The sequence below is a fragment of the Trichosurus vulpecula genome, chromosome 1 (assembly GCF_011100635.1).
Source record: "Trichosurus vulpecula isolate mTriVul1 chromosome 1, mTriVul1.pri, whole genome shotgun sequence".
NCBI classification, from domain to species: domain Eukaryota; kingdom Metazoa; phylum Chordata; class Mammalia; order Diprotodontia; family Phalangeridae; genus Trichosurus; species Trichosurus vulpecula.
This window is the reverse complement of record NC_050573.1, coordinates 446,570,142-446,703,761: the sequence shown is the minus strand read 5'-3', so window position 1 is coordinate 446,703,761 and position 133,620 is coordinate 446,570,142. Positions and strand designations below refer to the sequence as shown.

Below are 133,620 nucleotides of genomic sequence, written 5' to 3'. Positions count from 1 at the left end.
GCTGAAAGGCTGATAAGTAAGTTTTGCAGTACTGTTAATTAGACATTTTGTATTTCACATTAATGGATACCAGCCAATCACTTGTCTGATGGTAAAATGGTTCAGGCTTGATCATCCTCTTGGTGGGTGATCTCTCTAATGCAGATCCTTCCCTTACAGTCACCCTTTTCAGCTCTGGGGACAGAGCAGCTGCTACCTTGCAAGCATTGTGGGACATTCAGACTTTTCAGAACTTACAAGGTCACCACCAGGTCTGGACACAGGAGACACTTATTTGTCAAATATCAGAAAGAACAAACACAAGAGTCAAAGGCAGCCAGGGGTCCCTGGGCCACTTGTCTAGTTAAGTCCTCCAGCACTAATTGCCATGTGGGCTAGATTGTTATCATACCAGGATAGAGAAATGACCCTTTCTAGTGTCACATCTGGCTACCTGGAGAGCTGCTAGCCTGAGACATCTTTTCTTTCAATAGTTGCCTTATTTCATCAGCTCTTCCAGATCAGCAGCCAATAAAGAAAGGGACTCTCAGTGATGAATTAATAATTGCTGGAAGGTTATCCTACCTCCTTAATTCCCCTCCCTACTTTCCCAGCTACCACATGGCCAATCAGAAGTAGGCACAGAATATCTGCATGTTCTGAACAAACCCATATTGCACTTCAATCCTTTTATTAGGCCTCAACTGCTCAGAGGGATTCTGTGTCCTTTCTTTCTCTTTTCTAGGACTCTAGTTGTAGTTTTTGTAGAAGTGTTCTCTCCTTGAGTTTTTTCCTGGTATTTGCTTACCCCATAGTATTTATTGTATTAGGAGCTTTTCTCTGGTTACTTATTTTCTTCAGTTTCTCTGCTATATTTTTTTTTCCCTTTGGGAACTTCCTCTTAGATTTCTTTTCATTCCCCTCTTTTAACTGTAGTTCATTTTGTACATTTCTAGCAATTTTAAGGTGATTGGGTGATACTAAGCTCTCATTCAGCCATCTTGTCAGAATTCTTTTGCCTCCTTTGCATCGAAGAATTTCACTACTTATCTTTCTTTCCCAAAGTAAATTTTGGCCAGTGTTCCTAAAATGCTATAATTGTGGATACCACAACCGTTTCCACTTTATCTGGTTGAAATTCAGTTTAGCTTCTGGCTTTTTAAAATATTATTTTATTCAATCTCATATTTCACATATTACAAAACATGATCTGGAGCTGGAGCTCATCACACTAATAAGTTGGGTCCCCACATCGTGGCTATTATATCCCCTTTACCTCACATAAGTAAACTTATTTTTTAGATTTTCCTTGAGCTTTGCTTATATTAGGAGAAGAGGCACTGATATGCTCTTTAGGAGAATTATAGGTGCTCTGAGCAAGAGAGGTGGTATCTGGGAGTGGCTAGTATATTGGACCTGGAGTTAGGAAAGTCTAGTTTAAATCCCGCCTCTTACCTTTATTAGCTGCATGAATATGGGCAATTCACTTAACCTCAATGACTCTCAGTCTCCTCAGGAATACCTGAATTACCTTCCTCAAAGGGTTGTTTGCGAAGTTCACTTGAGGGAATGTATATAAAGGACTTTGTAAACCCGATATTTAAGTGGCAGCCTGCGTAAGGCAATTAAGCTCTTTTTGCTTAATTTTCCCCATTTCCATGTTTATTTATCCATATACCTTGCTCCTGAAAGACAGTGTAGTTGGCTGAACAAGTATGACACATGAATGTGATGGAATATTTTAAGAATTACTCTAAGAATGCTGTAAGAAATCATGAAAAAGATGGTTTCATAAAAACCTCAGAAAACTTAAATGAATCAAGGCAGAATGAAGTATTTTGCACAGTAATAGCAATATTGTAAAGAAGATAATAAATTTTTAAAAGGCTTAGTAACTCTCATCAACATATCAACCACAATTCCAAGGAATTCCTAATGAAACATGCTATCCACCTCCAGAAAGAGAACTGACAGACTCAGAATATAGACTGAAGCATGTTTTCTTCTATTTCTTTTTCTTTTTGAACAGGACTAATGCAGAAATGTTTTGCATGTATACACATATTTGTAATGGGTTTTATTTTTTTAACTAAGATTTTTTATTTTTAGTTTACAACACTCAGTTCCGCATGGTTTTGAGTTCCAGATTTTCTTCCCCTCACCCCCTTCCCAAGATGGCATGGAATCCGATATATCTTCTACGTATAACTTCGCATTGAACTTATTTACACAAGTCAAGTTGTAAAGAAGAATCATAACCAATGGAATGAATCATGAGAAAGAACAAAACCAAAAAAACCCCCAAAAAACCAAAAACAAAAGCACAAGAGAAAAAAAAAACAAGTGAAAAAAATGAGAGCAAACAGTGTACCTTAATCTGCATTCAGACTCCATAGTTCTTTCTCTGGCTGTAGATAGCATTCCCCATCGTGAGTCCTTTGGAGTTGTCTTTGCTCCTTGTATTGCTGAGAAGAGCAAAGTCTATCAAGGTTAGTCATCACAGAATCCATATATCTGTGGTTATGTATAATATTCTCCTGGTTCTGCTCCATTCACTCAGCATTATATCATGTAGGTTTTTCCAGGTTATTATGAAGTCTGTATCTTCCCCATTTCTTATAGCACAATAGTATTCCATTACATTCACATACCACAACTTGTTTAGCCATTCCCCAATTGATGTGCATCCCCTTGATTTCCAATTCTTTGCTACTACAAAAAGAGCTGCTATAAATATTTTTGTATATATGGGTCCTTTTCCCACTTGTGTGATCTCTTTGGGATACAACCCTAGAAGTGGTATTGCCAGGTCAAAGGATATGAACATTTTATAGTCCTTTGGGCATAGTTCCAAATTGTTCTCCAGAATGACTGGATCAGTTCACAACTCCACCAGCAATGTAACAGTGTTCCAATTTTCCCACATCCTCTCCAGCATTTATCATTTTCCTGTTTTGTCATTTTAGCCTATCTGACAGGAGAGATGTGGTACCTGAGTTGTTTTGATTTGCATTTCTCTAATCAGTAGTGATTTAGAGCATTTTTTCATATGCCTATAGATATCTTTAATTTTTTCCTCTGAAAACTGCCTGTTCATATCCTTTGACCATTTATCAATTGGGGAATGACTTGCATTCCTATAAATTTGGCTCAGTTCCCTGTATATTTTAGAGATGAGGCCTTTATCAGCGACACTGGTTGTAAAGATTTTCTCCCAATTTTCTGCTTCCCTCCTAATCTTTGTTGCATTGGCTTTTTTTATACAAAAAGTTTTCAATTTAACATAATCAAAATCATCCATTTTGCATTTTGTAATCCTCTCTATCTCATGTTATGTCATGAATTCTTTAAGTAATTCTATAAGTAATTCTACAAGTAAACTATTCCTTGCTCTCCCAAATTGCTTATAGTATCAGCCTTTATTCCTAAATCATGAACAATGGGTTTTATTTTTAATGCCATCTCAATTAGTGGGCAAAGGGGAGAAAGAAGAAGAGAATTTGGACCTGAAAATAAAATTGAATTTAACTTTTTTTTAAAGGAAGGTAGTACGGTGCTGTGGATAGAGATAAACTCTTGAAGGCGAGAGGATTCACAGGAATCATAAGCCATAACCTCTCAGTACCCCAGGCAAACGTCTAAGATTATTGCAACCCCCTTTTCAAGCCATGATAATTTGCATAAGATTCTCCTCATTGATGGAGAGACTGAGGACTCAATTCTATGTGCCTTCATGAAGGGCAGAGTTGACATAAGAGCTTGGGAAAAGCTCCAGGCCCTCTTTGGGAGAAATCCAGAGAGAAAGAGAATGAACTTTGAGAGGCAATATATAGAGGAAATCTGGCTCCATAACATGTCCCTGATTTCCAGTTTGCCTTCCTAGCGACTTCAAGGAATTTTCCTTTAAGTGAGATAGGAGACTTGATGGAGCTCAGCTATCTCATTCCTAGTTGAAGAACTCATTCGCTCTTTGTATTTGTCTGGAATATTCCAATCTGTATAACTTCCCCTTTTTCGATTTTCTCTCTGCTTGGATAAATGGATTTGTCCATTATTCACTATTTGTGATGGTTTTTAAAAAAATATATATATAACCAGCATTTGGTGGGAAGGAACCAACTCTTTGGATAGAGGCTTTTCTCTTTAAGGGATAATGACCTGGAAATACAACATCAACCTAAGAACAAAATTAATTTCCCTAGATTAGTAACATTTGGGGGGGGGGCAGGTAGATATAATTTCAGTCTGGTACCTCTCTTTTTGAGAAGAGAAGAGATCTTTGTGCTCCCTTCTTTGGTTCCTCTCCAAAGGGATTCTTCCAGTGCAGGAATCAAAGTCTCCCTTGAAGAGGGATGGGCAAGATTTCAAAGATTCACACCTCCCTATAAGCCTTACTTAGAGAACTCATATGGACATACACAGCCTACATGGGCAATAAACTTATACTATAAATTGAAGAAGAATTGGTGATCTATATCAATGGATTGAGTTTCCATACCAGAAGTTTCTCTGATTCTATCACAGTTGTGGAACAATCTCTCTCCACCATTCTAGTTGTGCTCATTCCTATTCCTGCTCCTTTCCTCCTCTTCCCCTTGCCCAGAATGCCTTTCAGTCCTCTTTGCTGATGTAAATCCTATCTAACCTGCAAGGTCCAACTCAATCCGAATTAATATGTGAAGCCCACTTTGAGTACAAACAGCCCAAGCACTCTTTCTCTTAGAGACTGAACTACTGTTAGCCTCATCGTCTATACCTCAGAATAAAGTATTTAGTTCTCTTTCCTACTTAAAAAATAATTCTCTAATTGCTTTCCATGTGTAAGTCTTGTCTCCTGTCCCTTATCTCATATGACAAAGACTTTGCTTTTTGAGTGTAGGAACCATGGCATCTTCTTGTCCTTTTCACCCTCTTGCTTTTCCTTCTCTGAACATTACCCCCCTCCCAATACAGTAGGTTCTCAGTCAATACTTTATACCTTGGCTTGACTGAAATTGAAACTGAAACTACATGCTTGAAGTTAGTGTGGTTGTAGGCTGGTTCACAGAGCATATGTGCACAGGGTTTTTAAATCAACCATTAAACAGTGAAATTAATTTAAATGCTAGTCGATGTCATTAGTGGAAGAATTGAGAGCTAGCTGCTCTTCCGGACCTATTCAAAGACAAGAAGTCAATTTGGAAGTCCTAAAAGGGTCACGGAATGAGGCTTTTGCCATTGCCTTGACCAACCCCTTCTCTTAGCTCCATGTAGCTCATCGTGATAAGACAGATTTGAAGACATCCTTGAAATAAATCCAGCTATATTAATTTCTATATATCTAGTTAGATGTCAGTGTGACATCCAGATTCGGGGTGGTAAATAGAGTTCAGAAAACATAGGAAGGTAGCTTCTGGCTGCCCATCTTCCTCATGTATCTCCTGGAATAAGTCCATTGTGGAGGCTCTGTGTTAATCAAGATTTTATTTTGCTTTTGCCAAGTTTGAAGATGTTGCTGCTGACCACTTTGTTAGGCTGTATGCATGCTGAAAAGGATACCCCTTGCTTCCAGCATACAGAAACACATGATCCTTTTACGTTTCCTTAGAGGGACATGGAAACTAGTTAACACTTGCAACAGCTACAAGCTCTTAGTGTCCTGTGTACATAATGACTGATTTTAGGCCTTGATTCTTGCCCTCCAACAATGCCGGGGCACACAGTACACAACTGCTTCATAAATACTTGAGTCGAATGCATGAATATGGCTGTATTGGTTACATTCCATGGTCTAGGTGTGGGTGATGAGAGAAAGACACAGAGACAGTGACAGAGAGAGAGAGGCAGAGAGAGAAACAGACAGAGAGAGACAGATACGGGGAGAGAGAAAAAAAGACTTGGAAAGAGCAGGGAGAGGAAAGACAGAGAGACAGAGAGATAGAGAGACAGAGACAGAAACAGAAACAGACCAAGAGACACAGACAGAGACAGAGAGACAAAGACAGAGGCAGTGAGACAGAGACAGAGAGATTCAGAAACAAAGACAAAGTTTCCTTAGTTTCCTCATCTGCACGATGAAGGGGTTGGATTATTCTAAGTTCCTTTTAAGCTCTAAATCCACGATTTTATGAACCTCTCTTGGCATTGCATTTTAAGCTGTACTCTATAAAAGACACTGATGAAAAGAGTAAAACACTCAGAAATAGTACCCTCCCTCCTTTTTTTTTTCTTGCTACCACAAAGAGTGCAATTTTCAAAATTTTGTTATAGGTAGGAACTTTTTTCTTGGACATTCTTGGGGGAAGCCATGTTTGAATTTCTATTTCATTTTCATCAATTAACATTTATTGAACACTTACTGTTTGCAAGCTTTTAGAAAATATAGGTCTTAAAATATAGACCATTTAGATTTATAATTTCGTAAAATTTCTGAGATAATTTCTCAGATAATGTCTAGTCTAACCTAATACTATTTGGAATCTCATCTTCAGCATTTATGGTTATCCAACATTTGCTTGAATAATTTCAGTGATGGAAAATGCTTTACGTTATAATATGGCACATTACATTTAGGATCAGCTCTGTTTTTGTTTGTTTTTTAAAGTCCTTTCTTATGTCAAATATGCCAACCCATAGAGCATGCTTCCTGGCTCTGACTGACAACAAAGGAGCTTTGGGATCTGCTTTTGACCATGCAGTGACCCAATGCTAAAAGCATTTAGAATTTTAATATGATGTGGCAAATCCCAAGTGGTCCTTTAGTCCTTCCCTGCCCTTGACAGACGTGGAGTGTATGTGTAGGGGGTGAGGGATCAGTTAAAAGAGACAGCTCTTAGCCACTGCTCTTTTGCTTCATTCAATACTCCAGGGGGAATCATGCATTTTTAAGATTTCCAGTGAAAGGTAGAGAAGGACTGGTCCTCTCTACCCCAGCATCATAGTAACCTCACCCATATGGCAGCTACTGCAGGGAAAGTGGATTAGATTAATTTACACCTCCTAGACCAGGGCTATCCAAAATGCGGTCCAACTACAAGCATAGAAATGTACATAAATGCTTTAGTAAATGAAGCTGAGCTACCACAGAGCTCTCACTAAAATGGCAAATCAAAATAGATTGTCTATTGTTTCAATAAAAACCTAAGGTTGGACAGCCCTGTCCTAGACCCTTGTCTGCCTTTTCTGCTTTTGTGATTGATCTCAGATGAATGAACATCTATTCTGATATGGATGAGTCCAAGACTGAAGGCAACCTTGTAAGTTCAAGAGTACTTAGTGCTGAGTCCCATCTAGCTGGAGCTGAGTGGCAGCAGGAGACAAATGGAGATTCCAGTGCCCTTAGAGAGGATGGCCATCCATAAGAGGAATGATCCAAGCCTGGCCATTGCGCCAGCCATTCCACCAGGAGTTGTTTGAATAGTGCAGTGCTAAAGTGATATACAGAACACCTAATTAGCTGTCCTGACAACTGCTTCATGTTTTGATGAGATTTAAATCTCAACCTCCTAGCACATTATAACAGTTACAAGTTAATTTACTGAATACTATGTTAAATTGTTTTGTTAATGTGTATCATGGGTCTCATGTTTAGCATATTTTTTGTGTGCAGGAATAGATTACCTGCCTCATACCTAATATTGTACGCTGAGTAATTAAAAAACAACACCACCAGATCCCTCCCACTTTTTGGGAAACTCTAGTAATTTCTGCTGTAAATAAATGTGTCCCTGAGTGCTTGGCTGTGGGTTTTGTGAGCTGAAGAGTATGAGAAAAGGAAACCTAATCCTCATTGGAGACGTGAGTTCAAATTCAGCCTCAGACATTTATTAACTATGTGATCCTAGCCTAGTCACTTAAACTTTGCCTCAGTTTCCTGAATGATAAAAGCACCTACTTCACAGGGTTGTTGTGAGCATCAAATGTGGTCAGCACTTAGCACAGTGCCTGGCACTGAGCAGGTGCTATATAAATGCTTTTCCCTTCTCCTTTATGTTCTGATTAATCATCTATTTTGGTTAAATGAAGAGTTATGTTACCATATACTGTGCATAACATACATTTGTATTAAAATCACATCCTGAGCCCACATTCAGTACAACATTCTCTTTTAGTATACCATGAAAGTCCAATTGCAGAAAGCACTTAAGATGTCAGAGGAGTGAAAGTACTCAGTAGAGTCATCCTCTGTCCTCATACACAAATGGGTGCCATATCCCACACCTTCCCAGATGGGGAATCTATTAATAGAAATGTCACAGGGACAAATTTACAAAGGAGTCAGGAACAAGTCAATTAGTTTCTCTGTGTCCTTTCAGCAGCTAGTATGAAGGTATGTTAACTTACAGGGGCAGGCCAGAATCTGCTGCCTCCTCTCAGCTTGGCTCTTAAGTCATCAGGATTCTTCCAGTTACTCCCGGGTTTGGGGATGCCACATTAGCCCCATCCCACCTTCTTCCCTTACTTCTGCCTTTCCACTTTGACTATAGCCTACAGCTTGCCTCTCCATCTCATGACACCTCAGGGCATTGAACCCAGTTGCTTGTCCATTTCTCTTCTTCATCTCCTACTTCTTTCTTTTCTTTCCTACAGCTTCTTTCTGAGCAGTTTCCTCACTCTTCCTATTTTTTAAAAAAAAAGTTTCTCAGTCTTTCCACAAAGAGGCCTTGGTTCAGGATTCACATGGACCAGGTTCAATCCTGGGGGATCCTGACTCCAAAAAGAAGGGATCAGGCTTTTCTCAAACTCCATAGCTCAATATGTCTCTACTCTGAGATAAAATCTCTTAAACTAAGTTTAGTTTTGCCTCATGTTTAGGGTCTGTCTAAAAGGAATTAACAGGGTTTCTTTTAGAAAAGTGGCTCATCATGTAACACAGTAAATATCAGGTATCCTCTACCACTCTCCATCCCCCCCTCCACACAAGTAAAGACTTCCAGGAAACTTATGGGAATACTGATTAGGTATATTTTTAAAATTTTTATTTAATTCATAATTGGAGAATAAAACAAACATTTCCATAACATAGTATAATAAAAAAGATAATTGTACCTGAAACTGCAAATTTTTTATGTACAACTTGCTATTCCTTTTAAATATATAATAAAGTTATCATGTAAATTTCTTTTTTCTTTTTTTTCCCTCTACTCCTGCCCTAGAGATGGCTACCATTAGACAAAATGTGTATACATACATACATACATATGTGTGTGTATAAAATCATTCTATGAATAATTCTATTTATCAGTTCTTTCTATGGATGTAAATAGCATCTTCTCTTTTTTTAAAATTTTTTTTGTTTTTTTGGTAGGGCAATTGGGGTTAAGTGACTTGCCCAAGGTCACACAGCTAGTACATGTGTCAAGTGTCTGAGGACGGATTTGAACTAGGTCCTCCTGACTCCAGGGCTGGTGATCTCCTCACTGCGCCAACTAGCTGCCCCTGGATAGCATCTTCTTTCATAGGAGATATTGCATATTTATCTTAGATCAGTTCTTACTATCTGAGCAGCAACTCAAGGTTTATATCTTCTAGCCAACATGGCATGTATGGCTCATGTTTCTGGTAGCAGTCATCTCCTCCAAGAAGGAAACAGTAATTTTAGAACTCTTAATGTCACAAGGTATCTACCAAGGCCAGAAACATACATCTTAAGATTACTATGTTGTCACCTGTGCTCAGGAAAAGAAATATAAAGCAGTAAAGGTAGACAGGGATTTGAAGTCTCAGGCTCACCTAGACAAGAACTTATTTTCACTGTCATTTGTGTATAGCCACCATTGCTGCTCCTCAGGATAGGCGGGGGCGGGGGGAGAAATTTCTCCTCTTCACATATCATTCACCTGAAAGGAAGTCTGAGAGAAAACAAATATTGGCTATGTCCCAACAAAGAGGCCAGCTCAAAAAAGAGAAGAGGATTTCTCTTTACTTCCTTATGTAGGTTATTGAAGAGATCTTTTTCCTGGCTCAGGAACTAATTGTCTTTGATGTAGTCTTCTTTCATTATGGGAACTAGGGGATCAACAAAGAGGCCCTGGTCATGCATGCCTTTTAACAACGTGCTAGGAAGTGTTCAAATCCAACTCCCTGCTACACATTTGAACTATCTAATGCACTATCCAAGTCCAGGGGAGAAGGCCTCCCAGGAATCCAATCTCACTTCAGTGAACATCACCTCTTTTCTCTCAGTACATTCCTCTTTCACTCCTTAATTTTATTTTTTAGATATTATCACTTCATAGTAAACTCACACCTGTGCCCTCTATCTATATATATTCCTTCTGAATATCCTAATAATGAGAAAGGTATTATGAGTTACAAATATTACCTTCTCATGTAGGAATGTAAACAGTTTAACCTTATTAAGTCCCTTAACGATTTCCCTTTTTTGTTTACTTTTTTATGCTCTTCTTGAGTCTTGTATTTGAAAGTCAAATTTTCTAATTAAGCTCTGGTATTTTCATCAAGAATGCTTGAAAGTCCTCTATTTTATTGAAAATCCATATTTTTCCCTGGAGTATTAAATACTCAGTTTTGCTGGGTAGGTGATTCTTGGTTGTAATTCTAGCTCCTTTGCCCTCTGGAATATCATATTTCGAGCCCTCTGATCCTTTAATGTAGAAGCTTCTAAACTTGTGTTATCCTGACTGTAGCTCCATGATACTTAAATTGTTTCTTTCTGCTGCTTGCAATATTTTCTTCTTGACCTGGGGACTCTAGAATTTGGCTATCATATTCCTGACAGTTTTCATTTTGGGATCTCTTTCAGGACGTGATCAGTGGATTCTTTCAATTTCTATTTTGCCTTCTGGTTCTACAATACCAGGGCAGTTTTCCTTGATAACTTCTTTAAAGATGATGTCTAGGCTCTTTTTTTGATCATGGCTTTCAGGTAGTCCAATAATTTAAAAATTATTTCTCCTGGATCTATTTTCCAGGTCAGTTGTTTTTCCAATGATATATTTCACATTTTCTTCTATTTTTCATTCTTTTGGTTGTGTTTTATTGTTTCTTGATTTCTCATAAAGTCATTACCTTCCATTTGCTCCATTCCAATTTTTAAGGAATTATTTTCTTCAGGGAGCTTTTGGACCTTCTTTTCCATTTGCCTAATCTGTTTTTTAAGGTGTTATTTTCTTGAGTATTTTTTTGTTTCCTTTATCAAGCTGCTGACTTGTTTTTCAGGATTTTCTTGCATCACTCATTTCTCTTCCCAGTTTTTCCTCTGCCTCCCTTACTTGATTTTCAAAATCCTTTTTGAGCTCTTCCATGGTCTGAGACCAATTCATATTTTTCTTGGAGGCTTTGGGCCTCCTTGGATGCAGGAGCTTTGACTTTATTGTATTCTTCTGAGTGTATGTTTTGATCTTCTTCATCATCATAGTAACTTTCTGTAGTTAGAGCTTTCCCCCCCCTGTTGTTTGCTCATTTTCCTAGCCTATTACTTGACTTTTAACTCTTTGTTAAAGTAGGGCTCTGCTTCCAGGGTGGAAGGTGCACTGTTCCAAGCTTCAGGTGTTTTGTGCATCTCCTTGCAGAGATACTTCTGGGGACTTTTAAGTTTTCAGTTCTTCCAAGGTGGTTTGATCTAAGGAGAGGTGTTAATACACCCCTGTTCTGTGTTCTGGTCTATGAGTGATCACAAGCACTCTTCTCTGCCCTGGAACTGTGACGAAGGTCCCAGCTCCCCTGTGGCCACAAGTTCTGGTGTGCTAGTGCTCCTCCTTGCCCTGGGACTGCTACCCAGGACTGTGACCTGGATCTGAATATGGACAAAGCAACAGAGTCCCACCTCAGTGCTAGCAAGAAGACTCCTGTATTCTTCTGACCAGCTGTTCGACCCCCTTACTGTCTGTGGGCTGAGAGCTCTGGAAGCAGCCAATGCCACTGCTGCCCCTGATTCAGTCACCCCAAGACCTGCTCTGGATTTGCTGGGGCTGGGTCTGAGCTGTGCAGCTTACACTGGACTGCTCTTCTCTCCCACCCCGGTGCAACAGACCTTTTCTGCTGACCTTTCAAGTTGTCTTATACTGGACATTTGTTTCATTCCATCTTTTTGGCAGGACGGTAGGGTCTCATTCTTTAGATCTGCTCCAGATCTAGCCAAGTGTTCTATACACTCCACCTTCCAGGGACAGATACTGCATACATTTTGTTTCTTAGTAACTAACCCTCTCCCCGCCTCCCCCCCCCTTTTTTGGTGGGGAGGGGGGCACTCTTTAGATCTTCCCTAGATCTAGCAAAATGCTCTGTACATTCCACTTTCCAAAGACAGACACTGCGAATTACTCCACTTTCTCCGCACATGCTTTTTATTACCTAGTAACCCCTCTTCCTTTTTTGGGGGAAGGATCTCTCAGAATCTGTAATTTTGCTGCCAATTTAATGCCTACCTGCCAAAGTCAAAGCCCTCAGGACGCGCAAAAGTTTTATCAAGGCTAGAGCAAAGTCACACTTCTTTTAGAAAACTAAGCAAGGTCGCACTAAGGCCAGAAAGCTGAATGCACCTTGAGACTGCAGCCCGCACGTGAGCCTCGGAGAGGCAGCAGCGTTTTGGACTAGCAGACCCTAGAGGGGCGAGGTAAACTCAGTCAGTCTCTATTGGCTCCAGGGAAGGGAGGGCGGGGCCGTGCTGACCAATCGGTGACTGCGCCCGCGGCCACGTCTGTTCACGTTGTGCTCGGAGGGGGGCGGTGCTGCGCACGCGGTGGCTCTGGCCCAGTTTCGCTCTACCCGCTGTCTCCCAGCGATGCTGTCCGCCTTGAGGTCAGGAGTCCGGGCGCTGCTCCCAGGCCGTGCCGCGGCCCCGAGGCTGCGCTCCTACCATGGGGATGCGGTGGCCGCGCTGGCCTCCCAAGTCGACACGGGCTCCGCGCTCTACCAGGTAGGCCGGGCGGGGCGAGGGCCGGCCCGGGCCATGTCGCTGCGCCCCAGAGCTCCTTCTGTCCCGCCTCGGGCTTGCTGGGGAGCCCGCTGTGAAGCAGAAGTGGCCAGGGCCTCCGGGATCTCCCGGTCGGCTTCACCGTGTGGGAGCCCAGCCTCGGTGCAGGCGCGCACATCTGCAGGTCCCTGTGGGTCGATTTCAGATTTACTCCGAGTGAACCCCAAAAGAACGAACAAACAATAAAAAGCCAACTCCACACTTCTCAACTTCTAGGGAAGGGATCTCAGGTCTGCTACTTTATACATGCCAGGGTGGCAATGCACAGATAAATCACTTGGCTTCTCTGCCATTCGCTTCCCCTCTTCCTAATCTGTGACGTAACGTACTAGATTTCTCGGCAGAACAGTGAATGTTACAGGTACTAGGGCCCTTAGAGGTCCCTCTGTCTGCCCCTCTCTCTCTCCCTTTCTCTCCTTTATCTCTCTGTTTTTATGACTCTCGCCTATCTCTCTTTTTCTCTAAATCTCTAGCTCTGTATCTTTGTCTCTTTCTCTTTCCCCCCCTCTTTCTCTCTTTTTTTAAAAAAAAATAATTTTTAGTTTATAACATTCAGTTCCACAAGCTTTTGAGTTTTAAATTTTCTCCCCCTCCCCCTTCTCTCCCCTCTCTGTCGTCTTTCTCTTCTCTCCCCGCCCCCCTCCCTAAAATGGCATGCAATCTGATATAGGTTTTACGTATACATTTATATTAAACATATTTTCACATTAGTCATGTTGTAAAGAAGAATTATGACCAATGGAATGAACCACGAGTCTTTCTTAATCTTTTTCTCTCCTTTGTCTTTCACTTTATCTCTCTTTAACTTTCTCTATCTCTTTTTCTTTCTCTTAGTCTCTCTCTTATCTCTCTCATCTCTTTTTATATATTTCTTCTCTGTCTCTTTCTCTCTCTCCTTCTCTTTTAGAAGAAACAGACCCTGAAGTGAATTGCTTATAGCCATATAGTTATTAAATAGCACAGCAGAATTCAGACTCCAAATCTAGGATTCTTTATACATATATTATACCATGGATTAACTTCAGGTCTTATAATTGTGTCATATGTGACATATATTCAATCAGCATATCCTCTGTAATACTTAGTCTACTGATTTGCATAGGTAATAAATACCAGCTCTTGTTTATAAAGTCCCTTTTTGATAGGATCTGTGATTTCAATATCCACAGACCTAAGAGTAATAATAATAATTATGATGAAGATGACAATAACAGCTAGCATTTATATAGCATTTTAAAGTTTGCAAAGCACTTTACAAATATCTGATTTTATCACAACAACCCTGAGAGTAGGTGCTATTATTAAGTACCTGTTCTGTAACCTGTAGCCTTTTTTCTTCATGTTTTGATAATTCTTTATTTTTAACATTGATTTTTTAAAATTTGGAATTCCAAAATCTCTCCTCCAGTCCCTCCCCTACCCATTGAGATGGCAAGTAATATGATATTGATTATACATGTGAAGTCATGAAAAACATTTCCATATTAGTCATGTGCAACTTACAATCTTAAAGCATTGATTGAGACACTGAGTGGTTAAGTGATTTGCCGAAAGGCTTTTACCCAGTATGTGTCATAAGTAGCACTTGAATCATTGTCTTCACTACCTCTCACTTAGCACTCTGTGGTTACAAATCCAATTCAACAAACAGTTATTATTAAATGCCTACTGTATAGCAAGGTGGGAGGCAGTGTGGCATGATGGATAGAAAGCTTGCCTTTTGAGTCAGAAAGAATTGGGTTCAAGTGTCACCTCTCTCTCTCTCTCTCTCTCTCTCTCTCTCTCTCTCTCTCTCTCTCTCTCTCCCTCTCCCTCTCTCTCTCTCTCCCTCTCTCCCTGTCTCTCTCTCTCTCTCTCTCTCTCTCTCTCTCACACACATACACACCCTCACTTTGTGACACTAGATAAATCACTTGACCTTTGAGTGGCTCAGATAACTCTAAGACTAAGTTGCAGAACAGTTAGTTATCTGTCTGCATTGATAGAGGGAGTTTTCCTCACTAGGAATTCCCAACATCATTGAAATCACAGATGTGGACAAAAAAAAATGACATGGCAATGTCTAGAGACTTAAGGTACAAAGACGAAAATCAGTCCTTATTATTAAGGAGTTTACATTCTACTTACCCTAATTTCCTCACCTATAAAATGAAAATACTAAAGACCATTAAGACCATTAGTATTACCTTCTAGGGTTGTTCTGAGGATCAAACTATTGTAACTTAAATCCAATGTCAACATTAACTATTACCTATGCAAATCAGTGCTGCTTTTCTTAGTACATAAGGATGGATATGAATCAGAAGTAGAATTGTGGACTCTATACCTGAAAGGAACCTATGATGTAATGGAAAGAATCCAGGATTTGGAAAACCTGGGCATGAATCTCTGCCACTTACTAGCCAATCATTAATAGAGAGTTTAGAGTCTAATAGGTGGTAGGGCATATGCACAGATAAATACAATTTGGTCAAAAGCCTTTAGTGCTGGAAATGACTTTTAGAGGTCTTTTAACCTCTCTTTTTTTCTAGTCTCAACCTCATTTTATGGTTGAGGAAACTGATGCTTTAACACCCAGGCCTTTCCCATCAGGATGCTCCAAGACCCAGGTCCTTTCCCTGTTGAAAGTGTCTTCTGGCACTTTCTTTGGGCTTTGTCCTTGTATCATAGTTATTTGTGTATTTTTTGAGATGAGCTTGTGTTATTTCTGTGACACAATGTTCATGATATATGATACACATGTATCTTGTGAATAGTACCTTGCACATGGTAGATACTTAAATATTTGTCAAACGACTGTAGGAATGAGTAAATGAAAGAAGTGAACTGTGCTGTACAAGGTCATAAAGGAACCAAGTAACTTGAGAGCCAGGTTAGAAACCTAGGTTGTCTGATTCCAATTCCATTTCTCCATCCAGATTAGAATAAGTGCACAAGAATATAAAGTGCTATGGGATTAAATGAAGGAGAAATTACTTCAGGCTGAGTGGATCAGGGAAGACTTCATGGAGGAGGTGGCATTTGAATTGAACCTTAAAGGATGGGAAGGATATCATCAGACTGATGGTTCTGGGTATAGTAGTGACCATTTCAGCCTTTGGGGGAAGTGAACGGTCCATCTTAAAACTTGTACTAGAGAAGGAAATGAAAGCCTGACTTAATCTGATATGGCTCCCTAAATTGGGAGAGACCATATTTCCAAGGGTTCAAAGAAAAGATGGATGGGATTCCATGGGCCAAAAGTCTATAGGAAAGTCAACTCAGGAACGATGGAAAGATCTTGAGTAAAATTCTAAATGCAAAGAGAAGCAAATCAGATGAGGAAGGAAATGGGAATTGTGAATGTCCAGTTAACTCATTGGTAAACTTAAATTTTTATAAAGATAGGAACAAAAAATGGAAGCAAGGGAAATTAACAAGATAAATACAAGAGTGTAGCATGGTCATATAAGAAACATCTCTGGAATACCCCAGCTTACCCCCACAGTATATTTGCACATTATGTGTTTTATATGTTGTAGCGTACTGTCCAGAATTCCTAGGCGAGAGCATTGCTAGCCCCATGAAAATAACCCATTCTCTTATAATGGGCCATTGCCCCAACTACGTTTGGCCCACTTTTTAGTTACTCTTCCAGCCAGAGTTAGACCACTGACAAAAACAGAATAAGACTTCCTGGGCTTATTTCATGGGATCAGCAATACACTTGGGTAGAAATTCTGTACAGTGAGGCTACAGAAAGATCTATTCTATCCTGTATACTATGGGGTAAGCTGATTACCAGTTTCTCAGGGACTTACTATTAAGGGAAAGAATGGCTTTGAGTTTTGGATGGATGCTGATGCTCCCTTTACCCCCAAGCTTCTGTTGCTTTCTAGTTGAAATAGTCACAATCCTCATTAGCAGACTTATTACTTTGGGATTAAGAAAATAAATTCAAGGTAGTCTAGTTATGAGTACAACCACATTGTGGCAGACATCTCCTTCATTTCGTACGCTAATCAAGCTTAGGTTGTTTGTGGAACTGAGAGAAAGAGTGGTCCCTTAACTATGACTGTTGATCTTACTAAGGTACCATTGCATGCTTTATAAAAGTAGTTAAACATGGTTACTCAGTCCTTATCTTTTAGGAGAAGTTTAAAACAAATAACAGTGGTCCATACATATTTGTAACGGTAAAAATGGATGATGCAGCAGGGATGTAAGCATATGTGAGTTTTGTTCTTTCTGTTCTTATGGTGGAAAAATAGAAATGAATGAATGAACATTTATTGTTTACTATGTGCAAAGCATGTAGTAAAGGTTCCATATAATTATTGGACTCTCTGAGATAATCACACTAAAAAGAATCCATTGATTCTGCAGACATAGTGGTAACCAACAGAGATGGTTTTTGAAAATTTTCTCCAAGGAAGGTGTAATAGAAAGAGCGTTGAATTTATATGAAGAGTAAACGGATTTGAATCCTGTTTGAAATATTGGCAAAGTCTCAAGCTTGCTCTTGCCTTTGGTTTTTAAATTTATCAAATTTTTCCTGCTGGAAATTCTTTTTCCCTGCTGATCTTCCTTCCTCTTTCCCCTTAGCTATGCATAGATCACATATTCTAAAGTACTTGAAAATCCCTGGAAATAAGTGCTAGTATATTTGTATTCTTCACTTGTTGGGCTACTTTGAATGTGTAATTTTCTATTTTTGAACCCTTTATGAGGTAGGTGTTAAAGCTGGCTGCATATCAACATTTACTAAATTCCCATTATGCGTATAGCATAGAAGCTCTGCATTCTTTTTTTTATTTTTAAAATTTATTTATTTAACATATTTAGTTTTCAGCATTTTCACAAGAGTTTGAATTACAAATTTTCTCCCCATTTCTACCCTCCCCCCCACTCCAAGATGATGTATATTCTGGTTGCTCAGCCCTCCCTTCTGTCACCCCACTCCCCTCCCATCCCCTTTTCCCTTCCTTTCTTGTAGGGCAAGATAAATTTCTATGCCCCATTGCCTGTGTATCTTATTTTCTAGTTGCATGCAAAAACTTTTTTTTTTGTTTTTGAACATCTGTTTTTAAAACTTTGAGTTCCAAATTCTCTCCCCTCTTCCCTTCCCACCCACTCTCCCTAAGAAGTCAAGCAATTCAACATAGGCCACATGTGTATCATTATGTATAACCCTTCCACAATACTCATGTTGTGAAAGACTAACTATATTTTGCTACTTCCCAACCCATCCCCCTTTATTGAATTTTCTCCCTTGACCCTGTCCCCTTCCCAAAGTGTTTGTTTTTGATTACCTCCACCCCCATCTGCCCTCCCCTCCATCATCCCCCCCCCTTTTTTTATCTTCTTCCCTCTTCTTTGCTGTGGGGTAAGATACCCAATTGAGTATGTATGGTATTCCCTCCTCAGGCCAAATTTGATAAGAGCAAGATTCACTCATTCCCCCCTCACCTGCCCTCTCCCCTCCTCCCACAGAACTGCTTCCTCTTGCCACCTTTATGCAAGATAATCCACCCCATTCTATCTCTCCCTATCTCCCTCTCTCAGTATGTGGCTCTCTCATCCCTTAATTTGATTTTATTTCTTTTAGATATCTTCCCTTCATCTTCAACTCACCTCTGTACTCTCTCTCTCTCTCTCTATATATATATATATATACACACACACACATACATATATATACATGCACATTCACTTATATATATATACATAAACATATATATATACATATACACATGCATATTCCTTTCAGCTACTATGATATTGAGGACTCATGAATCATACACGTCATTTTTCTATGTAGGAATGTAAACAAAACAGTTCAACTTTAGTAAGTCCCTTATGATTTCTCTTTCTTGTTTACCTTTTCATGCTTCTCTTGATTCTTGTGTTTGAAAGTCAGATTTTCTATTCAGCTCTGGTCTTTTCACTGAGAAAGCTTGAAAGTCCTCTATTTTATTGAAAGTCCAATTTTGCCTTGGAGCATGATACTCAGTTTTGCTGGGTAGGTGATTCTAGGTTTTAATCCCAGCTCCATTGACCTCTGGAATATCGTATTCCAAGCCCTTCGATCTCTTAATATAGAAGCTACCAGATCTTAGGTTATTCTGATTGTGTTTCCACAATACCCAAATTGTTTCTTTCTGGTTGCTTGCAGTATTTTCTCATTGATCTGGGAGCTCTGGAATTTGGTGACAATATTCCTAGGAGATTTCTTTTTGGGATCTATTTGAGGAGGCGATCGGTGGATTCTTTCAATTTCTATTTTGCCCTGTGGCTCTAGAATATCGGGGCAGTTCTCCTTGATAATTTCTTGAAAGATGATATCTAGGCTCTTTTTTTGATCATGGCTTTCAGGTAGTCCAATAATTTTAAAATTATCTCTCCTGAATCTATTTTCCAGGTCAGTGGTTTTTCCAATGAGATATTTCACATTGTCTTCCATTTTTTCATTCTTTTGGTTCTGTTTTATAATATCTTGATTTCTCATAAAGTCACGAGCTTTCACTTGCTCCAATCTCATTTCTAAGGTAGTATTTTCTTCAGTGGTCTTTTGGACCTCCTTTTCCATTTGGCTAACTCTGCCTTTCAAGGCATTCTTCTCCTCATTGGCTTCTCCTCTTTTACCATTTGAGTTAGTCTGTTTTTTAAGGTGTTGTTTTCTTCAGTGTATTTTTCAGTATTTTTTGGGTCTCCTTTAGCAAGTGATTGACTTGTTTTTCATGGTTTTCTCACATCCTTCTCATTTCTCTTCCCAATTTTTCCTCTACTTCTCTAACTTTCTTTTCCAAATCCTTTTTGAGCTCTTCCATGGCCTGGGAGAAGCTCTACATTTTAATGATGTGCTAGAAACTGAGTGAAATAGAACCTCTTCCCTCAAGGGGCTTACATTTCCATCAAACACAGCATTTCAAGATTTTTGGTATTCTTTAATAGTTGTCTATTTTTCTCTATTTTTTGATGATTTTCTCTCAGATTAGAACTTATTTAATATTGAGGGTGGAGGTAGGATAATGGTCATAAAAAGGCTATAAGGAATTTTATCTGTTCTTTAAATTAAAAATGCAGATTGAAGATGGATTTGTAAGTATGAAAAAGATTCCAGAACTTTTGGGAGATGTTAAGCAATCTCTCTCCTGCTCCTCTTGCAATATTATTGAGCCAGGCAAGAGTGGGTAGTAGATGTTTTGTGTCACTAGTGACTAGACCTGCTGGTTTGAGTTTTTGTTGAAAAATTCCCCTCCTACCTCAAGCTTACCCTTGTTTAAAACAGAGGAAAGAAAGGTTATTCTTTTTTTTTTTGGAGGGGGGAAAGGCAGGGCAATTGGGGTTAAGTGACTTGCCCAAGGTCACACAGCTAGTAAGTGTGTGAAGTGTCTGAGGCCGGATTTGAACTCAGTTCCTCCTGACTCCATTACTGCTGCTCTACTCACTGAGCCACCTAGCAGCCCTAATCCCTCTTTTATTATCTTTGCAAGTTGAGTATAAGGTGAAACTTCAGAGAGTTGTTTTCATGAGACTCATTAGGGCAAATTTGCTTTTAATTTTGATCCCACATCCTGTTTATTTTTCTTCATAATCATTAAGATGGAATGAGGTTGGTGACTGGGTCTTTTTGGTGCTAGAAGAAGCAAAAGAGTAGCTATGACAGACAGAAGCATTACCCATAGAATCATAAATTATATTAGATTTGGAGAGGTTTTGTTGCCTTTATTTTGAGGTAGCTTCAAATTATTTACAAAATACAACTGTCTTACAAATACAACTTAGGGGCAGCTAGGTGAATAGAGCAGCAGTCTGGGAGTTAGGAGGACCTGAGTTCAAATGCTGCCTCAGACACTTGACACACTTACTAGCTGTATGACCTTGGGCAAGTCACTTAACCCCAATTGCCCTGCCTTCCCCCTCTAAAAACAAATAAACAAAATACAACTTAAAATATCTGTCTTAAAAAATTCTATGCAACCTCTCTTGATGATACATTCTATTACTTTACAAAAACTAAAGATTAGTTGGTTAGTTTAAAAATATTATTTGGACAAATGGCTGATTATTTCAGAGATCCTAATAGTAAGAGTTTTAGAACTGGAATGAACCTAAGAAGTTATTTAACTGCAATCCTCTCATTTTATGATTGTCTCATAGAAGTTAAATGATTTGCCTAAGGTCAGGTTTCTTAAGAATCAAAGTATCTCCTTGAGTGAAAGAAGCTATTTTTCACCTTTCCTTTTTTTAAAAGGGTGAAATGAGCACATGTAACAAATAGGATACTTTCCCCAACTTTCTCTTTGCCCATCACTCTGATCTTAGTAGAAGGGCAAATGTTTTGTTTGGGTCTTTTGTGGGGCTATTAAACTGATAATGGAAACACACTGTTTACTGTTGTCTTTGATTCATACTTGACCGTCTGGGCTTGTACTCAGGGACAGGTTTATTTAATCTGTAATTGCAACATACTTTGTACCCCTGAACCTTCTAGACCTTCTGGCTTCTTGTCCTGTTTGGATTGATTTTTAGTTTCCTGACTACTGTGTACAATTTTTTGGCTCTCCCAGCCCTTGGGGACTGACCTTTGCCTTTCTGTACCCTTGAAAAAATATTTCTGACTTTTCCTCCCACCCCTGTCACCTGCCTTGTCCTTCTGGTGCCTTCCAGGAGGCACTGTGATTTGATACCAAGAGTAGTGGTCCGAAGACTTAAGTTTAGGTCCTGTGTCTTATACTAACTGGTTGTGACTAGTTGAATGATCCTAACAAAATGGTTTCAATTTTTTCCTTGTTTGTTATATGTAAAGTGAAGGTAACATATTAGCTACCTCAGCTTATGGGTGAGGAAAATGTTTTGAAAGCACCGTGTAAACTAGAGGATGTTTAACAAAGCCTTTTTATCCATATAACTAAATAATAAAGAATGAAAGGGAGAGTGATGTTTCAGGGAGAAAGAAGTGACATGACTCTTTTGGCTTCCATTTTACTTATTATTAGTGATTTGGAGCATTCTTTCATGTGGCTGTTATTATTCACATGGCTGTAATTCTTTTAATTAGTAGGTGGAGTGGAGATAGCACTAGACCTGGAGTTAGACCTGAGTTCAGATTCTGCCTCAGACACTTCCTGGTTGTGTGACCTTAGTTAAATCATTTAAGTTTTTTCAGCTTCCGTTTTCTTATCTGTAAGATGGGCATAATAATGGTGCCTACCTCAGAGAGTTGTCATGAGGATCAAATGAACTAACACGTAAAGAACTTTGCAAACCTGTGATGACGAGGGTGACGTCTACTGCTGCTGCTACTGCTGCTATTACTAGTACTACTGTCACATCCTTTCACCAGTTATCTATTTCCCCATAACTTTTTAATTTTTATTTTTAATCTGTTCTAGGAAAACTATGAACGAATGAAAGCTCTAGTGACTGAACTTCATGAGCGAGCAGAGCATATCAAGCTAGGTAAATATAGTGATATTTATTTTATTTTAAAATTTAATTTTATGCCTCTATAATTTATCCTGTGAAGATTTGCCCAAGTGATATTCCTGAAGGACAAGTCTGGCTATGGTTCTCTCCTGCCTGAAAGTTGTAGTGACTTCCTGATGTCCCTAGGATGAAGTTCCTTTGTTTGGTATTTAAAGCCCTTTACAATTTCTGCCTCAATTTTCTTTCCAAATTTATTATGCCATACTCCCTTTATGATTTCTGTCTTAACCCAGCTGGCTTCCTTGTCCTTCAGAGCACGTCCTCCTCTTTCTCTGTGCTGTTGGCTCGGCTTCAGTGTGCTTACTCCCAACCTTTGCCTCTTATAGTCTTCAGCTTCCTTAAAAGCTCAGATAAAATGCCACTTCCTATATAAGTCCATTCTTGATTTTCTCCATTTACTAATATTTCACCCCTCCCTCAAAATAACTTGTACTTTTTATATGTTTTCCATTTATTCATATTCTGTCAATAGAATGTAAGCTCTTTGTGGGCAGGAACAATTTCTGACTGTTTTTTTGGTATCCCCAATGCCTAGTACAGTGCTAGGCACATTGTATCAGTCAGTCAGTTTATCAGTAAGCACTTAAGTGCCTGCTGTATGCCAGGTGCTGTGCTAGACGCTGGGGGTACAAATACATTAGTGAAACAATCTCTATTCCAAAGGAATTTATTTTCTAAGGGTACTTGATAAATGCTTGTTGATAAGTTTATTGGTCAGAAAAGAAATGACTTTTTTTTTTTTACAGTCTGGGCTATTCCTAGGTAGAGTAAGATGTTTATTTCATGATATAATTTGAAGAGGTGTCTACCTGCCCCTTTCATTTGCTAGGTTCTTCAACTAGCACCATAAAAATCCTCATAAGCATCATGTTGCACTGGAAAGAATGGTATTGGAGTTGGAGGAGCTGAGTTCAGTTACTTAAGTTACTTTAGGCAAATAATTCCTCTACAGGTCTTGATTCTCGCATGTATAAAATGAGAATGTCAGACTAGATAACCTCTGAGGGAACTTCTAGCTCAAATGCTATGCTTTTACAACCTATTCTTTGAAATAAGTCTTGGTCTCTAAAAACACCCTGTTAATTACTTAGGAGGGGTCACTAACATTAACCTGTCTATAGTTTTGCCTTATTTGGTCTTTTGGGCAGAAGCATGGAGCATTTGTGGAGAGAGCAGACCTAGGCATGACAAAGATGAGTGAGGAATTCCACAGTGCTAGATGAGAATGGAATTGGTTGCTTGCCAGGTGGACACCAAAAGAGGGAAGAGTTATTTGTTTAACTACTTTACAATTTTGCCTGTTGCTGCTATGATTAATGGCCTTAGAATAGTTCTGATTTGTCAGATTTTTTCAGGGGGGTTGGTACTATGTTGTGGGGGTCCTACTATGTTCCTAGCATTTTGTATTTTTCTTTGCATTTTTTCTTTGTATAAATATGTAGAACGAAAGATGAGAGTAATTCGCTTTGGTCTTTGCCCCTTTTTCTATTACTGCAGGGCATGAGTTTTCTAATTTCAAAATAAAACACTTTCCTGTTAATTTTTTCTTAAGAAAATAAAGAGGAATTAGAAATATCAGGGTTTCAAGGTATCACTTAGAATAATGAACTAAAATGTTTTTGTTGATAGGAAGCCTTGTTAAATGGAAAGAATTGTGAAGAATAGCTAACTTTCCCTCACCTTTTGTTCCCTTCCTCTCTCCCCTTTACTTTTCTTCCCCCAATTTTGTCATTTTTGCCTTTGTTTCAGATTTCCTTTGAATTTTACAGTTTTTGAGTTCTCTTATGTTTCAGCCTTTAATACTGCTTTTTGATGACTTAGTCATTTGTTTGGGAAGAGTAAGGAACTATTTATAGTTTTATTATTGTTAAAGCCTTAACTACTGGAACTAAGCATGTTATTTAATTTCATTTACTAAAGTGCTACACATATTTTAGTGCTTATTGAATGCTGAATTACCGTTTTGTGTATAAGCAGTATAGTTGTAGGGAAACCAAAAAACTTCTGGTTATCTTCTGAAAGAGAACTTTTTTTTTTTAGTGGACTCTAGCCATACCATATACTTTGACCTCTATGAAGTTCACAATTTAAGAAGGCTAGTGATTCTTTACATCTGCTACCTAATTCCCCTGAAGAAAGTTTAGGCTCAAAGGGGGTACTTCTGCCCAGTGATTCGGTCAGCAAACATTTATTAAGCATCACGTATGTGCATTGTCTTCACAGAGTCGCATCATGATACCTTAACATGGTATAGAGGTGACCTAGGTTTCTCAGAGACCATGCTAGCAGAGTGGAGATTCTGGCATTTTTTACTGTGCTACCAAAACTTTGAGTATGGCCCTAATAACAGACTATGTCTGCTTTCTGAGAACCAGTCTAAATATAGAGTCTTATCACTTGTAGGTTGGTTCCTTAACAGTGAAATTCTTTGATCTCAAAGAAAACTTATTCATTCAATAAACATTTAGCAAAAATGCGTACCGTGTGTGAGGCATTATGATCCCTCAAGAGAGAGTTTACATTCTTTTGGAGAGAAACCTTGTTTACGTAGATCAACCAATACAAAATATTTACAAACAAAGAGAGGAATGGGCATAAGGCCCTGAAAATATGAAGGGAGCAGGAAAGACATTTGTGTAGGAGGTGGTACTTGAGTTGAGCTTCAGAGGAATGTAAGAATTCTTGGAGGCTGGGCTGAGGAGGGAATCTTAGGGATGGAATGTCAGGTCCTGCCAGTAGCACATAGACCCATTGGACTGTACAGTATACAGTGTATGGGATAATGTGCAATAAGCCTAAACAAGAGAAGCTGGGAGCCTTTTATAAAAGACTTTCATGCCAGATGGAGGAGTTTGTGTAGGATCTTATAGGCGTGAGAGAACCACTGAAGCTTCTTGAATTTGAAGTGACATAGATTTGTGCTTTAGGATTATTGCTTTGGTAGTTGAATAGAGAAGGGAGGTGACTTGAGGCAGGGAAAATGTTTATAATAAGCCAGGTGAAAGGTGATGAGAATCTGAAATAGGGTAATATTTGTGACTGGAGAAAAGGAGATCGACACAAGAGATGTTATGGTGGTAGAATCAATAGGACTTAATAAATGATTGGATATGAGAGGTGAGAGTGTCTGAGGTTGTAAATCTTGGTGCTTGTAAGGATGATAGTACCCTTGATGACAGATTCTTTAATCACAAAGAAAATTTGTTCATTTAGTAAGCATTTAGTAAAAATGACTAATGTGTGCAAGGAATTGTGCTTATATATACATATATATGTGCTTACATATACATATATATATAATATATATGCTTATATATACATATATATGTGCTTATATATACATATATATGTTCTTATATATACATATATGTATATATAATACTCTGCGATTTCAGTGCAAAGGTGTTACAGGAGAAGGTCGTGAAAAATATGTCAGGAAACATGATTTTCCATGCAGTGGTGATATTGTGGTTAATTTTCAGAAGTCAGTAGACTATAAGCAAAAGAAGTAGATGCAAGAATCAACTGCCTCCTTAAGTGATATCTTAAACTTTTAAAAAGAGTCATCAGGCTAGATGTAAATTGTTAGTTTATTTCGTAGTACAATAAATATAGATAATAGCCTGCAACATCTGCTTTGTGGTAGGAATAGGCAGCGCAGAAGCACAAGGGGTAGAATGCTGCACTTGGCATCAGGAAGATTTGGGTTCCATTTCTGTCTGACACTGGCTGTGTTACCATAGGCAAATTGCTTAAAATCTTTAAGCCTTACCTTGTTTTTGTCATTTATAAAAAGAGGGTATTGCTTGTAGTACCAATTTCATAGAGGAGTTATGAGGGTCAAATGAAAATGTATATTGAATATTTTGCATACCTTAAAGGACTATATAAATGGCCATTATTATTGTAATGCTAATGAATCATTTAATTGTCATAGGAGGTAGTAAGAAAGCACGGGAACTTCACATAGCAAGAGGAAAACTGCTCGCTAGAGAAAGAATCGACAGACTCCTGGATCCAGGGTTAGTATATTTTTAAGTGCTAATGCAGAACACCTCTTAGAAATGAGTAGCCTTGTGGAGTAATTGAGAACAAAGACTTCTTTTGCCATTCTCTGTTGCTTAATAAATGTTTACGGATGGTCTGCCTAATTATAGTGGGATTTAATTTCTTATAATAATTTTTTTAACCAATAAAATTGCAATTCTTGATTTTCATTTGGAAATTTCTTCATAGTGTACTAAAGGCATACATTTGAAGATTAGCAATAAAGAAAAAGTACCTTTGATGTTGAAAATTTTTTAAAAAATGTGTTCGCTTTGTTTAATGATAGTAATTTACATAACATCCTTTTCCTCCCTGCAGATCTCCATTCCTGGAGCTTTCCCAGTTTGCAGGTTACCAGTTGTATCCTAATGAAGAGGTCCCAGCAGGTGGAATTATTGCAGGCATTGGCCGAGTGTCAGGGTAAGGACCTTACATGTCTTCTGTGCAGTTCATCATGGAAAAAAGACTTTTCAATTTCATGTGGCCAGTATGTCTAGAACTTTGCTTTCCATGTTAGATTTGCAGAATTTATGCTGATTAGAGATTCTTTATAGAGAGGGTTCAAATTAATCCATCTAAATTCTTTCAAGGTAGTCTCTATCTCCAAATTCCTCTTTCCTTTCTATCTAGTCTGAATTAGCAGTGGAAGACCATATATATACCCTGCACTTCTGCGTTCAGTCTCTTACCTCTCCAGTCGATCTGTACAGCTGCCAAATTGCTGTTCCTGAAATATAGGACTGATCAGATCACTCTGGTGCTCAGGAATCTTCAGTGGCTCCTTGTCACTTTTAGGATAAAATGCAAACCCCTGTACCATCTGCTTCCATTCTTTAGTTCCAGGATGATTATACATTATTCCTGTTCACACTTCCACGCTCGAGGTAAACTGTCCTGCTTCCGGTACGCCATATATGACATTCTGTCTTCTGCTACTACCACGCCTAGAATGCTCTCCTTTTTTTTTTTTAAACTACTGCTGTAGGAATCCCTGGCTCCCTTCAGGGTTCTGGTCAAGTACCACCTTATTAAAGAGGACACTGCTGAGTCCCCCTAGTTATTAGTCTCTACCATAGTGTAATCACTGCTTATTTTGTATAGATTTTGTGTTTACATAGCTGCAAATAGGTTGTATCTCCCCATTGGAATGTAAGCTTCTTGAGGGCATTAACAGTCTTACTTTGGTGTTTGTATTCCTAGCACTTAGTACAATGTCCTGGCACATAGTAGCCACTTAATAAATGCTTGTTGATTGATTGATGCACCTTTCATCCTGTCCCCTGCCAGCCTCCTCAGGTATCATTTCTCCGGGTCTGTTGGCTTCTTCCCTGGGTCCTATCATCATATCTGAAACTTCCTCCATCCTTAAAGAACACTAGTTAGAGCTAAACTCCTACATCTCTCTTCCCTTTCATAGACAACTTCTGCGAAAAGCTGTCTGCCTTCATTGCTTCCACTTTATCTTCTCTCACCCCCTTCTCGATCTGGCTTCTGACTTCATCACCCGATAGAAACTGCTTTCTCCAAAGGCACCAGTGATCTCTTAATTGCCACATCTGATGGCTGGTCAGATTCCAGTCCTTCTCTATGTCACTGCAGCATTTGATGCTTTGCACTACCATCTCTTCCTGGATATTCCTCTTTAAATTTTTGTGGTACTATTCTTTCTTGGTTCTCTTCTTAACTATCTGCAGTTTACTTCTCAGTCTTGTTTGCTGTTTCCCAATTCATGTAATTTCCACCCCCCGCCCCTACTCCTGACAGTAGGTGTACCTCAAGGCTCTCCTCTGGGCTCTTTTTTCTTTATACTCTTTTACTTGGTAACCTTGTCGGTTCCTATGGATTTCATTATCATTTATGCAGATAACTTCAAGATCTATATATAATTCAGCATTAGTCTCTCATAAGCTCTAGTCTTATATCACAAATGAGAGAAATTATTATTTTACTATTATATTAATAACCAATTATTAAATTGGGATCCAGGCTTTTCTCCTTCATTTCCTCCTTAAGGCCCAGCTTCTGTAGAAAGTCAGTCTCTGAAAGACTTGACTGATTGATGAGATTACCCCTATCCCTGAAGAAAACATGCTTTTCAATCTTGGGTGGGACCCCAACCAACTAGGAGACTTAACTTCTATTTAGAGTGTAAATAGAATCCAGTCTTACACTGGGGAAAGGAGCCCCTGCCCTTGTACTCCTCCATTTGAGTTTAGGGTAACCTAGCTCATGAAGGAGAAAACCAGCCAGAGAGGTCTGGATGAAAATGGATCTCCCTGCCCAGATTGCTGAGGGTGGCTAAGTCTCATAGTCAAGCCATGGTCTCAGAAGGAGGAGTTGAAGACTTCTAGCCCATCTCCTCATTAAATGTCTACCCCTCAGGGCTGATTTCCATCTGTCAGGGGCATTCCCTTTCAAAAAGTATTTAAGGCTTTCCGGCTCTCCATGTTACTGAGAGAAACCATTGAGCATCGATGTTATTGATTGCTGGCTAGTCTAATGAATTAATTACCCAGAAACTCTGTGCCAGATGCTGGTGATATACGTACCAAGAAGAAAACAACCCCTGTTGTCAAGGAGCTTCTGCTCTGCTGGAGGAGATACATAGCTCTATAACTATAAATAGAATAAATATGCCGCTACAGGTCTGGGGTGGGGGGCTGTGCAGAGGTACTTCATACATAGTCATTGAATTGAAATGGACAGCTGTGGCAGGATGACTTGTAATGACAAATGAAATAGGCCTTTAATTTTGCAGAAACCTTTCACGTTCTATTGATATTATACCTTTCAGAGTGGAGTGCATGATTGCTGCCAATGATGCAACTGTCAAAGGTGGGACCTATTACCCAGTGACAGTGAAAAAACACTTGCGGGCTCAGGAAATTGCCTTGCAAAACAGGCTCCCCTGCTTGTATTTAGGTAAGTCAGCAAAAGTGAAATCATTTAAATAGTACTCAGAGATATAAATGAAAAAAAGGTTCTGATGAAAGAGACTGCATACCCAGATGATGATCAGTGGGGATTTCTGAAGCAGTGGCCCTTGGCAGTGTGGGGCTTGCTGACTCTGTTCCTCCCCAAAGACTTCTCTGATTTCTTCCTTCCCTTACACCCAAATAAAAGTAATTTGTTCTTCCTTTACTCTAACATAGCAACCTTAATTCCACTTCCAAATTATTGTGTAGTTATTTGTGTACAGTTCTTAACTGCTCTTTGAGACTTTAAGTTTCATGAAGGCAGGGAGTTGGGTCATATTTTTCTTTGTATTCCCAACAAAATCCAGCATGATACCTTGCATGTGGTAGGTACTCAGTCAGTGATTGTTGAATGAATGAGTGAAGTCATTGACCCTCTAATTGCTAATGCTCTTAAAGGCCTAATGAGACTTTGGCTACTAGTCCACTTAGATGATTGACAGTGCACACTGTTAAGATCCAAATCGGGGGTTCTGTGGACCCCTTCTCAGAAAATTGTTTTAAAATACATGGAATTACAAAGGAAACAAATTGTATTGAAATATAGTTATCAGAATATTAAAAAAAGTCATGGATCCCAGATTAAGAAACTTTTATCTGAATGCTTGACCAGCCTAAGATTTTAGTATTAAAATTTGATTAAATGATATGTTTAGTTTGGCTGTGTCATTTATTTCATCATCAGAAGGTATTTGCATAAGATCCTGTTCTTTTTTTAACCTTAAATTATATTTTTTCCCCAAAGATCTGCCGTATCTTCCTCTCACCTCCTTTGCCCTCCATCTCACCCTATTGAGAAAGTAAGAAAAACAGACATCTCAGTTAAAAACATTTATCAAACAAAACAAATATCTGGACTGGTTTTGTCCTAGAAAAATATGCCTCAATCTGTACTCTGTGTCCATCACTTCTCTGTGATGATCCCATTTCTGAACCCTGATTTCTAATAAGGTGCTAGAAAGAACTTTGAAAGTAAGAACTTCAGCTGAGGGTAATAAATATATTAAGGAACTAGATCTGAAGGGAAGAGGGAAGAGAACATGCATGTATATATTAAGTGCCTACTATGTGCCAAGTCCTTCACAAATATTATCTCATTTGATCCTCGCAACAGCCCTGCCAGATAGGTGCTTTTATCTCCATTTTACATTTGAGAAAACTGAGGCAAACAAAGGTTAAGTGACTTGCCCAGGGTCACACAGCTAATAAGTGTCTGAGGGCAGATTTGAACTCAGATCTTTCTTACTTTAAGCCTATTCACTGTGCCTCCTAGCAAACTCAGTGATAATGGTGAAATGAGCCATTTATTAAACATTATCTCTCTTCAGTCAAAAAACAATTCTGAAATTCCAGTTCTTCTCTGCTGCAGATTTTATTTGTTTCCAAATAAATGTTAACTCAGCATTTTTGTAAATGTTGTAGTTTCTTATATCTTAAAATCTATGTGTTTGTTGGAATAAATCAGTAAATATGTATTAAGTAGATTTGTATGCCAAAAAATCATTCTATGCGTAGTATAAATTTCTCAGTGTTCATAGTCTATCTTGTGAACATTTTATAAAGAACTTTTTTCTTAAAAATTATTTTATTGAAAACTTATCTTTGTGTTACAGCCGTTTCTCTTTGAAAAAATTCTTCCCCTCTCTAAAGTGAACTGTTCCTTGTGAGAAGAAAAAAACAAGCAAAATTCTACAGTGATCACATCTAACATTTTATTTACTGTTCTGTTTTAGAAGTCCCTGACTTTTCTGCCATAAGGAGAAAGGTATATTGCATTACTTGTCTTCAGGCAACTTCATTGGTTTTCCAGTTACTCAGAGTTGGACTACCTTTTAGTGATCAGTCTATTTACATTGTGGTGACTATTATGTATGTTAAACTTAATTATTAAATGAGGAACTCATCTATTACTTTTGTAGATGCAAGGAACTTTTTAAAGAGACTGCAGTGTTATTGTACCTTTGATAAATTTTGGTAACTCAGCTAATGGACCTTCACCTTCTGCCTCTCATCCCATGCCAGTAAACACACAGGCCTGATACCATCTTGAATAGACTTTTTTCAGGTTCTGACTGTGGCATCTTATTTCTTGAAAAGAATTCATTCACCTGTACAATGCATGCATTAACTCTCAGACATTTGCTCATTATCATAAAGATAGATCATTAATATTACAAAACTTGGAGGGAATGGCATTTTAAATATCCCTGTTTAGAAGTCTATGGCTAATGCCTGTGTATATGTATAATACAAAATAAACACCCCCATAAAATGGCTAGTCTTGGATCAACTGTCCTTTAGCATAAGGGTTATCTTCTAGGATGATGGTTCAATTATGTAAATTAGGTTGTCTAGTTATTTTCATACTTCAGTACCTTGAAGTTTCTCATAACTGCATGAGCAAAGGTAGAAAGTTTGGTGATAAAAGGACAATAGAATCATTGGACCATAAATTTTAGAGCTGGCAGAAATCCTAGGGATTATTTGGTCCACTCTGTATTTGTGGGTATGGAAACTGAGTTCTAATAAAGTTAAGTGACTTGTCTAAGATCTCATGGGTACTGTGAGTGGCATAGCCAGCATTTGAACCTTAGTCCTTTCATTCCAAATCCAGTGCTCTTTCCCTTGTACCTTGATAATAACTGGCACTGAAATAGGGTTTTAATATTTCTCTCTGCATCAGTTATACTACATACACTTTTTTCCTTGCTATGTATTTTGTATTTACCCATCTGTATAAATGTTTCCTTCAATAGAATGTAATTTCTTTCAGGACAAAGACTGTTTCACTTTTGTTTTTGTATCCTTTATATTTTGGCACATATCAAGCATGTCATGCTTGTTGAATGAGAGAGTGAATGGATGATGAATCTGTGGTTCCACTCATGGCAGACTCCCTCCAGTGATGTAGAGATCAGCACAGTCTGTGGAACGGGTGATGCCCTATCATAAATCCTCCACAAGGGCTTAGTCCACTTACTAACTCAGGCCTTTCCTCTAGCTCTTTTGATATTTTGTGGATCTGAATGGAACCCTCTGTCTGCCCATTGGTTATCTCCTGCTTTTGCTCTATGAATGCCCATTTTTTCTCCAGTCATACCTCTCTCTTATCACAACTTTTATTCCTCTTCTCTGTGCTTCTCAGTTACCCTTTGGGTAACCCCTCACTATTTTTTCAGTGCTTGATATATTCTATGATATAGAACCACACAGCATCACTGGAAGAATAATGATGTTAAAAAAAAGATGGGTTTCTGTTTCAAGGGAGCAACTTGGGACCATGTAAAGCTCTCTGTACTTTCTCAAAGGCTGTTCAGTCTGTTCTTCTCTTCCTGTTCAGTCCTGGGCCCAGCCCATTGTCCATTTATAGCATCTATCCAAAATAAAGGTAGTGATGGACCAGCTGTATTGATTGTCCATCCAGCTATATCCTAATCTATTTGGTCCACTCTGTATTTGTGGGTATGGAAACTGAGTTCCAGTAGAGTTAAGTGTTTTTTTTTAAGATCTCATGGGTACTGTGAGTAGCATAGCCAGCATTTGAACCTTGGGCCTTCCATTCCAAATCCAGTGCTTTTTTCTTCTTGATGGATAATTAGACTCAACTTGTGAGTGATTATGGATTTTATGTAGGAGGCTCTACATGTTAATATGTTCTGCGTATTATCCATAAACAGGAGTATCTGAAATATCTCATTACTTATAGGGAATCTCATTTTAATTTGGACTCTGCTGGACATCTTCTGCTACTGTGCTCTGGCTAGGACAAATCTGTGGTATTATACTTGGTTTGGGGCACCACAATTTAGGAAGGACATTGATAACTGGAGCAGGTTCAGAGTTAGGCAGATAAGATGGTAAAAGGCCTTGAGTCCACACCACCTGAGGATCCGTTGATAGAACTGGAATTGTTTAGCTTGGAGAAGAGAAGACTCAGGGGGAACATGATAACTGTCTTCAAGATTTTGAAGAATTATAGTGTGGTAGGGAGATTAGATTTGTTCTGTTTGTCCGTAGAGGGCAGAAGTAGGAACAACTAGGAGCTGAGAGTAGAAGCTGAAAAGAGGCCGATTGGGACTGGATGTCAGGAAAAATTTCCTATTTAGGGTTATTCAAACATGGAATAGGCAGTTTTGACATTGTAGATCTTGAAACAAAGAGTGGATGAGGACTTGCTGGTTATATTGTAGATTCTTTTTTGTTTATGGGTTGGACTGGAAGGCCACTGAGGATTTTTTCCAATTCTGAAATTTCTCTGATTCTATGTAATACCTTGGGTAAGCACGTATCTTCCTGTTTTATGCCTTGCTTTAATATATTGTTGAACAAAGTTATCTTTATTTCATCTTTACTCATTTATATAGGTGGTTCAAATGTATATTTAACATAGATATTAAACATTTGAAATTTTTCCTTTGTACAAGTGGAATTTGTTATTCTGTTCTCATTTTTCATTTTTTCTCCCCACATATTGAAACATAAAAATAAATCAACCAATATTTACTAAGCACCTTCATGTGGGGTACTGTAGGAGATTATAGAGATGTGTAGACTATAGACTTTGCCATCTTGGAGCTTGCTGTGAAGGTGGAGACACAATGTATGGGTGCGTGAGTAGTGAAATAGCAAAATATTTAATAATTCATAACATAGTTAAAGAGGTCAAAAATCAAACAATTGTCAGATGATTCATTCTGACAAAAAGTGCTTTAACAATTTAGAGGAAGAGATCAATTTGAGATGGGGTGTTTAGGGTGATGTAATGGTTGGAATTTGAGCTGAATCATGAAGGATGAATGAGTAATGGTGAAGGAAATGACATTCTAGGTGGGATTGGCATGAGCAAAAATCGGAATAGGCAGTAGGGAGGAGAATTTGGGAACATAAGTAGTTGCAGACTGGCTGGAAGATAGATGAGGTTCATGTTATGGAGGGATTTGAGTGCCAATGATAAGCGATGTTAATGTCTTAAACAGTTTTCTGTATATATAGCTATTTTCTTGCTGGGGGAGCACTTTTCTCATTTCTTTTATTATCTATTTATCATTTGGGGAATGAATTGTATTCTTATAGATTTTACAAAGTTCTTTATGTGTTTGAGATATGAGACCTTTATCTGAGAAATGGTCTATAAAAATTTTCCCCCAATTTTCTGCTTTCCTTCTGATCTTGGCTACATTTGTTTTATTTTTTACACACTGTTTTAATTTAATGTAATTGAAATTATCTATTTTACATCTCTTTCTGTTCTCAATCTCTTGTTTATTCATAAATTGCTCTCCTGCTCATAAGTTTGATAAGTAAGATGTTCCATGTTCCTCACATTTTCTTATAATATCTCTCTCTGTATCTAGGTCATGTATTCATTTTGACCTTATCTTGGTAAATGGCATAAGATATTGGTCAATACCCAATTTCTGCCATACTCCTTTCCAGTTTTCCCAACAATTTTTTACCGAATAATGAATTCTTCTGCCAAAATCTTAAGTCTTTACATTTGTCAAACATAAGGTTGCTATATTTATTTGCTGCTGTAAATTGTATGTCTGCTCTGTTCCATTCATCTATATTTCTGTTTCTTAGCTATTACCAGATAGTTTCGATAATTACAACATTATAATATAGCTTAAGATCTGATACTGCTAAACCTCCTTCCTTTATAGTTTTTTTTTCCTTTGATATGCTTGACTTTTTGTTCTTCCAAATGAATTTTGTTATTATTTTTTCTAATTCGGTAAAATAATTTTTTGATTAATTGGGGTGGCTTTGAATATATAAATTGGTTGAGGTAAAATTGTCTTTTTTGTTTTATTGGCCCTGCCTACTGTAGCGCCAATATGATACAGCACCTACGGCAGCTATGAATATACTGGTGTAGTTCAGAATTTCAAAATATAACAGACCCTCTACGTGGAAGGCAGAACCAAAACATTTATTCAAACACTGGAAAGCCAAATCCATAGCAACAAAGAAATCTATACATATTAGCAATCCCCAAGCCTTCCCTCCGTTAGCGTCTTCCCACAAACTCCTTTAAACAAAATCATCCTCTCTCACTTATGCTAGTTCCTCCACCTGCTCTCTCTTTCCTAGCTCTGTCCAACCTCCTCTCAGCTCTGCTCCACCCTTCCTGTTCCACCCCTTCAGCAAGCTCCTCCCATCACAGGCTTCAAGTGACTCAAACTCATGTGACTTAAGCAGGTCGTATGGACCTATTAATGAATGGGAAAGATCTTCTGATTTACATTGCTATTACACCTACCCATGAACAATTAATATTTCTCCAATTATTTAAATCTGATTTTATTTGTATAAAAAGTTTTTTTTAAAAAATCATTTTGTTTATATAGTTCCTGGGTTTGTTTTGGCAGGTATATTCCTAAGTATTTTATACTGTCTACAGTTATTTTAAATGGTGTGCCTCTTGCTATCTCTTCTTGCAGGGTTTTGTTTTTGATGTGTAGGAATGCTAATGATTCATATGGATTTACTTTATATCCTGCTACTTTGCTAAAATTATTAATTGTTTCAACTAACTTTTTAGTTGAGTCTTTGATATTTTCCAAGTGTGTAATCATATTGTCTACAAAAAGAATTTTATTACCTCATTCCCTATTCTGATTCCTTCTATTTCTTTTTCTTCTCTTATTGCTATTGCTAGGATTTCCAATACAATATTGAATAATAATGGTGACAATGGCATTCTTGTTTCCCACCTGATCTTATTAGGAAGGCTTCTAGCTATCCCCATTAAGTAATGCTTGCTGATGGTTTAGATAAATGGGGTTTTTTTAAAATCAATTTAAGGAAAAATCCATTTATACCAATATTTTCAAGTGTTTTTAATAGAAATGAGTGTTGTACTTTATCAAAAGCTTTTTCTGTATCTATTGATATAATCATATGGTTTTAAAACACTTTTATTATTGATGTAATCAATTATGTTTTAATAGTTTTCCTTATGTTAAACCATACCTACATTCTTGGTATAAATCCCATTTGGTCATAATGTATAATCTTTGTAATATATTTTTGTAATGCTCTCACTATCTTTAGTTGATTCAGGAGGCGCAAACTTACCTCGACAAGCAGAAGTATTTCCAGATCGAGATCACTTTGGTCGCTCATTCTATAATCAAGCAATTATGTCTTCTAAAAATATTCCGCAGGTAATTTTCCTATTTTTATTATGAACTTGATGATCATAAAACAAACTTTTCAGTATGTAAGGAAGAACAAAAGAATTGTATGTGAAACTGTGAATTGTTACATAGAGCATGTTTTTTAAAAGTATGTATTAATTTAACAGAGTAATAACAAAATTGTCTTGCATATATACCCTTCTGAAACTTTTGGTTTCTTTTGTGCATTTAAAAAAGTTTTATTGATCTTTTTTTAAAGATTGTTTTATTATTTAATATTTTTTAGTTTTCAACATTGATTTCCACAAGAATTTGAGTTACAAATTCTCCCCATTTCTACTCTCCCCCACCCCAAGATGGCATAAATTCTGATTGCCCCATTTTTACCCTCCCCCCACCCCAGGATGGCATATATTCTGATTGCCCCTGATTGCCAGTCTGCCCTCCCTTCTGTCACCCCACTTCCCCCACCCTTATCCCCTTTTCCATTACTTTCTTGTAGGGCAAGATAGATATCTATACCCCATTGCTTGTATATCTCATTTCCCAGTTGCATGTAAAAACAACTTTTTTTTGAGCATTTGTTTTTAGAACTTTGAGTTCCAAATTCTGTCCCTTCTTCCCTCCCCACCCACCCTCCTTGAGAAGGCAAACAATTCAACATAGGCCACACATGTATCATTATGCAAAACACTTCCATATATTAGCTATATTTCCCTCCAACCTATACTGTCCCCCTTTATTCAATTTTCTCCCTTGACCTTGTCTCTTTTCAAAAGTGTTTGCTTTTGATTACCTCCTCCCCTGATCTGCCCTCCCTTCTATTATCCCCCCTATCTTATCCCCTTCCCCTCTACTCTCCTGTAGGGTAAGATACCCAATATGTTATTCCCTCCTTAAGTCAAATCTGATGAGAGCAAGATTCACTCATTCCCTTTCACCTGCCCCCCTCTTCCCTTCCAAAGAACTGCTATTTCTTGCAACTTTTATGTGAGATAATTTACCCCATTCTATCTCTCCCTTTCTCCTTCTCCCAACATATTCCTCTCTCAACCCTTTATTTATTTATTTTTAGATATCATCCCTTCATATTCAACTCACCCTGTGCCCTTTGTCTATATATATGTATATTCTCTTCAACTACGCTAATACTGAGAAAGGTTTCATGAATTACAAATATCATCTTTCCATGTAGGAATGTAAACAAAACAGTTCAGCTTTAGTAAGTACCTTATGATTGCTCCTTCCTGTTTACCTTTTCATGCTTTCTATTCAGCTCCGGTCTTTTCATCAAGAAAGCTTGAAAGTCCTCTATTTTATTGAAAGTCCATATTTTGCCCTGGAGTATTAAATACTTAGTTTTGCTGGGTAGGAGATTCTTGGTTTTAATCCTAGCTCCTTTGACTTCTGGAATATCATATTCCAAGCCCTTCAATCCCTTAATGTAGAAGCTGCTAGATCTTGTGTTATCCTGATTATGTTTCCACAATACTCAAATTGTTTCTTTCTGGCTGCTTGCAATATTTTCTCCTTCACCTGGGAACTCTGGCATTTGGCTATGATATTCCTAGGAGTTTTCTTTTTGGGATCTTTTTCAGGAGGTGATTGGTGGATTCTTTCAATTTCTATTTTACCCTCTGGCTCTAGAATATCAGGGCAATTTTCCTTGATAATTTCTTGAAAGATGATGTCTAGGCTCTTTTTTTGATCATGGCTTTCAGGTAGTCCAGTAATTTTTAAATTATCTCTCCTGGATCTATTCTCCAGGTCAGTGGTTTTTCAATGAGATATTTCGCATTGTCTTCCATTTTTTCATTCTTTTGGTTCTGTTTTATAATTTCTTGATTTCTCATAAAGTCACTAGCTTCCACTTACTCCAATCAAATTTTTAAGGTGGTATTTTCTTCATTGGTCTTTTGGACCTCCTTTTCCATTTGGCTAATTCTGCCTTTCAAGGCATTCTTCTCCTCATTGGCTTTTTGGAGTTCTTTTGCCATTTGGGTTAGTCTATTTCTTAAGGTGTTATTTTCTTCAGTATTTTTTTGGATCTCCGTTAGCAAGTGGTTGACTTGTTTTTCATGATTTTCTTGCATCACTCTCATTTCTCTTCCCAATTTTTCCTCTATTTCTCTTACTTGCTTTTCCAAATCCTTTTTGAGTTCTTCCATGGCCTGAGACCAATTCATGTTTTTCTTGGAGGCTTTTGATGTAGGCTCTTTGACTTTGTTGACTTCTTCTGGCTATATATTTTGATCTTCTTTGTCACCGAAATAGATTCTATAGTCTGAGTCCTTTTTCGCTGCCTGGTCATGTTCCCAGCCAACTACTTGACCCTTGAGCTTTTTGTCTGCCTTCAGAGTGGAGAGTGCTTTGTCCCAAGCTTCAGGGGTCTTGTACTGCTGTTTTCAGAGCTACTTATACACAGCAAGCTCTTTCACAGCAGTGTTCCTCCTCCCCCAAGAATCACCAACCAGGACCATGACCCAGATCCAAGCAGGGCAAAGCAAGAGAACCCTGCCTCTATGCCAGTAAAATGTTCCCTGCACTCCTGCTCTGATCAGCCGCTTGATTCCTCCTGCCGGGTGGGCCTGGGACTGGAAGCAGGTACAGCTGGACCTCTGGAAGGAGCCACAGGAACTTCCTACTGCTGCTGGCTGCACCACCTTTGCTGCGCCGGGGCTGGGGTGTGTTGGTAAACAAAATGGGCTTTTAGCACTCAGTTCAACCAAGTGCCCTTGAAGAGTTTGTTCTTTGTTTCCTTGATTAGAATTGGCAGTCCTTGGTGACCTCCTTGCCTCAGGGGAGGGCCTAGTTTACACATGAGTTTGAGTGACATGTTTGGGACATCAGAGGCTTTTAGAACACGTGGGTTTAAGTCGCCTCTTTGTGACGATTCTAGGTCATGTGGATGAGTCACATGTGTGACTCACCCTTGACCCTTAAAAAGATATAAAACCAGTGGTTGGCGTTGTCTTTTTCAGAGCTCTTACCCACAGTAGTGGTGGCGTGCGTGACTGTGGGCCAACCCTTGTTATGAGCTCCTGGGCTGAACCTAGATGTTGGTAACTATGAATTGTATTGGGTCTGTCTGTCGATGTTTGTAATTTGTTTGTATTTTGCACTGAAGTTCATGGTGCTGGCTTTTTCCCTTGAACTAAGTGAGTGGTATTTGTATGCTGAATTAAAGTAAACTTCTCAACCCCTTAACATTGCTTTCCTTAATAAAGCAGATCAAAAGAGCCTGGGCTTTGGCAGCATTCTTGTTTTTGGGCTTGTGTTGGTCTTTCACCCCCACAACAGCTGCTAGCTGGATTGTTGAATCATGGGGCTGGATCATATACTTCTCTCACCCAGATCCAGCAGTTTTCCCACTGACCTGCTCCACTGTCTTTGGAATTTGTGGGTGGAGAAGTCTGGTAACTGCCACAGCTCAGTGATTCATGGCTCTAAGGACTGCTTCACCTGATCTATTCCTGGCCTGGTTGTTCCTGGCATGGTCCACGGTGGGCTGCACTCTACTCCGATTACAGTGAGATAGACCTTTCCCAGTGACCATCCAGGCAGTCCTGAGCTGGAGACCTGCTTCCCTCTGTTATTTTGTGGGTTCTGCAGTTCTAGAATTTGTTCAGAGCCATTTTTACAGGTGTTTGGAGGGATTTGGGGGAGAGCTTAAGCGAGTCCCTGTTTTCCAGCCACCATCTTGGCTCCCTAGTGATCTTTTTGGTGTATCTCGGCTGCTCACTAATTATTTCTTCCAGCCTGCCCCTAACGCTGTAGAAGCTATCCACTGTAATAAACATGGCCAAGCAAAAAAAAAAATCAGTATCCTCTCCATGTAGGAACAGGAATGTCTCATTCCGCATTCATTCTCCATCATGTCTCTGATGAGAAGTGGGAGGGAGGCATGCTTCATCATCAACTAAAATCTTTCAGAGTTGTTTTCCTTTACATAACTGTGGTCATTGTGTAGATTGTTCCCCTGGTTTTTGCTCATTCATTCTGAATCATTTCTCTCAGATCTTACCAAATTTCTTTGATTTCCTAATTTTTTGTCATTTCTTATTTCTCAGTAATGTTCCATTACATTTATATACCACAGTTTGTTTAGCTCTTCCACAACTGAAGTACACCCCTGTAAATTTCAGTTCTTTGCTGCAACAAAAAATACTGCTATAAATATTTTAGTGTGTATGGATCCTTTCCCTCCGTCTTTAACCTGTTTCACAAGTTGTGCTTAGTAGTGATCTGGCATTTTTCTCTCAAGTAAAATCTAATGCCAACCTTCTTTCTTTTTGTTACAAATTGGAGAAGACTGTGGGTAGGCATGGGACAGGTCAGATTCTGTCTGATGATATCAGTAGTCATGAAACATTTTCAGATACTAATGTTGAATAGTTTTGCTGAATTGCTTTTCCCCTGTTTTTTTAATTCCTTATTAAAAGAGGGCAATTTCCTTATTAGAGGAGGGAGAAAGGATATATTTAGAACTGAAAGTGGGATAAAAAGAAGAACAATTAAAAAATTTAGACATTAAAAAAAAGTTTCAACTCTCCCTACTGCTTCTTGGAAAAGTTAACATTTTGTGTTTTGTATGATGCTAATGTGAGACTTGACCTTAGGGATACCATGTCTTATATTTCATATTTATTTTCACTCCCTCAGGTCAGTAGGTATTTATTGTCAAGAAATTCAATGTAAGCTGTATAAAGCTCCCAACTATTTTCCCCCTTGTAAGTATTGATCTAATGTGGTACAGTGGAAAGTGCACTGACTCTGGGGTCTCTGATGCTTATGCCCTGTGTGACCTTGGGCAAATCACTTAAACTTCTTAGGCCTTGTCTGTAAAATGAAGGAGTTGTACGGGATGGCTTCAAAAGTCCGTTGTAGGTTTTGAACTGAAATCGTTCTCTCCAGAGTTACCAGCGATCTCTTGTCCGGCCTAATGATCTTTTCTGAAGTATCCCTGACCTGTCTTTAGTCTTTGACACTCTTGATCACCTTCTTCTCATTGCGATTCTCTTTTCTCTAGGTTTTCAGGACACCACTCCTTCCTGCTTCTCCTCCTACCGGTCTGACCGCTCCTCGTCTGTCTCTTTTTCTGGATCTTCATCTCAGTTGAGCCTAATAACTGTGGGTGTTTGCCAAGGCTCTAGTCTGGGTCACTGTAGTAGCAATTTAGATTTGAAGATCTTTCGCACCCATTAATAAGCCATATGACTGGAGGAGCTTCCTGACAGGAAAAGGAAATTGTGTCACAGGAAATGCTGAGCGAGCAGTTACTATAGTTAGAGCTGAAGGAAATAGCAGCCTGTGGTGGCTGTGAGTGAGTTTGTTTTGGGGAAGGCTCCAGCAGGGGGTGGATGGTTTTGAGATGGAGTGGTTCTCTGCTGTGACATCGTATATCGAATTCTTTGCTGCTGTGATGGATTGGGCGTATTGGTTACAGGATCTAGTCCTCTGGTGTCTGAATAAATGGTTTACTTCTGCCCTCTATGTGGAGAGTCTCGTGTACTTTGCGGTACAGAACCGCATAGGCATTTTGACAGTTATCATCTATGTTGTGATTATTGCCTTGCTGATACAGTCATGCTCTCTTCTTCTTCTACACTTTCACTTAGTGAATCCATCAACTCCTGTGGATTCAGCGATCCTCTCTACACCAGTGATTCCCAGATCTCTTCATCTAGCTTTCACTTCTTTTCTGACCTCCAGTCTTGCGTCTCCTGCTGCCTATTTGACAGCTCATACTGATTTTCTTACAGGCATATTACAGTCAACATGCCCAAAACTTTGTGTCCCAGGACACAGCTTGGCACTTAGCAAATGCTTATTGATTGTTGTCTCACTAGTTGGCTGACAGAATTAATCTACCTCAAGGTTTAAGATAGAATTTAAAACCCGGGTGTTTTGGAACGTCACCAAGAACTTCTTTTGCCTCTTGAGGGCAGAAGTAATTCTTCTAGGCCTCAGTCTGGAGCATGGTTTTCTTGAAGTCAGTCTTGGGCTCAGTTCCTGCCTCAGACACACTAACTCTGTGACTAGGGACAGAGCTTCTATCTTTTTTATCTGTAGAATGGGGACACCACTGTTATAATATCTATGTTACAGAGCTGTTGTGAGGAAAATACCTAAAACACTTTACAATTTTGTTTCTGTTCCTGTTCCTGTTATTTTGTAGACATCTGAGTCCTTGGGTTTATTGCTGGTTCCTTTCTTTGAGTTTGTCTCCCGATTACTATTTTTCCTCTCATTGTTGCTACCATTTATAGAATCTAGCTTGGTGGGTCATAGGTTCATATATTCTGAGGCACATTCCCCCCTTATATTATAAATGACAGAATTGAGGCCCAGAGAGTTTGAGTGGCTTGTCAAAGGACACACAGGTGGTCAGTAGCAAGGTTGGCACATAGGGAGACAGTTTTCATTTTCCTCGTCACTTTTTAGTTTTAAGGCTCTCTAGTAGATTCGGAAAATTCCAGGAAAATATATATTTCCTAAACCTTGTTAGGTATACGCCATCCATAGCCAGAGTCTGTTATTTCTGTAATTTGAGAAGTGGCTCCACAATCCGCTTCCTGCTGTTCTACATAATTTTCTTAACTTTTTACTATCCATGGATGGTTATATTTGTGTCTAATTACATATATCAATAAACAAAAGCCCCAAATTAAAATTATTTCATAGCTTAGCCAAATATAGTTAGTTACCTATATGTCAACTGTGACATTTTGTTGATGTTCAGCCATTTAGTCATGTCTGACTCTTTGTGACGCTGTGGGCCATACCATCCATGGGGTTTCATTGGCAAAGATACTGGAGCAGTTTGCCATTTCCTTCTCCGGTGGATTACGGCAAACAGAGGTTTGCCCACCAGACTTACTCAAGGTCACACAGCTAGTAAGTGTCTGAGGTCACTTTTGAACTCAGGTCTTCCTGACTCCAGGCCCAGTGTTCTGTATCCCCTGAGCTGTCTAACTGCATCCTCTCCAAACAGGTAACTCTTTTACTCTTGGGGTTTTATTTCTTCTTAAAAGATTAAACCAACCATTTTCAGTGTAGCCAGAAACAAGTAGTAATACTGAGATTAGCTCCTTGCCTATACCAAATGTTTTGTCTTTTTAAAAAAGAAGCAAGTAGCAGTTTGATATCAGCATTTTACTCTCAGAGCCTCTTGTGGAACAGAACACATCAGGTTGTTATGATTGAAATATTTGTGCCGTTTTAACTTCATCCTGAATTTTCAAAACTGTTTTATATTATATTTCTTATGGCTCACTGTCATTTTCCCAGGGCCTAGTTATACAGTCCTTTTGGTTCTAATTAGTTTTTGCTGCTCATGAAGGATTTTATCTTTGTCAGAGGCTAGAAGAGGTGGCAATGGAATCAGACTAATTTCATATTTGCAAGAAAATAGTAAATTTCAGGGTATAAGATTGAGAAAGTCTAAACTATGTCAAACATGTACTCTCAGCATCACATGTAGGATTTAATTAACCAATTGATATAAATCCCTCTAGCACAATAATCAAAGTTATTGAACATTTAGTAGCTGTTGGTCAGCTGGTATAGTAGTATCAATAAAAACTTAACAGCTGTTGACTTATATTAGTTTAGTAGTTTATAGTTTTTTGTGATGGATTATTGTATGGTCAGTTGAGAATCTGTCTTCCTAGCTACAGAGTATACTTTCTGGTTAGTGTGAGTAGGAGATTGGATCTTAAGTAGCTCATTTTTTATGGTGCCTTTCCCTAGGTACTCAGAGTTCCTTTCATCTCATTTAGCTTCATATTATTCTTTTAAATGACTATTTGTCTCCATTTTTTCAAATGGAAAAATTGAGGAGAGTTGGGGAAAAAAATCTTTTGATTTCCAGCCTGAGATTCTTTTTCAATTGGAGACTATCCTACAACATAGCATATGTTTTTAAATTTTTTTTTTTACAAATTTATTCATTTATTTTTAGTTTTCACCATTCATTTCCATAAGATCTTGAGTTCCAAATTTTCTCCCCATCCCTCTCCTCTTCCCACCCCAAGATGGCATGCAATCTGATACAGGCTCTACATATACATTCATATTAAACATATTTTCACATTAGTCTTGTTGTAAAGAAGAATTAGACCTGATGGGAGAAACCATGAGAAAGATGAAACAAAAAAAGAGAGTGAGTGAGCAAATAGTATGCCTTGAACTGCATTTAGACTCCATAGTTCTTTTTTTGGATATGGGTAGCATTTTCCATCATGAGCCATTTGGAGTTGTCTTAGATCCTTGCATGCTAAGCAGAGATAAGTCTATCAGAGTTAGGCATTGCACAATGTTGCTGTTAGTCTGTAAAATGTTCCCATGGTTCTGCTCACTTCAGTCAGCATCAGTCCATGTAAGTGTTTCCAGGTTTTTCTGAAGTCTGCTGTAACAACAGTGTTGCCAGTAGCTGCTGTGGAGGTGAAGGACCAACAACAAGAGCACACAGGAGGGCTGCTAGCAAGATTCTTTGATCTGCTTTTCTAAGGAAAGCAACTTTATGGAGTGAACAATCTTACTTTAATTAAGCATACATATACCATTCACTTAGTTCAAGGGGGGAAAGCCAGCACCCTGAACTTCAGAGAGAATACAAATAGAAATTACAAGCAGAAATTATATAAACAGAGCAAGTAACACAAACCAGTCTATCAATAGCAATACATACAGTTACCAGAGAGAAAAGCATCAATATCTGGGTTTTCAAAGCTCGGGGGCTCTGTGACGGCTGCCCAGAGTCTCATCTGATTAAATGACATGACACTCTTCCAGTGAATGAGACCCAAAACAAAATGCCAACTTCAGATTGTATATACCCTTCTCAGGGCCCTGGGGCTTAGTACCTACTTAACAAAAGGGTGGGGGGGGGGACCTGTGGCTTTGGGCTTTCTTGTTTCTTGAGCAGGTCATCAAAGACTCTTAATTCAATCAGAGACTCTGATTGAAACAAAGGCAAGACTCATTGGAGGCACTTGATTACCTCAGTTCTGAGAAGCACTCAAGCAAAAAACAGGAAAAAGTCCCACTTTGCTTGCCAGTACATTTGAAAGGCAAGACTCATCAAAGGTACTTGATTACCTCAATGCTGAGAAGCACTGCTAAACAAAAGACAAAAGGTCCCACTTTATGTGCCTGATTCAAACAAAGGCAACTCATTAAAGGCACTTGATTGCCTTAGCATTCCAAAAGAGAAAACAGTAAAAAAGTCCCACCCTACTTAACACTACATCTGCCCATCGCATATGTTTTTGTAATGCAAACAGATCATGTATTTTGTAAGCAATTGGATCTGGATGATAATGGAATGTTTTTTAAAGGACCTTTTCCAGATACAGCTTTTATACATGTTTTATATCACATTGTTTTCATGGAGGAATTAAAAACCTGGAAATACTTCCCATCTCCAATTCTGTTTTCTCTTACAGTCCAAAACTTCATTGTCTTACTCCTTTTGGAGTAGGTGATGAGTCATACTACCTATGAATTACGTAGATGAATCCTTGTCCTTCCATATGCTTTTCTTCCTTTTGTTTCAAGATTGGTACATACCTCTGCTGTCATCGCAAGAGGAGAAGATCCCTGAGTCCTGTGTGATGGTGCACTCCAGGTTCACTAGACATCATGTGAACAAAGTAGTCCTGCTCAGCAGGGGATCTTTTAAGCTAACATGTATACCAAGACTAATGAGGGAAACTGTGATTTCAGAGGAAATTTGTTAATTTCACCCAATTATTTCTACAATGAGGTAGATTATTTAATATGATACCATACAAATAAACCAGATATACAGGTGGGAGTTACTCTCCTGTGACTTTTTAATGCATGTTTATACTTTTGTCAAGCTGTCATCTTGTTCTATATCTTTTCTCCATTTCACAGCTTTTCTTAGGAGAGTCTGTCCTTATTACCTGTTTTCTCATTTCCTACTTGATTCTCTGTACCTTGTACTCTGACTTGGTGACTCCATTGTTTTAATAAAACAGCCCTCTTCAAGGTTGTCAACTACCTCTTAGCTGCCAAATCCAATGGCTTTTTTCCCAGTCCTTACTCTACTTGACCACTCTTCAGCTTCTGACACTGACCATCTCTTCTTCCTAGACTTCTTGGCTTCTGTGACGCTGCTGCTCTCTCTTGGTTCTCTGCCTGCCTGTCTGATGTTTCCCTCTTAGCCTTCATTGTTGAGTTATCCTCTTTCTCCTCCAGTCTACTAAGGCATTTCTAAATTGTCTTGTGTCTTTTCTTCTCTGTTTGTAATCTCTCCCTTGGTATTCTTATCAGCTTCCACAGGTTCAATTATCATCTCTATGCAGATGGCTCCCAAATCTCTAGCCCTATGCTCTTTCTTGAATGCCAGCACCATTTTAACAATTAGATGTGAGGCATTTCCACTTGGATGTGCCTTAGACATCTCAAACTCAACATATCCAAAATGGAACTCATTATATTTCCTGAAAAACCCATTCTTCCTTGAAACTTCCTTGTTTCTGATAAGAGCCTCATCATCTTTTTAATCACTTAGATTTGCAACCTTGGAGTTTTCCTTTTCCCTCATTGTTCCCATATTCCACCATTTGCTAAGTCTTATTGCTTCTACTCCCATAGCACTTTGCCCATCTCTCCCCTTCTTTCATCTTACACAGTCTCTGTCCTAGGCCCTCATTGCCTCTGATTTGGATTATTCTAATAGCCTCCTAGTTGGTTACCTTATTTCCAGTATCATCTCCTTATTCATAGCCATCATCTATACAGCTGCTGTATTGATATTACTAAAACACAGCTCTGACCATGTCAGTCCCCTACTCCGGAATCTTTAATGACTTCCTATTGCTTCTAGGATAAAGTACAAACTACTCATTTAAAGCCTGCCACAATCTGGCTCCTGCCCACCTTTCTAGGCTTCTTTCTTTTCTTTCTTTAAAAAGTGTCATTGCTGTGTTTTGTTTTTACTGACATTTACAGATCACTCCCACTCTGTGAGATCTGTTGTAACAAAGTACATTAAGGAAAACTAAGAATATAGTGACCTTATTTGAAAAAGGGTGAAACATTTCACATCTCTAGTATTCTTCTACCACCTTTTTAATTAAAAAAATTAACAGAAATCTGTTTTCTTACCCTCCTACCCCTTTGCCCCATGGAAACAAAAGAGAGTTTTAATATTATCTTCCTTATGCACTCTCCATTCTAGTCAAACTGGACTATTAACTCTTCTCTAGACACAACTCTAGACTCCCATGTTCCACCTCCCACATTCATACCTTTGCACCAGTGGTCTTTCAAGTGGGGGAATGCATGTCTGCTTGACTTCAGTTCATTCAGAGCTGTGGTGCCACCCATTCTTGATCCCCCAGGTGTTAAGTGTTCATTCCCTCTTGAAATGGCTATGTGTTAATTATTTTATACATATTTAGTATTTACTCCTACTTATACATGTTGTATTACTCTATTAGAAAGTGAGCTTTTTTATTGCAGGGAAAGTTTTTTTTGTATCTGCTACATCTAGCTCAGTGCCTTGCTGCATAGTAGATGCTTAGTAAGTTGTTGAATTGAGTGAAATCTTTATTTCTTCTAGCCTTTCCTTTTAATAGCCATGAAGTGGCCTGTAGCATGCCTAGCAGCTTGGTCTTTTTGCTTTTGTATTAGGGGAAGCCTACTTTTGAGGTGTTCTGTTCTGTTTTTTACTTCTCAGTCTCTGCTTTGGGCTTTCAAGTGTTTTAATTGGTGAGGAGGCTGACTTTCACCTCCATTTTAAAATTTACACTTCAAATTCTTTGGGCCCTACAGTTAGAGAATTGAAAAAGGAAGCCGGACCAGCCTATGGGTGACATGGCAAGCTTGCCATAAACTGCATAGAGAACAGGCCCCATATACTAACCTTGCAAGTGGCTTTTGCCTTAGGATGGGAGGCCTATGAAATGTGATCATGACAAATTTCAGGAATATAATAGCCACTAAAAACACTCTTCCTTCTCGCTTTCCCCCTCCCATTTTCCTCCCTCTCCCTTTTCCCTTTCTTCCTCTCACACAAACACATATACTCATTCATATACATGTATATATAAGTGCATTTTTGCTAGCAAAGTAAATAATTTTTAAAGAGATCAGAAATAACATGGATATATCTATATGTGTGTATATGCTATCTAATACAGACATCTCAGCTTTTATTTGGAAGTTTCTATTCAGGAGTATGCTATCATAGTTACATACACACATAAAATATATAACAATATATAAATTATTATACATGTATGTGTATATATACATATACATATATGCATACATGCATATATATTTCTCTGTCAAGAATTAACATTTCACTTAATAGTCCCTCATTTGTGCTATAGTTTTGCCCCCAATAGAATGTGTTGTCATGTTAGGAAGTGTGTTGATGCATGTCTAATTAGGTACTGATTGAGAATGGTATCTCTTGCTTTATTAGTGAAAACATTAGGGGATTTTGTCGTAGATCTGTTGCTTCATATGTAGTGTTTTGGGGAGTGGGGAGGGGGAGAAATTTTCAACAGAAGTGCTTTGCATGTAATGGGCACTTAAAAACTATTTATTGAATTGAATAAATCAGTGTAGTATTTTTTTCTCTTCCATATTCCTGGAAACCCTATTTGTGATTTAGGTAAAATACATGATTGACTTATAGGTAAATATGTGGCTTAACTTTCATCTTTTGAAAGTGTAAACAGTTTCTACTGTAAAAATATACTCACTATTTTTCCTTGAAATGCTTGTAAACAGATCTTGTTCCCAGTCCTCTCTGGGAATGTTTGGGTATACATTTTTATTAAGTTGCTTAGTTTTCATCAGTTATGGAGTGACATTTCTGTTCTTTTGTTTCTGTCTGAGTGATGGGGTATTTTTATTTTGTCTGGTGTCAAAGCAGAAGAGATTACTTTGGCTACATAGACATAAACACTTTAGGATTACGGGGATTAGAGAAGAAAATGTGTCTTACAAGAAATTTGATGTAGCCTTAGCAATGTGGCTTAATATATATCCTGAAATATATATTCTAGTGATTTTTCCCTTTTTCATTTGTGTGACTTTTCTACCATATGACAGATCTTACAGGTTTTTCCCTGAGAAAGCATTTAGCTTCCTTTTTTTCCTTTTTAGTCTTATGTCTCTTTGCCACATTATTCCACTCTTGTTTTTCTCTTTTGAAAACTTGCTGACAGTTTTTTCTCTTCTCTCTTTTCCCCTTCTTTCAGTTGTCACTTAGCTGTGCTGTGTGTACTTAGTTCTTTTCATCTTTTTTTGCCCCCATAAATCATTCCCTTTTAGCCTCTTACATCTTTAGGTTAGTTCTTGTCCAGATTTCTCAAATTTTCCCTTTTTTGGGTAGTGGAATATTTTGAACCAAACCTAGTATGGAGAACAGGTTGACAGCATGAAATTTTGTACCTTAATTCTACTGACCTTTATTTTTTTCCTTAAGTGAAATGTCTTGACAGGTACCAAGGTACATTTCAATGCATGATTTTCTTTTGTACACATTAAAATGAGTTGGAGAGGCACCTTTACTCTCATTTTTGATAACTTTTCTTATCTGGGGAAAAAAAGCTTCCTCTTTACTTCTCCCACTTAAAATAAATAATGCTATTTTTGACTTTTCGTATTTGGAATAATATTACCATTGTGTTTTCCTCTTGTAATCTCTCTTCAGCAGATATTTGCATGCCTCTAAGGAAAAATAATGGGCATAATAACAAAAAATGCTTTTCCTACTTTTTTTTTGATAGCTGTGGTATATTTCGCCTACTGTGGTTAGGTGATTCACCATATTATTAATTTCTACCTTGTGCTTATTAGTTAGTCAGCCATTCATCTGTTCTTTGTGCTATACTAAATGAAACAAGAAGTTTTATATAATAACAATTTTGTATTTATAGTGTGCATTATTCAAAGGAACACAAAACATTTGCCACTCTCATTTTGTCAGTCTTCCCAGTAAGACTGCACTGCTACCATAACCTCTGCTACTAGTTTTAGTTTGCTTTTAAGATAACTAGGCTATTTGAGATCTAGTTTTGAGGGTTGTTTATTTGCATGGGGGAAATTCCTCATGGGCAAAATAGAACCTTTAGCCATTCTTTAAAAAAGTAACAACTGAAATTTCCCACCAAACACTGAAACTAGACCCTTTTCAAAATACATTCCCTAAAAACCAGCTAGTTATACCTGTCTTTGATGGGAATCAGGGCTATATCTTTTAATTTTGATGACATGATACAAGCAACTATTGTTGGCCAAAGGTTTGCTGCCTCCCTATGTTGACCTTAATTTTATTTTGGCTCTATTTTTTGTTTTCTTCACTCTGTATTAATTCATTCAAGTTTTCTGTATTTTTTTGAAATCTTTATATTGATCTTCAACTAGACAAAGTATTTTGCCCCAAAGAACCTTGAATTCACAGTTTAATTTAAATATTCCCCTCCTCTAGCCTATCATTGTCATATACACTCATTAGCCTATGTTAGCACCTTTGGCTCTAGCCCAGGACCATCTCTTATGGCCTGTGCATAACTCACTTGTTGCAGAGTGGCATTTCGGGGGAGCCTACGTTTCAGACCACCCCTCTAACCCCCCAATACCTCCCATTTCCCTTTTATTGAGCATGTACCCCAAGGCCTTACTTTTAAGTAAATATGTATTTCAGTTCTTTATGAGAAAAGGCCCTAGCACCTATCCTAAATTATCTTTCCTTTAAACTATCCTATTAAAATAACGGCACCTCAAATTGACCAGTTTTTGCATACCTTAACACAGGCCAGATATTTAAGTCTCTTTACTACCATTATATCCTCTTAGCTAAGTGATGAAAATGCCCCATTTTAAAATTGAGGTACAGAGACTGATCAGTAGCTTGTTTTGGTTGTAGCAACAAATGTGGGGATAGAATTAGGGTCTTTAGATCATCCGTCCTGATGACACCACTCTGACTTTTGCTTTACCTTTCAGGCCCGTATGTTAGGATTCTGCAGCTTGTATTTTGTGTGTTTGGGTTCCAGATAGCGGTGGTAATGGGATCTTGCACAGCGGGAGGAGCTTATATTCCTGCAATGGCTGATGAAAGTATCATTGTTGGCAAGCAGGGCACCATTTTCCTGGGAGGTCCCCCTTTGGTAAGTGAACAGTCACATAATCACCCGATTTGTAGCATTTCACATTTGAGTCTAGTATCTCCCTCAGTGCCTCAGCACAATACTCTGTACGTATTAGGCCCATAAATGTTTGTTGGATTGAATTGAAGACTTGGAAGTTTCATGTTTATTTTGAATCAGTTTATTAGTAACATTTTCTTTAAAGACGATAGGATTCCTGGTTTTTAGAAGAGTTGGTGGTAGACATACATTTGGAGGCTTACATTTTCTTCAGCTATCTGTATCCCCTGATCTGTAAACTGTGAAATGTTAAAGGAAAGGAGTTCGTTAACTCTTGGCTTTCATGTGAAATAGAGACTTACTGTCCAAAACTGTCAGTTATGATTGAAATCTGATACCTAATTCACCTCATTGGATATAGGCCTGGAATAATTGTGTTTGAGATCATGTTATTTGTTGCTGTGGAAGTAAATACAACCTAAATGCACCATTTCTTGTTTTTACAGTTGACTTATTCTTAAGACTTAGTATGCAGTTTGACAGGTCTTATTTATCTTTTGAATCTATTAGTTTATTTCTTTTTGTTTATTTAAGCATTCCAGAATCTTACCAGTGTGGTGGTTTATTTTAATTTGAAATGTAGTTGATTAAAATTGCTTGTTTTTATGCTCACATTTATTTTTGTAAAGTGTGGGGGCCTTTTATGACATCAGGTCTGGAAAAGCGATGTATGTACTATGGTGGCTGACTGTCTTGTGGCAGACCAAAGAGTGGCCCAGTAAAAGGGCATAGAGTGGCAGTTTGCAAGAAGTTGCTTGAACTAGAAGATAAATGGGCCATACTGTATATTTGCCTGTGACACTGAATGTATTGTAGAATAGTTGGAGAGGAAAGTAGCAGCCAAATTGTTTTGATCCTTTATACAGTATATTTCAGGCAAGAAGGTATACATACAAGGGCTTATTCTTAGAAACAAAATAAGTTTCTTAGTTTTTGGTGATTTTCTTAAAATGGGGGATAAGGCATAAAAATTTGGATGCTGATAACAGGTGAGCTAGAAAGCTCTGTGGCAGGAGTCCCATAGTTCTGGTCTGTGCTCACCACCAATTAGCTAGGTGACCTTGTGTGGAAGGCCCGTAATCATTCCAGGCCCCTGTTTTCTAATTTCTAAAATGACTGCGGTTGGATTGCAAGTTTCTTTTAGGATGTAACATGCTGTGGTGCTTTCAGTCAACAAGCATTTACTGAGTGCCTACTGTGTGTCAAGCATTGTACTTGGGCCTGGGGATACAAAACCAAAAGTGAGACAGTTCCTGCCCTCAAGGAGCTTATATTCTCTCTGGGGAAACCACAAATGCACATATAAATACATACAAAATAAAGACAGGGTATTTGGAAGGAGGGGATAGAATACTATGAAAGGCTTAAGTTATCACTGCAAGGACAGTCACTATTACTTGTTCTAATTTTGCTTTGTAAGGGGCATAGCAGCCGCCGCAGCTCCAGGGTGGACTTGGATTGCATGGCTGGGCTTGTTTGCAGCCCCCCTGGTGAAGCAGGTTTTTTGAAACCCCCTTTTCAGTATGATCAGAGACTCTCCTTTGGCAGTAAGTATTGATGGGCTCCTAGCTCAAATGTCTTGGGTAAAAGAGACAGAGAAGTAGGAAGTAGGGAGAAGAAAAATGCCCTGGCCTGCCACAGCCCTCTGGGTTTGGGGGAATTTGGAGATTTCTCCTTGCCCTCTGCTGAGGTCAGACTTTGGCTATTACTGCAACAGTAATGATCACTCCTGCTGATGGAGACTTGGTGTGGTTCATGTTTTTCTTCATCTGGGATGACCTTATCCACCCCTGGGCAAGGTGAAGTGATTTCTAGATCCTGATGACGCTGTTTCTGTGATAATAGATTAGTTATTATCTCAGTGGTTCCAGATTTCCATATTTCCATAGACCTGAGAACCTGGGCTAGGCTTGTTCTGGACTTTCCACCTTGTGTCACCATTGGCAGGTTGGAAGGAGGCTGCGAGACAGTTTGTTTGGTGTGACGCAGGTGCTGAGGGTGCTTGCTGATATATTTTCTTCTTGTCACATTAAGTTGTTTTTGTCTTTATGTAATTTATAGTAAAGTGGTTTGGTCTTTTAATGTAGAATACTTGGGAGTTGAGGGCTCTTGATGATTAAGGGAGTTTGGGCTCCATTTTTATAGCGTGGAGTAAGAGGAAGCAAAAAGCAGTGGATAGTGAGCCAGCCTTGAAGTCAAGGAAGACTTGGGTTCAAGTTCGGGCATGCTTAGCCAGTCATTTAACTGTTCAGGCCCGCAGTCAGCTCTTGGGGTTTATAAACTGCAGAATATTTGCCAGTCTGTGTTGGGAAGAGAAGTTTCCTCACTGAAGGTAAGGTTAGGCTAAAATAGCGATTGGTGAAATATTACCTGAGGAGTAGGTCTTGTTGGCAAGTGAGAGAGCCGGTTTAAAAAGCCAAACTCAGAAGCTGTTCTTGTTTTCGTAGTGTTATAGGGCATCCCTACCCTGATAAAATCACAATCTGGCCAAAAAACCTGAGAATAGCCATTCAATAAGGTGGGAAATTTGAGGCAAATGTGTCTGTAAAGCACAAGCTTGATAATTTTTAGTATGTTTAATTGATTTCTGTTTACAAAGGGAATGATGTGGGTTAGAACTAGGAAATATCTAGGATAAAAGCTAAGCAACATTTTAATACAATAAAATATTTGTACTAATAGGTTAAAAAAGAAGTTGGTTGCCTTAGTGTGATAGTTATCTGATGTCCATCTTAATGGATTTGTCTTTAGCAGTTTACTAGAGGAAAACTTTGAAATGACAGCTCTTTAAGGTCTACCAGAGAGATAGTCCTACTCGAGTAATTTAAAATTGTAGGAGACAATTTTAAGAAAAACACTTGTCCAGGGCTGGGGAATCTGTGGTGTCCAGTCCACATGTGGTCCTGTAGGTCCTCAAGTGCGGCCCTTTGACTGAATCCAAACTTCACAGAACAAATCCCCTTAATAAAAGGATTTGTTCTATAAAACTTGGGCTCAGTCAGAAGGTTGGGCTCCAAGGACCTAGAAGGCCACGTGTGGCTCGAGGCTGCAGGTTCCCTATGCCTGCCCTTGTCTGTTTACTTTTGACAAACCTAGTTGGTCGCTGCAGTTGTATAAGAGTTCACTTGTTATAACTTTCCATAGCCTACCACCACTGAAAAAGTTGCAAAAGTCGGTAGTGTGATATTCTACAGGAATCGTCACCTGTTTGTTTTGCCACCTTTTAAAGAAATCTAACTTAACATGAACTTTTCATTAAATTTTTTTTGTTGATTTAACAGTCATTAATAAATGAACATTGCAAGATGCCAAGAATAGGGAAGAAGATGGTATAAGAAAGTGAGCTTCTATCACATAGTTCTTTTTTTTTTTAAAGATATGCATTAAGCTTAATAAGGTAGTCACAAAATTGTTCAACTTATGCTCCCTTTTGTTTTTTCTAGTGTGCATTAAATTTTTTTTTATATTTATCACTAACCTGAGCTTTTCATTAAGTAGGATGAGTTGTTTGATTTGAATTTTTTTCCATTTTAGCTTTCTATCACTTAGCACTAGAGCATGCTCAATTAATACTAATGAATGACAAAATCTTGTGGTTTTAAAAAATCTTTTAAAATTCACTTTAATCAGATCCCCCCCCAAATAAAAAAAACATCCCAACAACCCACTATTATAGTGTATCTGATTGTGTGTATTCCTTTTTGCAGCTTTAAATAACCACACAACTGTTTAAATTTGTTAGTGTGTAGACTGAACGTTGCTCAACAGACAAAATATTGTTTCCATATTCCTTGGGAAGATGACTAAGAGCACGTTTCTGGAGGTACATAATTACATCTTTCCAACCGCATTAATGCTTCATTTAAAAAGCTTTTGATGTGGGGATTATTAAAAAGTCATTTCTGTGCTAGTATTTTAGATTAATGCTACATTATAATAAAAGCTTCCCCTATTTGAAGAGAAGAACAAAGTAATCAGCTGAAAGGAGGACTAATCAATACCAGTTCTTAAATGATGGAATTGGCATTTAGAACTAAATGACTTTTCTACCTCATTCCTGTTAGGATTTCTCAGACATTAAGGTATTTTAAATTTGTTACCCAATTTTTCTTTTTATTGCCTAGTTCCAGTTATCAGGGGAATGGAGTTGTATTGGTGAAATTTCATCAATTTCTGTGTATACTTGGGCATTTTATCAGACTTTAAGTATTGCACAGAATGGTTCTCTTTGAAAATGTAAATGTGTTATAATCACAGGAGGGTGGTGCTTTTGTTTGTTTTATTTTTTATTTTATTATTTTTTGTGGGGAGGAAATTAGTTTACTGAGGAGATGAAAAGCAGTCGATGTTATGGTTCTGTGTAGAAATTTAGTGTGGTTAAGCTAAATTTGTTTAATTCAAATGTTTCCTTCTGCAGAAAAATTTTTAGTCAAATAAAAGGAATTGAGATGATGGTTTTGGACTTTTGGAGATTGATTTCAGGTTGCTTTTTAGGTAAATCTTAGATCAAATGAAATATTCACATTGGTGAATAGTTTTAGGACTGTGCAAGTATGAGTCTTACGTCAAAAAAATAGCCAACTGTTGTTAGTTGTGGGGCATTTTTAGTTCAGAGAACTTGAGGTGCCTCTTCATTGTATTTAATTTTCCCTAAAGGACAAAGTGTTAAATGTAAAGAAACCACACTGAAATGTGGTAGGACCAATATTTTAAGTTATGCCCCCTTTCAGGTGTAAACATTTGAAACTAATTATGTGGATATATGAACCTGATTCATATTGGGAGAGACCTCCTATGGTCTTCTAGGTGGGTCTTCCAAGTGGAATCGCCTTTAAACATCTATGATTAGTTGGGTGATTATTCTGTGCTGGCACTTCTTCAAAGGAGAAGATTTACACTCTCTGCCTGGTAACCTTTTTCATTTTTCAAAGACTTATCTTTTCTCAGGATCGATGTATATACTTTGGAGTTCTTCAGCTTTGTGGGAAGGAGGATAATAGCTATAGTTGGGTTAGAACATAGTCATCTTGGGGGAAACATTGTGTATCCTCGTTTATGGGCAAAATCTTTTACTAAAGATGAAATCCTATATACTCATATTAATCCTTTGCTCTCGCAGGTTAAAGCAGCAACTGGTGAAGAGGTATCACCTGAGGACCTTGGCGGTGCTGACGTGCATTGCAGGTGAAATTGAGAACCCATTAAAAAAAAATCCCAACTAAATCATCCCTGCTAAAACAGATGGCTGCACATCCTGTCTCTGATTATCTGTGTCTAAAGCTAATTCCTGGTGCTATTAGAGTTGCATGCCTAAGAAAATCAGCCTGCTTACTATAGCCAGAGTGGAAAGAGAAGAAACAGGATTCTCTTACCAGTGAAGAGCGTATATTCAGTCTCTGACAGGTCCAGTAAACCCTCTCCTATCCTTGATGTACTTGTTTTGTAGAGCATGCAGCTCTTTTAGGAGATGAGGGAATGAAAATTGGAAGATAAACAGTGAATAATTTTTAATTGGTGAGGTTTTGGGTTTTTTTTGAGAAACAGTAACTTCATGTGTGTAAGGTTTTACTACCAAAAAGAACTTTTTGGACATCTGACTTTTAAGGGAGACTACTTCAGATTTGTTCATTTATCATTTATCGAGCCCTTAGGTACTGTGGGAGCTTCAGAAGAAACTGAGAAAGGCGTCTCTACTTGAGAGAATTTATGAGTGAATTAGGTAGATAATATGTACATAGATTTCTGAAACAACAAAAGAAAAGTCACAAAGCAGCTGGTGTCTTTAGAACCTGAAAAGCCGCCTGAGTATCTGGGCCTCACTCTCTTCTACCTAAAAGGTACGGACTAGGTTGAACTAGATAATATAGGGGGCCCATTTCAGCTCTAACGTTGTGTCAGTTTGTGGTATGTTTGTTACCAAATGGTGCTGAAGGGAGCTGTCTGCCATAGGTGCAGAGTGAGGACGCGCTCAGAATGGAGTCAGAGGTTAAGTCTTGAATTGAACTTTAAAGGAATGAGTGTATTTGTTTTGGCAGAGTGGAAATAAAATGGCGCGTCAGGTGAGAGAAGGATAGGAAGGGGGAGGGCCCAAGCTAGCCACTGATCATGACTGACCCTTCCATAAATAACGCTGTTGGGTTTACTAAGTGCTTTATAATCGTTACCTTTTGGGGGCCTATTACGGGTGATGTTATCCCAGTTTTACAAATGAAGAATGGAGAAGTTGAATGACTTTGCTGGGTCAGCGTGTATGACAGGCTAAATTTGGATCCATCTGTCCTGTTCCAAGTGTGGTGCTCTATCCGCCGTGCCAGGCTGTGTCCCTAAGAGATAACTTAGAATCAAAAACTTAGGAGTTAAAAAGGATCTCAGAGGCCGTGTAGTCCAACCTAAACCATAATGGCCTCTGCAGCATATTCAACATGTGTTCATCTGGCGCTTACTTAAAGACTTCTAGTGAGGGAGACGACGCTGTCCTGGGGACGTGGACTCCTTTTGGATAACTTAAATTATTTTTCTTCTAAATTGCCCTGTTGATGTTCTGTTCTTTTTTTTCTTTTCTGTATCATTATCACTTCTTGGCGACTCCTTGTACTCCGCTTCCTTTTGCTAGCTCTAATTGTTAAGCTGTTTTTCCTTATATTTTATCCTAGAGGCAAGACTGAGCTTCTTGAATTTATTGATTAGGGGAGAGACATGGACAGACCTGTGTTTTAGGAATATCATTCTAGGATGACTGGAGAGAGGAGAGACTGGAAGATTGGAAGACCAATTAGGCTCTTAGAGTAGTCCAGGTGAGATGTGGAGAGAGTTTAAATTATGGTGGTGGCTCTGGGACTGGAGAGATGGGAATGGATGCAAGATACATTATAGAGCAGGGGTTCTTAACCTTTTTATTTTTTATTTTTTTTGTTATGGATCCTTTTGACAGTCTGGTGCAACTTGTGGACTCTGAGAATAATTTTTGTGCCTATATGCATAAGTGACAGAAATACTATATTTCATTTAGAGGCACTTTTTTTCCCATCCGAGTTCACAGACCTCCCTCTGAAGCTTCCTGCCATAGAGGAAGAGTCAATAAGATTTGGTTACTGATTAGGTGTGACAGATGAGAAAGAAGGAAGAGTTGGGGATGACTCTGAGGTTGTGAACACGAATGTCAGGAAAGATGGTGGTATGCTCAGCAGAAATGCAGAGGTTAGGAAGGGGGGAAATGTTTGGGGGAAAGATATAATGCTTTTGGGATGTCTAGTAGGCATTTGGTGATAGGCACCTGGTGTTGCACAGGAGACGCACTAGGGCTGGATACGTAGATCTGGTAGTCATCTGCTTAGCAGTGGTGGTTGAACTCTTGGGAGTTGATGAGATCACTTGAGACAAAAAGAGTAAAGAGAAGGTTAGACAGATCCCTTGGCCACACCCGCCCACTGGGGAATGATGAGAGCTGCAAGAGATCTGAAAGGCCATCTAGTCCAGCCTCCTCATTTTGCAGATGACGAAATTGAGATTCAGAGAAGTTATGTCGCGTGGCAGAGTTGGGACTTGCATCTAGGTTCTTTGACTACAGATCTAGCCTTTATTCCCCTAAAACACTGAGATAGAGTAGCCAGACAGGGAGAGCAGCATCACAGAACTCAGGCCAGACAGTGTCCCATGATGCACAGTAGTCAAGAAGGGTCAGGACAGAGAAAAGGCCATCGGATTTGGCAGTACATGGTGCAGTGCTAGCCTTGGAGAGAGCAGTTTCATTTGAGTGATGTAAGATTGCAAGGGATTGAGAAGTGAAAGTGAGGTGAGAAATTAGAAGCGACAAGTAGACAGACAGCTTTACCTAGATGAGAGCCCTTTGGTGGGTCCATTTTTCATTCAGATGTCAGATTTTCTTAAAAGTGCTGATCTGAGGTTACCCTCTTATGCAATAAGTTCCAGTGGTTCGCTCTCATCTTCAGGCTCAAATATAAAATCCTCTGTTTTGTGTTTAAAACCCGTTATAATCTGGCCACATCCTGCCTTTCCAGTCTCCTTATATCTTACTCACCCCTATGTACTCTTAGATCCAATGACACTAGCCTCTTTGCTGTTTCCTGCACAAGACACTCCATCTCCTTTCTCCATGTACTTTCACTGACTGTCCTCCGTGCCTGGAATTCTTTCCTTCCTTACATCTGCCTTCTAACTTCCATGGCTTCATCCATATCCCAACTAAGGTGCCACTTTTTGTAAGAGACCTTTCCTGATCCCCCATAATACTAGTGCCTTTCCTCTAGATTATCTCTAATTTAATATAAATCTAAATCTATGTATCTATATCTTGTTTGTACATAGTTGTTTATTATTTCCCTCATTAGATTATGAGCTCCTTGAGAATAAGGACTAACTTTTGCCTTTCTTTGTATCTTTAGTGCTTGGCACCATGTCTGGTATGTAGGATGTGCTTATAAATGCTTGCTGACTGAAAGGAAGGATGATGATAGCTTGAGAGATTGATTAGGATCAAATGAAGGTTTTCTAAGGATGGGGAAGGGCTAGGCATGTTTATAAGCAGTAGGAAAAAGTCAGTGGAGAAGGAGAGACTGAAGGAGTGATTGAAAATTAAGGAGAGAGGACAAAATCACAGGGACAGTGTATGAGAGGAGAGAGGAGGGGATAGGATCAGGAATACCAGTAAAAGGCTTGGCATTTACAGATATAAAGGCTATCTCTCTTAACACTGGAGCAAAAGAGTAGAGAATAATGAATAATGTGGAGGTGATTTTTCTTTTAGTGAAATATTTATTTAGTGAGATTCTCTGCCAGGAGGGAGTGGTGGGGAGCTTGAGTCAAGGAGAAAAGGTTTAGAATAGATACTGAGAGGGCAGGCATATAGCAGTGAGGGCCAAGTTGAGATTATGTAACATAAATTTTAGTGGACTTGGCACAGATATATGATCCCTCTACTAGTGGATGGAAGGAACACTCTAGAGCTGGGATTTGGAAAGAAATGAGGGGCAATAGGACAAAGGTAGAGGAAAACTTTAACTTGAACTAGTTAACTATAGGGTCAAAATTTCGTGGGTAGAAAAATGAGGCCAGAGCATGGCCTGGGAAGTCAGAGAGGGGTGGAATGTCTGGAGATTGCAGTGACACTGTGAAGAATAGGTTTGGGGTGGTGGTGGGGGATACGCAGGGAATAGTTGAAGGATAGATGGTTATGATCAGATAGAGGAATATAGAAGTTACGTATGGTGGAAGATGGAACATGTTTGTTGTGATGAGATTAAAGGTATTATCATTCCTGTATGGAACTGCATCCTAGTGAAAGTGCATCATAGGTGTTGAGGTAAATGGTGAAAGTAAGATTGTATTCAACAGGGCATCAGCATGCAAATTGAAGTCTCTCATTAAAAGGGTGGTAATTGCATAACTTCTTGAGAAAGGATAAAGAACGATCTGAAGGCCACAAGATATAGTAACATATCTAAATGGAATGAACTTCAAAGGAGGAGAGATTCCAGAATGATGATGGGAGGGGCAGAGTCTGAAAATAGCAATGAGGAGAAAGTAGAATCCCTCTTCTTCCTCCTGGATGTGTGTTGAGAGTCATCATTGAAGGCATATCCAGTAGCCCGGGATGCATTATCTTCTAGGGACAGGGTGGGGAAGGGAAGGCAAGTTTCCATGATTTCAGGGAGCTGGAAGGAACTTGAGAAAGACAGGTCTAATATGAAGGACAATTTGTTACCCATAGAATGTGGGTTCCAGAGTGGGATAGAGACTTGGGAAAGAATGGGCTGATATGAATGAGGGTGCTAGCTAGAAAATGGTAGCCAGAGAAAGGAGCTTTCCTTTTAGGTAACCTGGAACTCTTAAGGAATAAAAGAATAAAAAAGGTGTTACTTAGCACTTGGCAATCACTGTTCCAAGCACTGGGGATATATATAAACAGGAAATACAAGACAGTCCTTGATCTCAGGGAACTTGCAGTCTCGTTGGGGGATTCAGCACATAAAAGAGAGCTAAGCTCTGAGGTGGATGGAAAGGCCCACCAATGCTAAGGGTATATCAGGACAGATGACAGTTCCCTAGTTTTTGGAGGGCATTGAGGGAGGTGACATGGTAAATCATTAGGTTGCAATGGTGGTCATTCCTGGTGGTTCTCCATCTCATTGTAAGAACTAGAGTTGGTGACTGCCAAGCTTATCCAAATGGTGTGAGCAGCTGCTCTTCCTGCCTAGATGCCCCATAGAATTTGGGCTGGTTGTGGTTTGGAAGAGGGATAGAGGAAAGGTAAAGGGGAAGAATGACCACCACTGGTCACACAGCTTCCTTAGATAGGGACAGTTTTCTGAATCACAGGGATTTTGAGTGGTATAGGATAGTACATTGTCACATCCTTTGCAGTAGCAATAATACTGTTGATTTGATTGTCATTCCACAAACAAGAGATAGAAGAGTGGTACCTGGGGAGACATAGGGCATGCCTCAGCAGTTTCATCTGCCAGTTTTTAAAAAATATTCTGGGATGTGATTTATCTGAATCTGGTGACTTGAAGTCATCAAGAGCAGCTACGTATTATCTTTCATTCTCTGCGTGTTTTGGATTGCGGTTCCATATTTGCTGTTTTTGTCTTTCTGGTCCAAAGATTTTTTTTTGACAGATAAAATAGAACCAACATAACATTTGAGTAGTTTTGCCCAACTTCTTCCACTTGTCTGTTGTGATCATCCTATCTACTTTGAGCAGTGTTCCTGTCTTTTTTATCTGTTTTTTCCCCAAGTATAGTTGAAACAACATTTTGTTGTTTTTAAAGAATCAATCAGTCACTGAGGATTAGCTCACTTACTCAGTGCCATGTGCTGGGGATAGAGACACAAGTGAGACAGTCTGCTCATGGAGCTTACAATTTAGCCAGGGAAGAGATATATACATAGGTATCCAAAACAGAGCCAAGATGATTTGTGGGGAGGAAGGCCCTAGCAGCTGGAGGATTAGGAGCAGTTTCATGTAGTGTTTTAACTAAGCCTTGAAGGAAACTAGGGACTACAAGAGGCAGAGGTGAGGAAAGAACAGCTCATGCAAGGCATGAAAGTAGGAGATGAAGTGCTGTGTGTGAGCAGCAGTAAGAAGGCCAATGTGGCTGAACTGTAGTGTGTATGAAGGGGAATAATGTGTAATAAGGTTGGAAAGGTAGGGGAGGGCAGCTAGTGAAGGCGTGTGAAAGCTAAACACAACAGTTTATATTTGATTCTGGAGGCAGTAGGAAGCTACTGGGATTTATTGAGTATAGGCAAGTAATGTAGCCAGTTCAGCCTGTAAGAAAAATCGTTTTGGCAGCTGTGTGGAGTTTGCATTAGAGCTGAGACAGAAGATGTAGGGATACCAGTCAGGAGGCTGTTGTAGAAGTGGAGCTTGTGAGAACCTGTTTGGTTGGAGAGGAGAGAATGTTGGTGAGAGATAGTTTCAAAGTAGAAATGACAGTATTTGGCAACTTACTAGATATGTGGGAGTCAGGGATGGCACCGGTATTTTGAATCTAGGAGACTGGAAGGGTGATGGGGATCTTGACAGAAACAGGGAAGTGCAGGTTCTTCCGAGCTTTAGTGATCCTAACACTGTTCTAATAGGACCTTGCCATCCTTAGTTACTTGCCTTGATTCCATTTTCTGTATGTATCTTCTAAAAGTCTAAATTGGTCACTGAGTTCCTTGTGTATCCACATTGATCTCTAAACAGCTCTTCCTCTTCCTCCTTATCAAAGTGATTTTTATCTTTAGAATTTCATTCTTGAGTCTGGGTGTGGTGGTCTTTACTGCTGGGGAGGCCAAGGCTGACAGATCCCTTGGGAGTTCTCAGCTGCAGTAGGACTAAAGCCAATCAGGTGTCTACACTGATTCCAGCACCAATATGGTGAGCCTTGTGGGAGAGCCACTAGGCTCCGGAGAGAGGACTAAAACAATTCAGATTGGAAAAATGGAGCAGGTTAAAGCTTTCTTGTTGATCAGCTTTGGGATGAGGCCTATGAGTAGCTGCTGTACTTTCAGCCTGGGTAAGATACAGAAACCCATTCTCTCCCTTCCCTCTTACCCCTCTCCCCCTAAAACACCCCCAGAATCATTTCTGAGAACTTCCCAGCTCTCCTGGAGTAACTTTCTCTGTGGAATTTTGGGCCATAGGATCTTACTTATCTTGTCTCTAATTCCTTGATATCTCTTCTTCAAAAGCATAGGATGTTTGTCAGACCATGTCACACTTTTTTCTCCTTTAACAAATATCTAAAATGAGGTAATCGTTTCCCCTTCAAGGTTCCTACAATTTCTGCATCAGCCGAGTTCTTTGTTGGTGAGACAGTCAGGTACTAAATAGCAATTTCCCTTGTTACTTGTTTTACCTTTTGAAGGATAACATGAGTTAGGCATGGTAGCTAGTTTAGGTGGTGGTGGGGCTTAATCTCTCCCTTTCCAGTCCATCCTTTATGTAGCTGCCAAAGTGATAGTCCTCAGGTTCAGGTATTCCCATGTCGTTTTCATGCCCAAGAAGTTTCAGCGGCTCTTGGTTGCCTCCAGGAAAAATACCAACTTAGCATGTGGATAGACCATTTGCAACCTGGCCCCAACCTATCTTTCCAGCCTTACTGTGTATTTCTTTCTTTTACCTACTGTATACTCTAACCAAACAAGCCTACTTGCTGTTCTCTGTACTGGAAAATCCGTCTCCTATTTACATACCTGTGCACAGGCTGTCCCCGCCATGCCCGGAAGGTGCTCCTCCTTCAACTCTGATTTCTAGAATCCCTGGCTACTTTAAAGCTTGGCTTGTATCACATCAGCTTGTATGATGCCTATCCTGATTTTCACAATGATACTTTTCTGTCTTGGAGAAGTTAGTTTGCATGTGCTTTATATATCCATTTGTTCTTACTTATCTCTGCTCATATTGTTTTCCCCATTGGAGTTTTTCATACTGTTTTCCTCCAGTGCTGCTTCAGAGCAGGGATTGTTTCCATTTTTGCTTTCGTATTTTCTTTGCCTACCGTAGTAGTAGGTGCTGAATAAATGCTTATGGAATAAATGTATTTATGTTTGATCTGAGAGGCAATAGGAGGTTATTTTGGATCCTTGAGCAGGGAAAGGATGTTGGGGCAAAGACAAGCACTTGCTGGCTCTGTGGTCTTTGGCAAGTATCTAAATCTGTTTTCCTCATCTATACAACAGATGATACTTTCCTGCTTCATTGGGTTTCTGAGATAATGCATGTGAATTGGGGAAAGCTCTATATAAATATGTAATTTGTAACATAAAAAATATGCATACTATGACTAGTATGACTATGCCTCCACTATCACCACTTCTGCTGTGATGACTTCTTGTTGATATGGTTCCAAATCCAGGGGAGGAGGGCACGTTCGCACATTTGAATGAGATGCTTCTGGATGGGGGTATATGCCCTTTGAAAATGACAAACTGACACTGTCAGACTCCAGCTTTTTGAGCCGTGTGATGTTTCTGTTTCTTCTTTTTAAGCTGCATATTTCTGCCTTGTCTGTCAAGACACTACCCACAAAGAGGGTGACAGAGAGGCTTGGGTAAAAATTCAGAATAAAATATTTCAGTCTTTCCAAATCTTTCTTCCTCATGATAGGACTGATGAATAGTAGGGAGTCTTTACACAAATGAATTTGACACTTGGATTTGAAAAAGATTTCTTTGTATAGCTGTAGTGATTCAATAATCATGGGCTATTTGTGTGACAATATTGCAGGCACATATTGTAAAACAGCACGTTAGAGCAGCTCAGCTCTCAAAAATGTCTCGCTAGGTTTGGTCATTTCTTACAGCAGTAGTCATCAGGATTTAGAATACTGATAATATGTTGTGCTCATAGTATGCAAAATAGAATGCAGCATCCCTTTCGGATACACTTCTTTTCAGGTATAGGCTGTTTTTCGGGGAGGTGAGGTTTCTACTCCTAAGACTGAGTCTGAGTGAGGTACTGATGTGTCTGAAGTGACAAACTATAAAAACTGGAACTTGAATGAAGAGTCTAAAAATACCACAGTTGCCACACTGACATTAAGCCATTCTATTAAGACATTAAGGCATTCTATTAAATATCTTAATTTTAGCAGAGCATCTTTGGAAGGGTTCTTAAAGTCTCCTGGAAGGCTGAAATTCCTGCTGATATCTTTTACTAGAATTTTCCTTAGTCCCAAGCATATTTTACTGTTGCTTCCTAGGTAATAGAGATGTGTCTTCTGTAATTGGAATTTAAAAAAAAATCATTTAGCGCAAGTAATGTTTTTTAAGATTTATGTTTGAGGTGCCTGGGATGATTAGGTTTTTAAAAAAGTAAATAAAACTTGTTGATACCTTTTGTTGTTATATCACATTTGTTTTTGAATATGTTCTTCTCTCCCTCCCCTATGAAGCAAACCATGGGGTCATCAATTTTTAAAAACCCCTAAAAACAAAGTAGCATATTGTAGTAGAGAAGGATCTACAGGGGAACTGGGATACAAGTCCTTAATCTGTCATTTCCTTTATGATCTTAGGGTATGTTACTTCTTTGTCTTAATTTTCCCATTGATTAAGTGGAGATACTACTACTACTGTGTTTAACCACTAATTTTAGAGTAATTACATAACACTTTTTTGTACATTATTCTGTATAAATTAAGGAAAGGTAGTTTTTAAATTTAGGGTATTTGATAGTCCTCCAGCTAGTGTTCCAGTAATCTGTGTCACATTAACCAATTAATCACTAAGCATTTATTAATGCTATGCACTGTGCTAGGAGCCAGATAACAGACAAAAATGAAACAATTCCTTTCCCCTAGTAACTTAACATTCTATCCCTTGGCTGATTTGAGCCATGGGGAAGGTACTACAGTCAATCCTCAGCTTTCATGGGGTATTGTTCCTAGAAAATAGCACAAAAGAAAAAAAATGTGAATGTTGATACATTGAATTTATGGGAAAGAGAAAGTTGGGTTCCTGCAACCACCAAAAACTGTAATCTTTTGCTAATTGCTGAAAACACACTTTTCTGCATACACTTCTTTGTAACAGAACATTAATTCTGATATATACTTTTCCTAACACAGTAACTGAAATAACTTATAAAATGCAGTACACAAAATAAAAATGGTAACATGCAAAACATTTTTCCTCACCAGTAATGCCCTAGAATTCTGTGACCTTTTGTGCTAACATCTCAATTAAAAAATTGATTTCAGACAATATTCATTTTTCATAACACATGAAATCTACAGTATCATAAATACTGTAGAGCAAATAAAATTCTTAAAACTAAAATATTTTTAAGCCAAATCATTAACCTTCTACTATGTCAGATGGCAATGTGAGGTCATTGTATTATATACTGTCCTGTAAACCTTTCTACCTTGGCTTCCCTCTGAAAACCAAAGGAGAGGTAGCTGGGACTTTACTCACAGCTGTCAGAAGACATTTATGCTGGTGATGTTTTGACGTTACCTTAGAGTCCAAACGACCTGCACTAGGCTGTGGGAGCATAACTACAACACAAAACATGAGTTAAGTCAAACAATGAAAACAAGCAATGAATGCCCACGGAGCTTTTTGCTGTGGCAGGGTGAACAAGACCAGAGAAGTGCCTAGTGGATTCCGGTTACTCCACAAACTTGCACGCATTGTGTCTCTCATTTTTTTCTCTACTGCACATAACCATAAATGTGTGCAGTTGCCAACATGGAAGTGTTAAATACATGAATGTTGAGGATTTATATGGATGCTAAAGTTTGTCATGAACTATTTATTGCCCACATGGGCACCACAGCTACAGGACTTAAGGCTGTCTCACTAACACAACCTGACCCAACATCATGGAATTTTATTCTAATTAACTCTGCCCCTCTCACTACCCATCCTCTGCCCAAAATATCTGAAGTAACCTTAACCCGTAATAGTTATTTGTTTTTTCCTTTTCCATCATATGCTTCAGTATCAGTCCATAATAGTTCACTTTGGGTCTGTGGGGTAGCTATAATAGGAGCTGAAAAAGTCTGGACAAGTGCAGCAGACCAGGGTCCCTTAAGGAACCACGCTTGGAGATCCTGATCAAACTGACTGGTTTTGATTCTGAGTACACTATCTGGCACATAGTAGCTCAGAGCCAGGCCTGCATTTCAGATCTCTGTCTTAGGGAGCCATCTTTCTATACCTTTCAAGTATTCCAGTTCCTCTAATCTAAACGTATTATAAAATTAGTCATGTCCAAAAAAACTCCTCTAACTTAACTCTGATTTTGTTTATTCTAATGCAGATATTCAGATGATCTGTTAATTTTAGCACTTCATGTTAGATGGGGGAAAGATGTGTAGTGGTAAAATATTTAATTCCTTCTTTCTTTTCTGTTTCCATTTTGAATTTCTTTTATTCTGTAGAAAGTCTGGAGTAACTGATCACTATGCTTTGGATGACAGTCATGCCCTTTACTTGGCAAGGAAAGTTGTGAAGAATCTAAACTACAGTAAGAAATTAGAAGTGAGTATATGATTTTTTTCTTAAAAATAAGTTTTATTGATGCCTTTTGTTTCTACAGTAGTCATTTCTAGATATTACCTTCCCCCTCCCACTTACCCCCAAACAAACACTGTGAGCTTTACTTTGTAACAAAAGGTAGGAAACCCAGCTGATGTAGTGGCTATATCTGAAAGTGTATGGAACATTTTGCTGTCATAGTCCCCTTCTCTGCCAAGAGGAGATTTGGGCCAGGGTTGATTATTAAATTTATTCAAAGCCAGTTTTTCTTTTGTTATCCCTTCCATTTGCACTGCTGTAGTATGTTATTATTAGGTAGTGCTTCCTTAAGCTGTCTGAATGCAAACTGGCATTTTAGCTAGAAAATATTTTATTGTCTTCTTTAGGTTGTCAGATTGATGACAGCATAAAGTAGCATCTGTCTTTTCTTTAGGTTCTTTCAGAGTATAGTTCAGTTGACACTTTCTCTGGGAAACCGCTCCTCATCACCCAGCTGTTAGCACTCCCTTGAAATAATTTCAGTGTTTCATTACTTATGTACTTATTGTCTTCTCCCAGTAGAATATAAACTTCTTGACTGCAGGGATGGTTTTAAATTTTTGTCTTTGTATCTCTAGAACCTAGGATAGTTCCTTGTATTGTTGGTATGGTGTGGTGTGGTGTGGTGTGGTATGGTGTGGTGTGGTGTGGTGTGGTATGGTATGGTATGGTATGGTATGGTATGGTATGGTATGGTATGGTATGGTAGCCATGTTATGTTATGTTAGTGCCTAATAAGTATTTGTTGAATTTAATTAAATTGAACTTTGGTTAATACAACTCTACTGAATTATTATAGGTGACGATAGAACCTTCTGAAGAACCTTTATTTCCTCTAGATGAGGTGTATGGAATAGTTGGAGATGACCTCAAGAGGAACTTTGATATGCGAGAGGTATGGCTTTTTGGTTTTGGTCACCTTATCGTGCCCAGGCTAGAAGTGCAGCAGCCCCTCGCAGACCCAGTATCACAATTGATTGTCATTGAATGATCTTCTCCATTTATAACCTGGGCCCTGATTCTCCCCTCCTTAGCAGCCAGGTTTCTGTCTCTTCCCCTTTTCCCTTCCAAGAGCTCGTTATCTTGGTGCCAGACGTAGTGTGGACGCCCAGGAGACTTGAGCCCTGCTGCAGCTCAGAGCTCTGGGACTCATGTCCCACTGGCCTTAGCCCCGCCCCACACATAGCAGGGATCACAGGCACCAGCATGGCTGGCCTATATATGGCTTTAAATGGAAACAGAACTATGATATAACTTGTCTAACTGAATGAAAAAGTAAATTCTTATAAGAGAAATAAAAGTATTTTAAAATATAATTATACATCTAGAGACAGGGATGAATTAAAATGTGTTTAAACTTTTTGGCCATTGGTTGGCAGGTGTGTCAGGAAGGAACTGCAGGGAAGGGCACAGTTTTATAATTCATGTATCATTGTTACATTTTAAATATCCACAGAAACAAAAAAAAAATCATAGTTACTGAATATCTGTGCTTGGGTGGGGACAGGAATAGCCTGATTTGTTCCTAAAGCAGGCTTTATGTTTTCTGTAGACATCAGAGATGGCCTAAGAGTAACTTTATGGTTTTCAAAGGCGTTTTTTTCCCACCTCGTGTTGCTGCTTTGGTAAATAGTTTAGATGTCAACACACCATTAGAAGAGGTTCTATTTTAAACTGCTTTACATTTCAAATGTTGCCAAAACTATAGGTCAGTATCTAGATCTTCTATAATGTAGACTGGCGACTTTTCCAACATATGCAATGTAGCATGTAATACTTAGTATCTTCCTTCATTTTTATAACTGGTATAATTTCTTCCATAACAACATTATTCCAAAGACTCCAGTTAAATTTGCCTTAAAAATAAATAAAAATAGGATTTTCTATAACTCTGTCTTAGGGACCTTTACAGACTTTAAATGAGAACCATGGAGGTGCACCAAGGTTCTTTAAATTTAAATTGTGAACCACAATTTAAAGTGTACTGATAGCACTTATGCCCTGTAGCTTACAAACAGCTGAGTTTTAAGTTCTGAGTTAACAACAACAACAACAAAAAGTATATTAAAATAGGAACATACTAGTTTCCTTTCTTTGACTGAGGAACCCCAGGAAAGCCCTTTCTTGACCTTCTCTGCCATGTATATCCTTTCTCATCACTGCTGCCAGGGACCACTGTCCTATGGTCTCTGGCTTGCTCCTGCAGGACCTGGTGTTCCAAGGTGTCTCCCCATTCCTTCTCAGTTTGTCTTAAAAAGTCAGTTTGAGGGAGCAGTTTGTCTTCTGACCCAGCCTGTGTGGAGTGCTTTTCCCTGTGCCCCTAAATGGCTAGTTACCATTCTCATTAAACCCTGGATTTCCCACTCCTGTGTCGTTGCTCACACTGCTCACCAGCACTGGAATGCCCTCCCTGTGTCCAATCTCCAGCTAGTGTAATCCTGTTCATGCTTCATGGTCTAGTCTAAAATGCTGCCTCCTAATTATTGTCAGCCAAAAGTAATCTTTCTCTCCTGTCTGACATTGTTTGTGAACACATATTGAATTCTGCACCATGGTGTTTTGTGTACATTTATTAGATGATATGTACCTCAAGAGCAGGGTCAGCTGTCTTTCTTTTATCTTTGTATCTCCCCCAGCATCTTTCACACTGTTTACTGATTAAAGGACCGTGTCACTAAGATGAAAATGATGACCTAGTTTATCCTTGGAGATCACGGTTACAACCACTGTAAAATATATTTTGTTCTAGGCTGTGAAGCATGGGCTGGATGCTCTAGATGAAGAGCATTTCAGCCATAGAGAGCAGTGTGAGTGAGGGCATGGGAGTGGGAAAAGTTCTGGGTGATGTGCAATCCTCGTTCACTAGAGTGCGTATTATGTAATGGGGTTGGAATGTGAATTAGGGCTTGGAAACCTTAATTGAGCTTAGTGCATCCAGGAGCTGAGACTGACTGAAGATCTCCAGATAAATGTTTGAGCACTGACCTCCTCTGACATATAGTTACAAATGGAGGAGTCCTGATTTTATTCTTTGTAGGCATAATGATTCTAATTTATGACAGAGGAAAGTAAGAGTGGTTGGAGCACCCTGAATATGCAAGATGAAGCTCTGGTGATTGGACACCTCTATAGAGGGTCCAGTGAATCTGGGAAAATGACAACTTCATTGGGAATCAATTTTTTCCTTCTCACTTAAAAATAACCTGGATACAATTTTAAAAAATTTCTCTGTCATAAGGGTTTTTATCTTTTCTTCTTCTAGGTCATTGCTAGGATTGTGGATGGTAGCAGATTTGATGAATTTAAAGCCCTCTATGGAGATACCTTAGTCACAGGTATTAATAAGGGTTGAATGTGTAGAAATTTCCCTGTTTTGGAGATGAGAAGTAAAAATAAACTTTTAGATTTTCTTCATGTATCTGGACTGTGAAGTATACTCCAAAGTCCCTCTGATGGTATCTTGAGTGTTTTTGGCACTGTACTGAAATACTACAGTCCATGGAGTCAGTGGATGCAGGAACCATCTCTGATTAAATGGCTTTCTGGGTCAAGAGTAAGGAAAGAGAAGAAGAAAGAGACTCTGGCTGCCTGCCCATCATCAGCATGTGGAATTTATAACTCCTTAGCTAGTTCTCAGGGGTGCTATGTATGGTAGATAGATTGTGTGCCCTGGGCAGTAAATGCAGTCTGAAAAGCAAATAAGATATTTCTGAAAGTTGTTTTAAAAGAGTGAAATATTAAATCTGGTTTCTAATGTAGAATTGAATGCTAGACTCAAAATGACAGAAAACAAAACCTTGAATATAATTTATAAAGCTTGAACTAGAAGTAGGTAGTAAGAAAATTGCATTTCTCTTTAAAAACTAGGTTAATATCAAGTACAAATGTAGATAAAGAAATATTGAGGCTTATATTCCAGGTTAAATCCTAATATTTCTTACTTTAAGGTAGAGAAGGAAATTTACTCTAAAAGTGGGATTTGAACTTTTGTACTTAAATGACTAATCTCTATTAAAGTTTGAACAAACAGGTTTTTACCAGTGCATTGGCTCAAACTAATTTTTAAACAGTATATGCCCTGATTGCTAAGCAGCCAAAATAACATTGAGAGCTCTCTCTTCTTTATTGTAGGTCATAAGCAATTGGACATGTTTTTCTCAATTTTTGTGGGTTGTAACAAGTTCAAAAAGGATTTCTGCAATACTTGCTGGGCCATTTATTCTTTTTCCTTGTTTCCTTGCTTTCTTTGATGAATTTGGCCTGCTGGTTAGAGTAGAATAGATAGGAAGCAGAGTGTTAGCTATGTCTTAGGCCGAGGTGCTGGGAATAGAACATCTAGGATAGCTAGCATTTATTTATATTATGCTTTAAGGTTTGCAGAGTGCCTTATAAATATTATCTCATTTTATCCCCACAACATCCCTGTGAGGTATTATGTATCCCCATTTTACAGAAGAGGAAACTAAGGCAAGTACAGGTTAAATGACTTGCCCAGAGTCTCATAGCTATTAAGTGTCTGAGGTCAGATTTGAACTCAGGTTCCTGACTCCAGATCCAGCATTCTATCTACTGTGCTGCCTAGCTGGCTGTAAGTAACTACCATTCTAGTCTTTTATTTTTTACCAAAGTGAAGTAAAGATCTGTCAAAAACAAACAACTCACTTCTAATAATGTTAAATCATTAGCAACCTCTCCCTCCTCTAACCAACAATGCAGTATCCTGTTTTGCCTCTTTATTTCATAATCAGTTTAATTTGATATTCAGCGTTACTTATGGTCTCTTCCCATCTGGGTTTTACACAGCAGAAGTTCCAGATTAAATTTGACATCTTTATTCATGGTTCTGAAAGCTATAGTACTTGCAGGGCCTTTGCTTCTTTAGGTTTTCAAAACAGCTAGCCTTTTTCTCTATAATAGTGTAAGGCATCTTTGTTTTTTAGTTTAGTTTAGTTTTTTTTTTTTTTGCCTATAGCAACCTTTGAGCAAGATTTTTCCTGCAGTGAATCTCTTCTCTGCCAAGTTAACCTTTTCTTAGGGTAAATTTGCATCTTACCCAGCTTGACTTTTCACCAGCTTTTTCAAAATAACCTCTTTGAGCAGGCCATTTGAACAGGAAAAAGCTGTGACGTTATAATTAATTAAGCTGCTTTCAAGGCTTTTACTTAAATGAAGGTGATTGTGCATTGGCTTCTAAAGAGCTAGACTTATTTTAATACCAGACCAACATGATTAATCTAAATCAGCTATTTAAGAATTATCACATATAAATAAAACAAATGGATTTTTTCCCTTAGGTGACATGACTATTAAAAAAAACAACTAAAAAAGCTAAAACGGGGAAAAAATTTAAATCTGGGCAATAAAAATGTGACATTGACTTTTGCTGTGGACTAGATCTGTGGTTTCATTGGTACAGGAAATTCCTGGTGAGGAAATTGTAGGGGCCCCAGTTTTCGCCTTCTCTTCAATTTCTAGTTTTACACAATTACCTGAGACAATTACACTCAGAAATCAAGTGATAAGCCCAGGGTTACACAGGAAGTGTGTGGCAGAGATAACACTTAAACCTGGTCTTCCTGACGTGGAGGCTTAATATCTATCTATTATGCCTTGGATACTTGTGAGCTCTGTGACCTTGGGCAAGTCACTTAACCTCTGTTTGCCTAGGAGACAGCTAGGTGGCTCAGTGATTAGAGCACTAGGCCTGGAGTCAGGAGGACTCCTGGTCTCAGACACTTACTAGTCACTTAGTCTGTTTTTGCTTTAATCCATTGAAGAAGGAAATGGCAAACTACTCCAGTTTCCTTGCCCAGAAAATCCCATGGTCCATGGGGTCATAAAGAGTTGGACATAACTGAACAACTGAACCACAGCAACTATTCCATGCTACCTCTTTCATATTAACTATACCACTGAGCAGTGGTCAGTTTTTTATCAGAAATAAATGTCACCTAATTTTTTTTAAGGATTTGCTAGAATATTTGGCTACCCAGTGGGAATTATCGGAAACAATGGTGTTCTTTTCTCAGAATCTGCAAAGAAGGTAAGTAGTATATAAAAGATTTATCAAGATTTTCTTTCGGTTTTAATTTAGCATTGCCAACTTTGGCATATTTTTGAATTGCTCTTTTATCCTGAACTTCACACACAAAATAAAATGAACATGTCTTTTTTACACATAGGATAAAGGATTGTATGTAAAACTGCAAATATTTTATGTGTAGTTTGTTTTTTTAAAGTATTTAATAAATTTCACAGATAACTTTCAAAACTGTTCTGTTTGTCTTTATCACTGATTTTGAAAGTAAAATGTGGAAGTAAAACAAATTGAAAGAAAAAACTTTGAAACATTCAGCATTCTTATCTGGTTTGGTATCTACTGCATCCATGAAAGAACAAGTATATATTTTAGGGTCACTTTTTAACATGGTTGACACTAAATATGACACCAGACGAAGTAGTCAAACCTGTCTGGAATGCTGTCTGAAAGAAAATAAATTTGTCCACCCACTAGTTCTTGGGAAGTCCTCACTTGAGAGCATAACTGCTATTGAAGGTGGATAATTTTTCTTTGAATAATATTTTTTCCAATTACATGTGAAAATGATTTTTTAACCTTTTTTTTTAATTTTGAGTTCCAGGTTCTCTCCTCTCTCCTTCCCCCACTCCCTGAGAGGGCAAACAGTTTGATATAGATTATATATATATATATATATATATATATATATATATATATATATATATATATTCATCACCTCATTTGGGGTTTTCTTGGCAAAGATATTGGAGTGGTTTGCCATCTCCTTCTCCAATTTTTTTGACAGATGAGGAAACTGAGGCAAACAGAGTTAAGTGGCTTGCCCAGGGTCGCACAGCTAGTAAGTGTCTGAGTCTGGATTAGAATTCAGGTCTTCCTGATTCTAGCCCAGCACTACCTACTGCCTCCTGACGACTCATTTTGCATCACAGCCTCTCTGTCCAGTGCTAAGTGCCGGTCAGCTCATATCCAAAACCTCGTTGTGGATACAGATTTCTATGCCCAATTATTTTTCTGGCCTTCTGTGAATTTGTGGACTAGAATCCAGGTTTATATTTTGGGAAAATGGGGGAACAATGGGGATGGTATTGAAGGGGTGGTTTTAAAAAGTGGAAAATGATGTAGCATAGCGAAAACAGTACTAGGTTTGAAGTCAGAGGACCTGGTTCATGTTTTGCTTCTGACACCTACCACTGTATGAAGTTGGGCAAGTTGCTAAACCTCTCTGGGTCTCACTCAGTTTTCTCCTCTGTAAAATAAATGAGTTAGTTAGATTTGATGACTTCTCAGGTCTCTGCCAGTGCTAAATATATGATGTTCATCATGACCAGAATAATTTTTAAAAGGAAAAGCAACCTAGTACATGAATCATCTCTACCTCTTCTAACCTTGGATTTGACTTCTGACTTCATTATCTCTTTCTCGCCTGAATATGTGCAAAAAGAATCCACATGTCCCCAATTTTTTGTGTCATTTTTTTCCCATACCCAAATGGATGAGCAAGCAATGCAAAGCTAGCATGTTGGTTAACTGATAAAAATAACTGATAGGTAACCTATGGTTGTAGTAAAGCATGAGGCGTCCCCTGCCCTCCATTAGCTGGTCACTAGGTAACAAGTTCCAGAATGATGTAACAGAAAGTAATCCTTCATAGAACAAAGCAAGGTAATTAGTAAAGTAAACAGATTGGAGAAGGCTTTGGGGGATGAATTTGGAAAGGAATTAGGGAGTAGTTTGCTTAGAAGTTTCCAAGGTTCCATCTTTTATGCTTGGCAGTAATGGTTGTGTCCTCTCTGATATTCCAATGTCATACGGTTACCTTTAGCTCCTGTCGGGGTTGGGAAGACAAATAAAACACGGTTCTTGCTTTCAAAAGCTTAGAGTCAAAGAAAAATGGGAGGAAAGACACATGGGTAACTATAATAATGATAGCTCGCATTTCTATAAGGGATTTTCCTTACAACAGCCCTGTGAGTTCAGTGATAGAACTATTGTCATGTCCATTTTTTTGTAAAATGTAATTATATATTTTTTTAAATTAATTAATTTATTTATTTTTAGTTTACCACACACGGTTCTACATAGTTTTGAGTTCCAGATTTTCTCCCCTCCCTCCCCCCTCCTTCCCCAAGACGGCATGGAATCTCATATAACTGTCTTGTATAACTTCGCATTGAATTATTTTATGCACTAGTCAAGTTGTGGAGAAGAATTTTGATCAATGGACTGAATCATGAGAAAGAAGAAACAGAACCAAAAAAAACAACCCAAAAACAAAAACAAAAGAGAAGCAAAAAAGGCGAGCATGTAGTGCGCCTCGATCTGTATTCAAACTTCACAGTTCTTTCTCTGGATGAAGATAGCATTCTCCATCGTGAGTCCCCTGGAGTTGTCCTTGCCCCTTAGGTTGCTGAGAAGAGCGCAGTATGTCAGGGTTGGTCCTCACGGAATCCATATATCTGTGGCTGTGCACAACGTTCTCCTGGCTCTGCTCCGCTCACTCAGCATTATGTCGTGTAGGTTTTTCCAGGTTGTTACGAAGTTCGCATCATCCCCATTTCTTATGGCACAGTAGTATTCCATCACCTTCATATACCACAGCTTGTTCAGCCATTCCCCAATTGATGGGCATCCCTTTGATTTCCAATTCTTGGCTACCACAAAAAGAGCTGCTATAAATATCCTTGTACATATGGGTCCTTTTCCCGCTTGTGTGATTTCTTTGGGATACAACCCTAGAAGTGGTATTGCTGGGTCAAAGGGTATAGAACTATTGTCATGTCCATTTTTTTGTAAAATGTAATTAAATTTTTAAAAATCTTTTTTTTCCTCTTCTTACAGGGAGCTCACTTTATTCAAATATGCTGCCAAAGAAAGATTCCTCTTGTGTTTCTTCAGAATATTACTGGTGAGAAAATACCTTGATTGGTTTTGATGATTTGTTATAGAGTCTTTATTCAAGGAATAACACTTTTTAACTGATTCTTAACTACTTTAAAGAATCAACTTAAGTGGTTTCTCCTGTCCATTGTGAATGTCTGAATTGCATATTATTCAGCAAGCATTTAGTAAACTTCTACTATATGCCAGTAATTGTGCTATTCCCTCAGATACAAAGACAAAAATAAAGTAGTCCCTGCCCTCAAGGAGCTTACTGCTGTTGGAGAAGACGACATTTACATAAATAAGTACATACAAAAAATATAAATATGTAATGTATATATAATATAAATGTATATATACTTTTTGTACATGCACTTTTAATATGTGTGCACTTATAGTATCTATTTATGTGAATTTCTGGAGTGGGGGCAGATAAAGAGGGCACAAACCACCGAGGAGATGCAAATAGGCTTCATGTACACAATACGCATGAAAGCCAGTGACCCTGCCCCCATCTGTTCATTCCCACTGAAGTTGCTTTTCCAACTCCTACATTTTCTAACTCACAAGCCAGCTTCCTGGATCTGGCAGTCTCTGTTGGTGCTTAGTGTGGGGGGAGACACTGTGACTTCCAGGGTGTTGTGAAGATCAAATGAGTTAATAATTGTAAAGTGATTAACACAGTGCCTAGCACTAGGGGCACTTAATAAATGTTCCTTCCTTCTTTCTCTAGGAGTAATTTATAAACTTTATTCCATTTGTGAACTATAAAATTAACCTAATCATGATTGATAAGCTTAAGTAGTGCTGTGGGGAGGAAGAATAGATAAGTGTCAAGGAAAAGGAATGCTGTCAGTTTTTAATTTCATGAGTCATAATTAGAGAATGACCAATATCAACTTTTTGGTAGTTCTTAAAAGTGCCCAGATGTTCCCTTAAGAATATCTGTGAAAGTCTCCTTCTCTTTTGTCATCTTCTAAATAAACCTGATTTTCCTCAAATATCAGTATTCCAGATAAATTTCATTATTTAATTTGGTTTTATATTTACTTCTTTTGTTATAAAACAAAAACGTTATAAGATTATCATTTTTCATTGGACATATGCTGTAGTTCAGCTACACTGTTGTTATTTATAAATTTTTTATCCTCATTTATTTTTTTAAACATTCATTTTAAAATTTTGAGTTCCACATTCTCTCCTCCTCTCTGGCCCCTTCCTTACCCGTTGAGAAGGCAAGCAATATGATGCCCGTTATACATGTGAAATCATGCAAAATACGTTTCTATATTAACCAGGTTGCCAAAAAAGCAAGAAAAATAAAGATAATAGGAAAATATGCTTTAATTAGCACTCAGAGTTCATCACCTTTCTTTTTGGAGGTAGATAGCATTTTTCATCATGAGTCCTTTGGAATTGTGTTGAATCATTGTATTGATCAGAGTAGTTAATGCTATCACAATTGATAATCATTACAATATTGCTTTCCTGAGTACAGTATTCTCTTGGTTCTGCTCACTTCTTTTTGCATGAGTTCATATAATTCTTCCCAGGTTTTTCTGAAGCCATCACCTTTGTTATTTCTTAAAGTACAATAATATTCCATAACAATCATATACCTCAACTTATTCAGCCATTCCCCAGTTTTCATCCTCTCAGTTTCCAGTTCTTTGCCACCACAAAAAGAACTGCTTATAAATATTTTTATACATGCGAATCCTTTTTTTTATCCTTGGGAAAATACATTATTTTTTAAAGAGGCTTTTTACCTAGGAACTATTTAACCTTATTTCCATTGGAAAGGGGATTCCATTTATTGAACAGTTGACTTAACTTATGAGCTTTTAGAATAAAACCTTTTTGTCCATAGTTTAAATACTGTGAAGAAAATAATTATTATTTCCTGACCTATTATCTAGGTACATATCTATTATGTTGTAGTGAATAATACCTGGGTTGTCTAGATATTCCTTAAATGCTAATAATAAAAGAATGAGGGAGTCTCTGATGTCACCAAATCTTTCCTTGAGTTTTATATAGGAATAAAAAGTGGCATACTGTTTTCAGTTTGACTTTGAGTCCCTCACTGAAAATGTTGACTTTGTAGGTCTCTATAAAACATTCATTATTATTTCATCAGTGTTTTAAGAGGGCATATTTGAAAGTACAGCCTGTATTTTTAAACTCTGCTAGTGAATACTAGAAATCCCAGACTGACTTGGCATAGTATTTTTGCTTAGACAACTAGAAAATCACTTTCCCAGGTTGTTTGAATATCACTCTATATGCCATTTGAATGAACTGATTTAAGTTTATTACAAAAGAAATTAGAGAGAAATCCATTGTACTCTTCCAAGAGGACCATAATTTTTGAATATGAAATTCAGTAATGTTATATTGGTATGAAATAATATAATGGTATCCCATTTGGTGTTTGAAATTAGAAAATTTAGCTCTTTTAATAAATTTTTAATAAATGGGGCCAGACATTCATATTCTTTTTAAATGATTCCAGTATACTTGGCCATCAGGCCTCTCACTATCATGATTACCCTTTTTTTGAAACTATATGTTCAATGCTCTTCTTCAGGCTTGGGGCCCAAAACAAAGAACAGTGCTCCAAGTATCATCTGTTCAAGGCAAAATTCAGCAGGGCTCTTTCTTCCCGTATTCCAGGTGTGGTGCCTCTGTTAGGGAAGTCTAAAGAAGCATTTGCTTTTATGGCTACCATATTACATCGCTGAGCTTATAGTCCACTAGAACTCTTGGCTCTTTTACACTTCCATAGTTGATTTTCTTTAACCCAAATTTAGGACTTTACATTTGTCCCAGTTAAATTCAGTTGTATTAGGTTAATCTCATATTTGTAAGCTTTCTAAGTGTGGATCCCCAGGGACAAGAGTTAGCCCCCAAGGTTGACACCCATTCCTTAATCTCTATTCTTTCAGCCTAAATCTTCTGTCATCTAGATCTTCTCTTATACAAGGGTGCTAATTGATTGAGTGCCAGTGAATTAAGTTGTTGATATATTTATATTTTTGATGTGTTTGATTTGGACAGTTTGGCTGCAGGAAACCCTGTTTAGGTAATCAGTAACTTCAACTCTACGAGGATATTGGGATTGATTCTTAATTTTTTCCCTTTTCTGCCATATGGACAGATTCCAGGGGAAATTCAGACTAGTGTGGAACTAAGAAGGTGTTGTATAGATTTAGATATAATAATTAGATTTTTACATTCAGAATATTGAGGGTAAGAAAGGAGAACTGCTTCAGTGTCATCAGAAAGCCACTCAGAATCAGGTGTTGTAAATTCTGCCTATGTAGGGGAATCCTGTAGAATCCTAACAAATGAACAGAGTAATAAATTCCCTCTCACTAGGAGAGAAAAGCCTTGAAGAAAACATGGATGATCATTGATGTACTCCAGACAGGGCTCTTGTTTTGGTACAGGGTTGGCCTTGATGGCCCTGAGGTCTATGAACTATGGGGGAGGAAGAGAAGCATGTTGAGAATTTGACTTCATTTTCCATCTTTCTTTTTCCCCTCTGGCAGAATTAGGCAGTGGAGGTGACTTTCCAAGCCAGCCTCTCCAGCTCAGTTAAGGAGACTAGATAGGATTTAGGTTTTATGAATGATGAACCAGATATATTGTCCTGAGGGATATCTACATTTTTAGATCAAATTATCACCCAGATTGCGTCTCTAGCTGGTCAGATATAGGGAAAGGTACCCGTGAAGCAAATGGTCTTTTGGTTCTTCTTACTTGTCCTCCTTACCTTTGCTGTGGTGGCTGTGGATTCTTTTAGGGCTGAGAAACAAGAAGTCATAGCTCCATCCATTCTGTCAAAGTAATTTGCCTTGGTACAAGTTGGACCATGCTGCTACCACGGCTCAAACATCTTCACTTTCTACTCCAAGATAAAATATAAATTTGTTGAGCTTGGTCTTTGAAACCCTCCACAGTCTGGCTCCAGCCTGTCTCTCTAAATTTAATGCATATTACTGCCTTTTGTGTCATATATGTGCCAGCCAAAATGGCCTGCTGGCTGCTTCCTATACTCAGTATCCATCTGTCTTCTCCATGCTTTTGCACAGGCTGTCCCTCATTCCTGGAATGTAACCTTTACCTGTCTGGGTACATAGTTTATCTCCTGTCACTTCCCTTCCCTTCCCTCACCTCTTCCATATCACTCCTCCCCCACCACCACCTTCCCTCAGGGTATTCACAGTTCCTAGCTCAGTGCCTGTCACATTGTAGGTGCTTAATTAATGCTTATTGAATTATGTGGTACTACTTTGTTCATTAATTCCATCATCCCCAGGTTCTGTTTCTGTTCTTTTACTCAAGGATTTATGGTTGGTAAAGAATATGAAGTTGGAGGAATAGCAAAAGATGGAGCCAAGTTGGTGACTGCTGTAGCCTGTGCCAATGTACCTAAAATTACTGTCATCATTGGAGGATCTCATGGAGCTGGAAATTTTGGAATGTGTGGCAGAGCATATTCGTAAGTGGGCAAATAGAGAAACAGACTACTTCTTCCCATTTGTCTGCAATGTGCCCTTTTATTTGGTCTGATTTTTAACACAGACTGGTCCTGACATGACCTTTGATCAGCCAAGCCTGTAGTCTATATTATCATATGTTAGGGGTGAAGCTGAATATTATGTGAGAGAGTTTCCTGAGGCATGTATTGCAGGCTTCATTTTTAATTAATTGCTATTTTCATGCTTCTTAGAGAATGTTTCTTCTGTCTCTGTACTAAGAGTAATTTTTGCTATTTTCAGAGCTTTGTTCTGATGTAATGAAATTCAAATTGTTATAGTTTGATTTGTTAATCAGAATGTAATGTCTTTTGCCTTTTACTTGAAAGTAGAAGTATTTATTAGATTTTTGAGAAGGAAATAAAAGAGGAAGCATTTTAAGATTTCTAAGTTGGTTCCATGTACAAGTAGAATTTATGGGTTTCGTAAGTAACAAAAAAGTCAACTAAGACTCTCATATTTGATGAAAAAGAATAAATTAACCTACCATTTTTAGGTAGAAAGAGATCTTTTTGTTCTACATTGTTTATATTTAGCTACTTTTTTCCTTTAAGCCCAAGATTTCTCTACATGTGGCCAAATGCTCGCATCACGGTGATGGGAGGAGAACAAGCTGCAAATGTTTTAGCCACCGTAGCAAGAGACCAAAAAGCAAGAGAAGGGAAGGAGGTAAATATGTCTTTTATTTTTTACTCGCTCTAGGCCACATCTAGTGGCAATGTTCAGTTGCCAAATTTTTAGAATTTCCAAGAAGACTTCAGAAAACTAGGGCATGAAGCAAAATAGAGTTTATTGTATCTTAGTAATTTGCACTTACTGAGAATTAAATGAATTTAATTGGTATTGTTCCACTTTGCTTTAAAATATTTTCAAGGATGTGAAGAGTAGGAGGGTTCTGCAGTTAATGATGAACACTGAAGATTTTAAGCTTTGAAAGTATACGTGAGGGTGGTTGGCAACAGCAATGGAAGGTTACTGACATAGCAAGTAAAAAGTAAAGGTTTCAAAATTGCTTCTTATTTTTATATCCCTATTAGATTCTACTGGAGTTTTTTGGTAAATTTTATTACTTATGACACTTAAAGTATTAAGTTTTAGTAGTAAGATGTAACATGATTGACTGAAACTTCTGTTTCTGGAACCTCTCTGTCAGAAGGTTTTTTTTTCTCAATATGAGTGACTGCCAGAATCGATTTAGCTTCTCTTGTGTCTCTTCTCTTCCTCCTACTTCTTCTCCCCCAATCTTCTCCCCTTTCCCCCTTCCCCTTCTTCTCCCCTCCATGAATACATTAATGAGTCACCTTTATGATCACTTTATCCAAGAAGCAGAAAGCCTTAAGAAGGCTTAAATCCAAGATTCTGTGATTTCAGATTCATTTAAATAGTGAATCCACGGTTCAGTGATATTAAAGATTTTTTTGAAGAATGTTCCAAGAGCTCACTGGCTAGAGGCTATTTTTTTCTAACTTCTAGTCTGTGGCAAACTTTTATCCATCCTCAAACATTTTACTACCAAAGTCCTCCATGTCTAAATGCTTTAAAAGCAATAAAAAACAAAAGAACAGAAAAACCCTCTTTTTAAAAAACATTTCCATATATAAAGTAGAATAGAAAGAGTTTACAGACAGCTTTTTAAAAAGTGAATTCAAGAACAAATGATCTTATTTTTCTTTGAACTTCTACCCTCTTTTGTACACTTAAAAAAATGTTTCAATGACCTTTTCTTCCATGTTTTTTTGTGGGGGGGGCAACAATATCATTAGTTCCTCTTCCTCCTCCTAATCCCTCCCCCATTAAAAAATAAAAGGAAACACTTAATATTTGTAACAAAGATGCACAGTCAAGAAAAATAAGTCCACACATTTGCTATATCAAAAAATATGTTTTCCATCCTGCACCTTGATTCCATTCCTCCTCCGTCATATAGGTAATGTGCTTCATCATCAGTAATGAATTTATTACCTGTGTGACTGTAAGAGAGCATTAGACTAGATGACCTCTGTGGTCCTTTCAGTTCTAGATTTATGTTCCTATTTAGAACATTTTCAAGGACATGACAAGTAGGAGGAATCTGCCTGTATTATAGGTGAGTTGCATCCTAACTCAGTATGGTGAAATTGAATTTTTTTTTTACTCTCAAAATAAATATTTGACAGCTCTTACAGGAATTTATTCCATGATAGCCACCTCACATGACCAGGGCAATGAGGTGGAGCCATAGTGTGTAGAGTGCTGGGCCTAGAGTCACCAAGACCATTTTCTTGAGTTCACATGTGACCTCAGACACTTACTAGCTGTGTGACCCTTGTTTGTCTTAGTTTTTTCATCTAGAAAATGAGCGGGAGAAGGAAATGGCAAACCCTTCTGGTATCTTTGCCAAGAAAACCCCACATGGGGTCACAAGGAGGAGGATAGGACTGAAACCTCTATGACATTTCTAGTCTATCTCCTTCTTTCCATTTACATGGCCTGCTTCTTTAGTTTAGACCTTCATTATCTCTTGCCTGGACTATTGCAGCAGTCTAATTAGAGGCTTCTCTTCTAGTACTTCCTTCTCTCATATGTCTTCCATACAGTTTTCCAGAGCTCAGGTCTGATCATGGCACTCCTTTGTGTACATTAATTTTCAGTGACTTCCTATTTCGTTTAGACAGTGGTATGCTGGCCAATCATTAATTTTTCGGGGATTTAGGGAGCCAGTTGTTAAATATGGCTAGTACATAGTTCAGCCTGCTTTGCAATGGTAATGTGATTTGTCATTTTCAAAGAATTTATGGTAACCGTAGCAGAGTATATTTTCAATACATTATTGTGTACTTTAAATGATTGTGGCTTTAGTAATGAGTATTTGAAAGTGAACTTAATTGTATTTTCTCCTGATGGTGCTAATACCATGGGGGGAAGAAAATCTAGAGTATCTATGAAGTTCTTAGAAAATTTTATTAAAAGAATCATGTGGCACTATTTAAATCATTGATTTCTGAATAAAATTTATTCTGTTTGTTACCAATCTAATGTAAAAATCAAACTGAGCTCAAAACTTTAGCTAAAGAACTTGAAATTGGATTTATTAAAATGAGCAGACTACCGGGACTAGGATGGGTTTCATGTCGTTTATGAGTGGCTATTGCTATGTGCCATGTGTATGCTGCATTATTTATGAATTTTGCTTGTTCTTCTGATTATTCTGGTTTTGAAAAACTAACGTTAATTTTTTGCAAGACCTTCTTTTAGTGATTGACAGTCTTGAAGAATTTTCATTGCTTTCAGCAGTGTTGCAATTAAGATCAACTAAGATTCAGAAATTCCTCAAACATACCTTAAGAACTTTGGGAAATTTAAAGATAGCATGAATCTCAATTTGACGATCTGATTAAATCAGATAAATTTAAAGACATTCCATTTAGTAAAAATAATATATTTAAAGTTTGTCCTAGGAATATGTCACTAGAAATATAATTCAACACATTGAACTTAAGTCTTTTGTCAGACAAAAATTATAAAATCATTTAAAATTATTTTGATTTATTAGAACCACCTACTTTGACTTATGAAGAACTTCACCATGAGTAGTTGGTGAAAAAAATGGATCATTTAAGTGGAATTTTAAAACAGAATTAATTTGGGTAATTTTCAGGATTTTGTACATAATTGAGTGCGTTTGCACTCGAACAATATTCCAATATCTGCACTTGTACAAAAAGCTTAAAGAGTGATTAGCATTATCGCGTTCAGGAGCACTGAAGAGGTTTCAGTTTAGCGAATGTGATTGGTATGAAGGTGAGACATAGTTTAACAGTAAATCACAGTATCAGATTTAATGACAATAAATTTATTGGAAAAAGTTAGCAAATTATGATGTAACTCCTTTTGTCAAATTGTGGTTGATTTGCAACATTAGATTGGGTATGGTATACAAGAGTTTGGTGAAAATCAGCAAAAGCATTCTGTGAGAATCAATTTAGCCATGTGGAATTTGCAATAAAGAGTATTATAGATTTTACAATTATTTGTGCATTGTATGCTGGTCATCCTTTATACCAGTAAAATTTATAGTAAACTTATGCGTGTGCGTGTGTGTGTGTGTGGTCATGCACAATTATTTCTGGAGCTGTTAAACATTTATCATTATACTGTTTCCTCTAGTATAAAATACAAATGCTGCAGCTTGGCTTTTACTGTCTGGCTATTAGCCTAGCTTTCTAGATGTATTCCATGTTGTTTTCCTCTGCACATGCCTTGGTCCCGCCAGATTGGCCCCCTAGTTGCTCCCGAAGTTTGGCTTCTCATTGCCTACTCTCTTCCTTCTGCGCAGATGATCTCTCATGTCTGGAATGTACTCCTGCTTCACTTGTACCTCTGAAACTTCTTAGCTTCTTTTGAAGCCCTTCCCCTGCCCCCCCATTAGTGTTTTTTGTCTTCAAATTATATTATTCTTATCTATTATTAGTTTGCTGTGTCCCCCAGTAGAATGTAAGTTCCTTGAGGGCAGGGACCGTTTTGTTTTTCTATCCCCAGCCTCTAGCACAATTCCTTGTAGCAGTAACAGGCAGCACTTAAAGAAAGCTTTAAGGTTTGATGAGTCCTCTACAAATATTATCCAATTTGATCCTCACAACAACTTTGGGAGGTCAAGACCGTTATCATTCCATTTTTACAGTTGAGGAAAGTGAGACAAATAGAGGTTAAGTGATTTACCCAGGGTTACACAGCTAGTAAGCATATGAGGCCAGATTCTAACTCAGATTTTCTGTCTCCAGGTTCAGCTTTTCATCTTGTGCCTGCAAGCTATCTTATGTGTAGTAGGCACTTTAGCTGTTAATTTCTTAGGTGGAAAGTTATGGTGAACAGGAACTTGGGTGGAAAGAGCTCATTGTCATATCTATTTGCAATCAGTTACTAAGAGATTGTGAAAATATTAATTTTTAGGAAGTCCTGTAGTTATTTTAGATATTGTAGTAATTGTAGTGTGTAAAACTGCATTCATTTCTTTGATAAACATAGTGAAAGCATTTATTAAAGTAATGAGTGGAAAGGATAAATTTTTATCATTGTTATTATTTAACTTAGTAAACCTGTGTGCTTATGGGGCAACATGAGATTATATTTAATTCATTTTATAAAACTTTCTAGTGTTGTATAAATCTAAGTTTTTATTATTACTGTGAACCTCAAAGACCACTGTGAGGTACTTCCTAGCTCTTGGCTGTTGTTGACAGATGAAGTTGTCAGATTGTCGAGTTTCAGATAGTTGATTTTTTTTGATGATTAGACCTGTGATTTCATCAGAGTATTGAGAAGTTAAATGATATGAGGGGTGAATGCACAATAACTTGTTTTACTTATAATGTGTAGCTGTTTTGTTCTTGAGAGTTTTAAACAGAGACTTTCTACCCTATAGTATAATTGAATGGACCTAAGTTCCTTTTTCTTTCAGCTCTCCAGTGAAGAAGAAGCTGCTTTAAAGGAGCCTATCATTAAGAGGTTTGAAGAAGAAGGAAGTCCTTACTACTCCAGTGCAAGGTATTTGCTTATAACTGGCTATTTTGGTAGCAGCTTCATAGATCTTAGCAATCATGGAAATGGCAACTTGGCCATGATATCTAAAAACTGTCTTTGGACAACTACCCCCTTCCAATCTAGGAAAAAGGAGCTATGGCTCCTTTTTTCAGACCTCATCTGTAATATGTTTGTATTCTTTCAGTCTGAGGGTAGTATGGTAGGAAGAATGCTGACTTTTTGAAGTCAGGGAACCTGTGTTCCACTCCTAGCTCCACTACTTACTACTTACATGACCTTGACCAGGTTGCTTAATGTCTTTGGGCCTGAGTTTACTTATCTGTGAAATGAGATCACCCCTGAGTTCCTTTCCAAGCTTTCAAACTTTGATCTTCTTTATAACGGAGATGAATTACTGTGGAAATATCTCCGTTAGTTTTTAAAGCCTCCTTTTCCTTCCCAAATATCTCTGGGTTGCTTAGTGCACATCTCCTTCCTTTGCTATAGCTGAGAGAGCAGTTGGATCATAGCCAGCAGTGAAGGAGAGGACTGGCCTTTAGTTACTGGGCTCTGCTAAGAATCAGGAAGTTTGGGATTCTAGTCCTTTACTCTTGCTCTGTGGTGTAAAGACAAGTTGGAGCAAATTATTTGAATTTTTTCTCTCTTAAAATTTAGAATTCTTGGTTGGGTAGAGCCAAGGTAGCTGAGAAAAGACAAGGACTTGCCCAAGCTTTCCCAAATTCTCCTCCAGACCACCTTAAAATAGTGCCTCAAAATGAATTCTGGAGCACCAGAACCCAAAAAAGGATGGGGCGAAGGAATTTTCCCAGCCCAAGAGAATGTAGAAAATTTGCAGGAAAGTTCTGTCTCACGGTGGTGGGAGTAGGGCACAGTCCAGTGCAGGCAATGCCCTGGCGAGACATCAGCAGGCATTGGAGACAATTGAATTTGCAGCAGTGGCTTCTGGAGCTCTCAGCCCACAGATATTAAGGGAGTTGAACAACAGGTCAGAAGGAGATTACAGAGGTCCCTTTGTTGGCACTGGTTGTAGGACTCTGTTGCATTGCCTATAGACAGATCTATTTTGCAGTCCTGGGTCATGGTCCCAGGGCAAGCAGGAGTACTAGCACACTAGAACTTGCAGCTGCAGGGGAGCAGGGACTTTGGTTACAGTTCCAAGATAAAAAAAGGGTACACATAGTCACTCACAGACCACAGCATAAGCCAACAGAGTAGTAAATGCACCTTTCCTTAGATCATTCCACCTTGGAAGAACTGAAATCTTACATATCCCAAGAACTAGCTCTGAAAACAGCAGCAAAAAAAAAACCTGAAGCTTGGGACGGTGCCCCCTCCATCCTGGGAGCAGAGCCCAACTTTGTTTAAAAATTTTTTAAATAATATTTTATTTTTTCTAATTACATGTAAAGAAAATTTACAATATTTACTTTTATAAGATTTTGAGTTCCAAACTTTTTTCTCCCTCCCCCACTCCTTCCCTTCTCCCCTCCCCAAGAGGCAAGCAATCTGATATAGGTTATACACGTACAATCATGTTAAACATATTTCCACCTTAGTCATGTTGTGAAAGAAGAATCGGAACAAAAGGGAAAACCATGAGAAAGAAAAAAAAAACAACAAAAAGGTGAAAATTGTATGCTTTGATCTGCATTCAAACTCCATAGTTCTTTCTCTCTGGATGTGGGTAATATTTTCCGTCATGAGTTCTTTGGAATTGTCTTAGAGCATTGTATTGCTGAGAAGAGTCAAATCTATCAAAGTTGATCATTGCAGAATTTTGCTGGTACCGTGTACAATGTTCTTCTGGTTTGCAGAGCCCAACTTTAACATCAAGGTAAAAATCAAGAAATAATCTGGAAAAATGAGCAAAACCAAAAACAAACAAAAAAAACTCCTGACTGTTGAAAGTTACTATGGTGACAGGGAAGATCAGAAAACAAACTTAGAAGAACACAACAAAATCAAAACTGCTACATCCAAAGCCTCAAAAAAATGTGAATAGGTCTCAGGCCCCAAAAGAATTCCTGGAAGAGCTCAGAAAGGATTTCAAAAATCAAATAAGACAGATAGAGGAAATATTGGGAAAAGAAATGAGAGTGGTATAAGAAAATCAGGAAAAAAGCGTCAACAGTTTGGCAAAGGAGGCATAAAAATACTGAAAAAATAACACCTTAAAAAACAGAATAGGCCAAGTGGTAAAAGTGGCACAAAAATCCACTGAAGAGAACTCTTTACAAAGCAGAATTGTCTAAATGGAAAAAGATGTACAAAAATTCACTGAAGAAAAGAACTCCTTAAAAAGTAAAATTGACCAGATGTAAAAGGAGGTACAAAAGCTTTCTGCAGAAAATAATTCCTTAAAAATTAGAATTGGGCAAGTGGAAGCTAATGACTCCACAAGACATCAAGAAACAATAAATAAATTCAAAAGAATAAAAACATAGAAGAAAATGTGAACATTTCATTGTAAAAATAGCTGACATGGAAAATAGACCAAAGAGAGATAATTTAAGAGTTACTAGACTACCTGAAAGCCCGATTTTAAAAAGAGCCTAGACATCATCTTTCAGGAAATTATGAAGGAAAACTGCCTTGACATCCTAGAACTAGAGGATAAAATAGAAATTGAAAGAATCTACCAATCACCTCCTGAAAGAGATCCCAAAATGAAAACTCCCAGGTTAGGGCAAAGGAGTTAGGATTATAACTAAGAATCACCTACCTAGCAAAACTGAGTGTAATCCTTCAGGAAAAAATGGATATTCAATGAAATAGAGGACTTTCAAGCATCCCTGATGAAAAGATGAGAGCTGACTGGAATATTTGACTCTTAAATAAAATACTCAAGAGATTCATAAAAAGGTTAAATGAAAGAGAAATCATAAGGAATTCAATAAAGTTAAACTGTTTACATTCCTACATGGGAAGATAATACTTGTTACCTTTAAGAACTTTATCATTATTAGGGCAATTAGAAAATATAGAAAAAGTCACAAGTATGAGTCAAGTATGATGGGATAATATCTACAAAAAAAATTAAAGGATGAGAAAGAAGAATACACTGGGAGAAGGGAGAGGCAGAATGGAGTAAATTATCTCACATAAAAGAGACATGAAAGAGCCTTTACCATGGAGAGGGAAGTGGGGGAGGACCTGGAACCTTAATTTCCTTGGACTTGGCTGAAAGAGGAAATAACATACACACTCATTTGGGTATAGAAGTCTTTCTTACCCTACAAGAAAACAGGAGGGGAAGAAGGGTGGGGCTAATAAAAGGGAAGGTGAATTGGGGAGGTGGTGTCAGAAGGAAAACATTTGAAGATGGACATAGTAAAAAGAGAGAGAAAGTAGGATAAACAGAGAAAATAGGATGGAGGTAAGTACACAGTAATCATCACTGTGAAAAAGTGTTTACCAACAAGTTTGTCTGATAAAGGCCCCATTTCTGAAATATAGAGAACTGAGTCAAATTTTAAGAATACAAGTCATTCTCTAGTTGATAAATAGTCAAAGGATATGAACAGGCACTTTAAGTATTCACAGTCTCTAAATCACTATTGATTAGAGAAATACAAATTAAAACAACTCTGAGGTACCACCCCACACACCTGTCAGCTTGGCTAATATGACAGAAAAGGAAAATGACGAATGTTGGAGAGGATATGGGGAAATTGAGATACTAATTCATTATTGGTGCAGTTGTGAACTGATTCACCCATTCTGGAGAACAATTTGGGTCTATATCCAAAGGGCTATAAAATTGTGTGTACATTTTGACCCAGCAATACCATTACTAGGTCTGTATCCCAAAGAGTTAAAAAAACAAAAAGGAAAAGGACCTGTATGTACAAAAATACTTACAGCAGCGTTTTTAGTGGTGGCAAAGAATTGGAAATTGAGAGGATGCCCATCAGTTGGGGAATGGCTGAACAAGTTGTGGTATATGATTTTGATGGAATACTATTGTGCTATGAGAAATGAGGAGCAGGATGCTCTCAGAAAAATCTGGAAAGACTTATATGAACTGACGCAGAGCGAACTGAGCAGAACAAGGAGAACATTGTACACAGTAACAGAAATATTGTACAATGATGAACTCTGAACAACTTAGCTATCCTCAGTAAAACAGTGATCCAAGACAGTTCTGAAGGACTTAGGATGAAAAATGCTGATTGAGTCTGAATGCAGATTGAATGCATATGTATAACCTATATCGAATTTCTTGCCATCTCAGAAGGGGGAAGAGGAGGGAGGGAAGGAAGAATTTGGAATTCAGAATTTTGAAAAATGTTAAAAATTCTTTTTACATGTAATTGGGAAAAATAAAATATTAAATAAAAATTGAATTCTTTTTACATACATTATTGATTTTTATTTTGTCACAATTTTCACAATAGCTTGGTTGAGTACTTTATTGAAATTTGTTAACAAGGGTTCAGGTAAATTCAGGAGGTTATTGGTCACAGTCAATGTCTGTTTGTCATTTAATTACCTCATGGAATAGCAGCAATCTTTTCTATTTGTTTCTTCTCTTAATGAGGCAATAAATTATCCTTGTCTCTTACAGTCTAAAATCAAGGATCTTGTTATTTAAGGCCTCCTGTTTGCTGAATAGCTCTAGGAACGTCTGATTCCAAATATTATGAAGAGTGCCCTAAGCTCAGTGTCTTGTGTTTATCCCTTAGGCAGATGAAAAATGAAAGTAACTTTTTGCATCTTTTAAAATTAGATTATTCTTTGAGCTAGGTACTTGTAGAGACTTTAACATTTTTTTTGAAGGAGTAAAAGGAAAATAAACAATGTAGATGATTTGGGTGAAAAAGCTTGTTTTTCTTCTTGATTTATCACCAGTAAACAACAAGCATCAATTGAAAATCCCTTTTAGAAAAGAGTATTATCTTGAATTTAAGAAATATACATATTCCTCTTTCTTCTTCCTACATAAATAAGTCTCTTTATTCTCCCTTATACTGGTCACTGAAGCAGAGAAGGAATATGGGACCCTGATTTAAGATAAAATGTGTATTGGATAGCCATCTACATTAATTTACACAAATGATTGTGGGTGGATTGATAGGTACAGTTGAGATATATTTCTGTGAGGACACATCGTCTAATTTGCATTTCTCTTGTCTCTTGGAGTAGTCCCCTTTGAAATAAGGATTTCTTATTTTTTAGCACAGAATCTAAAGATTTCTTCAAAAGAATTAAAGCATGACTGTAGTTCTTTTTCTATTTACATTTAATTTTTCTTATTTTCCTCAATTACATATAAACAAAAATTGTTAACATTCATTTAAAATTTTTTTGAGTTTTATATTCTTTCCCTCTCTCCCTCCATCCTCTCCTTGAGAAGGCAAGCAATTTGATATAGATTATACATGTGCAGTCATGCAGAACATTTCCATATGAGCCATGTTGCAAAAGAAAACATAGACTAAAAAGCCAAGAATAATAAAGTAAAAAAAAAAGTGTGCTTAGATCTACATTCAGACTCCATTAGCTCTTTCTCTGGAGGTAGATAGCATTTTTCATCATAACTTCTTTGGAATGCATGACTGTAATTCTCAAAGACAGATGAATATTTTTTAAAAAATGTATTATATCCAGAGGAGAGGAATAAAAAAATTTCAGTTTTTTCCCAGATTTCCAGAGAAATAGACACCCAAAAGACAGTCAGGTCAATCTGTCATTGTGTCAAGCATCACTAGGTGCTTGTGGCTTGGTGAATTAGGATGTGAGAGGAAATGGTGCTTTGATAAGCTTTCTTTTCCTGTAGAAACTAAGATTAAAAAGTTTTTCTGCTTCTGTTTAGACTTAGGTTTGACCAGGAACCTGGTCCTGATTGGTTGGTCCTGATCTTGCAGAAAGCTTTTTGCTCATCTGTTGTCAAAGCGTACTTAATTAATTCTCTTCAGTTCTATTAGGCTGTTCAAGTGGAATGCCAGTTGTCTTCTCCTTAGCTGTTTTTCTGATCAAACTTTAATCAAGTATCTTATTAGAAATTCTTACCTGGAGCAGTGTTTATTGATGAACACCATTAACCAGCCCTGTTCTCTTTGCGCTATTTTAATTTGCTTATTTCAAAGGGGGAGTTTAATCAATTACATTCTAACAAATTATATAGGAAGTTTTCTTCTATTTGCTGTTGTTACTTCAAAACTCCCACTTATGAATGTTTTATGAGCCTGGATTTGATTCATGTTCTGTTGATAGCACTGTAATAGGTGAATTAATAATTGATGCTGTGGTCTGATACTGAAGGAAGTTTGTTTAAACAAGAGGAAAACTGTCACCTACTAATAACCTTTAAAAAGCAGTATTTCCCCTTCTTAGTGCTAGACCTTAGAGGTTGATAATGAAAAGCAAATTGCCCCTTTAAAAAAAGTCCTTTAAAAATAGTGTCAAAAATTATGAAAAGCTTTCTGTATAGTATCAAGAATTTCATAAAGGCCCAACCATTTAAATTATTTTGTAATTAAAGCGTACATAAACCTATTCGATCATTTTCATGGTACCTCACACAATATAAATATGTGAGGTACCATGAAAATGGCTAAAGAGGTGTAGCCATAGGAGAAGGCTCATGCTTCACTTTTTATCCAAACAATCCTATGGAATGAATACATGAACAGGTGAGTATTTTTCTGGACAAACTGCCTGTCTTATTTAGTTTTATACAAATAAAATTAAGGGAATAGAACCTAAAGTGCTAAATTATGCTCTGGCATAAAATCTAAAGATTACTTTGATAAGAATTGAAGTATGAGTCTAGTCCTAAGGCCTTTAATAAATAAAACAAAGATCATCTTCCAATAGTGGTTTCTACTCTGGCACATCTTCACTCGAACCAGTTTCAGTTAACAGTCAGCAAGCATTTATTAAGCACTCAGTACTGTACTGGGAATGTGAAGTCACAGAGAAAGTCAGAAACAGTGTCTGCCTTCAAGGAGCTCAGAGTCTAATGGGGGAGACAATATGCGAATAAGTATGTACATACAAGGTATATGCAGGGTAAATTGGAGGTAATCTCAGTGAAGGCACTAACATTAGGACTTGGCACTAGCATTAGAGTCACAGCTGTGATCCATCTTTTCATCAATAACTGTAGATTGCTATGGCACTAAGTTTGATTTTCATGGGTCATTCATCTGTTCATAAACACAAATTTCCACCAGGCCTCCTTTCCCAGTCCCCTGTAGTTTCTCCTTTCAAGTGTTTGGTGTGCATCATTATCTGAAAACATGGATAGAGTGTTAGGTTTGGAGTCACGAAGACTCCTCTTCCTGAGTTCAAATCTGACCTCTCACACTTACTAGCTGTGTGACCCTGGGCAAGTCACTTAATCTTTTTGCCTCAATTCCTCATCTTTAGAATGAACTGGAGAAGGAAATGGCAAGCCTCACTAGTATGTTGTATTAGGAGGGCAGAGTTTATAATCTCAAAGAGGATCATATATATGTCTGAAAGGTTCGGAACCGCTGGATATAAGAAACTCTCAAAGTAGGAGGCAAAAGAATCAAAGCATGTATTTAGGCTCCACAGTAACCAACCCATGAACCAGCATCCCCATTTTGACATATTGATCAAAAGCTTCCAGGCCCAATAAGTACGCCTTACAAGAGTAACCAGGAGGCTACAGAGAAGCATGATGGTATAAAACAAAATCATGCTTCCCCCTCTATGGTAAAAAGATTACCCACTGGCTTCAAGTCCTTGTTCAGCTTCCTCCCGTAGGTCAGCTCTGCTACCGACAGCTCCTGCTTCAGCTTCAGCTGTGGCTGTGGCTGTGGCTGTGGCTGTGGCTGTGGCTGTGGCTGTGGCAGCCTCTGGCTCCAATGGAAGCTGTTTTTAACCATCCGGCTTCTGTGGGGGTGTAAGGTATGCCAGGGAAAGCACAGGTTCTTTCAGTCTGCTTAAGCAAGGTGAAGGGGTTGACCAGGAAAGCACAGGTTCTTTCCATCAGCTTAAGCAAGGGAAGCAAGGTGAAGGGGCCGACAAGCTTACTCCAGTCCAATATACAAACAGCATTCAGTTCAGGGGAAAAAGCCAAACTAGTCAAAGGCATTTGTTGACTAAGTGCTAAGGAGCCCATTTTTGGTTGCCAACACATATGTTTGCCAGGAATCCCAAATGGGGTTAGGAAGAGTTGGACACAACTGAAAAATGAACAACTATATAATGGGCATTGTCTTAGGTTCTATACAACATTCATATGCACACATGTACATATACGCATGTATACAAGCACATATAAATATATTTGTAATTATACATGCAAATATATTGTGTGACTTTATGCATACGCCTAAAGAATACATCCTGTACAATTAGAAATGCAGTCTTCAGTTATTCATTCAACAAATACTTATTAAATATGTACTATGTGTGATATATATGTATGTGTATATAGACATACCCTCGTCTCACATGGTAAGTGTTTAATAAATATTTGTTAAATGGTAAATATTCATATATGTTATGTGTACTTATGCTTTTGTCTAAAAAGCTAATCTTAATGTCTTTTTTCTTTTTCTTTCCTTGGCAGATTGAACTGTTTAATATATTGAATGTATTTCCTTTTTAAATAAAGGTTCACTTTAACTGCATGAACTGCGAAGTTTTGTCTGAGCTTCATTTTCCATCCCTTTTTAATGTCCTTTTTCTGACTTTAAGTCAAACGAATAGTTTCCTTCTAAGTGAGACTCTGGACTGAAGTCTGAGGTGAAGCAGAATGCATTATTTCTTTCCTTTCCTTGTTTATTCTTACTTGCCCCTTAGTAGTGATAAGTAAGCATATCCCATCAGTTAGGAAAAGGGAGGGGTGGAGAATGAAAGCTCACTCTATAGCAAGTAGGTTTAAAAAACTGTTATAAGTATAACAGTAATGCCAAGTGAGCAAAAATACTGCTCAGGTACAATAAATCCTCAGAGATTCCCCTTTTTATCTTCTTGGATTGCTGTTATCTAATTTACTCTTTGGTTTTAGCTACCGATTCCACAACCTGACCTTTGGCCTTTAGATTCAGCCTTGTTGAACTATAGTCAGCTTTTCATTTAGTATGAGTTTTTGGTAGGCAACCCATAAACATGTTAGTTTTAAATTATTGTTTTGCCTAGAAACATTTATCTTTTGGAATTGAAAAGCTAAGGCCACTAAAACTTGTGAGACGAATAAGCTGTTAAAACAAGAAGGTTTTCATTTTGGGGAAAAAAAATCTCCTGACCAATTCAAACTCCAGCTATTCTTGTCAGTTGTCACTTAAATATAAAGTTTTTTTCCCTATCATGGATCTGTTAAGAACCTCCATTCCAAACAGTAGTAGCCTACTACTTGATGATTGACAACTTTTCAGACTAATATTTGGCTAAATGCACTTGCCAACTTTGTTTGTCTGTGTCCCCAGCAAGATCATGTGAGCATGAATACATCTACTTATATTACCTGCAGATAGCTGCCTTTTTGAAAATGAAGGCTTTGGCAGAATATTTTGAGAACCATTATAGTGAGTAGTTTCTTGCCTCATCCTTAGTATTAATTTCTTTAGTGACTTGGGATGTGATACTTAACATGTATTTCCTTGTTATCCATATGCAGAAGACTCCAGGAATTGGTAGCTTCCTTTTTTTTCCCACCAATTTCATATAATACTGCTATGATGAATTTTGAACAAAGGGCTTAAAAAATTTTTGTGTCAAAGCATAAGACTAATTTTGTAACTTTCAGGGAGTGGTTAAAGAAATTGTGGTACATTAATATAATGGAATACTGTAAAGTAATTAAAGTGGCCAAGTATACAGATTGCAAAGAACTCTGGAAGAATCTTTATGAAATAATGTGGATTTTAAAAAGCACAGAAGAACACAGAATACACTTAACTAAGGTTATATGAGTAAAGGCGAATGAGAATGAATGGATAGAGAATCCTCATGCAGACACAGGGGGACAAACTAAAAAAAAATGTTATGATACTTTATGCATTGAAATGAATTTAAATGTAAGTTGTTATTAAGCAATTCTAGTTGGTTTGTGCTAATAGAACATTTAATTCATTTTTAATAAGTTTATTTATTTTTAGTTTTCAACATTCACTTCCATAAGTTTTAAATTTTTTCCCCCTCTCTTCCTTCCCCTCTCCAAGATGGCATGCCATCCTATATAGGCTCTACATATACATTTCCATTAAACATATTTTCACATTAGTCATGTTATATAGAAGAATTAGAATGAATGGGAGTAACCATGAGAAAGAATAACGTAAAACAAAACAAAACAAGAAAAGAAAGTAGTCTGTTTCTATCTGCATTCAGACTCCATATTTCTTTTTCTGGATGTGGATGGCATTTTCCATTGTGAGTCTTTTGGAATTGTTTTAGGGCCCTGCATTCTGAGAAGAACTACGTCTATCAAAGTCAGTCATTGCACACTGTGGCTGTTATTGTCTATGATGTTTTGGTTCTGCTTACTTCACTCAGCATCATTTCATATAAATATTTCCAGGTTTTTCTGAAGTCCATCTGTTCGTTATTTCTTATAGCACAATAGTATTCCATTACATCCATATGTCGCAACTTGTTTAGCCATTCCCCAATTGATGGGCATCTCTTCAATTTCTAGTCCTTGGCCACCACAAAAGGAGTGGCTATAAATATTTTTGTACATGTGGGTCCTTTTCCCATTTTTATGATCTCTTTGGAGTACAGCCCTTGAAGTGGTATTGCTGGGTCAAAGGGTATGCACATTTTCATAGCCCTCTGGCAGAAGAAATTTAATTCTTGGAAAAAGGAAATGTTCTCCTAGAAATATTGTTCAATTGTTTTATGTTTTACTTAAAATTGCTAATGTAAACAGTGAGAATGCCATACAGATGCTGACCAGTGGGATGATGTTGGGAAGTGATGGCAAGAAAATTATCCCTGTAGCTTTATATATCGTTAATAGCTTTGGTGATGTTCTTATTTGTGATGTATGATTTCTTCTCTTTCAGGCTGTGGGATGATGGAATTATTGACCCAGCTGATACCAGACTAGTCCTGGGTCTCAGTATTAGTGCGACACTCAATGCCCCAATTGAGAAGACCGACTTTGGACTTTTCAGGATGTAACAGAATTGTAGAAAGTTTTACTCTGGGTTTTTAATTAAAGAATACAAATTAGGGGCCTTAAAAGTTCAGACATTTTTAATATAATGGTGCAGTAAAAATTCAATACCTGTGAGTTATTTTAAAAAAATATATGTATTGCGTTTGATTGTCAAACAGACTCTTCTAAAAATATTTTAGTGAGTATCCTTATTCAGTGAATCTAAATGTACTTTGGGCTTTCCTTGAGTGGCCTCTCTAGGCCTCAGGTTCATCATTTAAAACAGATAACAGTGTATGAAACCTACTTCTTTCATAGATATCTTGTGAGGATAAATGAAGTAATATACTTCATGTTATTTGATAAATCATTCATCTGCCATTTACAAACTGTAACTTTGGGCAAGCCACTTGATATCTCTGGGCTTCACTTTCCTCAAGAGGGGTTGGATTAAATGACCATCCAGACCATCTAGGCATAAATCAGTGATTTAGAAATCACATGTTTTGAATTCTGTAAGAAAGAATCATCTACATAAACCAGGCATTCTGTAGTGTATTATTTAAGCCTTTATCTTCACAGAAATGAATAGTTTCTCAGTTTTGATAATATTGTAAAACTAATAATGAAAAATCATATGCCATGGGATTTTGATTTTTCTTTGTCACTGTAACTTTAAATTTAAGTGATTTTAAAAAATGAAACCTAACAACTACAGACTGTTTTTCCTAATAAAATTGATGACATTAGAATATTGTTATATGGTACATGTCATATTTGGATAGATCTGATTTGTTACACTCAAGTAATTTTTTTCCTACAAAAGTATATAATTATTACCGAATATACTGTAATACATCTTCACAATTCAGAGTCTTCATTTTTAGAAGTTGGTGTAAATTTTAAAGCAACAATATTTTTTAAGCAATATGTCTATACTCAGTTTCATTATCTGTAAAATGAGGATGTTAGTAACATTTCGCAGGATTATTGTAACGTTCAAATGAGATAGTGTATGTAAAGCACGCCAAAACTTAAAGCACCAAATAAATTGGGAGCTGGTCCCAGAACCAGGAAGACCTGGACTCAAGTCTGACTGATCCATACTGGCTATGTGATCCTGGGCAAGTTGCCCCCTAGGTGATGGTCTGAGACTATAGTTTGTAGAGAAGGTGTCCACCTGCATTGACAGAGAGCTTTCTTACTTTGGTATTCTCTATACTAGTGAAATCACAGGTCTAATCTCTGTCTTTCCAAAATAATCAGAATATGAATAGAACTTGTGATTTTACTGGCATAAGGAACTAAAAAAAATGAGGAAATTTTCCTTTACCAATGTAGGCAAACATCTCTGTAATCTGTAGTCTTAGAGAGTTGAGTAGGGTTCTGAGAGGTCACATCCAGCATGTGCAAGAGGTAGGACTTAAGCCTAGGTTTTCCTGGCTACCTCGTGTGTGTGTGTGTGTGTGTGTGTGTGTATGTGTGTATATGTATGTAAGAGAATATATGACCAATTTTGCAGTTGCATCAGAAAATGAATTATGATTTGGTGATTTTATTTAAGAAAACAAATGGATACTACATTTTCTTAAAGACATTGGGAGATTTGGGTGATACTTTTGCCATGTATTTACCACCCATCACCAGATACATGAGACATTTACATTGTTTCATTGTCCAAAGCGTAAAGATCTGTTCTGGGTATTTTCTTGTGTCAATAAATATATTTAATAATCTAAGCAAAAATATGAGGGTTTTTTTGCTCCTTTTATTATAAATGTGAATTTTAAAAAAAATGTATACACACCACTTCAGGTAGTATATAAAACTTGAAATGTTAGGTTATGAAATTAATTTGCATCATCTTCCTGTTTACTTATAGATTAGAAAAGACAAGATTATTTTTTTCTAATTCCCTTGTTTCTCAACTTAGAATTCATTTATCCAAAAGAAGAAAATTCTCTACATCTGTAGAAGCCATTGGATATTAAAAATGAGATCATAACTTTGCTCATTTTTTCAACAAATATTTCCAGAGCAAAAGTATATCTAGTATATCAAAGTATATCTAGTAGTCCAACCTTTAATATCCCTATGCCCAAGATGGAATTTGTGGACTAGATAATAGGTGGATTCAGAGAACTGATTGAATGACCTAATCTAAAGAATGGTTATTATGATAACCTAGAGTGAAGTCTCTAATGGGATGCCACAGGGTTCTGCCTTTGGCACTGTCTTATTCAGTGTCTTAATCACTGACTTGGATAAAGGTATAGAACAGGCTTGCTTACCTAATCCGTGGATGACAGAAAGAAGGAACAAATAGCTAATCCATTGGATAACATAGGAAGCTAAATAGATCTGGGGAAACAGGCTGAAACAAACAATGAAATTTAATAGAGACAATGTGATGCCCTTGGGTTCAAAATTTCAAGTGCAAACTCTATTCAGGAAGCGGTTAGTGTGAAAAAGATTTATTCTCCTAGTGTTTGTAAAACAGTCAGCCAAGAGGTTGTTTAGTTGTTAGGCTTTGTTAACAGAACCTCGGTGTCTAGAAGAGGGAGATAAAAGTCGTGATGTGTTTTTAGCCTTGGTCAGACTATGTCTGGCATATTCTGGCTGGGTCTAGGAAACTCATTTTGGAAGGGCTGTTGATAAGCTGGAACAGGTCTTGGGCTATATGACCCTGGATAATGAAGGAACCTTGAACCATGCCAAATTAGAGTCAATTGAAGGAACTGTTTAGCTTGGAGAAAAGAAGACAGTAGGGACATGATAGAAATCTTCAACTATAAGAAGTTACATGAAGGAGATTAATTTTATTCTGCTTTGCCTAAGAAGGCAGAACAAGAACTGATAATATCTAGCTTTTATAATGCAGTTTGAGGGTTACAAAGTGCTTCACAAATATTGTCCCACAATTCCCACCACAACCTTGTAAGATAGGTGCTACTTTAATCTTCATTTCTACAGATGAAGAAACGGAGGCTGAGAGGTTAAATGACACTTGCCCTCAGCCAAACAGCTAGTATCTAAGGCAGGATTTGAACTTGAGTCTAGCACTATGCCCTGCACCCCGTAGCTGTATGATGGGTGGAAGTGATGAGGAGGCAGATTTTGGCAATATAAGTTAAGTATTTTAAGTGTTCACTATGTTCCAGATGCTATGCTAAATGATGGGGTACAAAAAAGGGCAAAACCATTGTCCTGGCTCTCAAGGAGCTCACATTCTCATGGGAAAACTTTAGCAATTAGAATGGTCTACAAGAAATAATTTTTAAAAAGTCAAAAGACTTAGAACACAGAAGAAAATGTGAGGTATCTTATTGCAAAACCACCTGACCTGGGAAACAGGTCAAGGAGATAAAATGTAAAAATTATTGGAACAATTGAAAGTCGTTCTCTTCCCCCTTCTTCCCCTCCCCCAAACCCCTTAGACATTATATTTCAAGAAATTATGAAAGGAGATAATCCAGATCTCTTAGAAGCAGAGGGCAAAATAGAAATTGAATACACTATTCTCCTGAAGGAAACCCTAAAATGAAAACTCCATGGGTATATTATAGCCCAAATACAGGTCAAATAAAAAATACTGCAAGAAGCCAGAAAGGATGAATTTAAGTCCTGAAGAACCATTTAGAATCTCACATGTTTTAGCCACAACTATAAAAGACTGGAGAGCTTGGAATACTTTGTTTCAAAAGGCAAAGGCTTGCAACTGTTAAGGGAGAAAAACCCAGGGATTCAGGAATCCCCAAACTAAAGTTCCCGGGACTGGAGTTCCTGGTTGAGGGGGAGTGCCCCTCAGGGACCCGAGTACTGGAGAGGGTCTGGGCCATCCAGAATGAATTTGCGATCTCAAGCATTCTTTAAATCAAGGTGGCAAAAATTTATTACACTTTACAGCCGGCAAGAGTTCTTAAGGAACCTGCAAACTTACATGGGTGCAGGAAAGTTTATATAAGATATTTAGGGGTGAAATATGTCAATTAGATGTTTTGAGGTGGGATTAGGGAGTGGTTAAGGGGTGGTCGGTTCTTAAAGGAACATGCACTTTTTGTATCTACTGTGTAGGCATACTACCCAGAGTTCACTGAGAAATAGCCCAAGGTGGGGGGCTACTAGGAGGAGTGGTTTTGACTGTGAAACATCACTAAGTTAACTATTGGTCAGGGCTGACTGGGAATATCTAGGTGGCTCTCATCAAATGTCTTGTTAGACAAAAATAAATGTAAGACAGTATACATTTGACTATATCTAGGATACATATCTGTAAGGTCAGTAAGTAGTGACTGTTGTCATGACCCAGTGCACAGCCAGTTATCAGTACACAGGGAGTAGATAGACACAGCTGCCTATTGTGAAAGGAGTAGAGATAAGTGTGTTGCTGGGGCATGCTGCCCTTGAGCTAGAGAGACAGTATTTTGAGGCTATGGAGAGATGCGATTTTAGAACTGGATGTGGTTTTGGAATTGGGGTTCAGGCACGGGCACCCAAGCACAGGCTAAGGAGAAATTTGATGTTAGAATTAGGGTCCAAGCACAAGCACCCAAGCACCCCATCACAACCAAGAAAAACTTGACCAACAAAATAGTATAATCTTATAGGGGAAAAATGGATTTTTAATGAAATAGAGGACTTCCAAGCATTCTTGATAGAAAGAACAGAGCTGTATACAAACTTTGAAATGCAGAGAAACATAAAACAGTAAAAATACAGGACTAATCATAAGGAACTGAACAAGGATAACCTGCTAACATTCTAATCAGAAATCATAGAAGAAGTTGAATTAGAAGATCTGGGAGTACTTCTTTATGTATTAATGATTTTAAAAGAATGAAAATGAAGGGGAAGAGGAATAAGGGAGGAAAGGGAAAGGAAGGTTGGGGAAAATTATCTCACATAATTGGCAGTATGAAGGTAGAAGTCTATACAAACAAGGAAGAAGGGGGTAAGGGAACTAAGTGACACTTGAACCTCTTAACTGGTCGAAGGATAGAAGAATATACATAGAGTTGAGTGCATACATATTTCACTCTGGGAAGTATGAGGGACAGAGGAAAAGGGAGAATTATAGGAAGAGCAGATTAAGAGAAGCATTAATCCTAGGCAAAGCAAACACTAAAGATGTACAAGAATAACTTTGAGGAGACAATTGGAATCTGAAGAATGACTGAACAAGTTATGGAGGGTATGTATGATTGAATATTATTGTACCGTAAGAGGATGGTTCCAGAGGAACCTGGGAAGACTTGTATGAACTGATACTGAGTAGAATGAGCAGAACCAGGAAAACAATTTATAAAATGACAATAATATTGTAAAGACTTTGAACAACTTAGGGATCAGAAGGAAAACAGAAAATTGGGAAAATTGTTTATAGACAGTTTCTCAGATAAAGGTCCCAAATCTCAAATATATAAAGAATTTTGTTAAATCGATAAGAATATAAGTCATTCCCCAATTGATAAATGGTCAAAGGATATGAACAGGAACTTTTCTAATGAAGAAACCAAAACAATTTATGGTAGTGTAAAAATGCTCTAAATCATTATTGATTAGAGAAATGCAAGTTAAAACAACCCTGGGATGTAATTTTATACCTATCAGATTGGCTAAAATGATTGAAGGGGAGAGTGACAAATGTTGGAGGGGATGTGTATAAATTGGGACACTAATTCACTGTTGGTGGAATTGTGAACTGATCCAATCATTTTGGAGAGCAATCTGGAATTATGTCCTATACCCTTTGACCCAACAATACCACTACTAGGTCTATTTCCAAAGATGATTAGGGAAAAGGAAAAGAACTTGTATGTTTAAAATGTTTTTTTTTTAAACTCTTTGTGGTAGCAAAGAACTGGAAATTGCAAGGATGCCCATCAATTGGGAAATGGCTGAACAAGTTGTGACATATGATTGTGACAGAATACTACTGTGCTATAAGAAATGATGAGCTTGATAATCTTAGAAAAACATGGAAAGATGCATGAAATAGTGAAGAGCAAAATGAGCAGAATCAAAAGAACATTGTATACAGTAACAGCAGTATCATTTTAAGAATGACTTTAAGCGAATAAGTTTTGACTATTGTAAATACCCAAATTAACTTTAAAGGACATGTGAAGAAAAATGCTATGTGCATCCAGAGAAAGAACTGATAAGTAGAAGTATGTATAGAATAATTTTACACACACACACACACACACCTATTTGTGTCTGATGGTAGCCATCTCTAGGGTGGGGTGGGAGAGGGAAGAAGAAAAGGAAAAAGCAAAAAAGAAATTTATATGATAACTTTGTTATATATTTAGAAGGAATAACAAGTTGTACACCATGCACTACAGTTTCATGTGCAATCATCTTTTTTTATTATGCAATGTTATGTAAATGTTTGTTTTATTCCATAAATTAAAAAAAAAACAAAAAAACAAAGTCCCAACTCTAAAGAGATTACATTCTAGTGGAGGAAGATAGGACATAAAATAGGGTATGGGGGGAGGGGGAGGAAAAGGATGACATTAAAGAAGATACATTACCAGAAGTTTTGCCACTCTGCCTTAAGAACCACAAGGTTTAGTCTTTCCATTTGACTTTTGACTAAAACTTTCTAAATCGGTTGTCTCCCCCTATTAGAATGTAATTTCTTAAGACCAAGGACTAGTTTGTTTTTCTAGTTGTGTCCAGTACTGTAAGCACTTAATAATTGCTTTTTCATTCACTAAAAAAAGGAAACATCTCTTACTCATAGTTGTAAGAGGCACATGGTCTGTTTCTCTTCTAATTTCTTAAAACAATTTTTAATATTAAGTTCACATATCCATTTAGAATATATGGTGTAAGTGTGGTGTTAGGTGTTGGTATAAGCTTAATTTCTGCCAGACTGTTTTCCACTTTTCCCAGCAATTTTTATCAGTTAGGGAGTTTTTCCTTAGATAATCTATGTTTTCCACTTTATCAGACGCTGGGTTATTGAGTTCTATTGTTTCTGTGTCTCCCTTGTTTAGTCTTCTCTGTTGATCTCTCTCTCTGTTTTTTAGTCAATAACCAGATGATTTTGGTGACTGCTGCTTTATAATATAGTTTGAGGTCTGGAAGTGCTGTTGCCCCTTCATTCTTAATTCTTTCTATAATTTCCCTTAATATTCTATTATTTATTTAATATTTTTAGTTTTCAGCATTGATTTCCACAAGATTTTGAATTACAAATTTTCTCCCCATTTCTATCCTCCCCCCACTCCAAGATGGCATATATTCTTATTGTCCTGTTCCCCAGTCAGCCCTCCTTTCTGTCACCCCACTCTCCCCATCCCCCTTTCCCTTACTTTCTTGTAGGGCAAGATAGATTTCTATGCCCCATTGCCTGTATATTGTATTTCCCAGATGCATGCAAAAAACAACCTTTTTTTCTGAACATCTGCTTTTAAAACTTTGAGTTCCAAATTCTCTCCCCTCCCTTAATATTCTAGATCTTTTGTTTTTCCAAAAGAATTTTGTCATTATTTTATCAAGCTCTGTGAAGTATCGTCTTGGTAATTTGATTGGTATAGTATTAAAGTGTAAATTAGTTTGGCAGTATTGTTATTTGTATTATATTGGCATAGCCTAGCCACGAGCCCTGGATATCCTTCAGCTATGTATTTTGTTCTTTAATTCTTTAAGGGGTGCTTTGTAATTGAATCTATACAAGTATTTTTGTGTGCTCTTGGGAGGTTGGTCCCCAGATGTTTATGCATTTTGTAGTTATTTGGAATGCTATTTCCCTTTCTATTATTGCTTCTTGTGTTTGTTGTATAGAAATACCATTGATTTTTGAGGATTTATTTTGTATCTTGCAACTTTGCTGAAGCTATTAATTGTCTCAATTAGTTTCTTGACTGATTCCTGGGGTTTTCCAAGTAAACCATCTTATCATCAACAAATAGTGTTAGTTTTATTTCCTCTTTACTTATCTTTTTTCCTTTAATTCCTTTCTTTTGTCTTGTTGCTATTGCTAGCATTTCCAGAACTACATAGAATAATAATGGGGAGAGTGGGCATCCTTGCTTCACTCTTATATTTCTTGGAAAAAAGTTTTAGCGTATCTCCGTTGTATATGGTTTTAGATAGATTCTTTTTATGATATTAAAAAGTTCCCTCTATGCTTATACTTGGTAGGACTTTTTAGCATAAAAGAGTGTTCTACTTTCTCAAAGGTTTTTTCTGCATCTGTTGAGATGATCACGTAGTTTTGGGTGATTTTGTTTTTCATATGATTAAATTATATTGATTGTTTTCCTAATGTGGAACCATCCTCACATCCCTGGTATAAATCCCACCTGATCACAATGAAAGGTTTCCTGGATAAATAACTGTAATCTGTTTGACAGGATTTTCTCAATATTCATTAATAATATTGGCCTATAGTTTCTTTCCATGTTTAACTTTCTTTGGTTTAAGTATTAGAACTACGTTTATCTTACAAAAGAATTCCTGTAGGATTTTTTTCTCAATTTTTGATATTAATTTGTGAGGAATGGGTAATAACTGTTCTTTAAACATTTAATAGAATTCTGCGAATCCATCAGGTCCAGAGGGTTTTTTTCCTTTTGGTAGTTTTTTACTGCTAGATCTATTTCTTTTTCTGAGATTGGATTATTTAAGATCTCTCTGGTCTTATGATAGTTTGAATATTTTCTGTTTTTGAAAGTATTCTATTTCTTTTGTGCTTTCAGTATTGTTAGCATATAACTACATCATAGGTTCTGATTATTATTTTTATTTCTTCTGGTTTTGCTTTGATTTCACCTTGCTCCTTTGTTATTTATTGATTTGATTTTCTGTTCTCTTCTTTTTAATCAGATTGGCTAAGGATTTATCAATCTTATTAGTTTTTAAAAAGAAACAGCTTTTAGTTTTATCATTTCTATGGTTTTTTGTTTCCAGTTTATCTATTTCCTCTTTACTTTTTACTATCTCCTCTTTTTTGCTTATTTTATGTTTGTTTATCTGTTGATTCTCTAATTTTGAACAATGCATAGTTCATTAATCTTCTCTCTATTTTGTTAATGTATGATTATAAAGATGATTTTCTCCCTGAGGACTGATTAAGGTGCATTCTGGAAATTTTGGTATGTTGTTTCATCTTATTACTTTCTTATACATAGTTATTAATTGTTTCTATAATTTATACCCTAGTTCATGGTTAATTTTTGTAAAAGTTCCATGTGATGCTGAGAAATATGTATGTTCCTTTGCTGTCTCACTTAGAAGATACAACAAGTTTTTTAATTCTAGCTTCCCGCCCCACCAGAAATTTGCTCAACTCCATATTTTCCCTTTTCTTTAGCTTTCTGTTAGATTTGTCCAAAACTGTATGAGAAATACTGAAATCTCTTGTCACTATTGTGTCACTATTGGAGATAATGTTTTCTTAATGAATTTGTTAGCTAAAACATTTGGAGCATATAAATTTATTACTGATATCAGTTTGTTATTTATGATTCCTTTCAGCCTAATAGTTTCCTTCTTTATCCCTTTTTATTTTTTAATATTTGTTTTTGTTTTATCTGATAGCATGATGGCAACTAGCTTTTACAGATTAACTTGATGCATTGTAAATTTCCCCCCATCCCTTAAGTTTTATTTTATGTTTTCATTTGTTTTTAAAATGTGTTTATTGTATAAACAAGGGCTTGTAGAGTTTTGGAAAAATAATCTAATCTGTCATCTTTTTCATTTTATCAGATTGTTTAGTCCATTCACATTTAAAGCTAAATGAGGTTTGTTTTTCTCCATATACCTCAAAAATTATATTTTCTTCTCTTCTGCTGTAAACATAACATTATGTTCCCTCCATTACTTTATTCCTTTTTTTAAGGTGATATTATTCCCATTGACTTTCTTCCCCCTCAGCCCTTGATCTTCTCTTCTCATTTGTTACCTTTTTCTCTTTAGGATTTTGTTTATTAGTTCCTCTCTTCTCCTTTTATCTGGTTATATGTTTCTACCCCTTCTTTTTTTTTCTCTCAGTCAGTCAGGTAGATCCCTCCTTCCTCTCTTCTTCAAATAGACTTATTCATTAGTTTTTTTAAGTTTCATTTTTTGTACACCTTTCAAAAAAGGATTTCTTTCTCTCTTCATTATCTATCTTCTCTCTCCTCATTCTAGATGCTAATTCTCTGATTCAGAACTTCTATAATAATCTGGTGTCTTCTTCTCTCTCACTTTTCTTCATACACTTAAAGCTTCCAAGGTATCCATTCTAGGCTCTGCCCTCTAGGTGTTTTCTGCCATTGCCTTTTAGGCCTTATCCCTTGGATTCCACTTTTTCATTGTGCCAGAATAAATAGAAGCGGTGAGATGAAACTGAACAAAGAAAATTTAGTCTACCAGAAAATACATTCAGCCAATGTTAGATAGTGAATATCTAGAGCTAGGACTGGATATTTCTAATTCTCCCTCCCTCACCACTCCCATCGCCATTCCCTCTTTCATTCATTGTCATGAAAATGTTTAGGTAAAATCTCTTGTCACTTCTCCAGATACCCATTGACTCAAATGACTCTGTGACTCATTTAAAATAGGTCCCTATTTCATACTTTTAATAGAGGACTATTTAAAAGGGTCCATTCTATATCGAGCCATGAAATAATCCCTGAAGGGAATTTTAAGGAAATCCAAGAGCTGAGATGATTTAAATGTGAAAAGGACATAGGACTCAGAAATACATTATTTGTATTTATATTATTGGAATTATATTCCTTGGGTGAAAAATTATGAAAAAGCAAAGGACAACTGAGCACTTGAGAGTAGAAAACAAACCTAGGAATTGAACAAATATTCTTAAAGAGTGGGTCCAGGTCAGCTCCAGACATTAAACTTTGTAGCACTATGATATCCATCTCCACCCCCCACCTCCCACAAATGTGCTTTGAAATTTGAAATATGAATGCTGGAGAAAACTTTACCTTTAGAAGCTAAGAGAGCCTCAATGATGAAACTTTAAGGAAAGGAACCTTATGGGTAGAACATAGGCTAGAACAGAAGAATAAAAGATCTTTATGTGGCTTTGTGATAGGAACAATTCACATTCCCGTTAGGGATTTATAGTTCCAAAGCACTTTATAAGCATTCCCATTTGATAGCCAAGATAAGGATAAAGAAAATATATGAGTATAATGCTTAATAAAAGTTATGTCTTTGAAACTTGTTTCTGAAACACATTTCTGTAAATTAAATCATGCTTTACAATTTACTTACCACATAACTTGAGATTTCCTTCCTAGGAATGAAAATTAAGCTTCTAAGAAAACAAATTATTGCTTACTGTCAACATATCCATCATGAAAAGTCTTATCTACTTATCTGCAAGACATCCAGTACCTAGGACTGTTCATTGAACATAGTAATGCATTGCAGCTGTTTAATAACTGGGTGACTGTCTACTGTATAAGAGAATGGAGCCTTCAGGTATCCTTAAACCCCCACAGTTTTACAGTGCTGCAAATTATCCAGTCTTGTGTTCTGGTAAAAAGTAAATGAAATGAATGCAGCATGGTGTCTATGGAGTGCACCTCAATCCATACTAGCAAGAACTTGCTTCACTTATTGTCATGCCCCACCAGTTTGTTACAGAGTGAGGCACATTCATGCCAGTTCTCCATTCCACATTCACCCATAGCTATCTATTAGTATATGATAGATAGCAGGTACTACTTGATATTTGATGTACATCATAGATAATCATGGTCCATCAGAGATCAAGGAAATTCAGAGATCAGATACACAGGGAGATCCTTATACGTCTCCCTATCCTTAAACTACTTATATTCAAATATTTGAGGGTCTGTCATGTAGAAGAAGTAGACTTCTCTCTTACTGCTCCAGAGGGAAGAACCAGGACCACAAAATGAAGACGCTCTTCATTTTCACATGAAAAAAGAAACTTCCAACAACTACCTAGTTTCCTATTGAACATCACCATTTTTATTCTTGAATATTGGATTTCTTTCATTAAAACTTGAAAAATGAACTATTATCATATATTCTATATTGTTTAATTTATGTAAGCTACCCAGTTGACATATAAATAACCATAGCCTAGTCTGCTTCTTTAGGTAGTAAGTCATTGGCAGTGTTCAAGAAGGATAGGGATAGTGCTCTTTCATGGATGCTTTTATGGTGAGCTGGTGGGAGGTGGGATCAGAATTAGAACCCTTTAAAGGCCCTTCTAACTTTAAGTAGGAATTCTACTTTGAGGGTTGGTAAGTGAGTAATTCCACTCATGGATCGTAGGTCCACTTGTGCTAATTTATATATTCCTTCTTCTAGGGAGCTACAGAATATATAATACTTCTGTTCTTTAAAAAGATTTGTAGTTTCAGCCTTATTGCTAGATATTAAAAAAATCCACAAGGTCTTTAACATCTAAAAAAATATTAGTAGGTTAGATTCTCACTTAAATCCTGGAGAATAGTGTTTCGTTGGGGATTGGAGGAGGGGGAGACAGGAGAAAATGGGAAAGAAAGAGAATGTTGCAAAAATGTTTTTAATAGCCAAGAGGAAAGTTGTTTATAGATCCAGTCCTAAGGATCCCAGAATCAGGATGGGACTAGTCAAAATAGGAGACCAGGTCTCCCCTTCTCACCTAGGTTCAAACTGCAGTGGCCGCTCACCACTCTGATTGGCACCAAAGCTTTGACACACTTCATTTTTGACTTGGACTAATATGATTTTTGGTAATCCTTTGTGCCCGGAAGATTACCATAAAATTGTATGAGGTATTTAAGGGAAGACTAGTACTTCTGGTGTGAAGGCTGCTGAGCCCTTTTCAGGGCCAATCATCCACCTTTGATGTCCATCTGCCACCCAGCTCTTACTTGTGGCCCCAAGAAGTTGTAACTGACAAGCTCTAAACCTGGTGAGTTAGGAGGGTATCTACCGCAAGCATGTGAAAATTTCTCCAGTGGAATAGGTGGGTTCAAACATTTTGTTTCAATGGGCCATGAAGGTGGCAGAAGCAGGTGCTGTGGGACACTTAGAGCTTGGTCTGAAAATGAAGTCCGTAACCATCGACAGTCATCTTGAGTTTTATCTTGCTACTGGGCTCCAATGATACTGAAGAGAGAGTGAGGCTGATGACTTTGTGCAACTCTGCCTTACTTAAATCCAATTTACTTACGAGTCAAAAAGCATCACTCACCCCATTTTACTATTTCATTACTTCATTATTCAATAATTTTACAATTTTATCATTTTGTTATTTTACTATTCAATTATTTTACCTGTGGTAGAGCCTTCCAAGCTTGTATTGGTATGGTCAGCCATACCCAGACAGACTGTACATTGATGCTGATATGATTATCATTTTGATCCTTTGAGCAGGAATGACAAGCAATGACAATAAACACTCTCAGAACAATGCCAATTATTGCAGGTGTCAGAGAGGGTACTGCTCTATGATAGGGCACTTCCCCTCATTCCAGACTAAGCCCTCTCTTGTTGATCTTTTTTTCTTCTTCTAGATTTGTCTGGAAATCTCCTTCTTGGATCCATGCTCTCCCACTTCCCCAGGTGCCATTTGCCCCCAGGGGTTCCAACTGCCCCAACCCAAGACAAGTAGACTTTTTAGGTACCAACACCCCCAGGCCTCATTTCCCTTTGCCCATAGGAGCACTCATTAGTGGAACTACCTTCCACCTCCCAAGTAAAGGCCCCTTTCAATCTTTCCTCCCCTTCTCCCTCCCTCCCTTTCCTCTTCTCCTCAGTTTCTGAGATCAGAGAGGTCACCTTCCCCACTTTGTTAGCCCTTGATTTGACCCCAGTGCATCACTCACTCCTTTCTATCTCCCTGCTCCCCTCCTACCCTTTCATGTACCCTCCCATATTATAATGTAGTCCCAGAAAAGCAGAATTCACCTATAGGCAAGGTGTCACCAGCTTATGTTCATAATGCCCCATTGTCCACATTTTTTATGTTGAATTCCATACTTTATTATTTAATATTTTTAGTTTATTAGTTTTTATTTTATTTATTAGTTTTTAGTTTAGTTTTTAGTTTAAATCTAGTTTCTATAGCAAGTTGTACAATTTCATATTTTCCCTTTTCAAAAATCTTTCTATTAGACCTTTCCAAAACCAAGAGAGGGATATTGAACCCTCCTCTCACTATTGTGTTACCAACTATGTCTTCTTGTAGCTCAGTTAATATTTCCTTTGTGACTTTGGATGGTAAAGCATTTGGGGCATATAAGTTTATAACTGACATTGATTTGTAGCATATAATTATTTTCATCATAATGTAGTTTCCTTGTACATCCCTTTTTGTTTTTTGGATGTTTGTTTTTGCTTTGTCAGACCGCATTATTGCAGCTCCTGCTTTTTTGGATTTGCTTGATGCATGGTGAATTTTTTTCTATCCACTTAGCTTTATTTTGGGTATGTCTTTGTTTTATAAGTGTATTTCTTGTAAACAATAGATTGTAGGGTTGTTTTCTTTTTAAAAATCTAATCTGTCACCCTTTTTCATTTTATTGGATTGTTTATTACATTCATGTTTAAAGTTATGAGAGTTGTTTTTATATTTTTCTGTCTCTAATATTTTTTCAAGTTATGACTCCCACTTCTCCTTTTTCTATAAACACAGTACTATGTTCCTAGAGTTAATTTATTATTATTTTTTAAGGTGATCCAATTCCCAATGGCCTCTTGCCCTTAATCTCTTCCTTCCATTAGTTAACACCCTTTCCCTTTGGGGTTTTGCTTATTATTTCCTTTTTCTTTCATGTTTTTATCTGGTTGTTTAATTGTTCCCCTCCTTTTTTTTTGCTCTCAGTCAAGTAGATCCCCCCTTCTTCTCTTCCCCTTTAAATAGTCCTGTTCATTAATTTTTATATTTTAATTTTTTGCACCCCTTTCCAGAATAGTTTTCCCTCATTCTCTTAATTATCCATCTTTTCTCTCTGTCTACTATAGACCTTTAATCTTTGATTTCTGGCCCCTATAATTATCTGTTCTCTCTCTATTCTCTGTACCTCATGGAATCATAACTCTGGGCTTTCCACTCTTGGCCGTTTCTGCTGCAGCCTTGTAGAGTTTGTCTTGAGGACTCCCTTTTCCCATTGCACCTCACTCCCAGAACAAAGCCAGTTTCTGAAAGTGACAAAGAAGACATTGCTCCATGGTTGAAGTACACCCTGCTCACCCTCCACTATATACCTGATGATGCAGGCTAGCACTAATCTGTAACTTCCACCTGCTTATCTTCTTTTCTCCACTTGTCTTGAAATTTCCTCCCTGAGTCATGTCTTGCCACTCTCCCAGGTTACAGTTGCCCCCAGTAATCCCAACTTCCTTCTTCCCGTGGTTGCATAAGTACCAAATCTCCCAGACTACACTGAGCACAAAGTCCTTGCTTTCCTTTATGGAACATCTCTCTGTTTTCTAAAAAAAAAATTAATATTTTATTTTTCTCCAATTAGGTGTAAAAACAATTTTGGCATTTTTTCTTCAAGTTCTTCAAGTTCCAAATTCACTCCCTCTCTCCTTTCCACACCCTCATGGAGAAGGCAAGCAGTTTCACATAGGTCATATACATTTAGTGACGCAAAACACATTTCTAGGTAAGCCATTCTGTGAAAGAAAACACAGGAAAACAAGGCCAAGAAAAATAAGGAAAGTAAAGATAAAGTATCTTTGATCTGCATTCAGGCTCTACGAGTTCTTTCTCTGGAAATGGACACACTTTTCATCCTGAGTCCTTCAGAATTGTCTCGGATCATTACATTGCTGAGAATAGCTAAGTTATTCACAGTAGATCATCATACAACATTGCTGCTACTATGTACAATGTTCTCCTGGTTCTGCTGATTTCCCTTTGCATCAGTTCATGTAAGTCTTTCTGGAACATCTCTTTTCATCCACAGGATCCTTCATCAGTTGAATCTTGTCCCATTACTAAAGCAAGGCCTCCCTCCTTTCCCTCTTCTCTTTCAATCCTTCTTACCTTCTCACCCACTTCCCTGAAGTTTCTTCTCTTCTGGAAACCACCAATGTCTCCTTCCCCTCAGATTGGATTAATTTGGTATTCTGCCTCAATGATGGAGGCCCTTGTGTGTCATTCCCTTTCCCACATCCCTCCCTCACTTCTCAGTTTAAATGCCTCAATAGACATTTATTTTCTGGCTCTGTGACCCTAGGCAAGTCACTTAACCTTTTTTTAAACACTCAGTTTTATTTTCAGGTCCTTCTCTCCCTTCTACTTCTCATCACTCCTCTATTGAGAAAGGAAGAAAAATAAATAAAACCTGTTACAAATACGTAGTCAGGCAAAAATAAATTCCCACATTGTTCATGTCCAAAAAAATTATGTTTCAGTCTGCACTTTGAGTCCATTGCCCTTCTTTTAAGAGGTGGATAGTGTGTTTCAACATGTGTCTTCTGGAACTGTATCTGTCATTTTGTTCCTAAGAGTCCCCAAGTCTTTCACAGTTTCTTTCTCTTTGCAATATTGTTGTTATTGTATACATTGTTCTCCTGTTTCTGTTCACTTCACTTTGTATCAGTTTATACATCTTACCGAGTTTCTCAGAAACTACCCCCTTCATCATTTCTTACAGCACAGTAGTATTCCATCTCATATAACTTCTATTCCCCTAAGTGATGAGCACTGCTCTCAGTTTCTAATTCTTTACCACCATAAAAAGAACTGCTATAAATATCTTTGTACATATGGATCCTTTTCCTCCTTCTTTGAACTCTTTGGGGTACAAACCTAGTAGCTACACTGATGGGTCAAAGAGCATATACAGTTTAATAGTGTTTGGGGCATAGTTCCAAATTGATTAACGGAATGGTTTGGACTAGTTTGTGGTTCCACCAACAGTGTATTAATGTATATGTTTTCCCATATCCCCTCCAATATTTGCCATTTTTCTTTTTTGTCAACTTTGCCAATCTGATAAATGTGAGGTAGAACTTCAGAGTTGTTTTAATTTGCATTTTAAAATTACTAGCGATTTAGGGCATTTTTTTCATATGTCTATTTATAACTTGGGTTTCCTCTTCTGGAAACTGCCTATTCATATCCTTTGACCAGTTATCAATTTATCAGTGGCTCTCGTTCATATTAATTTGAATCAATTCCCTATGTATCTTTGAAAGGAACTTGCAAAAATATTCACCCATTTGTCTGGTTCTCTTCTAATGTTAGCTGCATTGCATTTAACCTTTCTCAGCCTTGCTTTCCTCATATGTAAAATAGAGATAATAATAATACCTACCTCATAAAAGAGTATATGTATAGTGCTTTGCAAACCTAAAAGCATTACGTAAGTGTCATCTCTTAAATTAAGGCGGGATTTGTGGTTCTTTGAGCATCGTTGAATGAATGAATCAAATATTTTGGTTCTCCAGTGGATTTCTGATCTTTCTTCCACGTGGGTATTCTCTTCAAAGTCTCAGCTCAATATTTTCAGGATTTCTTATTTTGTACAACTCTTATTTCTATCCTTTCATAAGTTCTCTACAAAGGGTCCACCCAACATGTTGGGAGGATTTTCTTTTTCTCTTGCCATTCCAGGGTTGCCAATGCAGCATATGATTTGTCAATCAGAAAGCTTTTATGCATTAACTACCATGGTGCCAGGCATTGTTCTAGGAATCCAAACCAAAAATGAAACACATTCTGCCCTCAAAGAACTTATATTCTCTTAGAGGAAGCAGCATGTACATGTACAAGTAGATGAGAAGTTAGCATAAGGTAATTTGGCAGAGGGGAGATACTAGGATGCAAATTCTATTCCGGATACTGAAAGCCATCTCTCATTTGTGCTCTTCACATACACGAAACTAGTTTGTAGGCCTCCCAAAGGTCTAATTTGATAGATATTGTGGAATAAATCTGCACAATCTGTCCTCCATACCTCAAGTGACTTCTAGAGTCCCTAGTTTCCTCTGAAGCTCAACTCAGGATTTGTCTTCTATATCAGCCTTTCCTGATCTTTCCAAATGCTGGTATCTTCCTTCTACCAAACTACATACTAACTTCTCAATACTTGTACATGGACATGCTTTTTCTAAGAGAATATAAGTTCTTTGGGGTCAAGGTGTGTTTCATTTTTGGTTTTGATTCCTACAACAATGCCTTGCACTAATTTAGTTAATTTATAAAACCTTGTATTGGCAAGAGATAAAGAAAATGGCTCCCAATACATTGGTGCATCTGTATTGTTCATTCTTGGTATGATCAGGGTGGAAAACTGGAATAAATCTCTAATAATACCCTGAAATAGCCAGTAAACTCTGGTTTGTGTCACTGGAGGATGACTTTTTAGCTCCTCCTACCCCACATATATTTGTACCCCTTCACCATTCTGGTATACCTGTAAAGGCTTGAGTGTAGGGTTTGTAAAGGGGAATAGTATGAGATGAGATTGGAATGTAAGCTGGATCAGGTCATGGAGTGTCTTAAATGCCAGAATAAAGAATTTAGTTTGGGGGGATAAGCAATAGAGTAATATTGAAGGTTTCTGAACAAGAGAATAATTAATTAGGAAGATTACTTTGGCAGTAATGGGCCGAATAGATTAGAATCAAAGTGACTAGTTAGGCAACTCTTGTAATAATCCAGGTGAGGTAATGAGGTCCTGGATTAAAATGTGGAAGAGGGATGAGCCAAATCAGAAGTTAGAACTGGAGGAGCTAATCGGAATAAGTTAAAAATATATTGCCCTATTTTTAAACACAAATTTTTAAAAATCAAAAGTCAATAAAAACAGACTACTCGGTTCTTACTCAGTCTGATCATATGAGGTTTGCATACTGCTTTACATATGTTAACTCATTTGGTCGTCACGACAACCTTGCAAGGTAGGCACTATTATACTCATTTTACATGTGAGGGAACTGGGCTTGCTCAGGGTCACACAGATCGTAAGTGTGTGAGGCTGGATTAGAACTCGTCTCTGACTCCAGGGCTGGCTTTCCATCTGCCTCTAAAGCTGTATGATTACAGTGGGATTCTTTCTGTTATAAGTTATAAGATGGCTGCTGAGGTTCTTTCCAACTCTGAGTTTTTGTGGTTTTTGTGACATCACTGTCTTCACTAGGTATTCCTTTCCTGGAAAGGCGGCTTGGCACATTGGGTAGATCCAGGTAGAGCCTGGAGTCAGGAAGACCTGGGCTCAATTCCTGCATCTGACACATCTGACACAGGGACTATGTCCCTGGACATATTATGTAACCTCTAAGTCACCCAGGTGACTCTCTAAGACTATAAGCTGTAGAGTAGGTGCCAATTTGCAGAGACAGAGAGATACTCAAAAGATCATCTCTCTCTCTTTCTGCTCTCCTCTTCCCTTTCTCTCTGTTTCTCCCTCTCTCCTTCTTCTCCTCCTCCTCCTCCTTCTCTCTGTGTCTCTTTCTTTCTGTGTGTCTCTTTCTCTCTCTCTGTCTCTCTCTGTCTCTGTCTCTGTTTCTTTGTCTCTCTCTCTCACACATACACACACACACACACACACACACACACACACACACGCACACACTTCCTGCCAAATTGGGTAAGTCGTCATTCCCCAAACACATCCTGTTCATTACTCCTGCCCTATTTCTTTTTGATGAGAAGAAAAATTGCATATTATTAAAGGGTATTTAGAAATGATTTAAATACCTTCAACAAAGAAACATTGCAGTTGTTTAAATTCTGCTGATGGCGGCTCCTCTATTCTTTTTGTTGTTTAGTTGTGCCTGACTTTTTGTGACCCCATTTAGGGTTTTCTTGGCAAAAATACTGGAATGGTTTGCCATTTCCTTCTCCAGTTCATTTTACAGATGAAGAAACTGAGGCAAACAGGGTTAAGTGACTTGCCCAGGGTCATAGAACTACTAAATGTCTGAGGCTGGGATTTGAACTTAGATATTCCTGACTCTAGGCCCAGTACTCTATGCACTGTGCCACCTAGCTGCTCATTCTATCTTGTATTATGTGGTTATTTGTGTACATTTCTGATCTCTCTCCTTCCCACCCATCCATCAGATTATAAGTTTTCTGAGGGCAGGAACTGTATCTTATTCAACTTGTATAGGGGTGCTGAGAGGCTCAAATGAGATAATGGATATAAAGCACTTTGTAAACCTTGAAGATCTCTATAAATGCCTATTATTATTATTATTATTAATCTTACAGTCACCAGGCTTCCAATCTGAGGATGACTTCATTTCCTGAGCCTTCTACTGTAATCCTGCAAATCCTGTAATCCAGCAAAATGCTGGTAAATGCTTTAACAATTGGGCTCTCCAAAAAACTGCAAACATTCTTTTAAGTTTAACCCATATTATTAGCATTTTCCTTAAGTTTAGTCAGTCAATAAAGCAATAAATCAAGCCCTGATTTGCAGGGACTGTTAATTCCTGAGTTCTCAATGTACACACTGAACATTTAACAATTGGCTGGAGAGCTGAGTCCAACAGTATGTGTGTCCCTCAACACCAGAACAGTGCCTTGCATATGGCAGCTACTGAATACCTAGCTGTTGTTGGAAAGAGAGCAAGGAAAGAAGGAGAGCGACATTTCCGAGGGGGCCTGTGATCCACCTTTGGAAGTGTATTTTAATAGGCTCATCAGCTATTTATTGCGTTTGATTTAAGTACCATCATGCCAAGAGGCAAGATGTTGAATTAGATGACCTCTTGAGTAGCTTTATGATATGTGGCCATATGAGACTGAGTGAGCTTACTCAGAAGGTTAACAGATGCAAAGGCATTGGAAATGTCAGTACTATGCAGTTATTTCTCGGATGCTTGAAGGCTCCTGTTTTTCATTTGGGAAGGAAAATTCATAACCAGATGCTTGTTCAATTAGGTTTTGGAACTATCAATGCTATTTCCTTTACCCTGTCTTGATTTTTTCCATCCTCTGTCTTTTCAACTTCCTATCCTCATATAAAAGAAGTGGAAAATGCACTCACTTTGTGAAGTTCAAGGAAATGAGTACTGAAAGTGATTTAAGGATTATTAATGGATTTTCCTACCTATCAGTCATAATTTCAATCTACCATGAAGCGTTAACAACTGTTCAACAGTCTGCATAAAATAATTTTTCTCCCTTTTTTACTACAGAGACAGTTAGGTGGTGAAGCAAATAGAGTCGTGGGGCTAGAGTCAGGAAGACCCAAGTTCAAATCCAGCCTCAGACACCTATTAGTTGTGTAACCCTGGCTAAGTATGATAGATGATTAATTGGACCCCTATTTTATTCTAATCTGTATTAATCAGTTTGATATGATTCCACAGGGGCAGTGATTATAAGTTCTGAGACCTCGGTGCTGTGAACTGCAGATTGTAAGTTCACTTGCTCAATCATAGGAAGCTAAGTAGAGGAACTCCACCCCTATAAGCCCGGCATGGAGGAGGTGACTCAATTACATAGAAAGTCCTCCAGCTATTTCTGTTGTTCCTCTGTCCCTTGTCATCCCTCTATTGCCCAACATGGGAGATGACTGTGAGTACTTGACCAACAAGTGGCCCTATTTGCGAGTCTGTGGCCTGCCTATTAGCCCATCAGCCTGTATGGATGTTTTGACATCTGCCCAGCCCATGGGTCTGCTCATTGGTTTGGTAGGACCTCCTGAAAGGTCAAGATAGGTCTGTCAAGGTCCGTTCATTAGCCCATTTGTCAACCAATGAGATTCAGTATTTTGTGCAGACTCTCCTAGGGGGTGAAGGGCTAGGTCTATCAATCAATGAGATTCTGTATTTTTAGTTTGCTTCATCTGTATTATCTGGGTATCAAGCTCTATAAAACTAAGGCTCTGGAGGAAGGGGGCATTTCAGATTGTGAGGAAGATCCGAGGTCTGCTTTATTAGAGGGGACCAAGGACCCTTTAATAAAGTACCATTGGCTCAGAGCTCTGCCTCAGTTTCTTTTATTGTAGGTTGGGCAATTTTAGACCCCACATAAGTTACTTAACCTGTCTTCATAGGTTTCCTAATCTACAAAATAGTGATAGTATCTACCTCTAATGTTGCTGTGAGAATTAAAAAATATTTGATAAGTTTTTTACAAACTTTAAAGTGTTTTACAAATGCTTTTATTATTACTATTACTATTATTACTATCATCATCATCCTTATGGCTGTGGCATAGTAGAAAAAGCACTGGAATGGGAGTCAGGCAATATAATACCTAACTCAGACACTGCCACTAACTGTGATGACTTTGGGTAAGTCATTTCACCCATTATTTATAAAAGGAGGGGCTTGGATTAGCTGCTGTCTAACCTCTGACAGCCTATGTAAGTCTGGATAGATTTACACCTTGGTTGTGTTGGATCCTAATCTGCTTAAGCAGCTACCTATTTCAATCTTTTCTAGGCAGTGTTAGTTTGTCAAAATTTCTCAGTAAATATTTATTGAGGAAAGGCAATTTTGTATAGTTGGGGTTTTTTTTTGAAAATAAGCAGAAAAGGTGCTGCAGTATACACATGATGCAAATTCCAGGATTTTTCTAACCTTATGTTTTAAGTCATCTGCAGATTTTTAGACCTGGTTCGCAGAACAAGAAAAATAACTCCTTTTTTTGCCTTATGCAGGATCAAAAGATTTAGAACTTGAAGGGTCCCTTAAAAATTCTGTAGTTCATTACACCCATTTTATAGATAAGAAAGTTGAGTCAGGTTCAGAGACAAGAAGTTATTTGGCCAAAGTTATGGACAGGAAAGCTGAGACCTAGAAAAGTTAACTGAATTGCCCAAGGTCACAGCTAATAAGTAATTATAATGATAGTTTATATTAATATGGCATTTTCAAGCTTACAAGCAGTTCAAATATATTACCTCAACTGCTACTCATAGCGACTCTGTGAAACAAGCCAGATAGGATCACATTTGACAGATGAGGAACCCAAAGTTCAGAGCAGTTAGATGCCAGAGGTAGCATTTGAACCCGTACCCTAATTCCAGTGCTTTTATCACTATCCATCCATTCTTCATCGTGGCAGAACCAGGATTCAGACACAACTCTCTCTCTCCCCCTCCCATTTCAATTATTTATTTTTACCATTCTTTTCTTTTTAAATTTTGGCTCCAAATTCTTTTTCTACTTTTCACCCCCTCCCTAACTCACTGAGAAGACAAGCAATATGATATCAATCTTACATATGAGATCATGCAAAATGTATTTCCATATTAGCTATATTTTTTAAAAAGCAAGAAAAATAAAGTGAGAGAATCATACTTCAATTTACATTAAGGGAGCATCAGCTCTATCTCTGGAGGTGGGTAGCATTTTTTCTTCCTGAGTCCTTTGGAATTGTCTTAGATCATTGTATAGATCACAGTAGCTATGTCTTTCACAGCTGATCATCATCACAACATTGCTATTCCTGTGCACAACGATCTCCTGGTTCTTCTCACTTCACCTTGCATCAGTTCATATAGGTCTTGCCATGTTTTTCAGAAACTACCCCACCTCGTAATTTTCCATAGTATAATAGCATTCCATCACAATCATATGGCACAACTTGTTCAGAAATTCCCCAATTGATGAGCATCCCCTTAGTTTCCAGTTCTTTGCTACCACAAAAAGAGCTGCTATAAATATTTTTGTATGTACAGTTCCTTTTTCTTTGATCTCTTTGAGATACAGACCTAGTAGTGGAATTGGTGGGTCAAAGGGTATGTACAGATTTATAGCCCTTTGGACATAGTTCTAGATTGTTCTCCAGAATGATTGGACCAGTTCACTACTCCACCAGCAGTTCATTAGTGGACCTATTTTCCCTCACCCCCTCCAGCATTTGTCATTTCTCATAGGTGTCAGGTGGTACCTCAGAGTTGTTTTAATTGCCTTTTTCTAATAAATAGCAAACACAGGTTTTTTGACTACAACTGCAGTACTCTTTCCATAGTAACACACTGGACCTCACTTTAAAGCCCATCTTCATTGGGAGAAGTTCTCTGCAGGTAACGATAATGACCTACCCAGAGAGTTTGCTCTTTAATCTCGACTCCACTTCCCACTTGCAGATAGGTGACTTGGAGATGTCCCTCCCTCACATCTAGAGAGGAGGCTTCCCCTTCTCAGTGAGCTAGCAAAGCAATAACTAAAAGCTATAAATCTCTGTGTTAGGTCAAAAAGCCCAAATTCACAAAAGGTGATGGAAAAAGACAAGAAGAGATGGAAGGAAAAAAAAAGACCAAGGAAAAATATTTTTAAGTAGTTGTAAATAACTGAAAGCAAGGGATATTTCAATTCCCCAGGACCTTGTTTCAAGCTGTTTCTTTATGCATAGATGCTTCTGCTGTAGTTGCGTAATTGGACTGAACAGAGTACTTCTGTCCCTGAGGACTCCTCTCAAGTCTTCACTTTCAACAGACCATGAATAACACAGAGAAGGAAAAGGTAAGTTGAGGATTGCTTACCTGACATGAAAGGTTAATGACTTTAAGTCTAAGCCTGAATACATGCCTCATTGTGGCAATAACAGGAGTTGTATCAGGTATATGAACATAGCACTTTGTATGCAACTCACTACACAGACCATCATTGTAGGCTTCAAGTTTTTCTCCCAGCTTTGGAGAAATGCTTTGGGCTGTTAAATGCCCAGGGCAGAGATAGTCTGAGAGTACTGTTTGTGTATTTGACAGAACAATGGAAGTGACTAATTCTGATCCTTACCAGAGTCTAGCTTGTCACTGAAAGGCAGGGACTGAGGTATAGTGGGGAAAAAACACTGGATTTTGATTCAGAAGTCCTTTGTTCATATCTGGGCTATGCCACACACAAGTTACCACTTCATTCAACTCAGTTGCTTCAGTGGAGCTTTAATCTCATGCTTTGTACAGGATTCCCTACGCTTGTGCCCAGCAGATTTTATGACACAGTGTTTACCACCTGTTGCTATCATTGTCGAAGCAGAAAGGGGCCAAGGAAGACTGCAGGCCATTTAAGATTTTGATGGCTAAAGAATTCAGCCCTATGTGGCCAGCCCAATGGTGCTGAATGTCTCTCTTCGTAGCTAGACTGGCCCTCAGAAAACAGATGTAATCTTCTGCTGGAAATCAATCTTAGTGTTTTTATATCATAAGAGAACCTTCTGAATTCCTGGGCTGCCAGGATAGCCCTCAAAACCAAGGTCACCTCCTTTACAAGTTGAGGTATCAGAGGAAGACTTTGGGAAGGTAAAAAGATATAATAATACATATAGTAGTCCTTTAAACTCACAGGAAGAAAGTCACCAAAGGCCGAAGTTGAATATTCCAAGTCTAATAGAAAAGAGTTCCTGTGGTTGTTCGGGTCAATATGAGCAGTTTAATTGCCTGATCATTACATCATAGATTGATACCTGAAAGGGACCTTTGGAGTCATGTAGTCTTCTCTCCTCATTTTACCTCACTGAGGTAAAGTGATTTACTCAGGACTACATAGACAGTAAGTGTCAGGGGTAGGATATGAATCTAGGTTTTCCTTCCTTCAAGTTCAGGACACTGTCCTGAAAGTTCCTTTTCTTCCTTCAAGTTCAGGATTCTATCCATTATACATATTGCCTCTGGGTTTGATAAAAATATTTTAAATCCCAGGCACTTGTTGCAGAACTGCAATGATCCGTGGAGGTCTGGCATGTTGTTAACAGCTGTTTCTTTGGTTGTATGACATGATGAATCTCAATGCTGTGCCAAGGATTAATTGCCTAGTTAACTAATTTATATTTCTATCAGATTCACATTGACCCTCTCCTCTAGAGAGCTCAAGTTAATGGAAAACTATGACAAATTTTGTTTTAGCTAATTGGGATACAGTTTTAAATTGTCAAGATGACAAAGAACCATAGAGAGGAGGGAGCAGAGAGAAGTTCACACAAAAGAAAGGAGTAATAGGATTAAGACCTGGAAGGATTGTCAGGAGATTGATTTGGTCCAGTCCCGTGACTGCAGGTAGATAAGTATATAAACCATGCAGGAGAAAAAACTGTTTATTACTTTTAGATTTATCTAGGAGCACAAACTCTTCCTTATTTGTTTATTCTCACTCTTTCTTTCCCTTCCCTCTTCTCTCAATATGTCCCTCTTTCTCAGCCTTCCATTTTTCTTTTAAGAGTATCTCCACATAATAGACTCACACCCATGCCCTCTAAGTCAACTCCTTCTAACTGCTCTAATGATGATAAAGTTCTTGGGTGTTACATGTAGCATCTTCTCATTTGGGAATATAAACAGTTTAACCTAATTAAGTTCCTTATAATTTCTCACACATTTACCTTTTTTTAAAATTTAAAAACTTTTTTTATTTAATATTTTTAGTTTTCAGCATTGATTTCCACAAGATTTTGAATTACAAATTTCTTATCCATTTTTACCCTCCCCCCTCACTCCAAGATGACATATATTCAGATTGTCCCATTTCCCAGTCAGTCCTCCCTTCTGTCACCCCACTCCCCCTTTTCCCTTACTTTCTTGTGCGGCAAGATAGATTTCTATCCCCCATTGCCTGTATATCTTATTTCCCAGTTGCATGCAAAAACAACTTTTTTTTTGAACATCTACTTTTAAAACTTTGAGTTCCAAATTCTCTCCCCTCTTCCCTCCCCACCCACCCTCCCTAAGAAGGCAAGCAATTCAACATAGGCCACATGTGTATCAGTATGCAAAACCCTTCCACAATACTCATGTTGTGAAAGACTAACTATATTTTGCTCCCTCCTATCCTGTCCCCCTTTATTCAATTTTCTCCTTTGACCCTGTCCCTTTTTTGAAAGTGTTTGCTTTTGATCACCTCCTTCCCCTATCTGCCTTCCCTTCTATTGTCCCCCCTTTTTTATCTCCTTCCTCCTTCTTTCCTGTGGGGTAAGATACCAATTTGAGTGTGTATGTTGTTCCCTCCTCAAGTCAAATCCAATGAGACTAAGATTCACTCATTCCCCCTCACCTGCCCACTCTTCCCTTCCAATAAACTGCTTTTTCTTGCCACTTTTATGCGAGATAATTTACCCCATTCTATCTCTCCCTTTCTACTTCTCTCAATATATTCCTCTCTCATCCCTTAATTTGATTTTATTTTTTAGATATCATCCCTTCATATTCAACTCACCCTGTGCCCTCTGTCTATATATATATATATATATATATATATATATATATATATATATATATTATGTATATTCCCTTCAGCCACCCTAATACTGAGGTCTCATGAATCATACACATCATCTTTCCATGTAGGAATGTAAACAAAACAGTTTAACTTTAGTAAATCCCTTATGATTTCTCTTTCTTGTTTGATTCTTGTATTCAAAAGTCAAATTTTCCATTCGGCTCTGGTCTTTTCACTGAGAAAGCTTGAAAGTCCTCTATTTTATTGGAAGTCCATACTTTGCCTTGGAGCATGATACTCAGTTTTGCTGGGTAGGTGATTCTTGGTTTTAATCCTGGCTCCATTGACCTCCGGAATATCATATTCCAATCCCTTTAATCCCTTAATGTAGAAGTTGCTAGATCTTGTATTATCCTGATTGTGTTTCCAGAGTACTCAAATTGTTTCTTTCTGGCTGCTTGCATTATTTTCTCCTTGATCTGGGAGCTCTGGAATTTGGCAACAATATTCCTAGGAGTTTTCTTTTTGGGATCTTTTTCAAGAGGCGATCTGTAGATTCTTTCCATTTCTATTTGACCCTCTGGCTCTAGAATATCGGGGCAGTTCTCCTTGATAATTTCTTGAAAGATGGTATCTAGGCTCTTTTTTTGATCATGGCTTTCAGGTAGTCCAATAATTTTTAAATTATCTCTCCTGAATCTATTCTCCAGGTCAGTGGTTTTTCCAGTGAGATAGTTCACATTGTCTTCCATTTTTTCATTCCTTTGGTTCTGTTTTATAATATCTTGATTTCTCATCAAGTCACTAGCTTCCGCTTGCTCCAATCTAATTTTTAAAGTAGTATTTTCTTCAGTGGTCTTTTGGACCTCCTTTTCCATTTGGCTAATTCTGCCTTTCAAGGTATTCTTCTCCTCATTGGCTTTTTGGAGCTCTTTTGCCATTTGAGTTAGTCTATTTTTTAAGGTGTTATTTTCTTCAGTATTTTTTGGGTCTCCTTTAGCAAGTCATTGACTTGTTTTTCATGGTTTTCTCGCATCACTCTCATTTCTCTTCCCAATTTTTCCTCTACTTCTCTTACTTACTTTTCCAAATCCTTTTTGAGCTCTTCCATGGCCTGAGACCAGTTCATGTTTTTCTTGGAGGCTTTTGATGTAGGCTCTTTGACTTTGTTGACTTTTTCTGGCTGTATGTTTTGGTCTTCTTTGTCACCAAATAAAGATTCCAAAGTCTGAGACTGAATCTGAGTCCGTTTTCGCTGCCTGTTCATGTTCCCAGCCAAGTACTTGACCCTTGAGCTTTTTGTAAAGGTATGACTGCTTGTAGAGTAGAGAGTACTACTTTGTTCCAAGCTTGAGGGGCTGTGCCACTGTTTTCAGAGCTATTTCTACACAGCAAGCTCGGCCACACCAGCACTCCTTCTCCCCCAAGAACTGCCAACCTGGACCGGGACTCAGATCTAAGCAGGCTCTGCACTCCTGCTCTGATCCTCAGCTTATTTCCTCCCACCAGGTGGCCCTGGGGCCAGAAGCAACTGCAGCTGTAGCTCTGGAAGCAGCCTCACAGATGCACCACCTCTGCTGTCCCCAGGTCAGTGGCTGACCCTGAACTCTGCGAACTTCTGTCCCCAAAGTTTTTCCCACTAACCTGCTCTGTTGTCTTTGGCATTTGTGGGTTAGAAGTCTGGTAACTGCCACAGCTCACTTATTCAGGGCACTATGGTCTGTTCTGCTTGGCTCCCAGTCTGGTTGGTCTGGGCGCAGCCCAGGCTGGGCTGTGCTCTGCTCCACTCCCAACTCCGTGCGATAGACCTTACCCTGTGACCATCCAGGCTGTCCTAGGCTGGAGCCCTGCTTCCCTCTGCTATTTTGTGGGTTCTGCAGTTCTAGAATTTGTTCAGAGCCATTTTTATAGGTTTTTTGGAGGGACCTGGGGGAGAGCTTTAGGCAAGTCCCTGCTTTCCAGCCCACACGTTTACCTTTTTATGCCTCTCTTAAGTCTTAGGTCTGAATGTCAACTTTTCTATTCAGCTCTGGTCTTTTCATCATTGAAGTCCTCTATTTCATTAAAAATTCATTTTTCTCCTCTGTAAGATTATATTCAGTTATTCTTGGTTGTAATCCTAGCTCCTTTGCTCTCTAGAATATCCTATTCCAAGTCCTCTGTTTCTTTAATGTGGCAGCTGCTAAATCATATGTGATCCTGACTATGGCTCCAAGATATTTGAATAATTTCTTTCTGGTTCTTTTCAGTATTTTCTCCTTGACATGGGAGCTCTGGAATTTGGCTATAATATTTCTAGGAGTTTTCATTTGGGGATCTTTTTAGGAGGCAATCAATGAATTCTTTCAATTTCCATTTTACTTTTAGGTTCTAAGATACCTGGGAAGTTATCCATTATAATTTCTTGAAATATAACATTTAGGCTCTTTTTAAATCACACCTTTCAGGTAATCAAATAATTCTCAAATGATCTTTCCTTGATCTATTTTTTAGGTCACTTGTTTTTCTGTTGAGATAGTTTACATTTAATTTTTTCATTGTTTTGATTTTGTTTTATTGTTTCCTGATGTCTCATGAAATAATTAGCTTCCAATTGACCAATTATAATTTTTAAACAATTATTTTCTTCAATGAAGTTTTGTACAACTTTTATCATTTGACTAATTTTGCTTTTTAAGGAGTAGTTTTCTTCAGTATTTTTTGTGCTTCTTTTTACCAACTTGCTAATTCTCTTTTCATAATTTTTTGTATTGTTTTAATTTATTTTTCCAATTTTTCCCTCTACTGTTCCTATTTGATTTTTAAAATCTTTTCCCCACCTCTTTACCTCTCATAATTCTTGTTGGACTTGGGACCAATCTGCATTTTTCTTTGAAGCTTTGCTTACAGATATTTTCATGTTGTTGTCTTCTTCTGAGTTTTTGTCTTGAGTTTCCCTGTCATCATAGAAGATTTTTATGGTTAGGTTCTTTTTTTGTTGTTTGCTCATTTTTTTCAGCCTATTTCTTGACTTTGAACTTTATGTTAGATTTGGGTTCTGCTCACCTATGTGTGTGTCGGGGGGTGGGGTGAGGTTCTGTAATGTTAATGGAATAGGGAGATCTTCCTTGTCCATTAATAGGCCCATATGACCACACGTGTTCAATCACAGATGTGTTACATCCTGAGTCACATAGAGCCCATTGAGGGAGGTACTTGCCTAAAGGGAAGCTTGCTTACGGGGAGGCTTACTTTCAGGAAGGCTTTCATACCTTTTGGTACTAAACTAATTAGGCACTGAGTCATGAGGGTTGTGATGCCTTCTGGCTCTGAGAAGTATATATATATATTCTGAGGTTGGTATTTTCTTTGGGGGTTCACTTATGAGAAGGACCTTTTGATTCCGTGATTGATGTGACTGAGTAGCCATTTGTTCAGAGCCCTCTGACTACTCAGTTGTTTGATGCTCCCCCCATCCAGTGGTGTATGTAGGTGCTTGTATTACTTTCATCAGACAGTTAGAGCCCTGTCTGTTGATCTTTGTGCTAATTTCTCTGCTTGTATTTTCTCCACGTTCAGGGTGCTGACCTTTCCCCTGAACTAGTGAAACTAGTGAATGTAATTAAAGTAAGATTTAAAACTGCCTTTCCTTTAAGAAAAGCAGATCAAAGAACCTGTGCTAGCAGGCCATACTGGGTGTGCCAGGGTGCTTGCTGTTACAGGCCCTTGCTCCCTTGTAACTACAAGTGCTTTTCTTTGCCTTGGAACTGCAAACCAGAACTGGGTAATGGGCAGTAGAATTGCCAAATGGCACTCAATCCTATGTCCAGTGCCCACACCAGGTCCCCTGTAATCTCTTTCTGACCAAGTGTCCAATCTCCTTTCCATCTCTGGGTGGTAAGAGATTCTAGTATTGCCCCTACTGCTCTTGCCACCACTACCTTCAAAGTCCACAGCTGGTGTTGTTGCTGTAAATCCTGGCCAGCACCCACTCCAGTGCCACAGGCTTCTCCATCCAACCTCTTAAATTGACCTGGGCTGGAAAAATGCCTTATCCTGACCTTCTGTTGGTAATGCTACTCCAGAATTTGATGTATTATTTTAGTTGTTTGGAAGAGAATGCTGGGAGAGCTGGGCTAGAATAGTCCCTCTCCTCCACTGTCTTAGCTCCCTCCAAAGTAATTTTCCCACATAGTTATTGATGTCATTTCTGAGCCTTTTTCTCTTCTAAATTGTGAGCTAGTTGGTCATGTTGTCTACCTGTCTCTTTTCCATTAGTGCTCTGCTAAGGTGCTCCAATATGCTTGTTTGTCTAATGAATTATAGCTGCTAGTGCTCATTTCCCTGCAAGGGAGAAGTCACAGCTCTTTTTTGTGCCCCTAGCCCATAGCCTCAGGGTTAATTGAGCTCTTTTCTGAGTCAGACTCACAGCTGCAACTAAACCAGTCAGCAGAAATATTGAGGTCATCTCTCTTTGGAACTGTGAGCTTCAATTCTCTTTAATATTTCCTTCTATTTGATCAGGGTGATAAAATTCCTTTCAATTCCTATAATTTCCTTTGGTTATTAACATTGGATCCAGGAAAATTACTCTGGGGTATCATTTAGTAAGGTTCTAGGGAGAAGGAAGGGTCTGTGATTTCTCTTCTTCATTCTAGCTGCGATCAAAATTGCTCCTTTCTCTAATGCAAATAGGCTAATTTGCTTCATAAAGTCCCTGAGATTTCTTTACCCTATGGGGAAGTTGGAAGAGTGCGTAGATGTGAGCCTCTCCTTTGGCCAATGCATCAACTCACTATTTTGAGCTACCCTAACTTTTTGCTGATCCCTCACTATTTCTAGCCAGAACTGACCTCCCCTCAGTACTGTCCCTTGGTCATCTTTACATCATGATCCTGTGCTTTTAGCTTCTACCTCTAGACTGGCCCTTCACTGAACACCTCTTTATCTTTTGGCTTCGGATTGGTGAGTCTTTACTGTTTCTAGCCTCACATTCTCCAGCCATCTTCATGCTGTATCTCCATGTTCAAACAACACTTGGCCCTCCTAGTCCACCACTCAAGTAGGTGAGGAAAGAATAAATATCATATTAGATTCAGGAAGGAGAAGAGTACAACATGTCTCAATGGTGTGGTTAAAGACAGAAAAAGTGTTTTCAGAATATGGGTATGGGTAGAAACAAAATTTGTGGCAGGCAGCCTGGTATAGTGGAAGGAACTTTGAAAAAATTCAAAAGACCTGAGTTTGAGTTCAGTTCCACCTTTGAATAGCCTTAGAACCACTCTAAAACTTAAGTTTCTTCATCCATAAAATGGAGATACTAATTGTATCTGCAGTAAAAGGTTATACTGAGGATCAAATAAGATAATGAGTTTCTCATAAAGTAATCTTCCAGTTCAAAACATTACTTGTTATATAATTATGATGATTGTTGTTAATGCTTCATCAAAAGACTTTCTCTCTTCTAAATATGTATTTCTTCAAAGTTTTGTTTTATTTCTGTGACATTTATTTGATCCTAGGGGTAAAATGTTCCTGGTAGACAGAAACTGTGAAATAGAAGCTTATTAAAAACCACTTGCTTTGAAGTCCTAATGCTTAATTGTTGCAAAGTCTTTGAGATATGATATATGGATATTAACACCACCCACTTTCAGCTCAGTCTGCCTGATCTGTGTAGATTGGTGGGACTTTAAAGTCAGAAGAGGTCTTCGAAAATTCCTAGTCTACTTTTCTCATTTTGCAGATGAGAAAACTGAGCTGAAGGAGATGGAATGAATTACTTAAGGTCATAGAATAAATAAATGGCACTGCCAGATCTTGAACCCAGGTTTTCTGACTCCCAGTCTTATGTTCCTTTCACTATGTTATTCTGCCTCCTAGAAACTTCTTAGAGATTTTATTCTAGAGACATCAAAACCCATGTTTTTAATTTCTTATGACAAAACCAGTTACTACAGTGAAAGTCCAGTGCTTGGATTTTGTATCATTCATCCCATGGTGCCACAACTGTTAACTCAGTTGATAACCCACTCTATCCATAGCACATGTCCTGGGTTAGATTTTTAAAGCCTTCCCTTAGTACTAACTTGGTGAATTTAGACAGGGATGGAGATCCAGGACTAAGATGACCTAGAACTTTGGTTTGACAATATCTTTGGTGTGAGGAACCTAATTCTAAAGAATTTGTTTTGAGTTATTGCTTTCATCTACTGGCTCCTTTGCAATTCCTTGCTCAAGGAATCTGCTGACAATGCATTTTCACTGGCTGTCCCATGCCTGGAACTTTCTCCCGCCTCATCTTCCCCTTCAAGTTTCAGCTAAAGTCAGAAGCCTCTCCTGATCCTCCTTAATGCTATTGCTTTCCCTCTACTGATTCCCTTTACTGATTTACCATATGTACATTTATATATAATCTCCATATATCTATTTATTTGGGAGGAGAGAGAGAGGGAGGGAGAGGAAGAGGGAGAGAGAAAGAGAGACCAGGGGGAGGGAGAGGGAGAGAGAGAGGGAGGGAGCGAGGGAGAGAGACAGAAAGAGAGATTTTGTACGTAATTGTTTGCATGTTAAACTGAGTTTCTTGGGAGCAGGGACTACTTTTTCCCGCTTTTCTTTCTATCCCCAATTCTTAGCATAGTGCTTGGTACAGACACTTAATAAATGCTTGTTGACTTGACTCAGCCACTTCAAAGGCAAGTAGCAGAATACAGTAGCAACAGGCTTCATTCACCCATTCAGTTAGGCAACCAATAACCATTTCTTTTTTAAAAAAATCTTTTATCTTCTCCAATTTCATGTAAAAACAATTTTTAACATTTGTTTTTGAAAATTTTGAGTTCCAAATTCTCTCCGACCTTCCATCTCCTCCCCGCTCATTGAGAAGGCAAGCAATTTGATATAGGCTATACATGTGCAGTCATGCAAAATATTTCCATATTAGTCATGTCAACAATTATTTCTTAAGACTTGCTACTGTGATGGATTGTGCTAAGCACTGGAGGAGATACAAAAACAAAAAATGCCTAAGACAGTGTCCCTGTTGAGAGATAATATGTTTCAGTGGATAAAGATTAGGGACTTGGAGCCTGGCAGACCTGTGTTCAAATCCTGCCTTTGACACTTGCCAGCTGTTGAACCTCTCTGGGCCTTAGTTTCCTCAACTGAAAAATGAGGGGTTGGACCAGATGACCTGTAAGGTCATTTCCAAATCTAAATCTGTATCTCTATGATCCCTGTCCTTAAGGGACTGACAACTGGAAAGAAGAACTTACAAATATAGTTAAACTATGAAAAGGGCAAAAAACATGAACTTGTTTGTGTCTCACTCTTTTGAACTCTTCAGTGTGCTTCAAGTTACCTTGGGAAAAGACTTTTCTTCAAGAGAAACCAACCCATCAAGTGCTCTATGAGTGTGTACCATATTTGCTCTTAGTATATGTGTGTGCAGTGTGAGGAGGGTGGGGAAGATGGACTTTTAGTCTTGTCCATGATTAAATGGCTTTCTTAGGCGACAAAGCCTGTAATATAGGAGAAACCTAAGTATGAGACCGAAAAAGCCTTTTTGAAATGCTTTGAAGTCCCTCGGCAGAAAGTCTAGCAACTGTTGTGTTCAGAGTCACAGAGCTAGTAAGGGTTAGTCAGTTGAAAAACATTTATTTAAGCATTGAGGCAGCTGGTGAGGAAGGAAGGGAGGGAGGGAGGGAGAGAGGAAGGAAGGGAACAAGCCAAAGGCAATGTTTGCCACAACTGTCATGTTGAGATTATAATAAATTATGAGAGAGGGGACAGATTTGTATCAGAAGCCATCCAAAAGTCTGATACAGACTTGTCATCCTGATTCTGAGTTTTCTTCTCCAAGTGTGATGTCCATTTTTGCTGATTGGCTCATATATTGCCACTTATAAGCAGAGGATATGGCCAGAGTTAATCATATGGGCTGTAGCCTAGGGATAGGGCAAAACTAACTGACTCATGTAGATATAGAACCAGGGCTTTGTTAACTCAGTTAACCAGCACAAGTAATCCCAGAAGGAAAAGTAGTCTAATAGTCAGTAGTCTCCAAATTGTGTTCCAGTATTGATTTCTAGGTAATATGGTGAAGAAGGCAATGGGCTTAGAGTCAGGATCTGGTCTCAGACACTAATCACACTAGCTGTGTGACCCTGGGCAAGTCACTTAATCTATGTCTGCCTCAGTTTTCCTCAACTGTAAAATAGGGATAATTACAGCAACTACT

The 133,620-nt window shown here is 37.9% G+C and overlaps 1 protein-coding gene across 2 annotated transcripts; it reads left to right on the top strand.

Moving 5' to 3' along the window:
* Window positions 1–12,620: 12,620 nt before the first annotated feature.
* On the top strand, window positions 12,621–99,200 carry MCCC2 (methylcrotonoyl-CoA carboxylase 2). Of its 2 annotated transcripts, XM_036764318.1 has the most exons (17): window positions 12,623–12,838; window positions 22,273–22,339; window positions 26,304–26,388; window positions 26,732–26,833; window positions 29,208–29,335; window positions 36,445–36,557; window positions 51,581–51,694; window positions 56,853–56,917; window positions 68,134–68,233; window positions 69,069–69,164; window positions 71,532–71,604; window positions 74,236–74,312; window positions 77,148–77,214; window positions 81,540–81,696; window positions 82,288–82,402; window positions 87,171–87,256; window positions 98,242–99,200. In XM_036764318.1, exons 1-17 carry the CDS (start codon window positions 12,704–12,706, stop codon window positions 98,357–98,359), a joined length of 1,698 nt encoding a protein of 565 aa, XP_036620213.1. In that variant the 5' UTR covers window positions 12,623–12,703; the 3' UTR covers window positions 98,360–99,200. The 2 variants fall into 2 exon arrangements, with proteins under 2 accessions (XP_036620220.1, XP_036620213.1); XM_036764325.1 differs by lacking the exon at window positions 51,581–51,694 and having other exon boundaries at window positions 12,621–12,838.
* The last annotated feature ends 34,420 nt before the right edge of the window (window positions 99,201–133,620 follow it).

What these genes read in the sequence shown, in the direction of transcription:
- MCCC2 (XM_036764318.1), top strand. Translation starts at nt 12,704, where the DNA reads ATGCTGTCCGCCTTGAGGTCAGGAGTCCGGGCGCTGCTCCCAGGCCGT. An exon ending in GGTGCTGACGTGCATTGCAG is followed by an intron (nt 56,918 to 68,133) that starts GTGAAATTGAGA and finishes TTTATTCTGTAG; the next exon opens with AAAGTCTGGAGTAACTGATC. An exon ending in ATGTGTGGCAGAGCATATTC is followed by an intron (nt 81,697 to 82,287) that starts GTAAGTGGGCAA and finishes TTTTCCTTTAAG; the next exon opens with CCCAAGATTTCTCTACATGT.